This window comes from Saccopteryx bilineata, chromosome 1, assembly GCF_036850765.1.
Source record: "Saccopteryx bilineata isolate mSacBil1 chromosome 1, mSacBil1_pri_phased_curated, whole genome shotgun sequence".
In the NCBI taxonomy this organism is placed as follows: domain Eukaryota; kingdom Metazoa; phylum Chordata; class Mammalia; order Chiroptera; family Emballonuridae; genus Saccopteryx; species Saccopteryx bilineata.
Window position 1 is genome coordinate 330,325,742 of NC_089490.1, and position 144,179 is coordinate 330,469,920.

General features: G+C 38.4%; 2 protein-coding genes and 1 non-coding gene across 4 annotated transcripts; all 3 read right to left on the reverse strand.

The window, feature by feature from the left end:
• Nucleotides 1–11,469: 11,469 nt before the first annotated feature.
• NAALAD2 (N-acetylated alpha-linked acidic dipeptidase 2) lies at nucleotides 11,470–86,383 on the reverse strand. Of its 2 annotated transcripts, XM_066253689.1 has the most exons (19): nucleotides 86,252–86,383; nucleotides 85,481–85,592; nucleotides 68,829–69,015; nucleotides 66,447–66,548; nucleotides 64,333–64,458; nucleotides 61,718–61,904; nucleotides 57,247–57,340; nucleotides 56,146–56,244; nucleotides 49,411–49,496; nucleotides 49,028–49,147; nucleotides 48,842–48,924; nucleotides 45,935–45,998; nucleotides 44,752–44,819; nucleotides 41,661–41,752; nucleotides 40,359–40,449; nucleotides 38,542–38,803; nucleotides 36,258–36,339; nucleotides 35,740–35,832; nucleotides 11,470–11,903 (listed from the first exon to the last, which is right to left on the reverse strand). In XM_066253689.1, the coding sequence occupies exons 1-19, from the start codon at nucleotides 86,331–86,333 to the stop codon at nucleotides 11,711–11,713; spliced, it is 2,223 nt and encodes a 740-aa protein (XP_066109786.1). In that variant the 5' UTR covers nucleotides 86,334–86,383; the 3' UTR covers nucleotides 11,470–11,710. The 2 variants fall into 2 exon arrangements, with proteins under 2 accessions (XP_066109786.1, XP_066109787.1); XM_066253690.1 differs by lacking the exon at nucleotides 64,333–64,458.
• A 23,290-nt stretch (nucleotides 86,384–109,673) lies between these two features.
• Nucleotides 109,674–109,753, reverse strand: LOC136321167 (small nucleolar RNA SNORD74). The gene has a single exon (XR_010728456.1). It is a non-coding gene; the product is annotated as a small nucleolar RNA SNORD74 (small nucleolar RNA).
• Nucleotides 109,754–121,870: 12,117 nt separating this feature from the next.
• UBTFL1 (upstream binding transcription factor like 1) lies at nucleotides 121,871–123,103 on the reverse strand. The gene has a single exon (XM_066252769.1). It carries the CDS (start codon nucleotides 123,101–123,103, stop codon nucleotides 121,871–121,873), a length of 1,233 nt encoding a protein of 410 aa, XP_066108866.1.
• Between the last annotated feature and the right edge of the window lie 21,076 nt (nucleotides 123,104–144,179).

Below are 144,179 nucleotides of genomic sequence, written 5' to 3' on the forward strand. Positions count from 1 at the left end.
CAGGAGAGGAAACTGACTAATGACACAGGTTAAGTTACTTGGCTTAAATAAAACAAGTGAATTGTGGAGTAGCAAACTCAAATATGGGCATCCTGGCTTTGTTTTCTCTGCTTTTCACTAGTCTGTGCTGCTTATGGCTGTTAATTGATTAATCAGTTTTATAAAACATTGGCACATGGCCTGAAAAACTGGTAACACTGTGTTTGGCCACCAGGAACAAATTTTTTAATTTCATATGTTAGAAAATAAATTTATGAAATATGAAGTCCTTTGGCCTGGATGGTTTTGGTTATAATAATAACTGGATTAAAAACTCATCGTGTGTTGAGGGAGGGGGGATTAAGCAAAAAAAAGGTGGGAGGGAGAAAGAAGAGAGTGAGAAAAATCTATTTGTGATTTGACAACTCTTAGGGATCTGGTTTATCTAAACAGTCTCCAAAGAAGTTTAAGAATCATCAATTCAAAAAGGTTCCCATTTCCAATTTGATAGGTGTATTTACTTTATATAAAGTAAATAAATGAGAATTTATTTACTCATAGATGAGACTCATAGATGAGAATTCCAATCTACATGTTAGATAAAATGTGTAATGAAATAGCATTAAACTGCCTGACCAGGCGGTGGTGCAGTGGATAGAGCGTCCTACTGGGATGTGGAAGACGCAGGTTCAAGACCCCGAGGTTACCAGCTTGAGCACAGGCTTATCTGGTTTGAGCAAAAGCTCACCAGCTTGGACCCAAGGTCGCTGGCTTGAGCAAGGGTTACTCGGTCTGCTAAGGCCCACGGTCAAGGCACATATGAGAAAGCAATCAGTGAACAACTAAGGTGTCACAACAAAAAACTAGTGATTGATGCTTCTCATCTCTCTCCGTTCCTGTCTGTCCCTATCTATTTCTCTGACTCTGTCTCTGTAAAAAAAAAAAAAAAAAAAAAAAGCTTATCTTTGTTTCTGCCATTAATATGAATTAATTTTGAGTATGACATAAGAAAGAAGATTGTAAACGTATGGACAGATAGCAAGGATCATTTGAATTTTTGCTTTTATCTTCTAGGCTAGGTCAGTGGTTATTAAAATACCATTTCTAGGCAAGTGGTATCATCTCAGAATTTGTTAGAAATGCTAATTGTTTTTCCCCAACACCAGATCTACTGAATCAGAACTTAGGAGGGTGCCCAAAAATTTGCAGAATATTTTGCATTTTGTTGTGTCATACAATAAAGTTTGAAAAACATTACCAGCATGAACATCTTTTTAGGCCAGCATATTTTTTTTTACTTTTATCAACTTAATTTATTTTAAATTAACTTGATATTTTAGGATAGTTTGGGTTTAAAGAAAAATTATGAAGATAGTGCAGACAGTTTCCATATACTTCACATCCATTGTTAACATCTTAACATTAGTATGATACATTTATTAGAGTTTATTAACCGGTATTTGTACATTTTAAAAAATATTTGTGCATGATTACCTGAAGTCCATACTTCATTCACATTTTCTGAGTTTTTACCTAATGTTTTTTTCTGTTCTAGATCCCATCTAGGGTACCACTTTGCATTTAGTCATCTTGGGCTCTTGGTTTTGACAGTTTCTCACACTTTCTTCAAAACCCTAAATGTTTTGAGGAGTGTCAGGTATTTTGTAGAATGACTCTGAAACAAGATTTGCCTGTTGTTTTCTTATGATTAAATTTATGTTTTAAGAAAGAAAACTAAAGTAGTAGTATTGGTGGTATCAAGGGTACATACTGTCAACATGACTTATTTTGATTACCTGGCTAACATAGTATTTATCAGTTTAACTGTAAAGTTAGTCTTTTTTTTTTTCCTCTCTCTCCTTGAGAAGGATGTCACTGTGTGCTGCCCACAGTTAAAATGGAGTGTTAGGTTCTGCCTCTCCAGGGTGGAATATCTACATAAATGATTTAAAATTTTTGTGCTTGGGAGAGTTCTCTTTTCTCCCCATTGAATCATTTCTATCAATTTGGACTGTATTTTATATTTAAGTTATACTCCAGTATTATTTTATTTTGTTTCTCAAACTGTTGCAGGTTTGGTTATTGTGACCTTTTGTCTCCTGTGCTCCTTTGCCATACCCCTGTTCTGTCATGATGAGTTTTGTTTTTTTCATTTTTGTTGTTGTTGAATTCTATTACTTTCTGGCACTTCAAGATGCTTTAGTCGGCTATTTCTCCAAGGATCCCTGGCCCTTTTTATTGGAGAATATTAGAAACCAGTTTCTTTATGTTAGGTGTACTCGTTGCCACTTAGGTATCTGTGCTTCTAGGTGCACTCAGCTGACCAAACACAGGCCACTGCTTCTAAGAAAGGTTCCAACAAAGAAAACGGGTCATTAAAAACTATGCTAAAGACAAATCTGTAGATAGGTAAAACTGTAGACAGTTACTATGGGAGCATATTTGGTAGATTTCATGGATGGATTTCTAGAAGGACTTGAATAAAATGTATGGCTTGTATGGAATTAACCAGACAAACGGGAAGGATCCATGGAGAAAGACTAGAATGTGAAAAGGACTGAAGTTGAGAGATGGCAATAACCTACTAGGAAAGTTCTGTTAGTTTGCTCAGCCGCCAAGCATTCTATCTTTCTCTAGCCCCTGAGCAGACGTCTCAGCCTTGGTTTCAGGCTCCTCTGGACCCACCACATCCTGATAGTTCGTACAGTCATCAGAAGCCATGATGATTTTCCCCCGTAGAGTGCTTTGGTCCACGCCAAATTAATCTTTAGCCCATGCCTAGAATTGGCAAATGCCCTCAGGAAAGTAAATATATAATTAGTGCTCTCAGATTTTCAGGAAGGACTTTGAGAGTTAGTATATCTAGTCATTATTGCTTATACAACTTTTTGATATCTCTTAAAAATATTTTACACTTAACTCATTTTTTCTCTTCTTGCAACTTCAGTGATTGCCTGCAAGTAACTATTGTATCATTCCTGGGGTTGGAAGTCCCTATTTAAGGTTTTTTTTTTAAGAAAGCATGGTATGATAACACTTAGCAAAGTCATTCTGGCTGAAGGTAGAGCTGTGGTACAACAGGGAAAAGGAAGTGGGGTGATGTGAAAAGATCTTCATTTAAATGACATATTGACCTGAATATGGAATAATCACATTGGGGTTTGGAAGAAGTGGATGAACGAAGGAGTTCATTGAAAAGACAGGAAAAGAAGAACTTCAAGATGGTGGAGCAGGTATTTAATCACCTGCCCGTCTCTTCCTGCAGGCACATCAGAAAAATTACAACTAAACTACAGAACAACCATCATTGAGAACAGCCTGAAGACTAGCTGAACAGAGAATAAGGATAAAAAGAAGAAACCACATCAAGACTGGTGGAGAGGAAGGCAACCTAGCTGGTCCTGCACCCACATGTGTTAGTTAAAAATTGGGAGGTATATCTTGGCTGGTGACGTTGCCCATAAGGAACAAGGGGTTCTGGCCCCAAATTGAGCTCCTGAATCCAGGATTCCAGTGCTGGTCAGAGAAGTCCCCATAACTTCTAACTGGAAACCAGATGGGATTGTAGCTGAGGGGAACAGCTGCTGGAGTTTCAGGTGTTCCTTTTAAGGCGTCTGACGCTCATGGACAATTGCTCTGAGCTCCAGCATCACAAAAGATGCCAGGGGCATATGGAAAGGAATTGTCTGGCTTCAGGCAAGAGCTGGAGGGACAGCTTTCTCTCAGAAGTGCTGGCAGAGGCCAGTGTTCCTTTGTTGAGCTCTCCCCTTGCAGGTACAGTTGGTGTCATATCGCAGTCTCCATCAACCTGGCTAAAACTGTTTGCCCTACCCTATTTTTGAGCCCACCCAAGCCATTTTAGTGGCTTTAAACAGTACAAACCAATTGTCTGGCTCTTGCTGTGAACTTTCTAAACTCAAAGGTTCACTGACTCTTGAGTAAGCAGTATCTGGCATCTGCATGCCTCTTTACCTTGTGCTAAGCAACCCCAACCCTGACACTGTGCAGTTGGCCTCAGTTGGCAGCTTAATCTCTCCCAGTCACCTCCAATCCCAGAATAAGTGACAATGGCCTGCAGATCATTTTGCAGTTCATACCATGTGGTCCCAGGCAAGGAACAAGCAGCAGTTGACTTTGACCTGCACTGGAGCTCCAGAACCAGCACAGCCAGTGGCCAGCTTCAGACCACAGCAGAGTACCACCCACCTACCTCCACAATCAACGCACCCAAAGGGCAGATTTGGCAGATATCAGAGTCCATTGAAGTGAATCTTGCTCTGTGGGGTCAGTCCCTGGACAGTTATTACGCTATAGTCCTTGCCTTTCTTCATAATTAGCCCAAAGGGTCAGAGTCCCTCCAACAGCAGTGCACACAAGACACCTAGAGCACCCAGCTCCTGTGAACAGGGGGATTGCACCATTGGGCTCTTTGAGACACCTACATACAAAACAAGGAGACAAACATCTCAAGTGACAAGAGAACTCAGTGTCCACCTGAGAAGCTGGCCAGCCTGAGTTGGGCATTGATGAAAAGCGAAGTCTGGACTCTAATAGCTGCATCTCCTTTAGTGCAAGTGTGGAAGAGGTGTCAGGAAGTTTGTGGGTTCATTCCTTCAGACTGAGGAAGGTATGTGTTCAGGGAGTCCTCTGTTGAGATCCAGTTGTGACCTTTGAACTGCAGCAGCTTGGTGAGATCAGCTATCAACTCAGAGCACATGGCTCAGAAGGGCCTTGATGTGATAGTGGGATAGTTGGTGTGTTTTAAGTGAGGGGAGAGGAGATAAGCAGACTTCCGCATGCGCCCTGGCTGGAATCCAGTTGCCAATCCCCATCTGGATTTGATGCTATGCCCACCTGGGGCCATGCTTGCAACCAAGTTATTTTTAGTACCTGAGGGAGATGCCCCGAGCCATCTTCAGTGCCTAGGACCAATGTGCTCAAATCAATTGAGTCATGGCTACAAGAGGGGAAAAGAGAGAAAAGGGTAAGGGTGGAGAAGCAGATGGTCACTTCTGTGTGCCCTGACCAGGAATTGAACTCAGGACATCCACACGCCAGGCAGACGCTTTATCCACTGTGCCACCATAGGTCGGGCTTTTATTTGCTCTTCATTTGACCCATGGCAACCTTGGATGGCATGAACCAAAAGACCTGTTGTCCACTGCCGGAGGAGGCATAGCCATTCCATGTCCAGGTGGTGCCAGGGAGAAGTGTAGAGGTTGTTTAGAACTCAGTTCTGATCTTGCCCACTTGCTAGAAAACTTAGGAACAGTCACCACCACTTGCTCCTCTATTCAGTCTCACATGGTACATCCCCATGGTGGCAAATGGGACTTTAGCAAGGAGGAAAAATATGAGGCAGACAGTCCTAGTCCCTTCAACAGTCACTTTAAATATAAATGGGTTTAATGCTTCAATCAAAAGATACAGGGTGGCTAAATGGGTAAAAAACAAGACCTGTATGTATGCTGCCTACAAGAGACTTGATATGAAAGACAGACTGAGGATACAAGAATGGAAAAAGATATGTCATAAAAATGGAAACAAGCCTGACCTGTGGTAGTGCAGTGGATCAAGCATCAATCTGGAATGCTGAGGTCGCCAGTTCAAAACCCTGGGCTTACCCGGTCAAGGCACATATGGGAGTTGATGCTTCCTGCTCCTCCTCTCTCTCTCTCTTCTGAATGAATAAATAAATAAAAATAATTTTTAAAAAATGGAAGCAAAACAAGCTGGGGTAGCAATACTTAACACCAGACAAAATATACTTTAAAACAGGGGTCCCCAAACATTTTACACAGGGGGCCAGTTCACTGTCCCTCAGACCATTGGAGGGCCGGACTATAAAAAAAACTATGAACAAATCCCTATGCACACTGCACATATCTTATTTTAAAGTAAAAAAACAAAACGGGAACAAATACAATATTTAAAATAAAGAACAAGTAGATTTAAATCAACAAACTGACCAGTATTTCAATGGGAACTATGCTCCTCTCACTGACCACCAATGAAAGAGGTGCCCCTTCCAGAAGTGCAGCGGGGGCCGAATAAATGGCCTCAGGGGGCCGCATGCAGCCCGCGGGCCATAGTTTGGGGACCCCTGCTTTAAAACAAGGCTAGGCCCTGGCCAGCTAGCTCACTTAAGAGCATCATCCCAAAACACAAGATTGTGGGTTCAATTCCCAGTCAAGGCACACCAGGAATGGCCAACAAAAGCATGACTGAGTGGAATTACAAATGAATGCTTCTGTTCCCCCTCTCTGTCTCTGAAAATAAAAAAGAAATTAAGCCCTGGCCTCATAGCTCAGTCGGTTGGAGTGTCCTCCCAGAGTGAGAGGTCTCTGGTTGGATTCCCCAGTCAAGGAACATACAGGAGCAGCTCCATGATCCTGTCTCTCTCCCTACCTTAAAAACAAACCAAACAACAAAAAAGGCTATAACAAGATGAAGTATACAACTATTTCTCTTATGAGTAGTTATCCAAAGAAATGCAACACACTAATTCAGTAAGACATACGCACCTGTATGTTCATTGCATTATTTATAAAAGCCAAGATATGGAAGTAACCTAGGTGCCTGCCAATAGATTAAAAGATAAAAAAATCTAGAATATATATACCAATGGAATATGACTTGGTGATAAAAACGAATGAAATCTTGCCATCTGCAACACATGAATTAATAGACCAGGAGGATCTTGTGCTGAGTAAAATAACAAAGACAAATATGTGATTTCACTTTTATGTGGAATCTATTGTAGAAAGCAAAGGAACAAACTGCAATTTGATGGTTACCAGATTAGAGATGGTTTGGAGCATGGGTGAAAAGGGTCAAGGGGTTAAGAAGTACAAATTGGTAGTTTCAAAATAGTCATGATCATATAAAGTATGGCATAGGGAAAACAATATTGTAATAACTATGGTGTCAGATGGGTAGTAGATCTATTGGGTCAATTATCAGTTATATAAATGTCTAATGTACTCTTGATACTAACATATGTCAATAATAAAAATTTAAATATTATTTACAGAGGCCCTGGCTGGGTAACTCAGTGGATAAAGTGACCCCTTCCTATTTATTTTTATTTTCTCCTGTTAAACTCTTTTGGGGGGGATATTTATTTATTTTATTAATTTTAATGGGGTGACATTAATCAATCAGGGTACATAGGTTCAGAGAAAACATCTCCAGGTTATTTTGACATTTGATTATGTTGCATACTCATCACCCAAAGTCATATAGTCTTCCATCACTTTCTATCTGGTTTTCTTTGTGCCCCACCTCTCCCCCCATTCCCTCCCTCCCCCTCCCCAACCCTGGTAACCACCACACTCTTGTTCATGTCCCGGAGTATCGTTTTTATGTTCTTAGTTTTTTTTTTAATTTACTTATTTCATTCAGTATAATGTTATCAAGGTCCATCCATTTTGCTGTAAATGATTCAATGTCATCATTTCTTATGGCTGAGTAGTATTCCATAGTATATATGTGCCACATCTTCTTTATCCAGTCTTCTATTGAAGGGCTCTTTGGTTGTTTCCATGTCTTTCCTCTTTCAATTAATGGAAATTTTTTTTTTTAATTTATAGAAACAGTGACATGACAAAGGCTAAAATCTGTCTATTACAGTATTATTGTTACTTTTAAAGTTACTGTTTTACCCCAAACTATTTGCATACATAAAAAGTCAGAGTTGAAGTATAATTGATTTTTTTATTGACTTTTAGAGAGGGAAAGAGAGCAAGAGAAAGAGAAACATGAATTTGTTGTTCCTCTTATTTATACTATTCATTGGTTGATTCTTGTATGTGTCTTAACTGGGGATTGAACCCACGACCTTGCCATGTCATGGTGATTATGTAACGAGCTGAGCTATCTGCCTATGACCAATTGTTTATTTTCTTGTATCTCATTTTTAAGTATAAACTTCAAAGTTGAGTGAGGTTCAATTGATATTTTTAAAATTCTAAGCTAAATATTAAAATAGCCTATATATGCTTATATAAATGAGTCTTATAATAAACTGCAAAGATACAAAAATAGGTTTTTGTGAACATTATGTCCTATAACGTTATGTACTTTTTTCTATTGAAAAATGAAAAGGGCCATATTGTAGATCTTATATAAAAAGAATATATTCTGATTTAAGAAATGCAAGCAGTACAGAAAAATACAGAGTAAAAGTCATCTAAAAGTCCATAACTCCATTATATGCACTGTTGGCATTTTGTGTGCTGTCAGCACATTGTTTTGTCATCATACTTTTCCAACTCAATAACTCAAGGCAGTAACAATGAAGCATGTAAAAAAAAAAAAAAAAAAAAAAAAAGAATGAAGCATGTTTTATCAATTTTATGATTATTTCTTGTTATACTGTAAATTAATCAGTTCCCCATTGGTGAATATTTAGTTGGTTACTTTTTACTATGATAAAGCATGCAGCAGTAAACACCTTTGTTAAATATATTGCAATGCAATATTAAATAAGAGTATTGGGAATAGGCATCTTTGTCCTGTTCCTGATCTTAGAGAAAAAGCTTTCAATTTCTTCATTGAGTATTATGTTAGTTTTGGGTTTATTATTTTTGGCCTTTATTATTATTTTTCTATACATATTCTCCTACAGATTTTAATCATGAAAGGATGTTATATTTTTCCCAGTGCTTTTTTTTTTACATGTATTGATACATGATTTTTATCTTTCATTTTAGTAATGGGATGTATTACATTTATTGATTTGCATATGTTGAACCACTTTTTGCATTAAAGGGATAAATCCCACTTGGTTATGATGTTTAATCCTTTTTATTCGTGAATTTAGGTTGCTAATATTTTGTTAAGAATTTTTGTATCTCTATGCCTGACCTGTGGTGGTGCAGTGGATAAAGCGTCGACCTGGAAATGCTGAGGTCGCCGGTTTGAAACCCTGGGCTTGCCTGGTCAAGGCACATATCAGAGTTGATGCTTCCAGCTCCTCTCCCCCCTCTCTCTCTCTCTCTCTCTCCTCTCTAAAATGAATAAATTTTTTTAAAAAAGAATTTTTGTATCTCTCTTCAGGGTTACTGATCTATAAATTTTCTTGTGGTATCCTTATCTAGCTTTGGTATCAGGGCAGTGCTGACCTCAAAGAATAAGTTTGGAAATTTTTTGGAAGAGTTTGAAAGGATTCATGTTAATCTTTTTTAAGTAGTTGGTAGACTTCACTAGTGAAGCCATCTCTCCTGGAATTTTCTGTGTTGGGAGGCTTTTGATTGTTGATTTTTTTTTTTTTTTTTAGCAAGAGAGACAGGAAGGGAGATGAGAAGCATCAACTTGTAGTTGCGTCAGTGCAGTTTGTTGATTAGTACTTCTCATACATGCCTTAACCTGGGGTGCTTCAGCCAAGTTAGTGACCATTGCTCAAGCCAGCATGGGCTCAAATGACCTGGGCTCAAGCCAGCACCCATGGAAGGCCGTCTGAGATCCCACACTCAAGCCTATGACCCCGCACTCAGGCTTGTGAGCCTGTGCTCTAGCCAGTGACTTCAGAATTTCAAACTTGAGACAGCAGCATCCCAGGTCGATGCTGTATCCACTGCGCCACCACCAGTCAGGCTGATTCTGTTTCTTTGCCAATTAGTAGTCTGTTCAGATTTTCTATTTCTTTCAGATTCTTATTGCTAGGTTGTGTTTCTAAAAATTTATCCATCTCTTCTAGGTTATCTAATTAATTGCCATATACTTTTTTATAATAGTCTCTTATGGTGCTATGTATTTTTTTATGTTTATTTTATTGAATTTAGAGAGAGGAAAAGAGAGAGACACAGGACATCGAGCTGGCCACCACTGTGCTTCCAGAAGATACTCTACCAATCAAGCTATCCGGCCAGGGTGGTGCTATGTATTTCTGTAGTGTTAATTGTAGTGTCTTTCATTTCTAATTTTGAGTCTTCTTTTTTATTCTTGTTAAAGATTCATCAATTTTTTCTTTTCAAAAAATCAGCTTTCAGTTTTATTGATCCTTTGTAATTTCTGTTCTCAATTGCATTCATTTCCACTGTTATATTTTTTTAAGACTTTATTTATTCATTATAGAGGGGGAGAGAGAGAGAGAGAGAGAGAGAGAGAGAGAGAGAGAGAGAAAGCAGGGGGGAGGAGCAGGTAGCATCAACTCCCATATGTGCCTTGACCAGGCAAGCCCAGGGTTTTGAACCGGCAACCTCAGTGTTTCCAGGTTGACGCTTTATCCACTGCGCCACCACAGGTCAGGCTCCACTGTTATTTTTGTTTCCTTCCTTCTGCTAACTTTGAAGTTAATTTGTTACTTTTTTTTTTAGTTCCTTGAGATATAAAGTTAGATTGAGACCTTTCTCATTTCTTAATATATGCATTTATCACTTTAAACTTTTAAGAACTGCTTTTGCCAAATCCATTATTTGTCATGTTAATGTGTTGTTCCCCACTTATGTTATTGTGGGGAATCAGTGAGATACCTTTGGTAATATGGAGATATATAGGAAATGTTTGTCTCTAAACTAAGCACTCCCACTGTTCTATTCAATTGTTTTGTTGGTTAATGAGAAGGATAGCAGGGGTAGTTTCTTCTTGCAGTCAAACTTTAAGTGGTCACTTACTGTAGTTCGTGTGCCTGCCTATACCAGCTTTTATAATTTTTGATTCTCGACTTTTGGTTAAGTAATTGAACATCCGCGCTTGTTGAAGCTTTTGTCAGTTTACTCATTATTCTGAGTCATTTGGCTCTGCATAAAAGCTTACAGATGCTGATACAGTTTCATATAGTAGAGTATAAAGATTTGTGGCAACTATTTTCTTTACCTATTATTATACTTGTACTTTATTCAGTAGAGGTGAATATATTAAAAGTATGCATATTATTCACTTTTATTTTATGATTTGCACTATACAGTGATTTCACAAGAGAAAGTGTGCTGTATTGGTTTCCTTGCCAGACTTTTTTCTCTTCTTGAGGGTGAGGTGTATTATGTTTTTTGTGGTATAATTTTCACACATTATAAGTTTACAGTTTGATGAGGTTTGACAAATGTAGACACCTGTGTAACCATCACCCATATCAAGACACAGAAAACTCCCACCATCCCAGAAAATTTCCATGTGCCTCTTTGCAGCAAGTTTCCACCCTGCCCCTACTTGCTCCAGGCATTGGTGGGTCTAACTGATTTCTAACGGCATAGATTAGTTCTGCCTTTTCAGCATACAAATAGAATCCTATGCTAGGTATTCTTTTGTGTTTGGCTTCTTTCTCTCCACATCATCTGCCAATATTACACACGTTGGCAGTTGTGTCATTTGTGTTGATTGTATTGAGTCTTTCTGTGATCATGTTTTGCTTCTTTAGTACAGTGGAATTTTGGAGTCATAAAGTAAGAGTATGTTTAACTTTATAAGAAATTGTAAAACTGCTCTCCAAAGTAGTTATACCATTTTACATTTCTACCACCAATGTCTGAGATTTCAAGTTCTTTGCCATATTTTATTTTAGGGAATTTTCAGCTACTTTGTCTCTTCCAGATGACTAGAGTCTTTTGTTTTATTTTACTCGATTAACACTTTGGTAATCATGTTTTAAAGAGCCAAAAGAGTCTTTGCAGATGAACAAGGTGGAAGTCTAGAATCAAACATGACATGAAAAGACAGGTCAAAAAGAAAGATAGATTTTTATCCTCAGACTTCTAGTAATACTTTTAATGGGTAGCCACCTGGCTGAGACCTATGGTAACACTTCTTTCAGTGTCCCTGCTGCTGCTTGAATTGTAAAGGCTGCAACAGAAATGTGTTTCTTTACTTCCCTCCAGGCTGAACACGGGTCGGCTTTATTTTCAATGTCAAACATGGCATCGTAGATCCCAGGAAATGATTCCCCAGCATATTTGTTGTGCCTACTTGGAGCAAAGATGATGTGCCTATTAGGAAAAAAACAAAACTATGTTGAGCTAGAATATACATCTTAATGCCTTTTTAATTTTTTTTTCCTTTTAGATTACATCTTACTATATTAAGTATTCTTTGTCTCCTGGCATTCACTTTCGTTACTCCAAAATGAAGACATATATAACTCATTTGAAACACTTATGTAACAGTATAATTTTTAAGCAAAGAAAGGAGCTAACAATATGCATTTGTTAAGATGAGTCATGAATTCTACCATGTTGCCAACCCATACTGCTGGATTGTGACTAGGTTCTTTTAAGTTGTTTGCATTTAGTTGTCTAACTGCTTGGATCCACAGTGATAAAAGTGTATGCATTATGGATATACTTAAGAGAGAGGAGATAGAAAACAATAATTTATCTTTGTGTTGATGATTTTAGAGATTAAACAAGAATGACAGTTGTTCCCAGTACTCTTCAGACATCAAAAAGCAATATTGAAGAAGTTTGTGTTCCCAAGATATGTATACGATAAGGATAATGAAGCTCATTCCACAAAGGTAAAACAGTCATATATGGGTTGCCCACGCACACACAGTCAAGTTCTGATAGAGAAGAAGGTTTTGCAATAGATTTCCAACTTTGTATCCTAAGTAGTTAGTGCAAGAGATCAAACTACGTAATTTATTAAACAATCATCAGAAATTCTTCCCAACACTAAAATCCTACAGCTTCTTCAAGCTATCTGAGACAAAACTGTATGAAACAACATGGAAGTCTATGAAGTCACTATTAATGATCAAAGAGAAATTTACAATGTTAATCTCTTATATTTCTTTATTTTTTTATTTATTTTTTTATTTTTTTGCATTTTTCCGAAGCTGGAAACGGGGAGGCAGTCAGACTCCCGCAGGCACCCGACCGGGATCCACCCGGCATGCCCACCAGGGGGCGATGCTCTGCCTCTCTGGGGCGTTGCTCTGTTGCATCCAGAGCCATCCTAGCGCCTGAGGCAGAGGCCACACAGAGCCATCCTCAGCGCCCGGGCCGTCTTTGCTCCAATGGAGCCTCGGCTGTGGGAGCGGAAGAGAGAGACAGAGGAAGGAGAGGGGGAGGAGTGGAGAAGCAGATGGTCGCCTCTCCTGTGTGCCCTGGCCAGGAATCGAACCTGGGACTCCTGCACGCCAGGCCGACGCTCTACCACTGAGCCAACCGGCCAGGGCTAATCTCTTATATTTCTTAAAGAACATCAGGATTTATCACTCTTGGCTTTTAAATCTTAATATGGCTGCAACTGGATTTTTCTTACTAAAGTAAGTGTATGTGCTACACTGGAAGCACTGATACTGTGACTTATATACGAGTTGAGCTGTTGAAGATACAGGTCAGACTATACTTGCTCTCTTCTGCAGAATTGTAAAGGGGGAGTGTAGTAAAAAGTCACTGACATAGGAAACCTTGTTTGAATCGTTGACCTGACATCTAATAATGCCTCTGTGGTCTGGCAAATTACCCAACTTTTCTAAACTTGTCCCATATGTATAAAAGAACTGAAATAATTTAGGCTCTGCCTATAGTAACTAAGTAAGTTTTGGAGTCAAAACACCTGTTTTAAAATCAGAACTCATATTACCTTATGACATCCCACTGGTGAGTTAACATCCCTGTGCTTGTTTTTTCATCTTTAAAATGGGAGTTATAATAGTACCGTCCTCAAAGGATTGTTGTGAGAATCAAATAATGGATGGAAACCACTCAGTATAACTTGACATTTAGTAAATGCTCAGTAAATATTAGCTATTATTCTGAGGTTAAATTCTTCCATACGTTTCTTGAAGGTAAGGAATCTTGCAGTTTGTGACAACCCAGGTGGACTTAAGAGGGTTTTAGGCTAACTGAAATAAGAGAAAAACAAATACTGTATGATTTTTACTTATATGTGGAATCTAAAAAGACAAAATAAGAAAAAAAAACAAAAGCAGATTTAAACAGATGAACCTGATGGTTACCAGCAGGGAGCAGGGTAGGAAAGGGTTAGGACAGAGTGCAGGAATGGTGAAGGGGAATCTAGTCAATAATTGTGATTAAGTTTGCACAGTGACAGATGATTACTAGAACTAGTGTGGTGATTACATTGTAAGGTATAAAAATACTGAATTACTGTACTGTATACCTAAAACAAATATATTGTATACCCACTTTAATTAATTTTTTTTAAATCAAGAAGCTAGCTAAAAGATAATCTGACAATAGACAGTGACCAATTCAAATACCATTTCATGAATGATAGACCCCCAAAACTATTCTGGCACTGTAAAAATTGAAACCCTAGTCTAGTTTATCACCCTCTACAATGACCATTTCTAAAATTCAAGAGGTGTCAACTGTAGCAGATGGTAGACTACAATCTACATTTAAACTATAATCCTTTCTCCCTCAAATGTTTTCATATTTTCATAATCAGATGCTCTGCAGCTTTTAAAGACTTCTGCATACCTATTTCACTAGATTACAAGAAAAGTAAGTTTTATTTAATACTCTATATTAGAGTATGTTAGTTTTCTATTGTTCTTATAACAATTTATCACAAACTCAGGGGCTTAAAACAACACAACTTTACTGTCTTATACACTGCTCACAAAAATTAGGGGATCAGGGAACATGCAGATACTCCAGTACTTTCAGCCTTTTGTATAGTACATTTTACCAATGAAATAAAAGTTGGTTTTGCATCTCACTTGCATAATCAAACAACTTTCTTTGACTTGTTTGCTTTTCTGATGTTTTTGTTTAATAAAGATCAAATGCTTCTTTTTTTATTGCTTCATATTAATTTTGAAATGTCCCCTAATTTTGGTGAGTTTTGTAAGTTAGAAATCTGACAGGGCTGTCACTGGACTGAAATCAAGGTATCAGCAGGGCCATATTTGGGAGGTTATAGGGGAGAATCTATTTCCTTATGGTTTTCTAGCTTCTACAGGCTTCCCTGAATTTTCTGTCTGCCAAACCAGAACAGCAGGTCACATGGCACCATGTGGCAACACTAACTAGTTCTTCCCCTTTCTCACCTAATAGTGATTACATAATTGTGCCTACCTTGATAATTCAGGGAAGCTTATCTATCATAAGATCACCTGATTAGCCTGACCAGGCCCGTAGCACAGTGGATAGAGCGTCAGACTGGGATGTGGAGGACCCAGGTTCGAGACCTCAAGGTTGCCAGCTTGAGCGCGGACTCATCTGGTTTGAGCAAGGCTCACCAGCTTGAACCAAGGTTGCTGGCTCGAGCAAGGGGTCATTTGGTCTGTTGGAGCCCCTAGTCAAGGCACATATGAGAAAGCAATCAATGAACAACTAAGGTGCCACAATGAAGAATTGAAGTTACTCATCTCTCTCCCTTCCTGTCTGTCCCTATCTCTTCCTCTCTCTCTGACTCTCTCTGTCACTGTCACAAAAAAAAATAAAAAAAAAATCAACTAATTAGAAACCTGAATTCCTTCTACTACCTTAATTCTTTGGTGTTACCTAACACAGTGGTCCCCAACCTTTTTTGGGTCACGGACCGGTTTAATGTCAGAAAATATTTTCATGGATCGGCCTTTTAGGGTGAGACAGATAAATGCACAAAATAAAATTATGCGACCGGTGTAAAAACTGTGGTATTTTTAAATATAATTGTCAAACTTACGAGACAAGCATCAAGAGTGAGTCTTAGACGGATGTAACAGAGGGAATCTGGTCATTTTTAAAAAATAAAACATCGTTAATATAAATATAAAAACGGAAATAATGTAAGTTATTTATTCTTTCTCTGCAGACCGGTACTGGTCCGTGGCCCGGGGGTTGGGGACCACTGACCTAACACTTTCAGAGCTTCTGAGTATTATGAAATGGACATATTTGGAAGACACCCTTACAGTGAAAGAAATAACACTTACTTGGATAGCTGTGATAGTTTAAATGTGTTATGCATAATTCAGCTACATTTGCAGAAATTAATTTTAAGCATACTTTTTATAACACATTTATACTTCTGAATTTTAAGCTGAATGTTTTACCCTGGCCAGTTGGCTCAGTAGTAGAGTGTCAGCCCAGCATGTGGAAGTCCTGGGTTTGATTCCTGGCCAGGGCACACAGGAGAAGTGCCCATCTGCTTCTCCACCCTTCCCCCTTTCCTTTCCTTTCTGTCTATCTTTTCCACTCCTGCAGCCAGCACTCCACGGGAGTAAAGTTGGCCCAGGCACTGAGGATGGCTCCATGGCCACTGCCTCAGGTACTAGAATGGCTCCAGTTGCAGTGGAGCAACAGCTCAGATGGGCAGAGCATTGCCCCCTGGTGGGCATGCCTGGTGGATCCCAGTTGGGGGCATGCAGGAGTCTGTCTGCTGCCCACCCCCAACCCCACCCCTGCTTCTCACTTTGGGGGGGAAAAAAAAGATGAATGTTTTAAATATTTCATAGTAAAAACATTTGATTTTAAAATGTGTTTTTCCTGATTATTTTATTACTGAACACTGATTTTATGATAAATACATATATACATATAGAATACATATATGTGTACACAATGGGTTACTCATTTTTTAATCCAATATTTGTCAATTCTAAGTGATAGAAAAATTTTAGTGCATTATAAATCTAGTAATCTTTATTTGCTTGAAGTTCATGAAATAACAGAAATTGAAAATGGCATTGATCCAGTACATATACTGAATTTTTTTATCTCATATTTTAAAAAATTGTACAGGCTTGTTTTTAACCTGATCTACATGCCAGATGTGAAAAAATGAAATGAATTTTTATTTAAAGAAATGAAAAATTCTGGGTATCTGGGATTAGTAGTATAGCTGCATTTCTCAAAGAGTTAGTTGGGAAAAGTGGGAGTATGTTACCCATACATATTTAATTAATAAAATAAACCTTACAATCAGGAAGGAAAAAATTATTTCCATACCACTAAAGACTGAAACATAGCAGTATGGATTGCTATTTTTAAATTACTTTTTTATTATTGAGGTATAATTGAAACATAACACTGTTAGTTTTAGGTATACAACATAATGATTCAATAGTTGTATTACCTAATGATCCCCACATTAAGGTTAGTTAACATATGACACCAAACAGTTTAAAAAGAGTTGTTTTCTTGTAATGAGGACTTGGAACATTTACTCTCTTAGCAACTTTCAGATAATGTAATACAGTATTATCAACTACAGTCACCATGCTGTACATAACATCCCCACGATTTATTTTGTAACTGGGAATTTGTAACTTTTTTTTTTTTTCCAAAGCTGGAAACGGGGAGGCAGATAGACTCCCGCATGCGCCCGACGGGGATCCACCCGGTATGCCCACCAGGGGGCGATGCTCTGCCCCTCTGGGGCGTCGCTTCGCTGCATCCAGAGCCATTCTAGTGCCTGAGGCAGAGGCCACAGAGCCATCCTCAGCGCCCAGGCCACCTTTGCTCCAATGGAGCCTCAGCTGCGGGAGGGGAAGAGAGAGACAGAGAGGAAGGAGAGGGGGGTGGAGAAGCAGATGGGCGCTTCTCCTGTGTCCGGGAATCGAACCTGGGACTCCTGCACGTCAGGCCGACGCTCCACTGCTGAACCAACTGGCCAGGGATGGGAGTCTGTAACTTTTGACTGCCTTTACCAATTTGGCACAACTCCAACCCCATGCCTCTGTCAACCAGCAGTCTGTTCTCTGTATCTTTAAGTGTGTGCATGTTTGTTTTGTTTTTGAATTTCACATATAAGTGAGATTATATGGTATTGTCTCTTTCTGATGTATTTCACTTAGCATAAGGCCCTTAGTCTTCATCCATGTTGCAAATAGCAAGATTTCATTTTTTTTATGGCTGGATAATAACTATTTGTCAGTCTATATATCTTTACCTGTATCTATGCATATAGATAATATATCATATTTTCATTATTCATTCACCCACTGATAGACACAGGTTGTTAACACGTTTTGGCTACTGTAAATAATGCTGGTTACATAGGAGTTATATATATATATATATATATATACACACACACACACACACACACACACACACACATAGGAGTATACATCAATGTATACTGATATATATATATGTATACTGATATATATATCTTTCAAATCAGTATTTTTGTTTTCTTCATATAAATATACAGAAGAACTGCTGGGTCATATGGTAGTTCTCTTTAATTTTTTGAGATTCCTTCATACTCTGTTCTATAGTGGCTTTGCTAATTTACAATTCTAACAACAGTGTACAAAGTTTCCCTTTTTTTCCCCATATCCTCTTTAATACTTGGTATTCTCTTTTGGAGGTTAAAGGTAATATCACATTGTGTGTGAGGGTTTTTTTGTTTGTTTGTTTTTTGCATTTTTCTGAAATGAGAAGCGAGGAGGCAGAGAGACAGACTCCGCATCTGCCCAACCGGTTTCCACTTGGCAAGCCTACTAGGGGGTGATGCTCTGCCCATCTGGGATATTGCTCCATTGCAACAGGAGCCATTCTAGCACCTGAGGTGGAAGCAATAGAGCCTATTGCCTATTTTGCTTCAATGGAGCCTTGGTTGTGGGAGGGGAAAAGATAAAGGAGAGGGGAAAGGGTGGAGAAGCAGATGGGCACTGCTCTTGTGTGTCCTGACCAGGAATCAAACCTGGGACATCCACATGCCAGGCCAATGCTCTATCACTGAGCCAGCCAGCCAGGGCCTCATTGTGGTTTTGTTTTAATTTCCCTAATAATTAGTGATGTTTAACATCTTTTCATGTGCCTGTTGGCAATCTGTATGTCTTAGAAAATTTTTCTATTTAGATCCTTTGAACATTTCTTAGTTTGCTTTTTTTGTTGTTTTTACTGAATTTTATGAGTTCTTTATATGTTTGGGATATTGAATCCTTATTGATGTATCATTAGGAAATATCTTCTCCTATTGGGTTTTTTGTTGTTTTGTTTCATTGATGATTTTCTTTGCTGTGCAGAAGCTTTTTAGTTTGATATAGAACCATTTGTTTAGTTTGGTTTTTGTTTCCTTTGTCATTGGAATCAAACCTACAAAAATATTGCTGAGACTTATGTTCAGAAGCTAACACCTATAATTTTTCAATGTACAGTGTTACCTTGAGATACGAACAGACCAACATACAAAATTTTAAGATAAGAGCTGCAATTTGGTCCGTATTTTTGTTCGATATCCAAGCAAGATTCTGAGATACGAGTCGTGATTCGGAAAGCTGCCATTAGTTGGAGGAACTCTCAACTGCGGAGTTGAAGGAGCTATGGATGATGCAACATACAGAGCTTCTGTAAGAGATTAATAGTGAGGAGGAGGTAGAGTCGGAGGAAGTGATTTCTACAAGTGAAATTAAAGACATGCTGGCAATGTGGGAGAAGCTTTCAAGTTTCACTGAAAAGAAACACCCAGAAAGTTTCAACTGATCGTGCTTCAGCACTTTTTAATGACAATTGTTTGTCACATTTCCATAACATTTTAAAAGGCAAGCAAAAGCAAACCTCTTTGGATAAACTTTTATTCGAAAGTCCTGCAAGTGAAAGTGCTGAAAGTGCAGCCAAAAAGGCAAAGACAGGTGATGATTAAATGAAAAATACGTAATGTTAAGCTTAGGTTAAGTTTAAAGTTAAGAAAATGCATTTTTTTTTACAGTTAAGTTTTTGTGGTTTCATTTTAAGAAAGTACAGTTTTAGTTTTGTTTAAAGTAAAGAAAATGCAGTTTTAGTTTACATTTAGTGTTAAGAAAGTGCAGTTTTAGTTTACATGTTTACAGTGCCTGCATCCCTTCCTCCCTCCCTCCCTTCCTCCCTCCCTCCTCTTGCCACATTCATCTGACTCCAAGGTAAGAATACAGTACTAAATAACACCTTTTTCTTTTATTTCACATATTTTGTTATGCATTGGTAAAGTATACATGTGTGTAATTCTTTAATTTTCTTTTTTTAAGTATTTTTTAAAATTTTAATTAATTGTATTTACAAAGATTCTAGGGTAACCCCGAATGCATCCCCCCGCCCCCTTATTTCCCTCAACATCTCCCTTGTCCCCCTCCCTACAGTGCCCTCCCCCTTTCCCTTCAGGTTTATCCCATCCTATCATCCTCTTTTCCTCTGGTCCCTTTGATCCCTCCTCTGTCTCAATTCCATTCCTCAGTTCTCATTATTCTTTGGATTCCTCAAATGAGTGAGGTCATATGATATTTTGCTTTCTCTTCCTGGCTAATTTCACTCAACATAATAGTTTCCAGGTCCCTCCATGTTGTTGCAAAAGATAATATTTCCTTCTTTTTCATAGCCCCATAGAATTCCATTGTGTATATGTGCCACTGCTTTTTAATCCACTCGTCCACTAACAGACACTTGGGCTGTTTCCAGATCCTCGTATTGTGAACAATGGTGCCATAAACATGGGGGTGCATTTCTCCCTTTGAATCACTGATGTGGTGTTCTTGGGATATATTCCTATAGGTGGGATGGCTGGGTCAAAGCGCAGTTCCATTTCTAATTTTTTGAGGAATCTCCATACTGTTTTCCACAGTGTCTGCACCATTCTGCATTCCAACCAATGCAGTGCAGAAGAGTCCCCTTTCTCCACATCCTCGCCAGCACTTATTCTGTGTTGTTTTGTCAATGAGCGCCATTCTGACTGGTATGAGGTGATATCTCATTGTGGTTTTAATTTGCATTTCTCTAATGATTAGTGATGTTGAACATTTGTCTGTTGGCCATCTGTATGTCCTCTTTGGAGAAGTCTTCATTTCTTTTGCCCATTTTTGATTCGCTTGTTTGTCTTCCTGGTATTAAGTTTTACAAGTTCTTTATAAATTTTGGTTATTAATCCCTTATTAGATGTATTGTCAAATATGTTCTCCCATTGTGTGGTTTGTCTTTTTTATTCTGTTCATATTGTCTTTAGCTGTGCAAAACCATTTTAGTTTGATATACTCCCATTTGTGTATTCTGTCTTTTATTTCATTTGCCTGTGGAGATAATTCAGCAAAGATATTGCTGCGATAGAAGTTGGTGAGCTTACTGCCTAAGTTTTCTTCTAGGATACTTATGGTTCCACAATTTACATTTAAGTCCTTTATCCATTTTGAGTTTATTTTTGTGCACGGTGTAAGTTGGTGGTCTAGTTTCATTTGTTGCAGGTAGCTGTCCAGTTTTCCCAACACCATTTGTTAAAGAGACTTTACTCCATTGCTCTTACCTCCTTTGTCAAATGTCAATTGTCCATAAAGATGTAGGTTTATTTCTGGGTTCTCTGTTCTGTTCCATTGATCTATATGTCTGTTCTTATGCCAGTACCAAGATGTTTTGAGTACAATGGCCTTGTAGTATAACTTGATATCAGGAAGTGTGATACCTCCCACTTTATTCTTCTTTTTCAAAATTTCTGAGGCTATTTGTGTTCTTTTTTTGTTCCATATAAATTTTTGGAATATGTGTTCTATATCTTTGAAGTATGTCATTAGTATTTTAATTGGTATTGCATTGAATTTATAAATTGCTTTGGGTAATATAGACATTTTGTTATTCTTCCTAACCATGTGCACAGTATATGCTTCCACTTGTTTGTGTCTTCCTTGATTTCTTTTATCAATGTTTTATAATTTTCTGAGTACAAGTCTTTAACCTCCTTGGTTAAAGTTACTCCTAGGTACTTGGTTTTTTTTGTTGAAATATTTGAAGGGGATTGTTTCCTTAATTTCTCTTTCTGACAGTTCATTGTGTATAAAAATATCTCTGATTTTTGTGTATTAATTTTATATCCTGTCACCTTGCTAAATTCGTTTATTAGGTCTAGTAGTTTTATGACTGAGACTTTAGGGTTTTCTATGTACAGTATCATATCATCTGCAAATAATGATAGTTTTACTACTTCTTTTCCACTTTGGATGCCTTTTATTTCTTCTTCTTGTCTGGTTGCTGTGGCTAGGACTTCCAGAACTATGTTGAATAAGAGTGGTGAAAGGGGGCACCCCTGCCTTGTTCCTGATTTTAGGGGAATTGCTTTTAATTTTTGTCCATTAATTATAATGTTGGCTGTGGGTTTGTCATAGATGGCCTTTATCGTGTTCCCTGTATTCCCACTTTGCTAAGAGTTTTGATCATAAATGGGTGCTAGATTTTATTAAATGCTTTTTCTGCATCTATTGAAATTATCATTTGGTTTTTCTCCTTCCTTTTGTTTATGTGGTGAATCACATTAATTGATTTACGAATGTTGTACCATCCTTGCCTCCCCAGAATAAATCCCACTTGATCATGATGTATGATTTTTTTCATGTATTGTTGGATCTGATTTGCTAATATTTTGTTGAGGATTTTAGCATCTAAATTCATCAGGGATATTGGCCTATAATTTTCTTTCTTTGTGTTGTCTTTGCCTGGTTTTGGAATCAGAATTATGCTCACCTCATAAAAGGAACTCGGAGCCTGACCAGGCGGTGGCGCAGTAGATAGAGCATGAATTGGGATGCGGAGGACCCAGGTTCGAGACCCCCAAGTCATCAGCTTGAGCGCAGGCTCATCTGGTTTGAGGAAAAGCTCACCAGCTTGCACCCAAGGTTGCTGGATCGAGCAAGGGGTTACTCAGTCTGCTGTAGCTGCATAGTCAAGGCACATATGAGAAAGCAATTAATGAACAACTAAGGTGTTGCAATGAAAAAATGATTGATGCTTCTCATCTCTCTCCATTCCTGTCTGTCCCTATGTATATCCCTCTCTCTAACTCTCTCTCTGTCTCTGTAAAAAAAAAAAAAAAAGAACTTGGAGGTGTTCCTTCCTCCTTAATTTTTTGAAATAGCTTGAGAAGGATAGGAGTTAATTCTTCTTTGAATGTTTGGTAGAATTCACCAGTGAAGCCATTGGGCTCAGGAGTTTTGTTTTGGGGAGCTTTTTGATAACTGTTTCAATCTCTTTTGTTTTAATCGGTCTGTTTAGGTTTTTTCTGATTGTTCCAGACTGATATTTGGAAGATATGTTTCAAGGAATTTGTCCATTTCACCTAGGTTGTTTAATTTTTTTGGCATACAGTTCTTCATAGTATTTTCTTAAAATATTTTGCATTTCTGTTGTGTTGGTTGTTATTTCTCAACTCTCATTTCTAATTTTATTTATTTGAATCCTCTCTCTTCTTTATTGGGTGAGTCTTGTTAATGGTTCATCGATCTTGTTTACCCTTTCAAAGAACCAGGTCTTGGTTTCATTGATCCTCCATATTGTTTCTTTAGCTTCTATGTCATTTATTTCCACTCTGATCTTTATAATTTACTTCTATCAATACTACCTCTGAGTCTTACTTACTGCTCTTTTTCTAGTTCTTTCAGAAGAAGGGTTAGGTTGTTTATTTGAGCTTTTTCAAGCTTCTTAAGGAATGCCTATAGTGCTATGAATTTCCCTCTCAGGACTGCTTTTGCTGTGTCCCATAAATTTTGAGTTGTTGTTTGCTCATTATCATTTGTTTCTAGGAATTTTTTTATTTCTTCTTTGATTTCATTCTTAATCCATTATTTAATAACATGCTATTTTGTTTCCATGTGTTTGAGTATTTTTCAGATTTTCTGTTGTGGTTGATTTCTAGTTTCATGCCATTGTGATCAGAGAAAATGCTCGATATGATTTCAATCTTCTTAAATTTGTTGAGACTGCTTTTGTGTCCTAACATGTGGTCTATCTTAGAGAATGTACCATGAGCACTTGAAAAGAATGTATATTCTGCTGCCTTAGGGTGAAAAGTTCTAAAGATATCTATTAAATCAAGTTTATCTAATATATCCTTTAAGTCTGCTGTTTCTTTGTTAATTTTCTTTCTTGAGGATTATCTAGTGATATTAGTGGGGTATTGAAATCTCCTACTATATATTATAGTATTGCTGTTGATCTTGCCCTTTATATCTATCAAAGTCTGCTTTATATATTTAGGTGCTCCTATATTAGGTGCGTAGATATTTTTTATGGTTATATTTTCCTGTTGGATTGCTCCCTTTATCATTATGTAGTGACCTTCTTTATCTCTTACTATAGTCTTTGTTTTAAAGTCCATTTTGTCTGATATAAGTATTGCTACCCTAGCTTTTTTTTCATTTCCATTTGCATGAAATATTTTTTTCCATCCTTTTACCTTCAGTCTATGTGCTTCTTTTGTTTTAAGGTGTGTCTGTTGTAGACAGCATATGTATGGGTCCTGTTTTCTTATCCAAGTAGTTCCCCTGTTTTTTGATTGGATAATTTAATCCATTTACATTTAAGGTTATTATTGATATGTAGTTGTTTATTGCCATTTTATTCTTTAAAGCTGTATTCCACTTTTGCTATATTCTTTTCCCACTTTGATCTGTTTACAACAGGCCCTTTAACATTTCCTGCATTGGTTTGGTTGTAATGAATTCTTTGAGGTTTTTTTTTTGTCTGGGAAGCTTTTTATTTCTCCTTCAATTTTAAATGATAGCCTTGCAGGATAAAGTAGTCTTGGTTGTAGGCTCTTGTTCTGCATTACTTTGAATATTTCTTGCCATTCCCTTCTGGCCTCAAGTGTTTCTGTTGAGAAGTTAGATGTCATCCTTATGGGGGGCTCCTTTGTAGGTGATAGCCTTCTTTTCTCTAGCACCTTTTAATATTTTCTCTTTATCATTTAGTTTTGGTATTTTAATTATGATATGTCTTGGTGTAAGTCTTTTGGGGTTTCTCTTTAATGGAGTTCTCTGTGCTTCTTGAACTTGTGAGACCCTTCTTTGCATCAATTTAGGGAAGTTTTCAGCTATGATTTGATTGAATAAAGTTTCTATTCTTTGTTCTTTCTCTTCTTCTTCACAAACCCCTATGATTCGGATGTTATTTCTCTTTATGTTGTCACAGACCTCTCTCAGAGTTTCCTCAGACTTTTTGAGTCTCTTTTCTTTTTTCTGCTCTGCTTTCGTGCCTTTGTTCATCTTGTCCTCCAACTTGCTGATTCGATCCTCGGCTTCATCCATCCTGCTTTTTAATTCCTTCCATTGTGTTCTTTTTTCTGATATTGTATTTGTCACCTCTGACTGATTCTTTTTTAATATTTCAATGTCTTTTTTTATACTTGCTATCTCTTTATTTAGGTGTTCGTAATGAACACCTATCCATTGTTGTTCTAAGATCCCTAAGCATCCTAACAATCATTATTCTAAACTCTGCATCTGGCAGTTTGGTTATTTCTGTATCACTCAGTTCCTTTTCTGGAGATTTCTAATGGGGTTTTATTTGGATTGCTCTTCTGTGTCTTCTCATTATGTCTCTGTGTTTGGGTGTGTTGTTTGTAGGGCTGGTTGAGTCTAGGTTTGGTGTTGTCTGCTTCCAATTTTCAGTTGTGTTATTTCTAGGTCTTCTTGGGTTGGTATCAGCTGTTGTTTGTAATCCACTTTTGGATTTGGGCTGCATTGAAGTCTTGATTTGTTTGTTTTCTTCTCAGTTGTAGTCTTGTTTACTGATCTCAGCAGGGGGCTTATTTGAAACTGTATCCAGGAATGCAGTGGGTGTAACCTGAGACTCTGAAGGCCTGATCTGCCAGTTACTCTCTCTGGAGGCAGGGTGCTTTTTCCGCTTCAGTAGGGGGTGGTTTATCTCAGATCTTCATGGAAACCTGAGTTACTGCCCCCTCCTCCCCACTTCTGGTTTTCAGCTGTGTCTTGTTGCGCTGATTGGAGTTGGAGAGATGTCTGGAAATGTATGATCCAGAAGCACTTTAGTCTTGTGTTATGTGGAAGGATCAACCCTTCCCCCAGCTATGGCCGCTTCCAGCACTGGATGAGTCAGCTTCTCAGGTCCTCCCATGCATTCCTCTGCCAGTCACTGTCTGTCTCTCTCAACCCATTTTCCTTTTGGAAGATAAGCCAGTCCTTTCAGCACACCTCATTCCCATGTCCCCAGGCAAGTGGCTGTGAACGATATTTACTACTCTTTTCCTTGGAATGAGAGCCCTTTTGGGCTCTCAGCCTTACACCCCCTTTGTTCCTGTAAGCAGGGGAAACTCACCATCATCGGTGCTCCCTACCAGGCTCAGTGTGGCTTCTTCTTTGCTCCTTGGTTTTTGAGAGCTGGTCTTGTAGTCCGGAGTTGTTTTTTCACGCTGATTGTTCCTAAATTAATTTGTAATCCAGTTTGGTGGTGTGAGCTGGGAGTCTGTGCATTTGCCTACTCTGCTGCCATCTTCCTGAAGCTCGCCTCTACTGTAGTGTGGTCTACATGTGTGTTTCTTAATTAAAATTATGTCTTTTATAATTGAGGATGGTTTGGGGATGTTTCACAAGGCTGGAGTGGATTAAATCTATTTCAGTTATTTTAAATGCAAGAAATTTGTTTGATATACGAGTTGACTGACTTACGAGCTCAGTTACAGAACAAATTAAAGTCGTATCTCAAGGTACCACTGTATTTTATACTTTCAGGACTTTAGAGTTAATTTTCTGTACAGTGTAAAATAGTGTTCTGTTTTTTTTTCTTTCACATGTGGCTGTCCAGTTTTCCCAGCACCAATTATTGAAGAGACATCCCTTTCTCCACTGTATATTCTTGGTGCCTTTGTCATAAATTAGTTGTCAGTATATACGTGGGTTTGTTTCTGGCTCTCTATTCTGTTCCATTGATTTTTGTCTGTTTTTCTGCCAGTGTCATACTGTTTTGCTTTATCTTTGTCATATAGTTTGATATCAGGAAGAATGAAAAATATTTCTTTATTCTTTTTACTCAGGATTTCTTTGGCTATTAAGGGTCTTTTGTGGTCCCATACAAGTTGAGAATTTTTGTTTTAATTCTGTGAAAAATGCCATTGGGATTTCGATAATGACTGCATTGATTTTTATACATTCCTTTAAGTAATATGAACATTTTAATGTTAATTTTTCCAATCTATGAGCATGGACTGTCTTTCCATTTCTTTGTGTTATCTTCAATTTCTTTCAACAGTGTTTTAGTTTTTGGTGTAGGTCTTTACCTCCTTTGTTAAATATTTTCCTGGTGTTTTGTTCTATTTATTATTATTATAAATGAGATTTTCTATAGTTCTCTTTTTGATAATTCATTGTTAGTATATGGAAACACAAGTTTTTTATATTGATTTTTTTACCCTGCAATGTTATATTTATTTATTCTAATAGGTTTGGTAGGGTTTTTAGGGTTTTTAGTATGTTGAATAAAAGTGGCAAGACTGTCCCTCCTTGTCTTATTCTTGAAAAGAATATCGAAAGCTTTTCACCATTCAATATTATGGTAGTGAGCTTGTTATATATGGTCTTTATGAGATTATAATATGTTCCCTCTCTACCCACTTTTTTGAGTTTTTATCATAAATGAATGTTGAATATTATCAAATGCTTTTCCTGCATCTGTTGATATATGATTTTTATCCTTCATTTTATTAACTGTGGTATGTGATTTGCATATGGTGAACTATTCTTGCATCCCTGGAATAAGTCCCACTTGAACATGGTGTATAATCCTTTGAATGTACTGTTGAATTTGATCTGCTAATATTATGATTAGGATTTTTATACCTATGTTCATTAGGATATTGGCCTGTAATTTTGTTTTCTTCTAATGTCCTTATCTGATTTTGTTTTAGAATAATGGTGGACACATAAAGTGAGTTTGAAAGAGTTTCATCTTCATTTTGGAAGAGTTTGAAAAAATTAATATTAATTCTTTAAATGTTTACTAGAACTTACCAATGAAGCTGTCTGGTCCTGAACTAATCTGTCTATTCAGATTTTCTACTTTTTTACAATTCAGTGCTGGCAGAGGCTATGTTTCAAGGAATTTATCCAAACTGTCCAGTTTATTGGCATATGATTTTTCTTAGTAGTCTCTTATGATCCTTTGTGTTTCTGTGGTATCAGCTGTAAAGTCTCCTTTTTCATTTCTTATTTTATTTGAGCCCTCTTTTTCTCAGTGAGTCTAGCTAAAGGTTTATTTTTTATTTAAATGAGGGAGATCTTAGTGTTTTTTGGGTCTCCATTTCAGCTCTGATCTTGGTTATTTCCTTCTACTCTGAGATTTTTGTGTTACTCTTTTTCTATTGCCTTATGGTATAATGTTAGGTTACTTGAGATTATTCTTGAGATAAGCATTTATCGTGTGAACTTCCCTTAGAACTAATTTTGCTGCATCACATAAATTTTAGCATGTTATATTTCCATTTGCTCTATATATTTTGATTAGTCTTTTGATTTCTACATTGACCTATTAGTTATTCAGTAGTGTGGTTTTTTGTTTGTTTTTTGACAGAGACAGAGAGGGACAGATAGGAACAGTCAGGAAGGGAGAGAGATGAGAAGCAGCAATTCTTTGTTGTGGCACCTTAGTTGTTCATTGACTGCTTTTTCATATGTGCCTTGTGTGTGGGGGGGGGCTACAGCAGACCAAGTGACTCCTTGCTCAAGCCAGTGACCTTGGGCTTCAAGCCAGTAACCTCTGGGCTCATGTCTATCCCACACTCAAGCTGGCAACCTCACGGTTTCAAACCTGGATCCTCTGCATCCTAGTTCAATGTTCTATCCACTGCGTAACTGCCTGGTCAGGCCAGTAGCTTCTTTTTTAAACTTCACATATTTATGAATTTTCCAGTTTTATAAATGAGTTTTGTTTTTATACCACTGTAGTTGGGAAATTTGCTTGATATGATTTCAATCTTCTTAAATGTGTTAAACTTGTTTTGTGGCTTACTATATGATCTGTCCTTGAGTATGCATTATGTACACTTGAACAAGTGTGTTTTCTGTTGCTTTTGGGTGGAATGTTTTATGTATATCTTTTAAGTCTCTCTGGCATAGTGTGTTGCTTAAGGCTGATGTATTCCTACTGATTTTGTCTGGATGATCTGTGGTTTATCTATTTATGTAAGTATCATCTTTCGTTCCCTACTATTATTACTTGATTCATATATTTAGGGGCTCCTATATTGAGGGCACATATATTTACAATTGTTACATTTCCTTGATGTTTTGACTCTTATTATATAATGCCCTTCTTTTTCTCATTTTTTGCTTGAATTCTGTCTTGTCTGATATAAGTACAGGTACTCCGTTTTCTTTTGATGTCTACTTGTATGGTAATCTTTTAACTTTCCCTTTCAGTCTGTGTGTGTTCTTACTTCATAACTAAGTGTCTTGTAGGCAGCATATACATGGGTCTTGTTTTATTATCCCTTCATCACAATGTTTTTTAATTGGAGAATTTAGTACATTTACATTTAAAGTAAATATTGCTTTGTACTCACTGAAATTTTGCTGTTTTTGATTCAGTTCCTCTGTTCTCCTTGTGTTCTCTTTTGTGGTTTGATGACTAGTTAATGGTATGCTTAGAGTTCTTTCTCATTATCATTTGTATCTACTACAGGTTTTTGTTTTGTGGTTGCCATGAGGCTAATATGTTACAACTTACATTTATAAGAGTATGTTTAAGCTGAAAATAACAAATTTGAATACATGTACTCTCCTACACACCACAGGTTTATGTTTTTGATGTCATACTGTTACCACTTTTTATGTTGTATAAAACCAGGGGTCATCAGGCACATGTAAGAGGTTCTATTAAAGAGACCAGACACTCTGGACCACAGCAAGGAAAAGCACAGAGATGGCATCAGCCACCCGATATATCTGGTAAGGGTTACTGATAGCCCTCAGATGGGTGTTTAATTGGAAATCTACCCCTCAGGCTATAACTGAGAAGCTTAGACTTTTTTCACTGAAAGACTGAGCTTCTGGGTCTGTTGCCTCTTGTGCAGTAAGGATGGAAGTCCTTTAAGAATTCTTTCTCTGTTGGTTACAGTCCTGTGGGACCTGCCAGCATATGCCTCTCTAGCCACCAGAGCCAGGCAAGGTTTTCCTCTGGCAGTAGCTACAAAAATCAGGGTGCCAGACAAGGTTATTCCTTTCTGGGAGAAATCATCAAGCTGAAGTGAGGCAAAAGGAGAGCACGAATATTGCTTCCACTGGCCTCCATTACCTGAGATCAACTCTGTAGGCTTCTATAGGTATGTCAGACCAGAAACTTGTATCTCAGGTCCTGGACAAGCAAATAGGCTTTTGTAGAGAGACCACAGTGTAGTACCCTGGTGGTGGTGGAAGTCCAAGAACTATCTGATTGAACTGTGGTATTGAATACCAAGCCCCTAGGCAGCAGCTATAAAAACCACGGTACCAAATGCAGATACTATAAAACTTCCCTTGCAGGAGATACTAGTACTCTGGAGCTGGACAGAGGGAGAGCATAAAAATGGTGCCAGCTGATGAAAGGGGAAAAAATATGGCAGCCACCAGCTTTAGCAAAGGGAGAGGCAGAATGGCACCTGTTAGCCTCCATCATGGAGAGGATCCCAGCAGGTGTCTCCTTCTTTGGCCAGTGTTTAAAGTTAGCAAATTATTCTTTCACATAAAATTGGGGTACTTTTCAAAGGGCTGCTTCTTCCCTAGCCCCAGTGGTGAGTCCACACAGTCACTTAAGAGCCATTTCTCCATTTGTTATAGTCCTTTGGGTCTCACACTGTGGGCCCCATTGATTGTTAAAACCAGATGTTTTGAGGGCTCATCTCTCAAGTTTAACAGTTGGGTTGCCTGATTTGGGGCAGGAAATCTTCTCATGAAAAAACTCTGGTTTGTGAGTTCCCTCCTGGTTATGGGTCATTACACTGGGACTAGGGTTTACGACAAGAGTAACTTTCTGCCTCTCCTATCTGCATCATTGTGGCCTTTCACTGGCCTGAGGTGGAGTTGGTTGGGTAGTTTTCAGGTCTTTTTCATAGTGCGTTGTTCCATATGCAGCTACATAGAGTCAGTGTGTCCATAGAAGTTGAGTTCAAAGCTTCCTTTGTCACAGTCTTGTACTGCCTCTCCCCTAGCTTCAGAAGATAGTCTTAATATTCAGTTAGTAGTTCCAAATATATTTTAAAAACAGAATGCAGTCTATTTAGGGGGTAGTTTAGTACCTGTTTAAACTTAAAATGTGTTTACCCTTTGACTCTGAAATCCTAGGTACCAATTATAGAGCTATTAAAACATCCAAATAACATAGAGGGACATCCAGTGGCAGTACTTTTCATAATAGTAAATAATTGAGGAAAAACAACTCAGAAAGGAGTAAAAAATAACTTACACATGTGAGCTATACAGCCGCCACTGTGCAGTAGATGAGAAAGAACTAAAGTACATAACAACTGACCCTTGACAAGGTGGGGGTTCAGGACACCACTCTCCATACTGTTGAAAATCCATGTATAACTTTGAGTCCTCAAAAACTTAACTATCCTTAGTATACAGGCAGGTTTGGTTCCAGAAACTCCTGCTCTGGTGGATACCAAAAATCCATATGCTCAAGTTCCCTATATAAAAAGGTGTGGATCAATGCATACCGTCAGTCCTTTGTATCAGCGAACTCTCAGCCAGGGTCAAAAATAGTAAAGACATTTATTTTTAAAAATCTGTTTATCCATATCAACAAAACAAAGAACAAAAACCACATGATCTTATCAATAGATGCAGAAAAGGCTTTTGATAAAATACAACACAATTTTATGTTTAAGACTCTCAACAAAATGGGTATAGAAGGAAAATATCTCAACACGATAAAGGCCATATATGATAAACCATCAGCCAACATCATATTAAACGACATAAAACTGAGGACTTTCTACCTTAAATCAGGAACAAGACAGGGTTGTCCACTCTCTCCACTCTTATTCAACGTGGTGCTAGAAGTTCTGGCCAGAGCAATCAGACAAGACAAAGAAATAAAAGGCATCCATATCGGAAAAGAAGAAGTAAAGGTATCACTTTTTGCTGATGATATGATCCTATACATCGAAAACCCGAAGGACTCCACAAAAAGATTATTAGAAACAATAAACCAATACAGTAAGGTCGCAGGATACAAAATTAACATACAAAAGTCCATAGCCTTTCTATATGCCAACAATGAAATATTAGAAAACGAACTCAAAAAAATAATCCCCTTCATGATTGCAACAAAAAAAATAAAATACCTAGGAATAAACATAACAAAGAACGTAAAGGACCTATATAATGAAAATTACAAAGCATTGTTAAGGGAAATCGAAAAAGATACAATGAGATGGAAAAATATTCCTTGTTCTTGGATAGGAAGAATAAATATAATCAAAATGGCCATATTACCCAAAGCAATATACAAATTTAATGCAATTCCCATCAAAATCCCTATGAGATTTTTTAAAGAAATGGAACAAAAAATCATCAGATTTATATGGAACTATAAAAAACCCCAAATAGCCAAAACAATCCTAAGGAAAAAGAATGAAGCTGGGGGCATTACAATACCTGACTTTAAACTATATTATAGGGCCACGATAATCAAAACAGCATGGTATTGGCAGAAAAATAGACACTCAGACCAATGGAACAGAATAGAAAGCCCAGAAATAAAACCACATATATATGGTCAAATAATCTTTGATAAAGGGGCCAACAACACACAATGAAGAAAAGAAAGCCTCTTCAACAAATGGTGTTAGGAAAACTGGAAAGCCACATGCAAAAGAATGAAACTCGACTACAGCCTGTCCCCGTGTACTAAAATTAATTCAAAATGGATCAAAGACCTAAATATAAGACCTGAAACAATAAAGTACATAGAAGAAGACATAGGTACTAAAATCATGGACCTGGGTTTTAAAGAACATTTTATGAACTTGACTCCAATGGCAAGAGAAGTGAAGGCAAAGATAAATGAATGGGACTACATCAGAATAAAAAGTTTTTGCTCAGCAAGAGAAACTGATATCAAAATAAACAGACAGCCAACTAAATGGGAAATGATATTTTCAAACAACAGCTCAGATAAGGGCCTAATATCCAAAATTTACAGAGAACTCATAAAACTCAACAACAAACAAACAAACAATCCAATAAAAAAATGGGAAGAGGACATGAACAGACACTTCTCCCAGGAAGAGATACAAATGGCCAACAGATATATGAAAAGATGCTCAGCTTCATTAGTTATTAGAGAAATGCAAATCAAAACTACAATGAGATACCACCTCACCCCTGTTAGATTAGCTATTATCAACAAGACGGGTAATAGCAAATGTTGGAGAGGCTGTGGAGAAAAAGGAACCCTCATTCACTGTTGGTGGGACTGTAAAGTAGTACAACCATTATGGAGGAAAGTATGGTGGTTCCTCAAAAAACTGCAAATAGAACTACCTTATGACCCAGCAATCCCTCTACTGGGTATATACCCCAAAACCTCAGAAACATTGATACGTGAAGACACATGTAGCCCCATGTTCATTGCAGCACTGTTCACAGTGGCCAAGACATGGAAACAACCAAAAAGCCCTTCAATAGAAGACTGGATAAAGAAGATGTGGCACATATACACTATGGAATACTACTCAGCCATAAGAAATGATGACATCAGATCATTTACAGCAAAATGGTGGGATCTTGATAACATTATAAGGAGTGAAATAAGTAAATCAGAAAAAAACAAGAACTACATGATTCCATACATTGGTGGAACATAAAAATGAGACTAAGAGACATGGACAAGAGTGTGGTGGTTACCAGGGGTGGGGGGAGGGAGGACATGGGAGGGAGGGAGAGAGAGAGTTAGGGGGAGGGGGAGGGGCACAGATAACTAGATAGAGGGTGGCGGTGTACAATCTGACTTTGGGCGAGGGGTACGCAACATAATTTAATGACAAAATAACCTAGACATGTTTTCTTTTAATATATGTACCCTGATTTATTAATGTCATCCCATTACCATTAATAAAAATTTATTTTAAAAAAAATCTGTGTATAAGTGAACCCATGTTAAATCTTTGTTGTCCAAGTTTCAACTGTATAATAGAGAAACATCACTATTTTCATTTTTTAAAATCAAGTTGTACAATATACATGTAGTATATATATATACATGTGAACATAAATGCATTAAAAATTTCACACTAAATTATTAACCCTGATTTTTTCTGAAGAAAATAACAAATGTCTGGGTATGGATTATAGGGAATCCTGAGGGGACACTGTGCCTTTTTATTCTATTTGCTTCTATAGAGCCTGAATTTGTTTTGACAGGAGATATTTGCTTAGAAATATATAAAAAATATCTACAGATAGGCTAATAGGGAAGTAAGGATTAAAATGACATATGTAAATACTTGGCTGTTTCATTTGTATCAACATATACTTATGTCCATCCTTATTATTTATGATTTTTTAAAAATAGCAGCCATTTACTGAGTGTTTCTCTTTCTGAGCTAAATTTCCTGCCTATCTTAAATCTACAAGCCTGTGAGGTGAAAGCAGCTATAATCTCCATTTACAGCTGGGGAAACTAAGGTTTAAAGGAATAATTTACCAAGTTATACTTAGTATGTGGTAGAGCTATGCTGGAAAATCCTGTGTCTATAATTATTTAAATGGTAATATTAATCCCTAATATTTATAAGAAAAGCAACATATAGAACTATTTTTCATGTATTTTATTTGGTGATAAACACCTATAAACAGCCTTATAAAATAGCAGTTTTCACCAGCTTACTTCATGTGAAAATACCCTAGAAGTGACTTGTTCTAAATTACACATGTGTAAGTAAACTAGAACACATTCTGATTCTAAATGATAGGACCTTGCTAATTGCCACCAAAGAAACACAGTTTGAGACACCTGGGAAAATGAGACTATCCGAAAGAATACGGCCAAGATATTGAAAGAAAACATGACATAGAGGTCCAGGTAGAAAAAGAGGCAGTTCCTTTAGGCGAAAGAGGAGAGCCATCTTTAAAAGCTGAAATGTTGAGTGAAAATTGATGTATATTTATGCTAATTACTTTTGGAGACTAGAACAGTATCAAAGGGGTTAAAGTTACAGGGAAATAGATCTTTATGAAGAAATCTATGACATAACCTTTCCTAAAAGGAACAGACTTCCTCAAGAGGTAGTAAGTAAGCATCCTGTCATCAGAAAATTCAAACAGAGGCTGAATAACTACATTCAAGCATACCTTGGAGATACTACAGGTTCAATTCCAGATCACCACAGTAAAGCAAGCTTTGCCATAAAGTGAGCTTTGCAATCTTTTAGCTGGTGGAAAGTTTTGACTTTGTTTAAAAAAAAAAAAAGGCAACATGTGAAGCTCAGTAAAATGAGGTTTGCCTATATCTGAGAGCCTATAGAAAAGATCTATGTAGAAAGTGAGCCACATGAGCTATAAGATCCCCTTTAAGATTTTTGTTGCAGAGTTCTTTAATATCATTTATAATTGACATCTGCAGCAAAGCAATAAACAATATGAAAAATTTTCTGACAATACAAATTATACTGTTATGCACAATCTTATTCATGTTTCTCTCAGTATACATATGCACCTTGCACTCATCTGATGCCAAGAGTGTAAAGCAGGCCCTGGCTGGTTGGCTCAGCAGTAGAGTGTTGGCCCAGACTGTGGAAGTCCTGGGTTCAATTCCTGGTCAGGGCACACAGGAGAAGCACCCATCTGCTTCTCCACCCTTCCTTCCCCTTCTCCTTCCTCTCTATCTCTCTCTTCCCTCCTGCAGCCAAGGCTCCATTGGAGCAAAGTTGGCCCAGGCACTGCGGAGGTCAGGGGCTCCATGACCTCCACCTCAGGTGCTGGAATAGCTCTAACCACAAAGAAACAACGCCCCCTGGTGGGCTTGCCAGGTAGATCCCCGGTAGGGCCCATGCAGGAGTCTGCCTGCCTCTCCGCTTCTAACTTTGGAAAAATACACACACACAGAGTGTAAAAACAGACTTTGGGTATGCTAGTTTTGGTCATGGTGAGGTTTGTGGTGTCCTCTAGTGGGACACTGGTTGTTTCCTTACCTATAGAACTTCCTCCCTGGTAAACCAAGTGGATCGATGAATGCTCTTTCCAGAAGCATCAGTTGGTCATTCATGATTCTCACTGCAATAGGACTTTGAGAACAAGAAACAGATAATCATAACTCTTAACTATGGAGCCATATTTTAAAATAATATTATATAGTGGTACTTTGAAATACGAATTTAATTCATTCTGTAACCGAGCTCGTAAGTCAGTCAACTCGTATATCAAACTGCTGATACTGGACCCGTGCTCCAATGAACCAACTAGCGGCAGCTTCCCGAATCATGACTTGTATCTCGGAATTTTGCTTGGATCTTGAACAAAAATACGAACCGAGTCACAGCTCCTATCTTAAATTCGTATGTTTGTATCTCAAGGGACCACTGTATAAAGGAAAGGCCGATGATCCCAGTTTCCAGACCAGAACTTGAGTAGCACTGATTTAGAGTTGAATGCTTATGAGTATAGCCAGAATGCTTTTGTATAGTAGGGAAGCTTTCCATTTAGAACTTACTTATTAAGATCAACTTCTGTAAGTCTTCTGTGGAAATCTGAAGCAGCCTCTGAGAAGTTTTTCACAGCAGAAAATAAGGAATCTTTCAAAAATAGAAAAGCAGAGGGAAATGAGTAAGCACAGTGCTCCATATTTCAGAGGCTCACTTTCCTGCCCTCCCGTTCCTGGTTAATACAACTGAATAATACTGAAACCAGTTTTCTATTGAGCCTTCTTGTAGAACCATGGAAATTGTTTAAAAATGTTGAATAAAAATAATGTATAAAATAGAAAATGGCTAAATTGGGTCTTAAGAAAATAGGGTTTAGGACATACATGCTTCACACTGCTAGTAAGTACAGTAATCTTCATTTAATGTTGTTGATGGGTTTTCTAACTTTAAGCGAAGCAATATATAACAAAACCAGTTTTACCATAGGCTAATTGATAAAAACAAGACTTAAGTTCCATAGGCATCTTACCTATGTTATAATGAAATGACATTGAGTGAAACAACATTATTAGAGAAACTACTGTATTACACTCAGTGTAAGTACATACAGTATAAAAAACAAGGTCCTTTTATCCCTAGATATTCCATAAACTTTCATTTTTGTTGCTGTTGTTTTAAACCACATACAAACAAATAATCTAATAGATACTATGGGCACTAAGGACAAAGTGTATCGAAGTAAGGAATTTAAATTTCAAATGAAGCGTACAAATTAAGGTAAGAACTGAAATGTGTCCCTGAGATTTAGTACACAGGTGAATGAAAGTTTGGCAATAATAGTGATTTCAGTAGAATCGTGGGAATACCAGCCAGTGCACTTGTGTGCTGAGCGGGAGGGGAAGACCTGGAGACAGGGAGTGTAGACCATCCATCCATCCTCATCCTTTCCTTCCTTCATTAAAACATTCAAGGAACTATTTTTTCCTGGCACTAAATGAAAATTTTTGATTGTGAAGGAAGTCAGGCACACCGGGAGAGGAAATTTTAAGACAGAATTCTAAGACATAAAAATGTTTAATGTTGATAGAGTCACCAGTAAAGATAGAGAGTTAGGGAATATAGAGAGAAAAGCATTATTGTATAAGACTGGGTCCTTAAGAAGGTAAATAGGTGAATCAACCTTCCACTACAACTGTGGTTTCTCTCTTAACTGGACCCTGACTTATACAGAGTGATAAAAGGTAATTCACCAAAAAGAAATCTGGGCATTTCAGAAGAGACTGAATTCTGGATAGCCATGCAGCTGTGAATATCCATCTTTCTACTGGCCCTGCTCTGCCTCCAATTTTTCCCCCATTTCCCCCATCATTGCAGAGATTCTCTCCCATACTAATCTAAACACAATTTTCTTTGCTCCATTTTATTTCTAGGTCTTGGTATCTGCTGCTCATCATAACTTTCTGAAGATTACTAATTCTTATGTAATAATATTTAAAAAATCATTGCTACCTCTTTGTGCTCCTTTATAGTACTGTGTATCTTTATAATAAATTGTTCCTTGCATTTTGTCTTCTCCTTCCCCACAAGACTTTAAGCTCTCTGAAGACAATGACCATAAATTCAGTACATACTTGATAATTACAGTATATTCTAAGAATATATACTTTCAGAATAAAATGGTTATGATAAAATAGTAATAATAAGTAACATTTTATTGTTTCTATGTGTCAACCAACTGAATCTTCACAGCCATCCTGGAAACATTCTTTTAACCATTTCACTCATAAGAAAACGAACACACAGAGGAGTTAAGTAACTTGACACACTGAACAAACATCAGAGCCAGGATTTGAGCCAGATTCAATATTCTGTGCTACTACACTACACTATATTCATCTATGTTTTGTAGAACAGCAACCACAAGTGGCCAGAAGTACAGGGAAAAAATGCTTAACACCATGTAAAGAAATCCTGCATGTAGACTAACATTAAAAGACATGCAGATATAATCATTATAATGTATATAGTAGAATTGGTGGTTTTCTCCACTTTCCAATATTTGTCCAATAGTGGATTGCATTTTTATAGTATTCTTATAACAGTGAAAATATTTTAAAGGCAGAAATATAGGGAAAACCCAACATTTGGAGCCCTAACTTGGCAAAATGGTTTCATCCTACAGATAACCAAATTAAATCACAGTCTTTAATAGATGTTAAAGTTTTTTTTCCAGAAGCCAGAATTAAGTGAGGCAGTAATAAATTGTAGGATGAAATAGTATGCATTGATGGTAGGAGCTATCTTAAACCTCTAACTTAAAGATTATGAAATACCTGCTCAGTCATTTCTTACCAAATGATACTCCATGACCTTTCAATTGGTCATGCTTCTTGGATATATTGTAGATACTTGTTGCATAGTTCTTCAAAGCTTTCGCATAGTCTTGAATATTGAAAGGAATGATTTGAGAGTCTGCAAGCTCATAAACCAGTGCCCCTCGTAATTGAGCCACAGAAAGCTGTTTTTTAAATGTGGGGTCATAAAAATTTTCAACCAATTCAAACGTCTCATAAACTGTATGGTATACCGGGTAGCTGCTGTACTTATCCGTTTTCTAAAGAAAAGGTGGGGGTTGGGGGGGTAGACCAAGTACAGACAAACATTACATACTCAAATCATAACATTTTACATATAAAATGATGGCAGAAAAAAATACAACTATATGGTACCCTGAGTTTTATCACAATGAAGCAAAAATAAAGTAAAATCTAACTAAAATACTACCAGGTGTTCAGTAATTTCAAATTCTACCATTCATTTTATAATAAGTAATCTTCATTCAAATACTGCTACTTGAAAATACTCATATTTCTAATAATTAAGATTTAGGAAGTTCATACTCCCAATTGCAGAGTGGCACCATTTAAAATTCAATTGATTAGGAATGAAAGGTTCTGGGCAGCTAAGCGTCTATATAGCTGAAGGATTATGTATTTAAGCACTTGCCCTGTCTCCTCAGACAGTCCATAACCAAATGCTACAGTATTTAACCTGTAGCACACAATTAAATACTACCATTATAGAAATTTATCCCATAGTGGCATTCTATTTTTTCACATCTTAGGTCTCTCTGTGCTTTAGTTTTTACCTATCTTTACATTGCTATAAAGGCTATCATTCTTGCTGCTTTTATTACCACTAAAAGGAATCCCTGTTTCAGTCTCTTCCCTTTTGTCTAGTACTGTTTTTCATCTGCATTGTCTTAGAATTAGATAACTTTGTTCAGAATGATGATGGAGTATAAATATGAACAGGCATTGGAAGAGGTGAAGCACATATATGTATTAAGTATAATAAGTATTAGTATACAAATATATGTGTTTGTTTCAGGTTATTCTGGAGCTGTTATTGCTTACTTTGTTCTTAGTTGTGTTCTGGCTAGTCAAATTTGCAAGGGCTGTGTATCCTATATAAGAAAGATGTTGGTATACTGCAATTATGATTTGAAAATTATTAAAATCTATGACAAATCTGAGTTCAGTTTGGTTTGTGACATCATTAATAACATAGGCAAGCAAACATAGCATATGTTGGCATATCTACATGCTTGCACATCATCAATGTGAGTGGAATTGTGCAAACCAGTCAGTGTCAAAGGGAAAACAGGATAAAGTTAAAAATGAAGGGAAACTTGTTTTATTCCCTATTCTAGAGCTCTGACACATGACATGCAGTAGTGGGAATGTGAAGAGGGTCTAGTAACAAGAAAGAATCTTGGCTTAGCATTCCCCATGACCAACATCTGTTCTCCACCTGCACACTTCTCCAGGAAAACTACATCAAGGCCCACAAGACTAGGAGAATGACATTGTCCAACAAAACCCATGTCAGGAAAATGATATGAAATACTTGATACTGATAAGCATCTATATCCCTGACATGACTGTCAACTACCACTTCATTGAATAGCCCTGACCATTAAATTCACAAAATAACCCAAATTACTATCTAGTCCATCTACAAAGGGACATGCAATCTGACTCTATCCCTGAAATTCTTCACAGGAGACATATCTACCTGGTGGCTTTACCAAACAACTAAATGACAGACTTCTTAACAAAAAGAATGTGGATGAGGTACAATGTATCCAAAATAATAAAATGGCTTACCCTATTCTTAGTATAACGGGCTCTGCCGGAAGCAATTCCAAGTCTTTGAAAATAAGCTTCAAAATCACTTCCAGACCCCAGCTTGTTGATTCTAAATATAGAATGTATGTATAAGTACATACATATATACACACAGAGAGAGGGAGAGAAATACATAAACATCATATGAAGGTAAGTAGATGGGACAATGAATCCTGTCCCAAGAGCAGCAAGGAATTACATGGCACTTTTATAAGAATAAGTCTACTCTCCCCAAGACACTTCCATGTCACCTGCTGGCTATTGTTCTGATAAACCTATAAATCTGCATTGACTACAACCAGAGTTCGGCAGTGCCACCAAATATGGCAGCCTACTGACTATGCTGTCTTTTATATTTTCTGTATTTATGGTATTTGTTTAGAGGGGAAAATAAGATACAGTTCTTACCTTCAGAATATTTTAGTCTAATAGGAAAATCATGAGAAAGTCTGTATTTAAGATTGTAAAGATTGTAAATATACTTTATTTTTAAAAATCTATTTCTTTGCCTATAATTAAGAAACCACCACATACATATACAAATATATATATAAATGTAAATAACATGGAAATTTTCTCATAAGGGTAAGTCAGTAAAGCAAAATATAAAATTACATACATATGAAAGACATAACTATATACTTCTCCTAAACTATTAGATGTGTTTTTGAGATTGAGACCTTGGATATTTTTTAAAATCTATGCTTTTGAATAGACATGTAGAAACATAATGGAAACATTTAAACTTTTACAGACTATTTGGAATATGGAACAAAGCCATAAACTGCTATCATCATCTACTTTTCGAAACAGCATGCAATGGAAAACAAATATAAAATGAATTCAGAAAAGCTATTACATGAATCAGGTGAACTAAAAATAAATTAATACTTAAAATAATTAACAAGTAAAGACACAATTTGGTGTTTACTGCTAATGCCCATTAATAAATTTAGAAGCAAATAATCCATCATGTATTTTTTACTCCACCATTATCATTTGAAGATATTTATTAATGCATTTATACAGAACTGAATGAAATTTTATGCAAGAATGCAAAATATGGCAAAATAATTTTGACTGAACTTTTGTAAAATCAGCTGTCTGCTCTATTGTGGGTCCTGGCTGATCGCAGCAGCAGCTGCGTGGTGGGATGCTCTGGGGTCATCTCCACTCAGTCTCTGGATGAGGCACCTGAGAACCGCATGTCTGGAGAAACAAGGGACATGCAGGAATACATAACTTACCCTGTGATAGAAAATACATGAACAAGTAATTTACCTAGGAAGGTTTTCATTTTCAGATGAAGGGTCCTTTTCCAACCAGCTTTCATAAAGAGATTTACTCTCAAAACCATTATCGGGGCTGGAGATCTGGAAAGATAAGTCAAATATTGGCAATGAGAGGCAGAAACAAGTATATTTTTGCCAACATAAAACCACATTAATTAACATCAACTTCTGCTTCTAACTGTATGTATGTTGGTGTGGCAAAACAGGCTTTTGCAAATAGGAAGAAAATATGCAGCCCCAAATTCTTATTTGTTTATAATGCCTACCTATTGGTAATTTTGCCAGATACCTAGGATAAAATTTCGGGCTTATTTTAGTAAATTTTTACATAGAATTTTATATTTTTAATAAATATCACTTTAATGTTTGACAGCTTAGATTTATTTAGTGGAAACTATTTGGAGGGGAAATAGATACAATGTTCACTTCAGAGTAAATGGTTTTTGTCCAGGAAGACCTGCAAAGAGTCCTCAGGGCAGCAGATCTAGGTTATGAAGCTGAGCTTGAAATTGAAATTGTCAACATAAATCCTTGTTTAGTAGGGTGGACAGGTGGGTGGGGAGAAACGTTATTTTTAAAATTCTGATAATATTAAAGTTGGAACGTAGTAGGTTTAAAGAATTCTATTATACTTAGGTTTGGCCAGGTAGCTCATTTGGTTAGAGTATCATCCCCATAGGCCATGGTGGCAGGCTCAATCTGTGGTCAGGGTCAATGAATACATAAATAAGTAGAACAACAAATCATTCTCTCTCAAATCAATTTAAAGAGAACACTGAATAACTTTACATAACCTCAGATATCTATTTGGGAATAGACTCTGTGTATACATAAACATTTTTATTACTCCCATTACAAGTATACTTACAAACATACTTTGCTTTTCTTTCTCCGCTCTAAGGAAAGCAGGGCCATGTGGTGAAAACGGTGTGGACTGTGGAGTCCACCCATGTCTATTTTAGATTCACATCAGCACACATATTGGCTGAAGTCTGTTCATTTACAGCTCTGCTTTAAAAAGAGACCTAACACAGATCCTATTTATGCAACTCAGAAAGCATTTTGTAACCTTTGGTGCATTGCTTTAAACCCTAGTTTTCTCACCTGTGGAAAGGGGAGCTCAGTATCCATCTCAACCTACACATCAGCTCTGACATCTTCTCTGACCTATTCCCTCGTCATCACACAGGCAGCCTTGGCGCTCCCGAGGCATCCCATTCCCTGCTAGCACATTGCAGCTGCACAGAGGTTCTATGCTCATGTCCAGCTGACTGGATTCGACTCTCTACTAAGCTCCTGTCAACCTGCAACAGCTGAGATCCTGCTCCAATTCCTACAGTCTGCTTGGATCCAATTCCCTGAAAAATTCTCTTCATTTTCTGGAATCACACCATGTTGGTCTAGCACTAACCAGAACTCTGTGGCCTGGACACCCCAAAGCAGACTTTTCTTAGCTATATGCGCTGTCATAATTGCTGTCCCTCCTCCATTGTATCAACAACTTGTTCCATTTCTTGCTTCCGGCAGACAGCTGCCCTTTTTTGCAAGCTCAGCCCTCCCCACCACCTCACCCTACTCTCCCATCACCAGCATAATCTGACTGTGCCAACACACATTAGGTTTGAGAAAATTGTGATTGTCAGTTTGCAGGAGACTAGTAAGTCCTTTTTCTACTGAATTTTGGTATGGCCATAAGTAAGCATCTGGCTTTGCACAGAAGGGTGTAGACCTACACTTTTCCGCTATTGGCCCTAAATGTTTTATCCTCCCTGACCTCACAAGCAGGAGCAGGCTCTGTAGGACACAAAGCATAAATGCATGTCCTGAGAAGGGTCTCCCAGGATGGATTTTCTCTGCAGCTTGCTATTTAGAGAGGATGATTTCATGGGATATTCCAGTGAAAGGATTAAAGACATAACCTAACCAATACAGTGAGAGAGCTGTGATGGGAATAATGGAGACTTTCACTGGGGAGAACTAGTTTTTAAAGACACAGTAAAAGGGAAAGGGCACATACAGAAAAGTGATATCTACTTGACAGAAACATTTCTATAATTAAACTTAAAACAGGGAAGTATTTAGAATAGATTATAAGGGGATATATAATTTTTAGAGAGTACATTAGTTTTCAAAGTACTCTTTGTATCAATAACTAATACTTACAATATTTCTGTGCCATAAGTAAGCATGTGGAATTATTTCATTTTGCCTTTAGAGCTGCTACTGCTTAATGTATTCACTACCCTGATACAAAGCAATCTTTCTAATGAACAAACATCAATATAATAATGTACAACCTTGTAAAAGATTTATCAATTTCTCCAACAGATTTCTGAACTCCTCAGCCTATTTGTCATGCCCCATTTTGTAACCATCTTTCCAAGACACTCTGTGCTTTGGTCATACTCAGCTCCCTCTGGGTCGGGAAGTACGTTCTTTGTTCTTTCATACCTCATCTTCTTGGGAACTGTGTCCTCTGCTTAGAATGCTTTCCTTACTTCCACAGCCTTCCATTCTACAGCCCAAGCATTAATCACTCTGTAAACATCTGATGCTTCCCCACTTCCCCAGGTACCCCAGGGTTTTAGGTTCCCTGCTCCATAATTGTTCTCCATTGTATATAGTATCCAAATATTCCAGTGAACTTTATCCTCTCTAGATTACAAAGTATTTGGATTCAATGACATTGTCATTTTATTATTGCTGCTCCTAGAATTACTAGGGCCTGATAATTGGTAACCACTCAATAAATATCTGAAGGATGAATGAGGAGCCATGGCAGTCTTTGAACCAAGGCTTTTTCATTCCAGCTCAGTGTTCTTTCTGTTATATCAAAATGCCTCTGCCAGATGAACTAATATACCCTATACACAACTGTGTACAGAATAAGAATTGTTAGAACAGAGAAACTAGCAATGCTATCTTAATTGTAATGTCATATAGTGTTTTAGAAATTTTTGTTCTGACTTTTTATACAAATCAGCTATGTCTGTCACCAGTTTAAAAATACTGCTAATTAAGAAAGATGAGTATTACTTATCTCTTCATCAGAAAACATTAAGACAGATCTACTTTTATACCTCTTTTGTCAGTTTATACACCAACTGGTAAAGAAGGGGTGTACAGTCAACTCTGAGAGTATAATTGCCTGAAAAATAAAACATAGTATATATTTAAAACTTTCAAATGAAAGTGTAATCTATGTTTAATTCTAACTTTATTTTCTAATTATAAACAATATCTAATAGACATCAAATCATAGGCATCAGTCCCTGGGAATTAAAAATAGGGTGGAGATAGTTCTTCAGGAACAAGAGAGGTTGCAGCGCACACTCTACAGAAGAAGGTATAAGGGGACTTCGGCTACCAAGGCAGCAGCTCCCATAGCAATCTAGTCATTGTAAGGGTAATGTTTCTCCCCCCTCCTCCCCCCCGCAAGAGAAGGGGGTGGGGACAGAACAGACAGACAAGAAGGAAGAAAGATGAGAAGCATTAATTCTTCGCTGTGGCACCTTAGTTGTCCACTGATTGCTTTCTCATATGTGCCTTGATGGGGGGGAGGGGCTCCAGCTGAGCCAGTGACTCCTTGCTCAACCCAGCGACCTTGGTTCAAGCCAGCAACCTGGGGCTTCAAGCCAGCAACCTTGGGGCTCAAGCCAGAGACCATGGGGTCATGTCTATGGTCCCATGCTCAAGCCAGTGACCCCAAGCTCAAGCTGGTGAGCCTATGCTCAAGCCAGATGAGCCTGCACTCAGGCCAGAAACCTCGGGATTTCAAAACTGGGTCCTCTGTATCCCAGGCCAATGCTTTATCCACTACGTCACCACCTGGTCAGGCTGTAAGGGTCATTCTTAATGTACTGTCTCTTAGGGGGAGTTTGGCACAGAAAACAGTAAGGCTACAGCATTCATTCCCCATTCATTCATTCAATCAGATAGCAGATAGCAAGGCATTAGACTAGAGCATGTCAGTATCTAGTAAGCACTGACATTTATCTAGAGACAACTGTAATGCAGGGAAAGTTTAGGACACATAAATGTCACGTCAGATTCAAAAGAAAGTCTGTAGTTTGTGCTCACCTCAAATTTGTTTCAATACAGAAAGTATTTCTCTGTGAAATAATTCTCCTAAAATACTTTAGCCAAATTCTTTTAATACCTCTATTAGAAGAATGTAGAGTTTTGAACAGGAATCCAAGATAGACAAACGGTAAATATTCTTAAGAAATTAGGATCAGTAACTTAGCTATGAATCAAATTTACCTTCTATTGATGAATCTGAGTTGATGTAAGCAATGCTTCTCTCCTGGAGTGTTTTTGCATTCTCCTATAGTTGAAGACAAGTTGTCAATTCACAGTATTTACAATTGTGGGAATGTAAAAAAAAATAAGCCAATTAATTTAGTATAAAAGTGGTCTGCAAATACTTTATGAATCATGTACCTATGCCTTTGACTATAATTTCTGAAGAGTGCTGATAACTGGTTGGTTGACAACAACATTAATGGAATTAAAATAAGAACAAGAAACAGGATGCTGTAGTTATTGCTCATAACATTAGCAGGGAGCCCCAGAAAAAAAGTCTTTTCAAAGTGTGGTACCTTGACTCCCTGAACCAGAATATGAAGGGGTGAGGCTCCCAGATTCTGGGCCCCGCCCCAGATCTACTGAGTAAGAATTGCTGAGAGTGAAGCCAGGAAATCTGGATTTTCTAAAAGATGTCCTTGGCAATCCCTGCATGTACTGAAGTTAGAGATCCAGTGATACTGGAAATTTAAATATATCATTTTAACAGGAAAAAAAAACAGAAAACAAAAGTGAAAAATAGAAAATTTCATTTTTTTAATGAGAAGATATGATGAAAAAACAAAAATGAGAAGAGGACAAATAAACGAGAGGGAGTGAAGGAAGGCCATTACGACAAACAAGACTGACTCCCTCTAGCTCACCCACACTGCTCAAGAAAGATACAGACTAATGCCACACACAGATGGGAGTATGCTGAGAGCACCCATTACTTCTCTCTCTTTCTAGCTGACTACCTTACAAGACCATGTTATAACAAACATTCAAGCTGAGAGGTTGAGGCGCAAGTGAGGACTGGCAACTCTGTACTTGCGCACACAGGCCAGATGATAGTTGTCTCTGCTGTAGATAAAATATAGAGTCAGAGTTTCCATTATTCTCCATTTAATTAGAAATTAATTTTTTTTTTTTTTTTTTTTTTTTTTTTTTTTTTTTACAGAGAGAGGGATAGACTGGGACAGAACAGGAATGGAGAGATGAGAAGCATCAATCATTAGTTTTTCATTGCAGGTTGTAGCACCTTAGTTGTTCATTGATTGCTTTCTCATATGTGCCTTGACGGTGGGCCTTAAGCAGATCGAGTAACCCCTTGCTCAAGCAGTAACCTTGGGTCCTAGCTGGTGAGCTTTGCTCAAACCAGATGAGCCTGTGCTCAAGCTGGCGACCTCGGGGGTCTCAAACCTGGGTCTTCCGCATCCCAATCGGACGCTTTATCCACTGCGCCACGGCCTGGTCAGGCTAGAAATTAATTTCTTTAATCACTTAAAGTATTCTGTTGAACATGATGAAAAATCTGATAGAAAACTAGAAACTGTTGAAATTCTCTTTTAATCCACATTTATTTAAATTAATACAAAGTATATTATTTTATATCTTTGATTTCTTTGATCTTTATTTCATGCTGCTTAAAATTATAGAAACAAGAGACATGTATTTATATTAATATATACATGTATTCACATGAAATTATTTATTTCTAAAAGTAAATGACTTTAATGAAATTTGATTTATCTAGTCAACTTCCAAAATGCATGTTTGTAATACCAATGTAATAGTAAACCTTTGCAATATAAACGGAATTGAGAGGATAACTGTGTGGAATTGAAAGGATAATTGAAAGGGGATTCTCGGGTTACAACATATGAGTCTCGACATATGAGGTTTCAAGTTTATAACTCTCACTCCCATAAAAACTTAAAAAAGTTGAGATGTGAGTGTTTCGGCTTATGCTGTTAACGTGGTACCTATGGTCTATGTGGGCAAACTAATTTGGTTGCACGTGATGGAAGAATATGCAGTAATGTGGGATGTGAGTGAGGGAGTTGGTGTCCCCCAGTATGCTTACCTACGCCATATTGGACTGTTAAAAGCACAAATGTTCCGTTCATGTTAGGGTAGGGTGTGGTTTGACTTATACCAAAATTCAGGTTAGGTCACTGTCGTAGGAATGGAACTGTGTTGTAACCCAAGGATCCCCTGTATGTGATTTTACCCCCATACCAATTTGATTCGCATTATTTTAAAGGAAGAGAAAATGAGTCAGGAGGAAAGCATCTGGAGAACTAGAACCAATATGAAGAAGTATATGACATGTTCAAAACAACTCTGTCAAGTCTAGACCTATAAAAAAAATCTGGACCTACAAAAGATACACAGAGGATGACAGATGGAGAATAAGGGCTTATATAGTACACCTGCTTTTATAAGAATTATGAGCTTACCTTGTAAACTTAAGAACTTAGAGTTACTCTGCAGAGAAGCTAAGGGAAAAAGACGAAAGAAGGAGGCCTAGGAAAGACACTTAGAGATAAAGCATTAAAAGCCAGTCACACAAATGAAAATCATATATGAAAAAAAATAAATCTTGGAAATTCTAAAGCAAGGCAATTTACTAACATAATTCTACAAGACCCTCCCATACTCAACAATCAAACACTTGTGGGAATGCGAAAATATCCATATGGCTGCAATTTTATATGGAAACGATAAACATGAAATTATAATCAAAGTCAAGTCGTCTTAATAGAATATCTTACGTTTTATTACATAGAAGAATTCCAAGGAAACTTCAAAAATTGGAAAATTAACTCCAGGGATTTGTTTGAGTTTTTAGATAAGCCATTCACTTGCCAGAAACAGCTTACTAGTCTTGACTATTTGCTGACCCCATAGATTTTATGTGATTCTGTTTTGCCCAACTGATGTGAAAGTAAAAACCAAACTCGAGTTCTTAAACTCTCTGAAGTCTTTCTCCAAATTAAAACCATATTAGGCAATGGAATCAATCTGCTTGTGAACATCCTGAGATACATACCTTTGCTCCCTGTTGACTAAGAATATAAGCACTTCCCTTGTCTTTCTTACCTCAGCCCATTCTGTGGAGCCCAGAAGTCCAAATTCTTCTGCATCCCAGCTGGCAAAAATGATAGTTCTTCTAGGTCTCCAGCCTATAATCATTGTTAATACACACAGTTAGGAACACCTCCCTAAAAATAAAAGACAATTAGTGAGTTGCTTTTTGTCATCATCTACCAGAGAAACATTATTTACCTCTACTCATCAGTTTTCCAAAACTCTGAACAATTTCTTGTAAAACAGCAGTGCCAGTGGTTGGGTCAATACCTCCAAACACCCAGGAATCCCGATGACCTCCCAGAATAACATACCTGTCTGGAAAAGAATGTGTTTGAAAGAAGTATAACTTTGAATGCATTTTAAATAGTTTTAAGTTATAATTTTTAAATTAAACTGTCTCTTAGCTTGAGTTTCCATCACAGAAAGAAATCAACACTAACTATAAGAAGGTAGAGTCTTCTTTTATAAAGTACAATTTTTAAAAAATCAAATTTAGTTGTTTATACCAGCCAGAAAAAAAAAATCAGCTATTGAGTAAAATTTATCTTCTACTACTCTTTAATAGTTCTTTGACTCACCAGGTTCCACAGATCCTCTGATAGTTCCAATTACATTGTAAATCCTTGTAATTTTATTGATGTTATGAACATGCATTTTAACCTTCCTAGAATTTCAAAGGGAATAAATTATTTTATACAGAGCATATGTCTAACAGGTTTCTTCTATTAGAAATAGAAGATTCAGAATCTTCTATTATAGAAGATTCTATAATAGATCAATGAATTTTCATATATCCACTACTTAAATTTAAAAAATTGTTACTGAACCATTTGCAAGTAACTTGCAGATATCACGACATTTTACTCCTAAGTACTTAAACATGCATCTTAAAGTAAAATTATTATTTTTTTGACTGAGATAGAGAGTCAGAGAGAGGGACAGATAGGGACAGAAAGACAGGAGGGCAGAGAGATGAGAAGCATCAATTCCTCTTTGCACCACCTTAGTTGTTCATTGATTGCTTTCTCATATGTGCCTTGACGGGGGGGCTACAGCAGAGCAAGTGACCCCTTGCTCAAGCCAGCAATCTTAGGCTCAAGCCAGCAACCTTGGGCTTCAAGCTAGCAACCTTTGGGCTCAAGCCAGTGACCATGGGGTCATGTCTATGATCCCATACTCAAGCCAGCAACCCCGCGCTCAAGCTGGTGAGCCTGTGCTCAAGCTGGACAAGCCCACACTCAAGCCAGCAACCCTGCGCTCAAGCCGGTGAGCCTGTACTCAGGCCAGACAAGCCCACACTCAAGCCGGCAACCTTGGGGTTCTGAACCTGGGTTCTCCACATCCTAGTCTGAAGCTCTATTCACTGTGCCACTGCCTGGTCAGGCCAAAGTAAAATATTTTAAACTGTCAATATTTTATATTCCTCCTCCCTATAACTATATTGATATTAAATTTTAAAATATTCTATTATTCAACATGTCTTGAGTATTCATTCTAAAATGTTAAATATACTCTACTTACGTAATTATAAAAATAAGGTAGACAGCCATTACATATTTATGGGAAAGTAGGTCTTTTCTTTTTTTTTTTTTTTTTTTTAATAAATTTTTATTAATGGTAATGGGATGACATTAATAAATCAGGGTACATATATTCAAAGAAAACATGTCTAGGTTATTTTGTCATCAAATTATGTTGCAAACCCCTCGCCCAAAGTCAGATTGTCCTCCGTCACCCTCTATCTAGTTCTCTGTGCCCCTCCCCCTCCCCCTAACTCTCTCCCTCCCTCCCTCCCATGTCCTCCCTCCCCCCCCACCCTTGGTAACCACCACACTCTTGTCCATGTCTCTTAGTCTCATTTTTATGTTCCACCAATGTATGGAATCATGTAGTTCTTGTTTTTTTCTGATTTGCTTATTTCACTCCTTATAATGTTATCAAGATCCCACCATTTTGCTGTAAATGATCTGATGTCATCATTTCTTATGGCTGAGTAGTATTCCATAGTGTATATGTGCCACATCTTCTTTATCCAGTCTTCTATTGAAGGGCTTTTTGGTTGTTTCCAGGTCTTGGCCACTGTGAACAGTGCTGCAATGAACATGGGGCTACATGTGTCTTCACGTATCAATGTTTCTGAGGTTTTGGGGTATATACCCAGTAGAGGGATTGCTGGGTCATAAGGTAGTTCTATTTGCAGTTTTTTGAGGAACCACCATACTTTCCTCCATAATGGTTGTACTACTTTACAGTCCCACCAACAGTGAATGAGGGTTCCTTTTTCTCCACAGCCTCTCCAACATTTGCTATTACCCGTCTTGTTGATAATAGCTAATCTAACAGGGGTGAGGTGGTATCTCATTGTAGTTTTGATTTGCATTTCTCTAATAACTAATGAAGCTGAGCATCTTTTCATATATCTGTTGGCCATTTGTATCTCTTCAAAGTAGGTCTTTTCTAATGTGTCTTTGTATTTACATTAATTTCTGCTATTTAATAATTTTCTACAGGATTATTGACTTAGTATTATCAGTTAAAGAGCTGGCTGAGTCTGACCATAGAGCATCAGACTAGGACATGGAGGACCCAGGTTCAAAACCCCAAGGTTGCTGGTTTGTGCCTGGGCTCATCCAGCTTGAGTGCTGGCTCACCAGCTTTAGCATAGGAGTTGCTGGCTTGAGTGTGGGACCATAGACATAACACCATGGTTATTGGCTTGAGCCCAAAGGTCGCTGGCTTGAGTCCAAGGTCACTGGCTTGAGCAAGGGGTCACTTGCTTTGCTGTAGCCCCTCAGTTAAGGCACATATAAGAAAGTAATCAATGAACAACCAAGGTGCCACAACAAAGAATTGATGCTTCTCATCTCTCTCTTCCTGTCTTTCCCTATCTGTCCCTCTCTCTGACTCTCTCTCTCTGTCAAATAAATAAATAAATAAAAATCAATGAGCTGGCTCAGTGCAGCTCGTAAGAAGCATAATAAATGGTTACATGGGAGTTTGGCAAATGCCTGTTAATATGTACAAGACAAACCAATAAAGAAACTTCCAGGCCATCACTGTTGATTCTAATTTGGGGAGGCTTTTCAATATTCATTCATGAATTACAATCAACCAAATTGGAAATCAAGGCAAAACACAATCAAGCCCAGACAGGAAAAAAAAAATGCCATTCCCTTTACATGAATCCAAAATGACATGGGAAAATGTCTATTTTTCATAAGGAAACGAAAGTCCTTATCTATGGGGGAGTGGGGAGATAGAGCCCAGCAGTTTCTAATTTTTGGTTCATTTTTGGATGGAAGAACTAACAAGCTGTCAAAATCTATATGTTATGAGTGTAGATTCTGTTTTTTCTCTCCAAAAGGATACTGAACTTCTGAATACATATTTAGTTTATATGCAGTATTCAACCAAAAATGCCTTTGGGGAAAACTAACCAATTCTTTTTTTCATTTTAAAACATTAAGGATTTATTTTTGCTGCTGATAAAAATAGCAAAAATCAAAAACATTATATAGCATGTGTTTATTAGTTAGAAACTCAAATTCATTAATATTATATCATCAAATGAAAAAGAATGTAACAATGAGGAATGCAAAAAAAATCTATTAGATAAAATTAAACATTTTTTGTAATGAAAATGAACAGAGGCCCTCTGTTCAGATTATCAGAGGAGCTCATCCCCAACTTTAATCTTCTGTCCTGGTTTTTAGCACCACTGACTCCACAAATGCCTTTATATCCACTAGTTCCTATTATCACTTCAAGCTCACCATGTTCCAAATAAACTGAACTCTAGAATCTCGGCTCCACAGGGCAGGAATTTTTGCCTCTTTTGTTTCTGCTGAATTACCAGGACCCAGAATGGTGCCTGGGGTATAGTAAATGCTCAGTAAATATTTGTGAAATGAATAAATATACTCCTGTAAGGAAAAACTAAGAAAGACCCTAGCTCCTCCATCAGCATTACCTCTGCCTATCATTGCCTTTTAACTAGACAATATCATAGCTCTGTAGAGACAGAAATTAACTTACAGAGATATGATAGTAGAGCAGAAAATTTACGTTCCTTGAAATGCACAATCTGTCTAGTAACCATTCAATGGATTGCCTGTCCCAATGTGAAAAAAATCAGTTTTTCTGCTACTAAGTACCTTCATTTGAGCAATCCTGATGAGCTGATGTTTTGTATTAACTTTGAATTTTCCTTTGAGCCAGTTTTTGTTTGTTTGTTTGTTTGTTTGTTTTTAGCAATAAAGAGACAGACAAATGGGGACAGACAGAAAGGGAGAGATGAGAAGCATCAGTTCTTTGTTGTTGCACCTCAGTTGTTCATTGATTGCTTCTCATATGTGCTTTGACTGGGGGACTCCAGCTGAGCCAGTGACTTCTTGCTCAAGCCAGAGACCTTGAACTTCAAGGCAGCAACCTTTGGCTCAAGCCAGAGAACATGGGGTCATGTCTATGATCTCACACTCAAGCCAGCAGCCCCACTCTCAAGCTGGCGACCTTGGGGTTTCAAACCCAGGTCCTCAGCATCCCAGGCTGACACTCTATCCACTGTGCCACTGCCTGGTCAGGTCCTTTGAACCAGTTTTAACTCCTTTCAGGTACCTTTATTAGTTAAATACAATTTTGGACACATGTTCATTTTATATTTGTATGAGAATTATGGTTTTACTTTTTTTAAATCAATTTTTTTTTTTATAATTTTTAGATCCCAATGAGATGTACATGGATTCATCTCATAGACCAGGTATGGGCAGCTTAAACCCAGACATATCTTCTTTTAACTCTTAGAAGTGAATACCAAGTATCAGTAGAATTCTAACTTTGCTGACTGACTGTATCAATAAATTTTTTCTACTTAGTGTTTTGTGTATGTTTCTGGTTTGCTTATGGCAGATAAGTTATTCTCCAATTGTGGAAGCAATGGCTAGAAATTTAGTTTGATGTCCTGTCATTTGGTCACCTCTATAAACAGATTATTAGATTATCAAGATTTCCTTTGGGTGAGATACGACAGAAAATATGTCTTTTAGTAATTTTATTTACCTGTGTATTTGTCCATTTTGTGCTCAAATCAATTAAGGGTTCTCTGTCCATGGAGAAGGATATCAACCTTTTGATGTCTTGACCAGAGAATTTTTGTTTGAGTTTTCTCTTGAACTGTGACTAAAATTGTAGAACTATAACTATATATTTTTCTCTTTTTCTGTGTCTATTTCTGTTTTTAAATAAAAAGACCTTTATCTTTTTATATATGTTTTCCTACTTCTAGAGGGTATTAATAAATTAGATAATAAAATATATCAAAAGGACTCTGTTCTGATTGAATTATAGAGATAAAATAAGCACTTATGTAAAAATTCTAAAATTTCTATAAAATAAGAAAATTGAAATTATAATACTTTAAAATATCTGAAATTTAAAAAAATTACAGAAACCAAAATATACTCTTAAGAATCCCAAGTTCACACTGTTAAGGTAAACTGTCAGCAAACAAGACTGATTTAATAATTTTGGTTTAATAAAAATCTCTTTATCTTCTCTGATTTACCAGTATTACACTGCCCTTTCTCTTTCAGAGAAATCAAAATAAAGTTCTGGTCAAGCCTTGCTGTTTTATAACTCTGTTCAAGCTGATCTCTTTAGATGGCATTTCCTGCCTGCCTCAATCCAGTAGAGAATTTACTCTTTTTGTAAAATTAAACTCAAAGACAATGGCTGAAAGTGCAGGGGCAGTGGATAGAGCACTGGTTCAATCCGGCTTGGCTCCATCACAGGCGTCTCTGGCTTAATCCCATGGGTGCCAGGTCAACCCCCAAGGATGACAGTTCAACACCTGTCCAGGGTACATGTGAGAAGCAATCAACGGCACAACTAAAGTGGAACACGTGTTAATGCTTCTCATCACTCTCTTTCTCAAAAAAAAAAAAATTTGAGAGAAAAACAATTAAGCTTAGTGTATACATACCTTTTATTACTCCTCCTCAACAGTGCTATGAGTTAATAATAAGTGTGTTGAGTCCTACAATAGTTACATGCTTGTTCAGTTGACTCAACCCACCCATGTAGTGAATGATCAATAAGAGTTTCCTCCTTTCCCTTAAATCAGCCTCCTGTTTCATGTTAGATTCAGGGAAATGTGCTGTGGCTGCCAGAGTGTAACTATTGAAGGAGCAGGAACAGGGAGTGCTGACAGGAACAGGAAGTGCTGGCTGGAACAGGGAGTGCTGATAGGGCCCCTGTGAGGCTGAGAACAAAGAAGTTTATGTTTGAAATTCGCCACTAAGCTAAACCCAGCCTCTGTTGCTATGCTCCAGCCCCTGTTGCTATGCGACCTCCCTAGCAAATAGCTAACTGCCACATCTGCTTCTGTATAATGCTTGCTCACTTAGGATATATAAGGACCTAGCTGTAAGCACCAGGTGCGACTCCCGTTTGCAGCTTCTTGTGAGTACGGTGTCTCCAGACATCTTGGGAGTTCGCCCCTGCGCAGGTTAAACTTCGCCAATAAAGTACCATCTAAACTCCTGAAAGTCTCTGATGTTTGTTCTCGTACCCGGTGGATGCAACATTTCACAAGTTAGCTTAGTGTTTCACATGCATAATGTTTTGAAAGTAATAAACTTTTAAAACTTTAAGTGAAAAGGGAAATTAAAATATTGAACCTTCCCTGGCTGGATAGCTTGATTGGTTGCATGTTGTCCCATAGGCTAGAGGTTGCTGGTTCAATCCCTGGTCAGGACATATATAGGAGCAGCTCGATGTTCCTGTTTCTCTCTCTCTCTCTCTCTCTCTCTCTCTCTCTCTCTCTCTCTCTCCCCTTGCCTCTCTCCAAAATAAATAAATAAATAAACAAAGAAAATATTGAATCTAAATCTCAAAAGTCATAATTTTTGAGATTTTATGAAATAAATGTGATATCACTACTGGAAGAAATGAGATACATTATTCTATAGTTACTTTTAAATATTTTTATTGATTGATTTTAGAGAGAGAAAGAGAGAAAGGAAAGGAGAGAAAGATGGATTTGTTTTTCCACTTATTTATTCATTAGTTGATTCCTATATGTGCCCTGACCAGGGATTGAACCCACAACTTTGGCATATTGGGACAATGCTCTAACAAACTGAGCTACCCAGGCAGGACTACAAGTACTTCTTAAGTTATATAAAATGATTAATTATTCATTCTAAAAAAATGAGAAAAAGAAGATAAGCAAAATATAACTGATAGAACAGTTATCTTGACATTTTTCCATTGAACATATCAAACTTTTCCAGGCTATTAAATTAACATGAAATTACCTGAAGGAATTATTCCCTGTGAAGCCAGGCCCAACATTGTAATCTACATTCAGACTTCCTTTCCAGCTGTCATCTGGTGAAGCTGTTCCTCCCATATGGCTGTCAAGAGAAAATTAAAATGATAAATAAAGTCTAAGCAACACAATTTCTTAGCAAAAATCATGAATTGTGATGATGAGCTTTCGTACATTTAACAAACACTTATTGGGCATTTACTATGTACCAGGTACGGTCAGAACTCCCCGTGTGGGGCTTACATCGTAAAGAGAGAGACTTGACTGAAACACAGAAGCAAAATGTTTAATGTGTTAGTGAGAAGAGTTAAGAAGGTTAAAAAAAAACAAAATAGGGAAAAAGAAAATCTTCAGCTTTTTCACTTTTGACTTTAACTATTTATGTAAGGATGTATTAGGTCCAAAAAATAAAGATATGAAGCACATGGCTGTGCTAAGGAAAAGAAATTAATTTCTAGAGAACCTGCTCATTCCATAGTAGGCATTCATAAAGCAATCATTAAATTGTGTTGGCATAGACATTTTTATTAAACATAAGTTAGGAGATCTGAAAAGAAACATCAATTATAGAATACATATAATAGCAAACATTAATTGAATGTTTACCATATTCTAGATACTTTACATGCATGATCTTGTCTACTTCTTATAATAATCCTATCTGAGAGAAACTATTTCTGTTCACATTTTACATATAAAGAAACTGAATCAGGGAAAGATTGAGTAAATGGTCCAAGCTCACACATCAGGTAAATTGTGGGCATTATCATATTTTAAAAATCCAAGCTAAGTACAAATATTAGAGGAATATCTTAAAAAATCCAACTACCTGAAAAAATCTCAAATCTGTATTTTTAGCTTTGGACATAGTTTTGCTTTTGAGACTCTCATTTGGAGCAAAAAGATTGTTTTCTCAGGCACTAAACTGACTGCATTTATGGGGGAAAGGGTATGCTCTGTTATTCCTACTTCAGGAGCTATTTAGATTCAAGACTTTTCACCTAATTAGGTTACATTAGTTTTAGAAGAAAAAATGAACACATTAGAACAAAATATTTTAATCTCTTATCCAACAAGAGAACTTTACCGTAATAATATTTCTGCATCATTATAGCCAATGGGGTGTACAGGGATTTGGGGCATTCCCACTCCTTCTTCAACATCGAGTCTAAAGGTGTACTCTGCAAGAAATCAATTGCATAAAAAGAAAACAATCAAAGAATCTGAGCCACGGGTGTAAAACACTTTTTTTATCACTATTGAAGATTTGCTATACATTTGACATTATATTCAAAATTAAAAATTCCCCCCAAACCAATGATTGTTTTACCTAATATGGTCTACTTACTTCAACAGTAAGAAATTTAATAATTTTCATTCTAATTTAAAATTAATTATACCCTGGCTGGTTGGTTCAGTGGTAGAGCATCGGCCTGGCATGCAGGAGTCTCGGGTTCGATTCCCGGCCAGGGCACACAGGAGAAGCACCCATCTGCTTCTCCACCCCTCCCCCTCTCCTTTCTCTCTGTCTCTCTCTTCTCCTCCCGCAGCCAAGGCTCCATTGGAGCAAAGTTGGCCCGGACGCTGAGGATGGCTTTGTGGCCTCTGCCTCAGGCACTAGAATGGCTCTGGTTGCAACAGAGTGCTGCCCCAGATGGGCAGAGCATCACCCCCTAGTGGGTGTGCCGGGTGGATCCCTGTCAGGCGCATGCAGGAGTCTGTCTGACTGCCTTCCCGTTTACAACTTCAGAAAAATACAAAAATAAATAAATAAACAAACAAATAAACAAATAAATAAATAAAGTTATAGGTATTGTAGATTCCCAAACTTGTTTTGACATTTGATATAATTCTCTTGAATGTTACAAGAATATTTTATTTTTTCAAGGATATCTTGAATCCTTAGAGAAGTTTCAGTTAACCAAATGTCTGAAAAATTTGTCCCATATTATGAAACTACAAATAACTGTAAAAAAATTAAAAGGAATTCAAGAGAATTTGGGATTAAGTGATAAAGATCTCATTCAAACATAATATTCTCATTTAAAAAAGGCTGAAAAATACTGTCAGGCTTAAAAACTCCCTTGGGACTTTGACTTTCAATCAAAATAAAACTGTATAGCACCAAAACACCTATTTTAGAAAAAAGAAAGTTTTCAAACAAATGACATCAAATTCTACCTTACAAAATTAGAAAACAAAGATAAACAAGGAAAAATCAGAGAGAGGACATAATAAAGATCTAGGCACAAAAATAAGAGATAGGAAACAGAAAAAAGGCAGCGATTATTGATAAACTCAAAGATGGTCCCTCTGAGAAGATTGATAAAATTGATAAATCTCTAGGAAGTCAGGTCAGGGAGAAAAAACATAAATTGCTTATATCAAGAATAAAGAGAATATGTCTCTAGTACCTGCAAACAAACAAACAAACAAAAAGAAAGAATATTATTAACAATTCTGTGCCCATAAATAACTTAGGTAAAATGGAAAAATCTTGAAAGACAAAAACTATCAAAGCTCACTCAAGAATAAATAGATAACCTAAACAGCCATATAGATATTAATGAAATTGAATTAGTAGTTAAAAGCATTCCTACAGTCTGACCAGGCACAGTGGATAGAGTGTTGGACTGAGATGTAGAGAACTCAGGTGGGAAAGCAATCAATGAACAACTAAGGTGCCGCAACGAAGAATTGATGCTTCTCATCTCTCTCCCTTCCTGTCCATCTGTCCCTCTCTCTGTCTTATTTGTTTTTTGCAATAAGGCAAAAAAAAAAAAAAAAAAAAAAAAAGCATTCCTATAAACAAAACTTAAGTTCTGGATGGATCTGCTGGGGAATTCTATTAAACATTCATAGATAAAAATCAAACTCATCCTTATCAACTCAAATAAAAAGTGAAGGAGATAGTCACCAACTCGTTCTATGAGGCCAACATGACTGATGCCAAATGAGATAGATATTACAAAAAAATAAATCTATAAGTTGATATTCCTTATAACTAAAGACTAACTTTTTTTTTTACAGAGACAGAGAGAGATAGACAGGAACGGAGAGAGATGAGAAGCATCAATCATAAATTTTTTGCTGTGACACCTTAGTTGTTCATTGATTGCTTTCTCATATGTACCTTGACCGTGGGGCTACAGCAGACTGAGTAACCCCTTGCTCAAGCCAGCAACCTTGAGTCCAAGCTGGTGATCTTTGCTCAAACCAGATGAGCCCATGCTCAAGCTGGCGACCTCGGGGTCTCGAACCTGGGTCCTCCGCATCCCAGTCTTATGTTCTATCCACTGCGCCACTACCTGGTCAGGCTAAAGACTAACATTTTAACAAAACTTTAGTACAAGTCTAGCAATATACCAACAATATATAAAAGGATAATGCATTGTGACCAAGTGGACTTTATCCCACAATGGAAAGGTTGGTTTAACATACAAAAATCAATCTGTATAACTTAACAAAAGCAAATAATAACTTATAATCATTTCAATGAATTCAGTAAAAAGCATTTGATAAAAATCAATATACATTTCTAGATACATGTGTTAAAAACTCTTATCACATTACCAAAGAAATGAACTTTCTCAATCTGACAAAAAGAATCTATAAAAAACATACAGATAATATCATACTTAACAAAGAAAGACTTGTCCTTGGGGCAGCAACAAGGCAAGGATATCTGCTCTACCAACTTTTTCAACAAATTACTGAAAGTACTAGCCAGTGTAATAAGGCAATAAAAAAATAATAATAGGAGGCATCCAGATTAAAACCTAATGTTTTTATTTGCAGGTGATATAATCATCTGTGTACACTGATGGACTGTACAAAAACCTACCAGTACTAAGTAGTGAGTTCAACAAGTTTGCCCAATACAATATCAATACATTTCTTCTACAAATAAAATAGTATCTATTTCTATTTACTAGCAGTTGGAAGCTATTTAAAAATTTAAGATAGCATAAAACTATGAAATGCTTATGGATAAATATGAAAATAGATAGGCATGGTCTATACAGTGAAACTTTCAACATACTAAGAGCCCTGGCCGGGTGGCTCAGTATATAAATCATTGTCCCTACACAATGAGGTCACGGGTTCAATCCCTGGTCAGGGCACATATGAGAAGCAATCAATGAGCACACAACCAAATGGGAACAACAACTAAGCGAAACAGTGCATTGATGCTTCTCTCTTTCTCTCTCTCTCCCTCTCCCTTCCCTTTGTTTTCTCCCCACCACCAAATCAATGAAAAAAATTAACATAAACATGCTGAGAGAAATTAAAGAGTAATTCAATAAATGGAGAATTGTATTATATTCAGGGATCTGAAGATTCAAAAATGTTTTAAGATAGCCGTTCTCCCCAAACTGATTCAATCTCTTAACCTGTCAGGAAGTGTGTGTGTGTGTGTGTGTGTGTGTGTAAATAGGTAAGCTCTTTCAAAGTTCAAATGAAATTGACCTAAAGTAGTCACATAAACTTTAAAAAAGAATTTCACTTGGAGGACTCACATTTCTATTAAAATATAATATTAAAAGGATTTAACATACTAAGTGTTGGTAAGGACATAGCAATTAGAACACTCATACTCTGCTGCTGGATTGCGAAATGGTACAACCAGTTTGGAGAACAATTTTAAAATTTCTTAAAAAGTTAAACATTCCTCTACCATAAAACCTAGACATTTCATTTTTATGTATTTACTAAGAGAAATGAAAGCATACATAAAAATAAACTTGTATACAACTCTTTAGAGCAGTTTTATGTGTAATAGCCACCAAACTGAAAACAATCCAAATTTCCATCAACAAGTAATCAAACTTGTATATCTACTCAATGGTATACCATTAAGCAAAAAATATAATTAATTATTAACACATATCAATATGGATGGACCTCAAAATACTTACATTGACAGGAAGCAGCTCAGTGGCTGTCTAGGGATTAGCAGGGAGGGGGCAGGAAGGGTTGAGAGGAAGCCATTATGAAGATGGGAGGACACTTTTGGGTCATGGATACCTTCATTATCTTGATTGTGGAGATGGGTACACAGATGTCAAAACTTTTCCCACTTTACACAGTAGATAACACCAAAATAGAAATGTATGATCTAAAGACATCCTCCCTTCCCCATCAAGGCATGTACAAGAAAGCAATCAATGAACAAGTAACGAGCTGCAATGATGAATTGATGCTTCTCATCTCTCTCCCTTTCTATCTATCTGTCCCTATTTGTCCCTCTTTCTGTCTCTGTAACAAAAAAAAAAAGAGCACATTACTTCAGATTTGAGGATCTGTGTTTCTGAACCTCCATTCTGCTAAAAGGTAGAGAACTGAATCGATATTCCTTTTTCCATGTCCACACCTCAGGAAAATTTAAAACTAAAATAACACAAGGGAAATGTCTTTGAATTCCTAGCAATAGCAATTCAAAATATTATCATTGTACACAATTTAAATGTTGTTCTGGATACTTGCTTTCATGCCTTTTATAAGGTCAAGTACTACTTTTGCAAAAATGGGTAGACCGTGACAGGCTCATGTATTACCTTTAGCTGGATAGCCTGGAGTGAGCGGATCACCAGCACCGTTCAGATTTAGCACATTCCCTCTCTGGGCTGCAGATCCAGGAAGGTTCCATCCTTTGGGATATGGCTGTACCTCAGGGGCAGAGTAGTCAGCTGGATCTGAGTACAAGATGATTCCTATGGCTCCTGCTGACATGGCATTTTTAACCTGCAGGGGCAATGTGCAATCCATGATGTAGCAATGGCAAATGATTGACTTATCTAAGAGAAAAACAATTTAATAATGTAAGGAATTTTCGATACTTTTTTATCATGCTGTTGTTACTCATTTACATAGTTCTCTTTGCCTGGAATATAATTTCTCTGTTGCTAGACCTAACAACCCTCATTCATTCTACACAACTCCAAATAAGCTATCACTTCTATGAAGCATTCTATTGTTCCTCAAACTGCAAAATTAATGTCCCCCTTCTTTGTACTTCTATATTGTGTACATATTTTTATTTGAGATGAATAAAAGTATTTTAAAATATATTTTAAATATCCTTTCCCCCTAGGGTTAGGATTCTAAGAGATTAGTGTTATAACTAGTACTCCCATTTTGTAGATAAGGAAAAGCTGGCACAGAGGGTGTTTATGAGAACCTAGACCAGGGGTAGTCAACCTTTTTATATCTACCGCCTACTTTTGTATCTCTGTTAGTAGTAAAATTTTCTAACCACCCAGTGGTTCCACAGTAATGGTGATTTATAAAGTAGGGAAGTAACATTACTTTATAAATTTATAAAGCAGAGTTACAGCAAGTTAAAGCATATAATAATAATTACTTACCAAGTACTTTATGTCGGATTTTTGCTAAGTTTGGCAGAATAAATCTTTATAAAACAACTTACTATAGTTAAATCTATCTTTTTATTTATACTTTGGTTGCTCCGCTACCACCCACCATAAAAGCTGGAACGCCCACTAGTGGGCCGTAGGGACTAGGTTAACTACCACTGACCTAGACCATATTTTAATCACTTTTAACTGTCCACCTTCAAAACCTGGCACATCAGCCTGACCAGGCAGTGGCCTAGTGGATAGAACATTGGATTGGGTGTGGAGGACCCAGGTTTGAGACCCGAGGTTGCCAGCTTGAGTGCAGGCTCATCTGGTTTGAGTAAAGCTCACCAGCTAGGACCCAAGGTCACTGCTTGAGCAAGGGGTTACTCGGTCTGCTAAAGGCCCACGGTCAAGGCACATATGAGAAAGCAATCAATGAACAACTAAAGTGTCACAATGAAAAACTGATGATTGATGCTTCTCATTTCTCTCCGTTCCTGTCTGTCTGTCCCTGTCTATCCCTCTCTCTGACTCTCTCTCTGTCTCTGTAAAAAAAAACAACAACAATAAAACCTGGCACATCACACAGTAACTACTCTACATTATGCGTGGAACTAAACTAATTTAAATTTCTATACACGACAGTCATAGTACGTGAAAAGTTACCCTCAGTGGTTTTGAAAACATTTTTTTATAATGCAAACTGACCATGAAAAAGAACATTTACCCTATAAGATACTGAAAAGAGGAATAACCATCAGTTTTAATCAACTAAAATACTCCAATATTCAGAAAGCAACTGTATATATTAGTGTAATCTTTCACAACTTTTTGAAGGGTAATCAGATGATGCCTATCAAAATTTTGAAATAATACATAATATTATTCAGACATTCATCTTCAAGGACTTTATACTTAAAAAAAATCTTCACACAAAGGTTTAAATACATATTGACAAAGATTGACAAGATGATAATTTACAATAGACTTATTTGTAATAGTAACACATTTAAGACACACCAAGCATCTGTCAATAGAGAAGTGGTTAAATAAATTGGTTATTAATTCTGTGAAATATTATTATATCTAAAATAATGAGGTTATTTACTTAATAAACAGTTACAAAAAATACTAAATATGAGTGCTTTTAAACATAAAGTTATTTAATCCTAATGAGGAGCCTAAGAGATTGGTGTTATTATTAGCACTTCCATTTTATATATGAGGAAGCACTGGGATGGAGAGGGTAAGCAGCTTTCTAACAGTTAAAGATACAGAGAACGGGAAACCCAGTCTAGACCAGAAGCCAGGTTGTATGGATCTAGAGTCCTATACTGTTAACCATGAGTTATTGCTGAACACTCATGAGTTATTACTGAGTGAAAAAAATAAAATTATACAATATATAGGGTGTCATGCCCTGTTTGTTAAAAAAAAAAAAATAACATGTAAAATGAATATAGAGACATATATTTATATTTCGCAGAATTAGGTCTGGAAAGAGCACTTAAGATAGATTATTATGTCTAGGCAATAAAGTTGGGTAATACAGGTAAGCTTTTCATTTTTTTTTGTTTATATAAATTTCCTTTAATTAATAAAAAAGCAAATATTGCTTTGGTAATAAAATTGTAGAAAATAACTCCCCTTTCTAGAAGGTGTGGTAACATAAAAACGGGATTTTCTGTGCAACCATGGAAATAACAAAAATACATATATAGTCAAAGCAATTTTGGAAACTGTGATGTAAGATGTTCATTTACATTTATAGAAAATGTTTCCTTCCCTCTAGAAAAACAAAGATACCATACTTTATTTCCTCTAAAGATTTTCCCATATCTGGCGATCACAATCTTTCCCGTGCAGTTTATGCCCATCTCTCTTTCCAGTTTGAAAAAATCTTCAACACGGGCATAGTTTACATATACAAGATCCCCCTATAGGGAAAATGAAAAAGAAAAACAATACATAATACTGCTGTAATTAGAGAGAAACCTAAAGAATATGTTTACCCCACCTGGGAGCATTATGCTAATAAGCAAGTCAGAGAAAGACAAGGACCATATGATTTCACTCATATATGGAACCTAATGATCAAAATGAACTAACAAGCAAAAGAGAGACAGACTCATAGAGAGCAGACTGACAGCTGTCAGGCGAGAGGGGTGGGTGCTGGGTGAAGGGATTGGAGGGATTGAGCAAGAAAGGATACAAAAAAAGAAAACTCTTAAACACATACAACAGTGTGATGATTACAGGGAATGGAGGTAGAGGAGAATATGGGGGAATAAATGGTGATGAATGAAGACTTGACTTGGGGGGGTAAACAGAATACAGTGTACAGAGATGTGTTGTAGAATTGGGCATCTGCCTGGCCAGTTGGCTCAGCGGTAGAGCATCGGCCTGGCGTGTGGGGGACCCGGGTTCGATTCACGGCCAGGGCACATAGGAGAAGCACCCATCTGCTTCTCCACCCCCACCCCCTCCTTCCTCTCTCTCTCTTCCCCTCCCGCAGCCAAGGCTTCATTGGAGCAAAGATGGCCCGGGCGCTGGGGATGGCTCCTTGGCCTCTGCCCCAGGCTCTAGAGTGGCTCTGGTCGCGGCAGAGCAACGCCCCGGAGGGGCAGCGCGTCGCCCCTGGTGGGCGTGCCGGGTGGATCCCGGTCCGGCGCATGCGGGAGTCAGTCTGACTGTCTCTCCCCGTTTCCAGCTTCAGAAATATATATATATATAAAGAATTGGGCATCTGAAACCTGTATAATTATGTTAACCAGTTACCCTGATAAATTCTATTAAATAGATAGATAGATGATAGATAGATGATAGATAGACATATAAGAAAACTATAAAAAAGTTATCTTTTCTGGCTTGGGTTTAACAAATAGATCCACGTTAATTCTGTATAGTCAGAAAATATTTCAATATGCTCAAAAATTTTAAAAACGACAGCATGTAAAACATTTTAAACCATATGTTCTATTTTGAAGAAGTTATCAGTGTATACTGAGTCACATGAAATAGGATAAATAAAAGTCCTTTTAAAATCCCAACTATGTTTAATTTCCTACAAGATTTCATTGACTCTTACAATTTTGCTCAGACCTAATATGTTTATGATATTCCTTTTTCCACACTTGTATATTTAAGGGCTTGACAGACATTTAAGGGCATTTCAGCTTAAATGTTCATCTTAAAACTTCAGTGTGATCTATCAAATCACATCTATAAGTCTGTAATAATGTCAGGCTATGATCAAAGAAAAGAAGCTTGTAAAAACATTTACTGTCCTTACAGAATTAAAGGCACATTCAGCAGTTTCTTTGTTATTTCAAAGCAATGGCATGTGCCCTATCATGGAATAATTTTATGTATTTATTTTTGTTCTTTTTCTGGTATTTTTTCTTTTTTTTCTTTTTTTTTTTTTTTTTTTTTGTATTTTTCCAAAGTTGGAAACGGGGAGCCAGTCAGACAGATTCTCGCATGTACCCGACCGGGATCCACCCGGCATGCCCACCAGGGAGCGTCGCTCTGCTACAATCAGAGCCATTCTAGCGCCTGAGGCAGAGGCCACAGAGCCATCCTCAGCGCCTGGGCAAACTTTGCTCCAATGGAGCCTTGGCTGCGAGACGGGAAGAGAGAGACAGAGGAAGGAGAGGAGGAGGGGTGGAGAAGCAGATGGGTGCTTCTCCTGTGTGCCCTGGTCGGGAATCGAATCCGGGACTCCTGCACGCCAGGCTGATGCTCTACCACTGAGCTAACCGGCCAGGGCCTCTTTTTTTTTTTTCTTTTAAGGTAGTGAGTACATAGCACTGAACCTCAAAGATCAGCATGTGTGATCCTCTTAATCTCAATTTAGTTCTCCACATAGATTTTATATAACAAAGAAAGTTTTAAAGAGATAAATGAGAAACTGTCTTTTATTTACCTCTGGCGTGCCTTGGGCTGAGAAAGCATTATATGGTGGTACAATATTTGTAACATTCTCATATCCATCTGGTGGTGGCTCAAGGTATGATGTTTTAAAAACCTAGCAAGCATGAAGTTAGAAGAAGTTTTGTAGATTGCTATTAAAGACTAATGCATTTTGCCCCAAGCATACACTTAAGATTAAGCATCCTGAAACTAGGTTCTATAATTAAATGGATAAATCCCAGTAACAATAATGAAAGAGGATTTTATCATTGTTATTGTCTTCAAAATGGTAGAATCTTCTATAAATACACGCAATTTTAGGTAACTAAAAGCTCCCATCTGAGGTAGAAAAATGGATCTGAATGTGGCACTCCTGTGATTTTCCTATTCCTTTCAGCTTTTTGTGGGGGCCCCTTTTCTTTCAACTACATTTATGATGTTTCCCTGTGTTTTATCCCCAGTTCAGTGCCAGCCTCATTTTATACTCCCCTCCTAAGCAATTTCATTGACTCTTACAATTTTCCCCATACCTAATATATTTGTGATATCCTGTTTTCCAGATTTGTATATTTAAGGGCTTGACAGACATTTCAGCTTGATGTTCAAACTCGACACGTTAAGCCTTGAACTTTTATCTTCTCTCACCCAGGGCCTGCTTCTGCATTGCCGTCTGCTATTTTCGCATCATTAGCTAGCCTCCCACACTAGACACCCAGGGATCCAACTGAACTCTATCATCACCTCCTTCTTCCAATCGTAACCAAGTCCTGCCAACACTAATTCCCATTTCTCAAATCTATTCCTTCTCCTCATTCTTGCTGACATCTTAATTCAGGGCATTATCATCTTTTACTTGAACTATCTTAGACTTTAACTTTAACTCTTTACTTAATCTAGGTCTAATCTGCCAACTGCCCAAACTATCTAAAATGCCTTTTTAGCCACACTCTTTCATTGTCTAGGACTTGTTGGTGGTTTCCATTGACTGAGGTTAAATTCCTAGCTCTTCAGGACAGTGTATAAGCCATTCTGTGACCTCTCCCCAAAACATAAACAGTTGACCTTGAACAACATAGGTTTGAACTGTATAGGTCTCCTTATATGAGGATTTTTTTCAATAAATAAGAACAATACTGGAAACATATTTTCTCTTATGACTTGTTTAACATTTTCTTTTCTCTAGCTTTCTTTACTGTAAGAATGTAGTATATAATACATATAACATAGAAAATATATGTTAACTGACTATGTGATCAGTAAGTCTTCTGGTCAACAGTAGGCTAATAGTAAAGTTTTGGGGAGTCAAAAATTATACATAGATTGTAGGTTGGCCCTCCTCACCCCATGTTCTTCAGGAGTCAACTGCATCCTGATTTATCCTTTATCATGCCTCTTTTGTTTTACATTTTTGAAATACAAAAAAATCTTTAAATTTCCCCCAATACTACTAAACCAGTATATGTCTCCAAGCTTTGCCAATATTTTCTCTTCTGCCTAGAATTGCCTTATCTGGCTGTTTCATGTGATTAGTTAACCCTTTAGAATCTTTCATGACTCACATATCAACTTTCAGAAAGCCTCTGACTTCCAGGGTGGTGTGAACCAAAAAGGGGCTCATGGAGAGTAACCTCACAGGGCAATCTGGTCATCAACTCCTAACTGGACAGGTCATGCTAGGTGGTCACACCCTAAACACACACCTTTTTCTTTATCTTTAAAAAAAGGTTTATTATTCCTTTTAAATACAATGTTCATTTACATATGTCTTTGTAAAAATAGGCATATAACTTTTTAGTAAAAGGTTTATCTTTAGCTTAAGCAAGTCCTGTCCGTTGTTCTGTGCATATTGGTTAACACACCTTTGAAATAACCACCCTCAAAAGAGCACATAACCTGTTAATTATCCTGTAACTCAGTCCCCACTTCGTTTTCTCCCACCTCCATTAAATCTTCCTGATGTTCCCTCCTTAATTTCAAACGTGTGAAAAGCTACAACCTGGAGTATGTTATCAGTTTGCCTAAATAAATTTACTCTTATAAAAATTCTCTACAGGTTTGGGTATTCTTACATCGACATTGAGCCAAGTGACACTGTTCACTCTAGATAAAGTACCCTAATCATACTCTTCACAGCACTTAATACGATGATTGAAATGATATGTTCTCATGTCTGCCTCACCTTATTTAATTAAGCAAAGGAACCAAATCCTAGCATCATTCTGGGCTCAGAACCTAGCACTGTGCCTGATACATAATAAACATGAATAATTAGTTTTTAACTATTTAACGTATCTAGAAAATGAGTTCCATTGTACTATTAACAAATTTATTTTTACTTGACCCTAAATTCCAAATCACATGAAAATGACAAGAAGTACCAACAATTCTACATCACCTCAATTCCCTGTTCATCCATGACTGATATATAGTTGGTATTTGACTCATTAGGGTAAGATAGGAGAACATCATAATGAACCAACTTGGCTGAGTCCAGTCCAAACTTCTTCCACTGGGATTGGATTTCTTTGGCAAGCAGTAAATTTTGTTCTGTTCCTGCCAGATGAGGGAGCTTTGTAAAAGAGCTAAAATGAAAATAAAATACAAAGGGGAGTTAAAGACTACTATATTTGGAGGATGTGCCTAAGAACTGTTCCAGATGCATTATCTTGTAGGCATTAATGTTATTTCTGTATCAGAGATATCAAACCCAGGCAGCATTACCAATTTTTAGACATGCCAATGAGGACGACCAGAGTTTGTCACCCCAAAATGTGCCTTTTGGGATATTAATGTTTTGGGTTTTTTTTGTATTTTTCTGAAGCTGGAAACGGGGAGAGACAGCCAGACAGACTCCCGCATGCGCCGGACCGGGATCCACCCGGCACGCCCACCAGGGGCGATGCTCTGCCCACCAGGGGGCATGCTCCGCCCCTCCGGGGGTCGCTCTGCCGCGACCAGAGCCAGTCTAGCGCCTGGGCAGAGGCCAAGGAGCCATCCCAGCTCCCGGGCCATCTTTGCTCCAATGGAGCCTTGGCTGCGGGAGGGGAAGAGAGAGACAGAGAGGAAGGGGGGGGTGGGGTGGAGAAGCAAATGGGTGCTTCTCCTATGTGCCCTGGCCGGGAATCAAACCCGGGTCCCCCGCACACCAGGCCAATGCTCTACCGCTGAGCCAACCGGCTAGGGCCATATATTAATTATTTTGAACTGGTTATTTTCAAGAAATAAAAATCTCAGAAAAAAAAAAACCTTAGGCCTACCTCCTTACTGCCTAAAAGAATTTAGCTGGAGGACCTGCTTCAGGAAGGGAGAGATCACAGGTAAGTCTAGTTCAATATGAACTAAGTGTGACAGACAAGTGGAAACCTAGCAAGGCCCATTGGATCCAAGCCCACTCTGTGTCCACTGCTAACGACGGCCAGAAGACATGTACCAAATACTTGCTTTTCTATTTCCGTGTGACTTGCCTTCCTGCCCTTTGAAGTCCCAACCACAAATGCCCCTTTCTCCTCAGCTCCAGACGGAATACAGGCCTCACCTGCCAGGTCTGTCCTCAGGCCTCTAGTCTCAAGGAACCCCCTGTATTCATATGTATTAAATCTGTTTATTTTCTCCTGTTAATCCCTCTCATGTTAAATTGATTTTGAGTCCAGCCAGAAGACCTTAGAAAGGTAGGAGGAAAATTTATTTTTCTGCCCCACCCCAGTTTTTAAATGCTGGTGTGTAACTGCAATTTTTACACGAGGCTCCCCTAGAAAGGAACACGTTCCATGGTAAAAACATACAGTCAGCAGGGGCCCAGGTAGAGCAAACACCCTGGACCGATGGCACGCCTCAGCCCCAGTGGTGCGCCTTTGTGCTGCCCACCTGTGAGTGCGGACATTTTGAAAAAAAAAAAAAATGTTTGCTGGAGACCAGTCAGGGAGTCTATGTAACATATATACCTACTGTTGTTTTATCATATTGTATGCAGTTGTTTATTTATCTCATTAAAGATAAAGTTCATGAACGTCTGTGTTTATAACCCCTCCTGCTTAGTTCCTGCCTGTGATCTAAGAATTATACAATAGAGGTTCATTGAATTGAATTTGAGCAACATTCTCTTGGTAACATTATTCTTAATGTGATTGACTTTGCTTGAGGTTGGTAATATTTTTAAACAGTTTCCCAAATCCCTCCCCCCATCCGTAGAGCAATAATACTTTTGTACATTGTCAACCATAGGACAACCAAAAAGAAAAAAATTAACCTTCACTGAAAACTTACCATGCCAGGAATTTGACCAAGTACTTTCACATGGACTATCTCATTTAATCTTCACAACCTTCTTCCATTTGAAACAGGTAGAATAAAATGTTCCCCAAAATTCCTCCATTCAGTCAAGCCCTTCCCAAACTATGGCAGTTATCAATAGGTAGGTAGCTTTAAAACAATGGTTCAGGAACTAATCTGACTCTTTTTAACTTTTTTTTCAAAGATATAAAGCCAAGCCATAAATCACAGAGACAACTTTAATATCTTGTTGGGAAAGTCCCTTCCAGCATCCCATAATAAGTGCTGCATAATCCCAGAAAGCTTCATTCACTTCTCTGACATACCTGGACATCAGTATTCACAAACCTGAATATCTGTGTTCCAAAAACAAAAAAGGGAGAGAGAAATTTGCTAATCTACTCCCTAATTGGTTAATCTGTGTCCTCAAGCCATAGGGGTGTAAAACCTGGGACCCTATCTCAGTATTCTCACCCTCTGCAGAGCCTCAATAAATCTGCCTTTGTTTTTATCCATGTCCCAGGTCTAAATACTTTTATGTCAGGAGACAAGAACCTAAACTCATCAGTAACACATTGTTCCCATTTTGAAAATGAGGAAAAAAAGAATACTTAAATAACTCATTCCTAGCTGACCATATGGTGGCACAGTGAATAGAACGTCAGACTGGGACACAGAGGACCCAGGTTTGAAACCCCAAGGTCGCTGGCTTGAGCGCAGGCTCACCATCTTGAGCACAGTTGCTGGCTTGAGACCCAAAGTCACTGGCTTGAGCCCAAGGTCATTGGCTTGAGCAAGGTGTCACTGGCTCAGCTGAAGCCCCTTGGTCAAGGAACATACGAAAAAGCAATCAGTGAACAACTAAGGAGCTGCAACAAAGAATTGATGCTTCTCATCTGTCTCCTTTCCTGCCTGTGTGTCCCTATCTGTCCCTCTCTTTCTCTCTCTCTGTCTCTGTCACAATAAATAAATAAATAACTTGTTCCCAATTTCATAACTATTGAACGCCAAAACTAGAATCTGCAGATTATATTTGTTTTAACTTAATAAAAAGTGATTATTTTAAAAACATCTATCCTGCCTGGCCAGCTGGTGTCGCAGTGAATAGAGCATCGGACTGGGATGCGGAAGGACCCAGGTTCGAGACCCCGAGGTCGCCAGCTTGAGGGCGAGCTCATCTGGCTTGAGCAAAGAGCTCACCAGCTTGGACCCAAGGTCGCTGGCTCCAGCAGGGGGTTACTCAGTCTGCTGAAGGCCCACGGTCAAGGCACATGTGAGAAAGCAATCAATGAACAACTAAGAAGTCGCAACGCGCAAAGAGAAACTGATGATTGATGATTCTCATCTCTCTCCGTTCCTGTCTGTCTGTCCCTGACTATCTCTGCCTCTGTAAAAACAAAAAACAAACAAAAAAAACACATCCATCCTATCATATTTTTCAATGGCTTAAAATCCTTCTCTAGCTCCCTCTACCTGCATTATAAGTTTATACTCCAACATGGCACGTGGGGCTCTTCTTCATATCATCCACCTTCCTGGTTCATGTTCCACCATTCTCCTTATAAACTTTTCCACTCTAGTCCTGACCAGGTAGCTCATTTGGGTAAAGAATTAACCCAATATACCAAGGCTGCAGGTTCAATCCCTGGTCAGAGTACGCACAAGAATCAACCAATGGCCTGACCAGGCGGTGGTGCAGTGGATACAGCGTTGGATTGGGATGCGGAAGACCCAGGTTTGAGACCCCGAGGTCACCAGCTTGAGTACAAGCTCATCTGGTTTGAGCAAAACTCACCAGCTTGGACCCAAGGTCACTGGGTCGAGCAAAGGGTTACTTGGTCTGCTGAAAGCCCACGGTCAAGGCACATATGAGAAAGCAATCAATGAACAACTAAGGTGACACAATGAAAAACTGATGATTGATGCTTCTCATCTCTCTCCATTTCTGTCTGTCCCTATCTATCCCTCTCTCTTTCTCTCTCTCTGTCTCCATAAAAAACAAACAAACAAACAAACAAAAGAATCAACCAATGAATGCATGAATAAGTGGAACAACAAATCAATGTTTCTCTCCCTTCCCCTCTCTCTCTAATATCAATTAAAAAAAGTTTTTACACATACATTTAATATTTCCTCTACTCTATCTCATCTGGTCTATTCATTTCTCTCCTGAAGTGACCACCTTGTAAGCCTTTGTTCAACAAGGTCTTCTCTCAAACATAAAAGTCCTATTTACCTGATTCTCCCTCTGTCACCACTTCTAGTCATCACCCTTCCCTCCTGCAGGCTATTAGTTATTAGGACTCCTTAAGCATCAAGCTACTTGGTCAGGACTTTCTTCTCTCTAGCATTAAATCAAAACTGCATATTACAGATATTATACCTTTACTTGTAAAAAAAAAAAAAAAAAACCCCAAAAAAACAACAACAAAAATACTTATTATAGACCAAAATTTTTTTATGACAGAAAAAATTCCAACAGTGACTCTAGAGCTATATAATTTCTACTTTATATCATTTTAAATTGTTGCATTTTCCACAGTGAGCAGTTATAATTAGAAAAAAGTAAATATATATTCTTACATTGAAATGGAGGATTAACCATGAACTTTTGCCTCCCATCTTTTAGAGAACCCACTGAAATGAAATAAAAAAGTGCAAAGAAAAAACCCACACAAACAAAAACAAAAAAGAGCAGCAGGGCATAACACTCTTTTTTTTTTTTTTTTTTTTCCTGAAGCTGGAAACAGGGAGTGACAGTCAGACAGACTCCTGCATGCACCCGACCGGGATCCACCCGGCACGCCCACCATGGGGCGATGCTCTGCCCACCAGGGGGCGATGCTCTGCCCATCCTGGGCGTCGCCATATTGCGACCAGAGCCACTCTAGCGCCTGAGGCATAGGCCACAGAGCCATCCCCAGCGCCCGGGCCATCTTTGCTCCAATGGAGCCTTGGCTGCGGGAGGGGAAGAGAGAGACAGAGAGGAAAGCGCGGCGGAGGGGTGGAGAAGCAAATGGGTGCTTCTCCTGTGTGCCCTGGCCGGGAATCGAACCCGGGTCCTCCGCACGCTAGGCCGACGCTCTACCGCTGAGCCAACCGGCCAGGGCAGGGCATAACACTCTTTACATCTGAATCTCCCGTGGTCCCCAGGCGGGCATTACAGCTCCAGGAGTACAGACAAGAGCTAAGTCCTCTCTTGTTTCTTTTACAGAGAAAAGCTTTCTGTGGAAGATCTCAGTGAATTCTCGCATTTCATTAGGCATAATAGGGTCATATACCCCTTCTCAAACTAGGCTTCGCCAGAGGGAAGGGAGTTATGATTGGATTATGGATCAATCAAGAGATTCCTGGGCTAGAAAAAAAGTAACCCTCACTAAGCCCAGGCCCTCCTGACGGAGTGCAAACACACAACAGCAAGGGTCTGCCAACCAGAAAGTAGCTGGAGAAAAATTGTTCCCACTATATTAATCCCCTTAACACAATTTTGAACCCCTCCTTTCCCTCCGAGACACTCTCAACTCTCTCCTTTTCTTCCTAAATCCTTTGGATCTGTGACAATTCTCTATCCTCAGCCCCTTCCCTGAATGTTTGCTTGAACTCCTTTCTTTAACTGGTTTCTTCAGAGGACCCTGTTCCCCTACAAGCTGTTTTATTTTCCATGACCCCATGCACCTCAGGGCTAGGATAGTAGGTAGGGGGCCTTCTTATCCTCCACTGGCTCTTTCAGATATGTTTTTTCTTTTACTTCTTTTAAAAATAACAACTCTTTGCCTGCTCTGTGGTGAAGCAGTTGATAAACCATCAACCTGGAATGCTGAGGTCACTGACTTGAACCCCTGGGCTTGCCCAGTCAAGGCACATACAGGAAGCAACTACTATGGGTTGATGCTTCCCACTCCTCCCCTTCTCCCTCACCCTGAAAATCAATAAATAAAATATATTTTAAAAATAACTCTTTTGAAGCTAATACCAAAATTTATCGCCTTCCACACTTTCTAGGTGCTATAAAAACTGCAGGTAACTTCTTCATTCATTCAAATTTGGGGCTCTTAATTCATTCTACCTTTATTCTTGCCATCATTCTTGGTGCACAACTGGATATATTCAGTTGGATGTAAAGGAAAGAAAAGCCAATACCATACAGACAATCACTATGCAAATTCTTCATACATAACTCACCACTTTATGCTGCATTACACATTAACACAATGTAGAGCTATAATAAACAGACATAAATTTTAATGTTTGACAGAGTATTACCAAGTTTTGGTTCTGATACCTCATATAACTTTCTAGGTAATTTCCTTTTGACACTCATGATATGTTGCAGACAGAATTCAATAATGTTAACATTTTACCTGGTCTTTCAACTTACAAAAATTTAAATGCAAGCATTCTGTCTCACCTGGTAAGGCACTCTGCCATTTTACTGTTACATGAGATATACAGTCTTTTTTCAAGTGACATAAATTCTATTGCCTACTGATTCTTTTCCTTTATCTCCAAACAAGCTCATCAAAACATTTTGAATTATTTTCCAGATATCTGATGTGCCTCAGTCATAAATCAACTCTAATTTCATAAGAGCCATATAGCTGTTTCAATCCCCATTACCAGAGCTCACTCTAGTTTCTCTTTGGAAACTAAGATGGAATTTTCTGGTCTCATCAAATCATAGGACAGACAGGAAGGAAATACACTATACTACTGTATATACATCACTTTGCTTATTTGATTCTGGGGTGTAAAAGAAGTCTCAGAAGGGGAGAAAAGAAAGAATGCTGCAGAGAAATTTTAAGAAATAATAAACAAAACCATCCTAATTTAGAGAAAGGCATAATTTACAAAGTCAAGAAGCACAGAGAGCCATAAACAGAATAAATTTTAAAAAACCTATACCTAGGCTCGTAGTAAAACTGTCGAAAATTAAAGACAAAAATGACATGTTATATAATTTAAATGACTTTAACCATTTCTTCAGATGCCAAAAGACAATGAAAAAACATTCAAAGTGCTGAAAGGAGACAAAAGTACAGTCATCTTAAAATTCTACGTAAAGAAAAACTATGATTCCAGAATTAAGGTGAAATAACGATATTATACATAAAGAAAAACTAAGAGAATTTGTCACCACCAGACTTCACATTACAGAAAATGCTTAAGAAACTAATTCAGGCTAAATAGAAAGATCATAGAAGAATCTAAATTTTCAGAAAATCATTGGAAATGCACACCTGAGAATTTTTTATCTCTTAATTGGTTTGCTGTATACATAATTGTCCAAAAAAAAATTACATTATTTTGTGAAGTTTATATTGTATGTGTATATGACACTGTTGACAGCTATAATATATAAAAGATGGTAGAGGAAAGGGTAATAGACATGTAGAAATGTGAGTTTTCTGCATTTTATATTAAGTAGTACAATAGTAACTTTAAGAATACACTGAAGAGTTATAAATGTATAATGTAATCCTAGGAGCATCTTCCAAAAATAAAGAAGAAAGAGTTATAGCCAAAAAGATAAGCTGATATAAAATAAAAAATTTAAATACTTCCCACTACTCAAAAGAGGGCAGAAATGAGAAGTAAAGGAACAAAGGAAGCAAACAGGAAACAATAAAATAATAGACCTATGTTTGACCACATCAATAGTTGTACGTTAATGGTCTAAACCAGTGGTAGTCAACCTGGTCCCTACCGCCCACTAGAAAGTGTTCCAGCTTTCATGGTGGGCAGTAGCGGAGCAACCAAAGTATAAATAAAAAGATAGATTTAACTATAGTAAGTTGTTTTATAAAGATTTATTCTGCCAAACTTAGCAAAAATTTGACATAAAGTACTTGGTAAGTAATTATTATTATATGCTTTAACTTGCTGTAACTCTGCTTTATAAATTTTATAAAGTAAAGTTACTTCCCTACTTTATAAATCATCATTACTATGAAACCGGTGGGCAGTTAGAAAATTTTACTACTAATAGAAATACAAAAGTGGGCGGTAGGTATAAAAAGGTTGACTACCCCTGGTCTAAATACTCAAATGAAAAGGCATAGATTACCAGAATGAATAAAAACACAAGTTGCTAATATCTGCTGCTTACAGAGGACACACTTTAATTAACATTACAAAAATAGATAAAATAGCAAATGGTAATTATATGCTCTCTATAGAAGGTGCACTTTTTATTTTTTAAATTATTTTTATTGAATTTATTGGGGTGACATTGGTTAACAAAACCATATAGGTTTTAAGTGTACAACTCTACCACATCATCTGCATACCACATCGTGTGCTCACCCCCAAAGTCACGTCTCTTTCCGCCATCATTTACCCCCACTTTAACCTCTTCCACTCCCCCACCCCTTTTTTTCTCTAGCAATCATTATACTATGACTGTTATATTTTTTCTATTTTTAATTTTTTTTGCTTAATCCTATCACCTTTTTCACCCACCTCCCCAAACCCTTCCCCTTTGACAGCTGTCAGTCTGTTCTCTGCACTTACAAGTCTATTCTGTTGTTAGTTTATTTTGTTCATTATATTCCACATATAAGTGAAATCATAAGATATTTCTCTTTGATTGACTTATTTCACTTAATGTAATACTCTCCAGGACCATCCATGCTGCCGTAAAAGGTAAGATTTTCTTCTCCTTTATGGCTGAGTAGTATTCCATTGTGTAAATGTACTACAGCTTTTTTATTCACTCATCTACTAGACTATCTCCTTACACCATACATGCGAATAAATTAAAAATGGATTAAAGACTTAAGTATAAGTCGCAAAAATATAAAAACCTTAGAAGAAAACTTAAGCAGTGAATTCTCAGATATTCCTCTTAGAAATATTTTTCCAATACATCTTATTGTACAAAAAAAAAACAAAATAAAAAATAAACAAATAGGCCTGACTAGGCAGTGGCACAGTGGATAGAGAGTCGGCCTGGGATGCAGAGGACCCAGGTTCGAAACCCTGAGGTTGCCAGTTTGAGTGTGGGCTCATCTGGTTTGAGCAAGGCTCACCAGCTTGGACCCAAGGTTGCTGGCTTGAGCAAGGGGTCACTCAGTTTGCTGTAGCCTCCCCATCAAAGCACATATGAGAAAGCAATCAATGAACAACTAAGGTGCTGCAACAAAGAATTGATGCTTCTCATCTCTTTCCTTTCCTGTCTGTCTGTCCCTACTTGTCCTTCTCTCTGTCTCTCTCTGTCTCTGTCACAAAAACAAACAAATAAATAAATAAATAAAAATAAACAAATGGGACTACATCAAACTAAAAAGCTTTGCACAGCAAAGGAAATAATTAATAAAATGAAAAAGACAACCCACTCAGTGGGAGAACATATTCACCAATGATATATCTGAAAAGGGATTAATACCCAAAATTTATGAAGAACTTACACAACTCAACACCAAGAAAAAAAACAATCTAATTTAAAAATGGGCAAAGGACCTGAATAGATACTTCTCCAAAGAAGATATACAAATAGCCAGCAGACATATGTAAAGTTGCTCAATTGTCACTAATCATCAGACAAATGAAAATTAAAACCACAATGAGATATCATGTCACACCTGTCAGAATGGCCATCATCAATAAATCAACAAATAACAAGTATTGGCAAGAATGTGAAGAAAAGGGAACCCTCCTACACTGTTGGTGGGAATACAGATTAATTCAGCCACCGTGGAAGGCAGGAGGGAGTTTCCTACAAAGTACACTTAATTGTAAAGAAAATGATAGGTTAAAAGTAAGTGGATAAAAGACATATCATGCAAATGTAGTATAAGAAGGCTGATGTGGCTATATTTATACCAAATAAAGAAAGACATTTCATAAGGATAAAAAGAATATTCTACCTTGAAGACATAACAACATTCATGTGTATATGCCTAATATATATACTCATAATATATAAAGCAAAAATTTACAGAATAGAAAAAATAGAAAATTTCACATTCCAGGGGAGATTGCAAAGTACTTCTTGGTAGAATTTGATCCCTCCCAAAATAATTAGTAAAGACATAAAAGACTTTCTAATCAGTTAAAGAAAAGAATGTTACATAAATATATAAATTAATAAGATAAACCATTTGACAATATTTAATACCTATTTATGATTTAAAAAAAAAAACCTATGAGCAATCTTAGGATAGAGGGGAGTTTCCTTAACTCAATAAAGAACATCTACAAAAAATCTACAGATTGTTGTTTGGTTCCTATTCCTCACATGGGGCACCACTTGTCTCAGAGACAATGACTACTCAAAGACCACATGGCGTGCATTGAGGGGCCTAGGGGAGAACACCTCACAAGCCCTTATACAGGTTACATGAGATGGCCCTGACCCTCAGTGATACACATAAAATAGAAGCAGAGAAGAGAATGAGTAAGTCAGGAAGGGGAACTTCTTTAGAGCAGATGAAAGGGCAAGGGAGTAGCTCAAATGTCCCCACCTATTGATTAATCAGAATTGCTAATTGTATCTCTATTGTGCTGCATTCTGCACAGTACTGTGTTCAGTACTTTTGTCAGTAAGGCCACTGTGGCTTTTACCTCAGGGCACTGAACTCTGTTCCAGCTCTATATTCCTATTCAGAGCCTCTACAACAGATAACATTACAAAACTCTGAATTTAATAGTAAATATCTGAATGTTTTTCCCCAACATTAGAAACAGGGTAAGGATGTTGGCTCTCATCACTTTAATTCAACATAGTACTGGAATTTCAGTCATGCACCCCTGCACACACAAAAAGAAGAAGGAAGAGAAGGAAAAGAAAGGAGAAAAAAAGCACACAAGTTTGGAAAGAAAGAAATAAAATATCTCTATTTAAGGATGGCATGATTGTCTACATAGAAAATCATAACTCATTTACAAAAAACTCATAGAACTAACATGTGAGTGTAGACAAGCCACAGGACACAAGAACAACACATAAAAATCAACAGTATTTCTGGATACTAACAAAAAAAATTGGAAACTGAAATTAAACATATGATTCACATTTGCTCCAGAGAAATAAAACAATTAGATATTGTATGGCCAAGAGCCAGGGCCACCATCACAGCTGCCTGGCCCATGCAGGTTCGCATTAGATTCAGACAGACGGTAATGAAACAACGGAGCCAAACACTGGTGAGCCATCAGCTCTAATCCTAGCTTGCACCCGGAGGGAAAGTAAAAATACACACTGGGCTCCAAAATCCATTCATTCAGTGCTCACAAAGCTACTGACTTCTCCGAGTTTCCTAGACTCAAAGGTTTCTAACTTGGCCCTGGCCGGTTGGCTCAATGGTAGAGTGTCAGCCTGGCGTGCGGGAGTCCCGGGTTCGATTCCCGGCCAGGGCACACAGGAGAAGCGCCCATCTGCTTCTCCACCCCTCCTCCTCTCCTTCCTCACTGTCTCTCTCTTCTCACTTGTCTTCCTCACTTGTCTCCTGCAGCCAAGGCTCCATTGGAGCAAAGATGGCCCAGGCGCTGAGGATGGCTCTGTGGCCTCTGCCTCGGGCGCTAGGATGGCTCTGGTTGCAACAGAGCGACGCCACAGAGGGGCAGAGCATCGCCCTCTGGTGGGCATGCCGGGTGGATCCTGGTCAGACGCATGCGGGAGTCTGCCTGACTGCCTCCCCGTTTCCAGCTTCAGAAAAATTAAAAAAAAAAAAAAAAAAAAAGGTTTCTAACCTCACCAGTCTCATTCATCTCTGTTCCCCATTTCCTTTCCTTCTCTGCACAAACTCTACACAAACTGGCTTCTCTTTCAGCACTTCGCCATCTTGGCTACTTCTCCTCTCCTCCATGTGGCCTTACTCTGCTCTCCTCTCTAATCTCAGGAACTGAGAGAGAGCAAGCTCCTGGTCTGCCCCACTTTATAGTGCAGAAATCAAAACCTTTAATCCAATATACAAAATAGGAAAGTCTCTAATACAAAGTCCACCCCACATCATAAAGGGTGCAAAAGGCTTAGTCCTAAAACCAAGTCCCAGGCTACAAGGATCTTGCCTGCCCATAGCCCACCCCCAATACACATTAATATAATTACACCCATTCCAAGCATAAGGGCAACTAATATTATCACCTGGGAGATGGACTTCCACGTGGGCAGCACCATCTTTAACAAAGTGAGCATAATATATTTTATCTGACCAACAGACATAAATCTAATAATACACATACAGAATCTGCATCCTGAAAATTAGAAAATGTTGATAAAAGAAAAGAAGGAAGACCTTAGTAACTGGAGAGACTTACTATGTTCATGGATTTAAGGACTGGACACAGTAAAATTGTCAAGTACCACATATTGCACTATAAGATTAATGCAATTTCTATCAAAATCCCAGCAAGGACTTTCTAAATGTAAATGTTTATTTTACATTTTATATAAAAAGGCAAAGGATATATAATAGTGTTGGTCAAATAAGTTTATAAATAATGATATATATGTTTGCTCACTGAGAGTCTGCATTGGATGTAGGGGGAAAGGCTGTAAGCAGGCAGGATCATTATAGCCTAAGGCAGGGGTCCCCCAACTACGGCCCGCAGGCCACATGCGGCCCCCTGAGGCTACTTCTCCTCTCCTCCATGGGGGCATTTATCCAGCCCCCGCCGCACTTCTGGAAGGGGTATCTCTTTCATTGGTGGTCAGTGAGAGGAGCATAGTTCCCATTGGAATACTGGTCAGTTTGTTGATTTAAATTTACTTGTTCTTTATTTTAAATATTGTATTTGTTCCCGTTTTGTTTTTTTTACTTTAAAATAAGATATGTGCAGTGTGCATAGGGATTTGTTCATAGTTTTTTTTTATAGTCCGGCCCTCCAACGGTCTTAGGGACAGTGAACTGGCCCCCTGTGTAAAAAGTTTGGGGACCCCTGGCCTAAGGCTTAGCTTTAAGACTAAGCCTTTCCCACCCTTTTTGATGTGGGGTGGTGCACTCTCATGAGGAATCCCATTATGCCTCAAATAAGTGACTTTGTATCAGAGACTTCCTTGTTTGTATATTGGATTAAAGGTTTTGGTTTCTACACTATAAAGTGGGGCAGACCCGGAGCTTGCTCTCTCTCAGTTCCTGAGATTAGCATTAGAGGAGAGAGCAGAGAAAGGAGAACAGATAAAGGCCATGTGGAGGAGGCCAGGAGAAGTAGCCAAGATGGTGGAGTGCTAAAGAAGAAGCTAGTTTGTGCAGAGTTTGTGCAGAGAAAAGGAGATGGGGAACAGAGGTGAATAAGGCTGATGAGGTAGAAACTTTGATTCTAGGAAACTCGGATAAGTCAGTGACTTTGGGAGCCCTGAATGGAAAGGGAAGTGTTTTCTCATTGTGTGTGTGTATTTCTTGCCCACCGGATGCAAGCTAGGATTAAAGGTAATGGCCCACCTGTTCTTGGCTCCACTGTTTCATTACCGTCTGTCCAAATCAAATGTGAACTGCTGTGATGGTGGCTGTGGCAACTGACTTAACAAATAGCTAAAACAGTTGTTCAAAAGAATAAAGAGGGAGAAATAATTCTGTCCACTGTTAAAGTTTATGATACAGCTGGTCAAATAAGCTTTTAAATATGATATATGTTTGCTCACTTATAGTTTGCATTGGGTGTGGGGGACAGGCTGTAAGCAGGCAGGGTGGTTATAGCCTAAGGCTTAGTTTTAAGACTAAGCTTTTCCCCACACCCTTGACTAATTGCATGATCTGGGGTGGAGCATTCTCATGAGGAATCCCATTATGCCTCAGATAAGTGACTTTGTATCACAGACTTCCTTGTTTGTATATTGGATTAAAAGTTTTAATTTCTACACTATAAAGTGGGGCAGACCGGGAGCTTGCTCTCTTGGTTCCTGAGATTAGCATTATAGGAGAGAGCAGAGAGAAGGAGATGGGAAACAGAGGTGAATAAAGCTAGTGAGCTAAAAACATTTGATTCTAGGAAACTTGGGTAAGTCAGTAGCTTTGTGAGCACTGAATAAGTGGGTTTTGGAGCCCAGTATGTGTTTTTACTTGCCCTCTGGGTGCAAGCTAGGATTAAAGGTAATGGCCCACCAGTTCTTGGGTCTGTTGTTTCATTACCTTCCGTCCGAATCTAATGCAAACCTGCACTGGCCCGGCTGCTGTCATGGTGGCCATAGCTACTGGCTTTACAAGCTTCAACTATCAAGACAGTATGGACAGAGTGATATCAGCAGCGTGGATAAGTCTTGAGAGTATTATGCTAAGTAAAATAAGTTAGATGGAAAAGGACAATAACTATATGTTTGTCAAATAAGTTTGTAAATATGATATATATGTTTGCTTGTTTGGGGTGTGGGAGACAGGCTGTAAGCTGGCAAAGTCATTATAGACTAAGGCTTAGTTTTAAGACTAAACCTTTCTCTCTCTTCTAATACTAAGGTCTTCTCAAAACTAAGCTTTTCTCTATACCCTTGACTGTTGCATGATGTAGGGTGGTGCACTCTTTTTTTTTTTTTTTTTTTTTCATTTTTCTGAAGCTGGAAACAGGGAGAGACAGACAGACTCCCGCATGCGCCCGACCAGGATCCACCCGGCACGCCCACCAGGGGGTGACGCTCTGCCCACCAGGGGGCGATGCTCTGCCCATCCTGGGCGTCGCCATGTTGGGACCAGAGCCACTCTAGCGCCTGGGGCAGAGGCCACAGAGCCATCCCCAGCGCCCGGGCCATCTTTGCTCCAATGGAGCCTTGGCTGCGGGAGGGGAAGAGAGAGACAGAGAGGAAAGCGCGGCGGAGGGGTGGAGAAGCAAATGGGCGCTTCTCCTGTGTGCCCTGGCCGGGAATTGAACCCGGGTCCTCCGCACGCTAGGCCGGGGTGGTGCACTCTTATGAGGAATCCCATTTATGCCTCAGGTAAGTGGCATTGTATCAGAGACTTCCTTCTTTGTATATTGGATTAGAGCATTTCCTGCTTTTTCACGCTTGATTTTTCGCTCATTGTTGAAGAGAATGATTCATCATCAGACACAGATGAGAACAAGCTAATGTATGGGAGTTTTGACAGTGATAAGGAGTTGTATGAATTTTATGATGAATAAAACTTGAGTTAAATAACTTTATATAATTTTTTTTTCATATTTTGGCCCCCAAAATTAAGGTACATCTTATACATGGGAGCGTCTTTTACTTGGGGAAATATGGTAAGTGTTGGCCAGGATAGGGAGCACTACTACATTCAAACGACTGGTAGAAATGGAAAATGGTAAGATCCCTTTTGAAGTCTGTTTGGTGTTTTCTTTAAAAGTTAAACATATGGTTATCATTCAAAAACAGACATCCCAGAGAAACAAAAACATATGTGCACACAAAATCTTGTGAACATACGCTCATAGCAACTTTATTCACAATAATAAGAAACAACCCAAATGTCCATCATCTACATATTGTAATACATTTATTCAATGATTTACTACTCAGTAGTAAAAAGCAATAAACTACATATTAATACATGCAACAATCTAGATGAATTCCAAAATCATTATGCTGAGTAAATGCAGACACAAAGGAGCATTTACTGTATGTTTCCATTCATATAAAATTCTAGAAAATTCAAAGGAATCCATAGTGATATAAAGTAATCAGTGATTATCTAGGGCCATTGGTAAAGGGAAGAATAAACTGCAAAGGGCATGATGTCAATTTCCTGTATGAGGTTTAAGAGGTGGTTTGTTGAGTGTATTAGACACATGTCAATACTCCAAATTATGGGATATATATGAAAGCAGTTTATTTTATGTAAACTGCACTTCAGTAAAGCTGGGTTATTTCTTATGATAATCTTTTAAAAGAGTCTGAATACAGAAATAAATGTCATGGTTAGTGCCTTCAGGGAGTTCATGATCACTCCCCCAATTATCACTCTTTTTCATGTCTAAAGACTGGTAGATTTCTACTGATCCTTTTGCTTTACTTTTGTCTTATTTTTGTTACTTATATTTGCAACATGGGAAAGAGGTTTAATTTGTGGCAGACAGAATCTGAAACTTTAGCCTCCTTTCTTCTCAATCAATCAGTTAGTTCTTCCTGACAGAATATCATGTTTAAACAACATTGCTGATCAAACCCAGACAGCGAGGAACAAATAATAACATTCAGTTGCAGCCCAAAATTACATGAAGTTGAAACATCTCTTAAAGCAATCAAGTGCTTTTCCTGTAGATGAAGTTAGGGAAGAAAGACTCCTTCAACATTGAAATAGATTTCACCTTAAGTGTATTTAGGGACATTTTACATATTATTTTACATTAAATTTTTTTTTTTTTTTTCTGAACTGAGAAGCGGGGAGGCAGAGAGACAGATTCCCACATACGCCTGGCCGGCATGCCCACTAGAGGGGGATGCTCTGCCCACCTGGAGCCTTGCTCCGTGGCAACTGGAGTCATTCTAGTGCCTGATGTGGAGGCCATGGAGCCAGCCTCAGTGCCCGGGGCCAACAGTGCTCCAGTGGAGCCTTGGCTGTGGGAGGGGAAGAAAGAAGTAAAGAGAAAGGAAAAAGGAGAGGGGGGAAGGGTGAAGAAGCATATGGGTGCTTCTGTGTGCCCTGGCTGGGAATTGAACTCCGGACTGCCACACACCAGATTGACGCTCTACTGCTGAGCCAACAGGCCAGGGCCCAGGGACATTTTAAACTTACCACAAATGAATGTGATACCATATAATTTCACACAAAGAAGATTACCTGTATGACTAGAACCAGTTTTAATACACTTCTCACACTGCAATATTTTAAACACTTTATTTTTAAGATCAAATATGCAACACAAACTTACCGAAGAAATGATTTAATGTTCTCAGCTTTCATCTCGGATACGAGGTTCCACCGCACACTTTGATGATAGCGCAGTGTAGTGGCCGATTTGCCCAGAGGCTTAATGAACCAGCCTGGGGGAGAGCACACATTGCACATATACAGACCACATACACACAGAGCTGCTTTACATTGTTATCAAAACTAGAAGCCAGAAACAGTCCTTCCCTAAGTAAGAAACAGATCATGGTGAGCTTTACAGAAATATTCATAAAAAAACCCTGGGAACCTTCCAATTCTGTGTCATGTGATATTGAATTGGTTAAAACGAGTTTTACACGAGGGAAGTTCTTTTCATTTCCCCATGTTAGGCATCAAGGCAAGGACCTTTGACCATTCCACAAATATTTATTTATTAAATGATGAGGGAAGGGGTGCCTTTGCAGTGCTGCACATATTAGTTCCAAGCTTTGACTCATTAATACTGCTTGGAACTGAAACCACCATTTTCATCCCTGAGGATAGTGACAACTCTAAATTGTCTTTCCATCAGCCCTTACCAGTACGCTGAACTCAGTGAGCACTTAACGAATCTAGATTTCAGCCACACTGTATTAGGAAGGCCCAAAAGCATTCCACCCAGTTTCCAGTTTGGCTGAAACTCCGGGCATTCGAGTTCAGCATCCGGACTGAGACTGAGCTCAGTGGCCGGGCGAGCCCAGCACAACGCAGCCTCGTTCTCTCCACGGAGGAGCGGCCGCCCTGGGCTGGGAGAAGGGCTCCATACACTTACCCACCATAAATCCTGTCAGGAAAGAGGCCAGCGCTGCCGCCAAGCACATCCAGAGGTATAGACGGCCCCGGGAGTTCGCCATGGCTTCCTGGCGACTGAGCTTGGAGCGCAGGCTGACGCGAGGTGCTTGGAGGGTGCAGATGAACCGAGGGAGGGCGAGCGGGGACGCGGTGAGCCTCCAGGTCCCCGCGGGGCGTGGCCACTGCTGACAGCCAGCAAAGCCCCGCCTCCACCCTCGGGGACCCTCTGGAGGCGAGTGCAAACCTGCCGGAGACAACAACTCCTGGTTCCTTAGGTTCCCCTGCGGGCGCAAGGGGAGAGAGAAAGCCCTGCAAGGAAGGAAACACATTCTTCCAGGGGGCAGGCGACTTCTAGTCTGTTGATCTTACAGTAACCGGGACAAAATCTGCGGTGGGGCTCTAGAAATGTCCCTACTTGTTTCCTAAAAAATTCTGCTTACCTGCGTCTTTGCCACCCCCGTTCTAGGAATTGCAGAGTTTCAGCTGGAACTGCATTACATCCTGCTTTTCCTTCCCTGTAGACTACCTGCTGCCGCCGGCTTCTCTGTCCTAATTTCTAACTGGTCACTCGTGGGAAGCATTTGGGGTCCTGGCTGCTTCACCTTAACACAGGGAGTTCCTTCACCAGGTAACATCAGAACTGATTATTCAGACAGAGAGAGAGAGAACTGCGAGGATTGATTTCTCCTCCCACCCCCAACTGAACAAGTCTCCAAATTTCTGTAATTCTCAGTTTTTTCTTCTGTAACAGGTTTCTCCCAACCTCGCCAGAGTGTTGTAGGTTCAAATTAGATTCACCACTGAAAGTGCGTTGCTGGGTAACTGACAGTTTGTTTTCAACAAATGCCATCCTGCCTGCCTCCTGAAACAGGTAGAATAAAATGTTTCCACAAATTTCTCCATCAAGTCAAGCCCTGCCAGGAACTCACCTCATTCCTTTTAAGTTTGTTTTTCATATCTAAAGCCAAGCCACAAATCACAGAGACAAACTCAATACCTGGTTAATAAAGTCCTTTCCTACATCCCATAATAAGTGCTGCATAAATAATCCCAGAAGACTTTGCTTTGCTTACCCACACCAGAACATCAGGGTTCAGTGTTTATACCAGATATCTGTGTTCCAGAAAAGGAGACACCTGCTAACCAACTGCATAATTACAATAGTTGACCCCAGCATCTTCCCTGTCCTCAAGCCATAATAACCCCAAAGCCCCACATTCAGGGCACAGACCTGGGATCCTAACTCAGTGTTCTTGCCCTATGCTGAACCTCAGTAATCTGCCTTTGCTTTTATCAGTGCCCCTGGTCTCAATTATTTTATATCGGGAGACAAGAACCCAAATTCATCAGTAACTCCCCTTCCTACCACATTTATATTTGATTCTCTTTAAAAATGTTTTGTCTGTATAGTAAATAAAAGTTTTTTGAACAACACAGAAAAAGCATTTAGAAAGTTTGAAAAATAGTAGTCCTTGTAAATATGACTCCTACATCTATCCATTTTATTCTAGAGGAAATCTTTAACAATTCCTGACTAGAGTCCTCATATCCAACCAAAAACAGTTGTACAGCCAAAGCAAAAATGTCTACTGAGTGGATTATGAGACAGTACATCTATGGTTACACCCTACTCTTCACCATGTTTTCCAAGGCCCTGATGATCTCAGCTGTGAAAAATACATTAACAGAGCCACTTCACAATGGAGTTGGAGTCACCATCCTAGAGGAACTAACTGCCTTACCCATCTCACTCCTCAAACTTTGAAATGTTTTATTTTATTAAAAATTTTTATAAATTATTTAAGTGATTTTAGAGAAAGAGAAAGGAGAGAGAGAGGAAAGGGGAGGGTAGAGTGGAGGAGAGAAACTTTGATCTATTCCACTAATTTATGCATTCATTGGTTGATTCTTGAATGTGCCTTGACTGGGAATTGAACCCTCCAAATTTGGTTTATGGGGATGATGCTCTAACCAACTGAGCTAACTTGCCAAGGCTTTTAAAATTTTTATTTATTGATTTTTAGAGACAGAAAGGCAAGAGAAAAAGAGAAAGAGAGAGAAAGAAACATTGATTTGTTGTTCCACTTATTTATACATATATTGGTTGCTTCTTGTATGTGCCCTGATTGGGGGTTGAACCTGCAACCTTGGTAAATGGGGACAATGTTCTAACCAACTGAGCTACCCTACCAGGACCTTTAATATTTCAGTTGGGCAAAATAACTGGGAAAAAGTAACATGATATTCCAAACTGTTGCAAGGCAGACATTCTGATGACAGGACTGAAAGTTAAAGACTTCCTTTAGAATTAGCAGCACCATGTATAGCTAAAGAATAACTTAGTTTATCTGCACCTATAGAAGTTCCTTCCTTGACTTATTAGCACTAACAGAAATCCCTACCTTCTATCAATGTGATTATTCTCCTTCCCTTTCTCAAGAAAAAACCCTTGCCTTCATAGAACACTATCTGGGGTTCTGCCTGAAGCAGTGCTTCCTGAATAACTCTTCTTTTGAATATCAGTTAAATGCTTGTTGCCTCTCACTTTGGCCTCTTAGTTTAGAGTAACATAGTTAAGGCACTTTACTTTGCTTCTAAGGAGCTTCCAGAAGAGTCTGATTTCTTTTTCTTGTACTATGATTGTTATTTTGTGAGGGGTGGGGAGATGAAAAGCATCAAGTCATAGTTGCGTCACTTTAGTTGTTCATTGATTGCTTCTCATATATGCCTTGATCAGGGAGCAGGGTGAGGGGCCCAGCCATACCAGTGATTCCTTGCTCAAGCCAAGCTAGTGACCCCTTGCTCAAGCCAGCAACCTTGGGCTTCAAGCCAGCAACCATGGGGTCATGTTGATGACCCCACGCTCAAGCCAGGGACCCTGTGCTCAAGCTAGTAAGCTTGCACTCAAGCTGGTGACCTCAGGGTTTCTAACCTGGGATCTCAGCATCCCAGGTTGACACTCTATCCACTGTGCCACCACAGGTCAGGCTCTTGCACTGTTATTGTTGATGAATGTATCTGATGGTTTTTCTCTTGATATTTTTGTGGAATCCTTGAACCAAATGTCATTAGTAAGTTAATTAATTTCAAAATATTTCTATGTTATTAAAGCTTAGTTTCTACTTTAACAGTTGGGTAACAAAGGTCTCCTCAATGGCAAAAAATATCAAATGTTATTTGTGTCAGTATACACTAAAATGTGTTACACATATAACTTTTGAGGATTACATAATTTATTAATTTCTAGGCCCTTGGCCTTTTCTATCTGTTACTGATGGGATAATTGATTGGTTACATTTTTCTCAAAAGCCAAAATAAAATCTTCTCTAGAAAAAGGCTTGTTGCAGCCTGGCCTGTGGTGGCACAGTGGATAAAGTGTTAGCTTGGAATGCTTTGGTCACTGGTTCAAAACCCTGGGCTTGCCCGGTCACGGCACATATGGGAGTTGATGCTTTCTGCTCCTCTCCCCTTCTCTGTCCTCTCTCTCCCTCTCTCCCCCTCTCTCCTTTCTAAAATGAATAAATAAAATCTTTAAAAAAAATTAAAAAAGAAAAAAAGAAAAGGCTTGTTGCAGAAAGGAGTTAGAAAGTAGTTATTAAAATGACTGCCATTTGTGAAATTTTATTTTTTCTAGTGTTATCTCAATTTTATAGCTAAAGTTGGAGTAATAGAAAAAAATCAGTGTATGAATTATCATAATTTCCCATGTTGATTAATTTTCCCAAATTAAAATTAGGTTATTCTTAAATCAGTATTTATTAAGAGGCTACAGCATACCAGACATTTGTTTGTTGAAGAATATGTCCCTTTCCTTTAGGAAGCCTACAGTACAATGAGAAGGCAAATACTGAATACGTAACTAAACGTAAAGTGTTCTGAAGTAGAGCAGTACAGTATTACCTTAAATATGAAGGTCGTCGCTGCCTCAGCTGGTGGCATCTACAATCTTTATCTTGCCAATCCATTGTAAAAAGTCCAGTTAGCTGGTTCAGTAGTCTTTGGCCTTTTGTTAATGCATACACAGATACAGTATTTTATCTTAATTAACCTTATAACAGAAAGATGCAATCATAGATTCTAATTATTTGTATCTTGGAAAGTGTTGCTTCCGGTAAGCATACCTAACAAGGCAACACTGTTGATTTATGCTAACCCCGTTCAGTTTTTCTTTCAGAGCTAAAAAGTGTATTAAAAACATCTAGTATTGAAAAATGCACCTCTCAATAAAACTATCTAACATATTTGACCTGCTCTTTATTCAGTGAGCCTCTAACACGACAGAACTATTTTCTACATTCACAAATTTAAGTAGCTCTTACATAATTGTTCCCCTTTTTTCTCATCCTAAAAAAGGCAATCTTGTAACTACAAAGTTCAAATCCTATCAAATGGGTCACAGTGAGGTTTGAAAGCAAAGTGTGACATGTGTCTTAATAAAGCAGTATAAATAAATTCCTTAATGAATATAGCAATAGTTAAGATTTAATTGAGAAGGAATAACCTTTAACTGTGTCAATTTTGTATTTTGCTTGAAGATGTTGCTTTATCTTTCACAAGAGGGATCACCTAGATGCTCAGTGCACAGCTATAGACATGATATAGACATTAATGATGTCATAGGGTGACATGATCTGGTCATCCAGACAACACATGTACACTTTCTGAAAAAGTGAAAGAGTGATGTTCTCTTATGGTGGCTGAGATTCATGCGAGGAAACTTATTCCAGCTGAATATTTCTGAACGGTAGGTCCAAAAACTGCCAAAAATCCACTCCCAACCTAAGATGTTAGAATGTTAGTACATTGTACAATATACCACAACCTACAGAGCAGGTGAGAAGTGAGACACAAATATAGATAGTGATAAAAGGGTAAACAACTAATACAAGAAAGAAGAAATGTTCAAAGAAAAACACAAAACCATGATTGGATGTTTTCCTTCTGATGTCACAATTACTCCACTCAACAGTAAATGTATAAAGCAGAAAAGGCCCACCAGTTAAAGTATTAAACAGAGAGAAGACCCCACCCATGCCCTCATCTCAACAAGGGATATGAGTACGATGATGCCAACATTCCAGGTGGAAAGTCAGCCCTGGTAAGTTCTACTAGTTGACCTTTACACCAAATTTTCTTTCTCAGCGTTTCTCATACCTTATCAACAAAGGCCTTTAGTTTATTTTCCGTGATAGCTTTTACCTAATAGTGCCAGGATCATGGGATCCTTCCTACACTTTCCTCCAGCACTCTCATCCTCTAGCCTCATTTAAATCCTCAGTTCCTGTACACCTGCAGTATCAGATTTTGAACAAATCTGTACAGATCTTGCTTCTAATAGCCCTTTTCCTATTCCATCTTACCTGACATCAATTTTCACTTGGTGAGACCAGTTTCCCTCAAACCAGATAAATTTCCACTTCCTGGGGAAGTGGAAGTAAGTCCTGCAATGACTTGTGGGGTCAGAGAGAAAGGATGGACCTTTTTTCTGCCAATAGTATTTTGTGATATGTTCTCTTTTGAAGTTCCTACCCTTTGGTTATATCATTTGCTTCCTATTTTCATCTTTGTCCTCAGCTGAGCACAAGGAAGTTCTCTTACCTTCTGCAGTTGCTGTAATGTCTGCTTTGTAGATGTGGGTTCACCTCTGGCCCTTCACTCTGTTTTCTTTTGCCATTGCCAGTAAGTTCTATTGGCTCTGCAGTCAAAATATATCTTGAATCCAGCCGTTTCACCAGTATTGCTCTAATCTTAGGCACAGTCATCTCTAACCTAGAGTTCTGCAACAGCCCTCCTCAGTGGTCCCTGCTTGGATACAGACCATCTTTGACTTAACCGAGTTGTCTTCCTGAAGTAACAATAAGATAAGGCTATTATTAAAATCCTTCAAAGCTTTTGTATTAAACTTAAAAACAGAATTCAGACTTCTTGAGATGGCAGCCAAACCCACGTGATCTAGCTTTTAAATCCTACCTCCCTTTGAGGGCAGGACACACATGAAAACCAAATGCATCAAGACCCGGAAACTAACACATCAGCAGTGATCACCTGCATCACAAAGAACCAGACAATCCCAAAGGGAGGCTCGAGCTTCTGTGCCCTGCTAGTGACAGTGTAGTATGTCCATGTGTCCACAGATGAAGGAGACATCAGTAAGTGGCAAATGACCAAAAAAGTGACTGGCTTTCTTCCACAGTATTGTTCCACGGTCCCTAACAAAGCAAAATGGTAAGAGAAAGATATTCAGATTTTATAATTAGAGGCAGTTACTAGAAAAACTAAAAGTATTTCATGTTTTTACTCTAGTGAGCTGAGATACTCTAATTAACTGGTAACTCTTCTTGGCCAGCTAGAATGACCCAGGACAATATAATTTGTAACAATAGCCATGTAATTCCTATTCTGCAACCTCGTCCACAATAAAGGTCAGTCCCATGGTTCCCTAAACTACATTGCCAGTATTTGGAATTCAGAGTTTATTCTCCTCTCTCTAGATCTCAGACCATCCTGAGAAAGGCTGCCAGACACGCGCCAAGCTTCCACCACTACCAGCTTTCACGCAGAATGTCTTTTTTCCCATAACCCAGACCAGCAAAGCCATTAGTGAGAAAGTTAAAGAAGTGTTCAGATCATCGAAAACCTTCACCGCTCTTGCTTAGAGTGGTGACGTTATTGCAGACTCTGGTTTGTACATGAAAAGAGGACAAAAAGATCAAAGGAAGGAGAGACAGAGTAAGAGAACCATGCTGCTCCAAAGAATGTGAAATAATTGTTCAATGAATGCTATCTGGCTTTCACAAAGACTGCTAATTTAACAACCTTCTATTCTTATTCCTAAAACAGAGGCCATCCTTCCACAACAAAACTAAATTTCTAACCAACAAACTTTTTTTACTCCTCCTCAAGTCTCTTTCCATAAATAAGAATGTTATTAAGCTATTTTATAAAAATTTCTTTAAGCCAGAACCAAAATCTGAATTAACTTGCATATTGATATATATATTAAAAAAAAGGAAAAATCAGCCTGACCTGTGGTGGCACAGTGGATAAAGCTTCGACCTGGAATGCTGAGGTCGCCGGTTCAAAACCCTGCACTTATCTGGTCAAGGCACATATGGGAGTTGATGCTTCCTGCTCCTCCCTTCTTCTCTCTCTCTCCTCTCTAAAATGAATAAAAAGAAAAAAATGTAAAAAAAAAGATTTTAAAAAAAGAGAAAAATCAAAGAATGACTATAGTCATCTGCTGACACTGTCACAAGCTTTTTTTAAAAAAGATTTAAAAAGCACTTAACTCTAATCAACTTGGAAAAGATAAATAGACCAAGGACCATAATCCTGGCCATTATTGTCATCTTTGTAAAGAAAAAAGTCCTAGTGAGCAGAAACAGTATAAAGCTGTCATCTTAATACCTAAACATTGTATTTTCTGTATTGCTAAAAAAGGAAAGTTTCTGTCCTTGCAATTTATTGGCCTGAAAAGACCCCTACCTAGCCCAGCAAAACGCAGCCTAGGAGAGTGACTCTATACTCATAGACAATCAGCTTTCCTGGATTTTATACCATTTCTTATTTGATTTGTTTTGGTAAAACCAAATTTAAAATTAATCTATAAATAGAGAATTTAGAGTGAGGTAATTTCTGTTTATCTTCCATTTTAAAAATTGCTTTGGATTCTTGCTCTGCTGGCATTAGGAAATGGTATCTCACCCATGTGAAAGAAGTTTTTGCCTGTACTTAAAACAAATCCTTAAAAAAAAAAGAATTTCTATATAATCCCTCAATTCTACTTCTGGGTATTTATTGAAAGAGAAAGCAGACATTAACTCGAAAAGATATCTGCATCCCTGTGTCCATTTTAGCATTATTTATAATAGCCTAGATATGAAAACAACCTAACTGTCCATTGATGGATTAGAATATAAAGAAGTTGTGGCATGTATATACAATGAAATATCATTCAGCCATACAAAGAATAAAACCTGACTCTTTGTGACAATATAAAGAAACTTTGAGGGCATTTTGCTAAGTAAAATAAATTAGACACAAAAAGATAAATACCATATTATCTCCCTTATGTAGAATCTAACAAAAGCAAACAAAACAAAAGAACATATACATATTCTCTAGCTTGGTCTGCTTAGGACCTGGCCCCAGAACCTCTGAACGTAGTGAACATGCTGATCTCCCAGACCTTGGTCTCGAAATATCATTCACTGCTAAGTGGACCAAGGACCTTTGGAGAAATGGTTTATTCCAGGGGTGTGGCAAAGATAATTCTGGGACATCTTGTGCAGAAAAATCAAAGAAATGCTCAAAGATTATGGAGACACATCAAAAGGCCAGGCAGAAAAACCTGAAGGGGACCTGACCAGGCTTTGGTGCAGTGGATAGAGTGTTGGACTGGGACGCGGAGCACCCGGGTTTGAAATTCCAAGGTTACTAGTTTGAGCACGGACTCATCCAACTTGAGCAAGGGGTCGCTAGCTTGAGCATGAGATCATAGACATGACTCCATGGTCACTGGCCTGAGCCCAAAGGTTGCTGGCTTAAAGCCCAAGGTTGTGGCTTGAACAAGGGGTCACTCATTCTGCTGTAGTCCTCTGGTCAAGGCACATATGAGAAAGCAATCACTGAACAACAAAGGAGCTGCAACGAAGAATTGATGCTTCTCATCTCTCTCCCTTCCTGTCTTTCCCCCTCTCTGACTCTCTCTCTGTCTCTGTCAAAAACAACAACAACAAAAAACCCTGAAGGGGCTCCTAAATAGAATGAGACAATTTGACATCAAAATATATAATGCTTGTAACTAATTATAACTCACTGAATAAAATTCAAAATCACAAGTCTAAAAAGTTACAAATGAATAAATATATTGAAATGATCTAAATAAATAAGCATGACGTATAATTAGAAATAAAATATTTGTATAATTTCAAAGTACCTAACTAGCCACCAAAAATAAGTAAAGGGGAAGAAGTAACTTTAAAGTGGGGAAACCTGGCAGATACCACCTTACCTAAGTGCCCTAAATGAACTCTACCAATGAGGACCCATTGGAATCACACACCACTAGATAGAGTGCAATAAAAGCACAGTATCGCTTTTGTGATTTTCTTGTCAAAGATGCATAATTTATTTTTATTCATGAGGAAACAGGCAAGGTCACTTTAAGAGGTATTCTACAAAATATCTGACCTTTCACCTTCAAAAGTATCAAGGTCAGGGAAGTTAAGACTGAGGAATTGTTACAGAATAAAGGAACTAAAGGGACATGACAAAGAAATGCAACTCAAGATTCTGAATTGAATCCATTTGTTATAAAGGAGTATTTGGGATAACTAGCCAATCTTGAATGGCGATGAAATGGCAGTAATGTGTCAGTGTGAATTTCCTGGGTTTTTTTTTTTTTTTCAGAGACAGAGAGAGAGTCAGAGTGAGAGAAAGACAGGGACAGACAGACAGGAACGAAGAGATAAGAAGCATCAATCATTAGTTTTTCGTTGTGCATTGCGACAACTTAGTTGTTCATTGATTGCTTTCTCATATGTGCCTTGACCATGGGCCTTCAGCAGACCAAGTAACCCCTTGCTTGAGCCAGCGACCTTGAGTCCAAGCTGGTGAATTTTTGTTCAAACCAGATGAGCCCATGCTCAAGCTGGTGACCTCGGGGTCTCGAACCTAGGTCTTCCGCATCCCAGTCCGATGCTTTACCCACTGCGCCACCACCTGGTCAGGCAATTTCCTGGTTTTGATGGTTGTATTGTGGCTGATTAGGACAATGTCCTTATTTGCAGGAAATACACACCGAAGTAGTCAAGGTAATGAACCTAAGTCAACAACCTACTCTTCAATGATTCTGGAGAAAGAAATGATCTTTGAAACTTTTTGGTAAGTTTGTGAGCCTTTCAAAATTCAATAACATATTTTAAAGTGAAACTTGCATTACAATCACCTCTGACACAGCGTTATCACCAGTTTAGGATTTGTGTGTCATAGGATGCAGAAGCAGGTCAGTATATGAAGATAAGAGAGCGCAGAAAGGCAGAGGGCCTATACCAGACTCCCAACAGACACTACTCAGGATACTCTGAGCCTATGGCTTTCCTGCTAATGCCCAAACGAATAGGGATTTAGAGTTACTGGTATTTTTCTGTCCACGTAAGAAACTTCCAAACCTGTAAGGAATTTTTATAAGACTTTGAGCCAAACTGATAACATATGCCAGGGAGCAAGACCTCAAATGCTCCAGACAGTAACAGTTTGCAGCTTCTTGTATGGGTTTCAAATTAAGGAAGGAACATAAGGAAGATGATATGGAGGTGGGAGAAAGCAAGGCAGGATCAGATCGCAGGACACTTCACAGCATTATGGACTCTCTCAAGCATGATTATGGCTAAATTTCAAAGGGGCGTTAACCTTGATGCACACAATGGACAAGGCTTACTTCAGGCAAAGATAAATCTTTAACTAAAAAGTTATATGCCTGGGGTGTGACTACATACCATGACCTGCCCAATTAAGAATTTACAATCATAGGCCCTGGCTGGTTAGCTCAGAGTATTGCCTGGAAATGCCAAGGTTGTGGGTTTGAACCCTGGTCAGGGCACATACAAGAAAGGACCCATGAAAGCATAAATAAATGGAACAACAAATGAATGTTTCCTCTCTCTGTCTCTCTCCCTCCCTCCCTTTCTCTGTCCCTCCAAAATCCAACAATAAAAAAAAACTATGATGAGATTGTTAGATTCAGGGAGTACTGGAGTTGCCAAAGAGTGTAACTATTGCAGGAACAGTAAATGCTGATATGGCTCCTGTGAGGCTGGGAACAAAGAAGGTCAGAGACCCTTATCAGAAGTTTAGGTTTGAAATTCGCCACTAAGCTAAAACCGGCCCCTGTTGCTATGCCGGCCCCTGTTGCTATGCTGCGTGTGACCTCCCTAGCCAATAGCTAAACTGCCACATCTGCTTCTGTCTATGCTTGCTCACTTAGGATATATAAGGGCTTGGCTGTAAGCTCCAGGGGCGGCTCCCATTTGCAGCTCCTTGTGGGCACGGTGTCTCCGGACATCTTGGGAGTTCGCCCCTGCGCAGGTTAAACTGGCCAATAAAGTAACATCTTAACTCCTGAAAGTCTCCGACATTTGTTCTCGTACCCGGTGGATGCTACAAGATCATTCTGTAAGGCTACTTTTTTTTTTTTACTTTTTTATTGAATTTATTGGAGGTGACATTGGTTAATAAAATTATAAAGGTTTCAGGTGTACAGTTCTATAATACATCATCTGTATATTGTATTTTGTGTTCACCATGCCAAGTCAAGTCTCGTAAGGTTACGTTTCGTAGAACACTTTTGTCCATGTCCTTTAAGAACATAGTTATCTATAGACTGTTCAAAATTTATTTTATATATTTTATAGTGAGCATTCATTTTCCTCAACTTATTCCTTTTATTGAATATTTGAAGTCCTATATTTAGAAAATGTCAGATTGTGGGGATTCAGTGTTCACTGCTCTTCTGGTGAGCAAAAGATAGCATGCCTTCCCGGAATGATCTCTAAGTGGGAAAAATTGTCAGGGGCTCAAGCCATTGAATTTGACGGGCTCTCAGTCTGTCTTAACTTACCAAGCCTGCGTGGTAAACTCTAGATAGGAGTTTTAGTTGGAACAGTTGGCACTCCTCAATCTTAAATCAATAGAAAAAAAAGAGTAGAGTTGAGAGACTCTTGAATTATCTAGAATCTGTCCAATTTAAATAAAAAATATATAAATTGACAATTTAAAAAATTTCCTCATTTTTAATTTTAATTTGTAAATATTTGTAAACTTAAGTAATAATTTTGCACAGGCAGGAAATTTAAGATGGCTTAGAACTATATATAGTATCCTATATTTAATATTTCTCAATTATTTTTCTTTCAAAGTTGATTTGCCTTCAATTTTTTTTAATTTTTAAATTCCTTCCCTATAAAAATGGAATTCTCTTGTGTTTCTTTTAAAGAGATAAATATAGATAAAAATTTTCAGAAATATAACTAAAAGTGTAGCTATATAAAGTCATTGACACTCATACCCACAATTTAATATATTGAACTTTTTATAACAAAAGATAAAAAAATACATGAAGTCCAATATAATTTAATCTTCAATGTAGAATATAATGAAATACTGTATTTTTTTAAACCCTTTATTGTTAACCATATCACCAGTCAGGCATCCCCAAACTACGGCCTGCGGGCCGCATGCAGCTGCCTGAGGCCATTTATCCAGCCCCCTGCAGCACTTCCGGAAGGAGCACCTCTTTCATTGGTGGTCAGTGAGAGGAGCACTATATGTGGTGGCCCTCCAACGGTCTGAGGGACCGTGAACTGGACCCCTGTGTAAAAAGTTTGGGGACCCCTGTTAGCTCATAGACTTCTGGCAAGATTAGAAAATTTTTAAAATGTTTTTTAAGTGGGCAGAAATCAAGATAGCCAGGTTCCCATAACTATGGCAAAAATCGTCCTATCACAAGAACAATTTGGGGAAGACAGTGAGGCTGCAGCGGCAGGACGCTGGGCGACACTAACCCTGCGGCTGGGCACCACTTGCTCGCGAGACTGTCCCAGACCACCACCAAAAGAACACTTTGGCATGTAAGTGTGCCCTGGCTTCCAGGAGCAGGAAAAAAAATGTCTAGTGGGAAAGAGCTCTGAAACCAGGAAGACTCACAGAGTGGAACCCAGTCATCCCTCGCCATATCACGGTTCGCTTTTCATGGTCTCGCTGTATCGCGAATTTTTAAATTGTATGATATATATCTAATTTTGTATCGCGGATCTTTTGCTATATCACAGAATTTTGCAGTATATAGATATTTTTTTATATATTTATTATTTTATTTATTTTTGCAATAAAATAAGCAAAATAAGTGTGGGAAAGGCTAATAACAGTGTGAGAAAGTTTTATAAGCATATGTGGAGGGTTTATAAAGCCTTAAAATCTATATAAATAACAAAATAAATCCAAGGTTGCTACATCATGGATTTTCGCCTATTGTGGAGGGTTCTGGAACCTAACCCTTGCTATAGAGGAGGGACCACTGTATTCCATAAACACAGAGAGAGAGGTTTCAAATGCTAGACAACCAAAAGTATGACAGCAAATGATCACATAGTCCATCATTTGCCTGCCCAACATCCACATATATTATTCTTTCTGTAGTTATATTTCCAAAACACATATTCCCATATAGTTTTCTAATTTGTGTGCTCAACATAGCTATTCTCACCTCTTCTTAAAACAGACACAAAAACGTGTTACAGTATTGTCTAGGGAAGTGTTTCTCAGGTGAGGTGCCCAGACTATAGCATCAACATCACTGGGCACCTTGTTAGAAGTGCAAGTCCTCAGACCAGTCCTGGACCCACTGAAGCAGAAGCTAAGCAATCTGTGTGTAACACATGCTCCAGACACATTGTGATGATGCTAAAGATTGAGAATCACTGGTCTAGAGTGACTGATCTTGACAGCCACAGAAAAAGAATTGTTTGCACACAATGGGAGGAATCAACTTGAAGGCACAGAGCTCCTGCAACCAGCTTCAAGCTTAGCATTTCTAAGGTGAACACCAATCTCATAGCCTGTTTACATTTTATATTGAGAGGAAGTAAAGTTTGCACTCCAAAATATGCCTTTTGTGATAGTAATTATTTTAAGCAAGTTTTTTTTGTTGTTGCTTGTTTTTAAGAAAAGACTCAGAAAAAAACCTGACCTTTCCTCTAACTGCCTAATCATTACAGATAATTAGAGTTTGACATGAACCAGTGAGTGAAGGACAGAAAGAACCTAGCAAGGCTCATTTGATCCAAGTTCTCTCTGTGTCCCATTGTTAAAGATGACCCAGAAAACATTTACCAAGCATTGCTTTTCTATTTCCATGTGACTTGCCTTCAAACCACAACCTCCTTCTTCGTAGCTCCAGACGGAATACAAGCCTCAACTGCCCAGCGTGTCCCTGGGCCTCCAAATTCTCATGGAATCCCTGTGTGTGCATACGTATTACATTTAGTTATTTTCTCCTGTCAATGTTTCATGGTAATTTGACTATTCATTCACCCAGAAGAATTTGCAAGTGTAAAAAAAAATTAATTCTTCTGGTTCCACAATATGCAATAAGGAGAAAGAAAAGAAATAGAAAAATAAAGTATAAAATAAACATATACGATAGAGTAAAATATGAGTCATAGGATTAGAGTCCTTCTTTCAGCAATTGATCATTTTTATATTCAAATCTCATTAAAAGGTAGTTGACTGTTGAAACAAAGATAATATCAGTGTAGTGTGGAATGTATAACATATGTAAAAGTAAGACATACAAAACAATAATGAAAAGTCTAGCTTATATGAATTTATAAAAAGAAATGCACTTTAAATATAAAGAAAAATTGGCTAAAAGGGTAAAAAAAAAAGCCATGTTATTTCTTGGCTTAGTGTTATCAAACTACAAGATTGGCTTTTGCTGTATTAGAGAAAGTGTATTTAATAGCAATGAACAGCAGGGATAGGTAGGTAGTATTTAATTTTTAGTATAGATATCTTTTGGGTTATGGTAAAAACATTATTAAAATTTGTTCTTTTTATTTTATTATGTTTCCTCCCTATTAGTAAAAATTATTTTTTTCCAATTTTTTTTATTGTGGTAAACAGGTCATTTTAGAAGGATAAAATAGTCATCCATCAAAAGAACATAATGATTGTAAATATTTATGCACCTATTAAGAGGTCTTTAAAATAGATGAGGTAAACAATAATAGAACTGCAAAAAGAAATAACAAATTTACAATCAATTAGAATATTTTTATATTTCCCTATTAATAATGGACAGACCAAATCTACAGGAAATCAATAAAAATATAGAAGATGCAGCAAAACGATCAACCAACTTGAGCTAATTAAGACAGAACATACCACCCAACAACAGCTATTTATGCATTCTTTTCAATTAAGCTCAGACATTTAGCAAAATAGTCCATATTCTAGGCCAGAAAACTAATCAAAATAACTTTGAAATGATGAAAATCTACACAAAATACAGTGTGTCCGTAAAGTCATGGTGCACTTTTGACTGGTCACAGGAAAGCAACAAAAGACGATAGAAATGTGAAATCTGCACCAAATAAAAGGAAAACCCTCCCAGTTTCTGTAGGATGATGTGGCAGCATGTGCGCATGTGCAGATGATGACATAACACCGTGTATACAGTGGAGCAGCCCACGGCCATGACAGTCAAGATGTGGATGGTACAGAGGAAAGTTCAGTGTGTTCTGTGGCTCACTAAATTCGAATCCGTGACCAAAGTGCAACGTGAATATCGGCGTGTTTATAACAAAGCTCCACCACATAGGAATAAAACATTACTTGGTGGGATAAGCAGTTGAAGGAAACCGGCAGTTTGGTGGAGAAACCCCGTTATGGTAGGCCATCAGTCAGTGATGAGTCTGTAGAGGCTATATGGGATAGCTACCTAAGGAGCCCTAAAAAATCTGTGCGTGCGTGTGCTCGACAATTATACCTAAGCAAGACTATAGTTCATAAGGTGTTAAAGAAACGTCTTCGTTTTACGGGGTATAAATTGTGGCTGTTGCATGCTATCAAACTGGCGGATAGACCCACACGATGCGTGTTTGCTACAGATATGCTTCATGAGATAGACAATGATGCAAGATTTTTGCAGAAGATTGTGTTTAGCGATGAGGCGACCTTTCATATCTGTGGACATGTTCATCACCGTAACGTCTGAATATGGGCTGCTGAACATCCTCATGCCTATGTTGAGTATGAACATAACACCCCTAAAGTGAACGTGTGGTGTGGCCTGATGCATGATAAGGTGATAGGCCCATTTTTTTTCGTGGAGCAGTCTGTGACGGCAAAGTCCTATCTTGACATGTTGGAATTGTATGCAGTGCCACAATTTCCAGAAAGTGTCATCTTTCAACAGGACGACGCTCCTCCACACTACGCCACCATTGTTCCTGAGTTTCTGGATAGAACATTCCCCCGGCGGTGGATAGGCAGGGGTTCTGTCAAGTCATGGCCACCACGATCCCTGGATCTGATGCCCTTAGACTTTTACTTTTGGGGTTATGTGAAGCAACATATGTACATTGAACATATCAACGACATTAATCACTTAAAACAGAGAATCACAGACGTTATTCACTTTGTTACACCAGTCGTCCTTACCTGTGTGTGGCAAGAACTTCACTATCGTTTGGATGTGTATAGGGCAACAAATGGAGCCCACATCGAACTGCACTGAATAGGTATGAAACTGGGACAGTTTTCCTTTCATTTGGTACAGATTTCATATTTCTATCATCTTTTGTTGCTTTCCTGTGACTGGTCAAAAGTGCACCATGACTTTACAGACACACAGTATATTTTCTGAACATAATAAAATTAAATTAGCATTAACAAAGAAATTCCCAATTATTTGAAAACTAAATAATGTACTTTTAAATAACCTATGATTCAATGAAAAAATATAAAGGGGAATTACAAAGTGTTTTAAACTCAATTGAAATGAAAATACAACATATCAAAATCTGTGGGCTGATAGTAAAGCAGCACTTAAGGGGGAAATTTACAGCACTAAAAGTCTCTATACTAGAAAAGAAGAAAGGTCCCAAGTTAATGACTTCAGATTTCACCCTCAGAATCTAGAAAAACTCTTTCTCCCCTATTAATCCTAATCTGGAGGGAAACGAAACATTGAAGACACGGACAAAGTCCGCCGATTACACATCAAAGCTTTATTGTCTAGCTTGGCCAAGCAGCGGCAACTCCGACAGTGGTCTGAGGGAGCTCTTTGTTCTACTTAGTTTTTATAGTTTTGTAAGTGGGAAGTACAGAAGCAAAAATTGCAATTAGGAGCCCCTTACCACTATTGGTTCTAGTCATATGTCCTTTAACATGATAGGACCATGTTCAATTTGCAAGCCATACATCATTTTGGAGAAAACAAAATTTACAAGTCAACACAATGGTAGAAAGATGTCTCTTTACATATTAAGAGACATTCCTATATTTTCTAATGTTTATAAGCCATCTCTTTGTCCAGAGTCACACACATTAACTACATGCATTCATATGGGAGAGGTAGTTTCTGTGGGGACAAATGCCCGCAAATGGCTCATAATTATAAGAAAAGGTTTATTTTGGCTTTTCTCTCCCTGTACTTGGCTAGCCATTCACCCCTTTGCATTTACAATACAATGCTAAGGGCCATCCTGGTCATGCCAATCACACAGTACAGAGACTATTTCTCACAATTTCTCTGCACACCTTAACCCAAATTAATAAAATGTTCTTCAAGCCTCCCAAAATATTAATATTAATTCTGTAGCTTTTGGCACTTTACAACACCTGTGGGTGAGGTGGCTGGCTCAGTGGCTCCTCACCCCCACCCCCCATCTCTCCCTTTCTCTCTCTCTGTATCTCAATCAATGAAAAAAATTAAAAAAAAAAAATAAACCCAAAGTAAGTCAAAGTATAGAAATAACAATCTGAGCAGGAAGCAATGATACAGAAAATAACAACTATGAACAAAACCAAAAACTTTGAGAAGATCAATAAATTTGATAAACCTCTAGCCAAGCTGATCAGGAAAAAAGGGGGGAGAAGATACAAATTACCAATATAGGAATAAAAAAGGTGACATCACTATAGAGTCTACAGATATTAAATAAAGAGTAAGAATATATGTTGGGCAGATAAAATGTATTATGCTCACTTTGTTAAAGAGGCCGTTGCCCAGGTGATATTAATGTGTGTTGAGAATCGTTGTAGCCTGAGGATTGGTTTTGGGATTAAGCCTTTCCCACCTTTTTTTTTTTTTTTTTTTTTTTTTTATAATTTTATTTTTTTAATGGGGTGACATCAATAAATCAGGATACATATATTCAAAGATAACAAGTCCAGGTTATCTTGTCGTTCAATTATGTTGCATACCCACCACCCAAAGTCAGATTGTCCTCTGTCACCTTCTATCTTGTTTCCTTTGTGCCCCTCCCACCCCCTATCCCTCTCCCATTCCCCCCTCCCCCCCGTAACCACCACACCCTTATCAATGTCTCTTAGTTTCACTATTATGTCCCACCTACGTATGGAATAATACAGTTCCTGTTTTTTTCTGATTTACTTATTTCGCTTCGTATCATGTTATCAAGATCCCACCATTTTGCTGTAAATGTTCCGATGTCATCATTTCTTATGGCTGAGTAGTATTCCATAGTGTATATGTGCCACATCTTCTTTATCCAGTCATCTATTGATGGGCTTTTTGGTTGTTTCCATGTCCTGGCCACTGTGAACAATGCTGCAATAAACATGGGGCTGCATGTGTCTTTACGTATCAATGTTTCTGAGTTTTGGGGATATATACCCAGTAGAGGGATTGCTGGGTCATAAGGTAGTTCTATTTTCAGTTTTTTGAGGAACCACCATACTTTCTTCCATAATGGTTGTACTACTTTACATTCCCACCAACAGTGTATGAGGGTTCCTTTTTCTCCACAGCCTCTCCAACATTTGCTATTACCTGACTTGCTAATAACAGCTAATCGAACAGGTGTGAGGTGGTATCTCATTGCCGTTTTGATTTGCATTTCTCTAATAGCTAAAGAAGATGAGCATCTTTTCATATATCTGTTGGCCATTTGTATTTCTTCCTGGGAGAAGTGTCTATTCATATCCTCTTCCCATTTTTTTATTGGATTGTTTGTTTGTTTGTTGTTGAGTTTTATGAGTTCTTTGTATATTTTGGATATTAGGCCCTTATCTGAGCTGTTGTCTTTCCCACCCTTTTTGATGTGGGGTGGTTCAATCCAATCATGCCTCGGAGAAGTGACTTTGTATTAGAGACTTCCCTATTATGTATATTGGATTAGAGGTTGTGAAGCTACAATATAAAATGGGGGCAGGACGGGAGTTTGCCCTCTTGGTTCCTGAGGTTAGCATGAGAGAGCAGAGAGAATAGAGCCAGCAGCGGGAGAAGGCCACGTGGAGGAGGCCAGGAGAAGCAGCCAAGATGGCCGAGTGCTGAGTGAGATGCCAGTTTGTGCAGAGTTTATATCTGGGATAAGGAAGGAGATGGGGAACTGAGGAGAATAAGGCTGGTGAGCTAGAAACCTTTGATTCTAGGAAACTCGGATAAATCAGTAGCTTTGTGAGCACTGAATGTGATTGGGTTTTGGAGCCCAGCGTGTATTTTTTACTTGCCCGCCGGGTGCAAGCTAGAATTAAAGACTATGGCCCACCAGTTTTTGGCTCCATGGTTTCTTTACCGACTGTCCGAATCCAATGCGAACCTGCATGAACCGGGCTGCTCTGATAGTGGCCCTGGCCCTGGCTTCTGGCTTTACAATATATTACAGACAACTTTTTTTTAAAACCAATAAATCAAGCAATTTAGATGAAGTAAAAAATAAAAAATCCAGAAAGGCACTTTAGCCTCAGACCACTGAGAACAGATTTATAATTAAACAAGTTGAGTTTATGACATCCTTCAATCAGGGAAAACCTATACCAAAGTGTCTCAGAAATAGTATATGAGGAAAACATACTACAGGGTGCAAGCTTTGGTTGAGGGATTTGAGTAAGGGTCTAAGGAAATGGGGATTTGTTCAAACTGGTTTCTGTCAAAGAGTATTGCTCAGAGAAATCAAATCTTATGTCTATACCAAGACTTATACTCAGTGTGCACAGCAGTTTTATTTGTTATATTGCCAAACTGAAAACAACCAAGATATCCATTAACAAGTAAATGCTTAACCAAACTATGCTACATCCATTTAAATTATTATTTCTGCAATAAAACTCCTGCACATAGTTTTTATTACATAATCTTATTACTCATAGTCTGGTCCAAGGTGTTGGGCAAATGAATTTGTAAAATTTGTGTTTTTTGAGTTTGCTCACTTTTATTGTTAAAAACAGCGCTGGGCAGCGCCAGGTATGTGTCTGTGAAATTGCTAATTACCTTCCTGCTTGGGAAGGGCCATTGTTATGCTAATGTTGCTGGAGGAAAGGTTTTCACACCAAAAAAAGTTTTAAAAAGGAAGAAGAAGCAGGAGAAAGAGAGAGAAGCCAAGATGACAGGGTGCTGAAGGAGAAGCCAGTTTGTGCTGAGAGGAGAAGCGAGAAGGTGTGCAGACGGAGAACCAGAGGTGACTGAGATGGGTGGGGGCCTTTGATTCTAGGAAAAACTGGAGAAGATTCTCCTGGTTGTGAAATCAGAGAATGTGTAAGTAGCTTTGGGAGCCTTGTGTGTGTTTGCTCATAGGCCGGTGCAAGACTTGAATAAAGGAATGGCCCAGCATTGTTTGGCTCCACTGTTTCTTTACCGTCTGCCTGAATCTAATGGGAACCTGCACGTGCCTGGCAGCGATGGCGGGGCCCTGGCCTTGCACAAGGTCAGCAGCAGCAGCATTACCCGGGAGCACTTTCAGGCTTCTCTTTCAATCTGCAGTTTGACAAGATACCCAAGTGACCTAATGTACTTTAATTGAGAGAAACACTGGTCTAAAAAACATCAAAACTCCAATGGGACTCAGATTCTTAAAATACATTGATATTTGAGTTCAAGACTTACAAAACGTGTTCTTCAAGATTAATTGGAATATTTTTAATACTTTGAATTTTTATATAACCTTTTTTTTCTGGGATCAAATCATTTTATTGAGGGCGAGGAGGAGCAGAGTTTGCAATCCCCAAATAGGCCTCTTTGGGATATTGATTATTTTAAGCTGGTTATTTTAAAGAAAACAACTCAAGAAAACCTTTTGACCTTTCCCTTTACTCCCTAAAAGAATTTAGATAGAGGACCTGCTCCAAAAGGGGAGATATTCTCACAGAAAAAAAACTACAGTTTGAAATGAACTAGTAAGTGATAAACAAGGAAAAACTTAGCAAGGCCTATTTAGTTAAATCCCTCTCTGTGCCCTAGTGTTAAAGATGGCTCAGCAAATGTTTATTTACCAAACATTTGCCTTTCTATCTTCGTGTGACTTGCCTTCCTGCCCTTTGAAGTTCCAAACCACAAATCCCCCTTTCTCCTTAGCTCCAGATGGCATAAAAGACCTCAACTGCCCAACTGTCCCCAGGTCAGCTTTTTGTTTTTTGTTTGTTTTGGTGTCCTGACTGGGGATCAAACCCTCAACCGTTGGTGTATTGAGACAATGCTCTCACCAGCTGAGCTACCCAGCCAGGACTAAGTTCTCATATTTTATGGCACTTTCCAATATACATATTTATTAAATTTGGTCATTTTCTCCTGTTTATATTTTAATTTGATTAGTAGCTGAGGCAGAAGAAGTTAGAAGGTGGGAGGAAATCTTTTCTTTTTTTGTCCCCACAAAGAGCTTAGGGGAAGGTTGAAGGTCTAGGAGGGCACTGAGACCCCAAGTCCTCCGGGAGGCTGGGATCTCCTCAGCTTCATAGTTCCCAGAAGCTTTTTTGTAACTTTTAAGATCTACTTGAGTTTGCCACAGGAAAAAGAACAACACCCTGCTTGGTTTGTAGTTTTACTTTTAATCAAAATTATCTGACACAAATTATTTAACAAATTAAACTTCAAATATATTACCACAAATATACTTAAGTATATGGTAATTACCACAAGTACCATAGTTCTCTAATTCAAATATATGAAAGTGTTTTTAAGAAAGGAAAAAGTTGCATCGTAGTTGAGGAACTGAGAAAGCAGAAAATGAATGGCTTTCGTGGGGATTACACACCCTCCTTGCTTTACATAATAGGCTGTAATGGAAAATATTTCCACAAGGTGGCAGTGTCAGCCTCCAAAAAAAAAAAAAAAAAAACTTTTGCTTACTCATAGTTAAAATAGACTTTTCTGAATTCATTCTAATGTATAGAATTAATAAATTTTTATTATTTATATAGTCTTTGGTGATTTTAGTAGTTTGAATTATTTTTCATTTTAATATCTTTAAAGGAAATAGTACATGCATAGTCACCAATTTGACATGAGAAAATCATTTATTATAATTTTAGAACTATTCCCTCTAAAAAAAAGTTAACATTCCACAACTGGTGAATATTATGTAACTTTTAATTTTGTTTAAAAATTAAGGATTCACACAAATACACCTGATTTTTAAACAGATGCATAGCAATTCAAAGGAGGAAGGAGAAGCAGCTGGAACAATGAGATGCCCATAAGCACAAAAATGAGCATTGACAAATTCAAAGCTAAAACAAAAATTAACTTGGATCAGAGATTGTGAAACTATAAACTTATAAAAAATAGGAGAAATATCATTGGATCTGGGGCTAAGTAGTAATTTTTATGCTCGACGACAAAAGCACAATTCACAAAAATAAAAACATTTACTAAATTAGAATTCATCTAAATAAACAACTTTTCCCTGTGAAAGATCCATAAAGAATGAGAAGGCAACTTGCAGACTGGAGAAAATAATTTGCATACCACGTAGTTGACAAAAAACTTGTATATAGAAAACATAAAGGATTAACAGTGAATAACCAAGCTGTCTAGTTAGAAGATAGGCCAAAGACATGGATAGATATTTGACTAAAAATGATACACATAAAGTAAATAAGCACAGGAAAATATATTCAATATCATTACCATAGGAAAATGCAACCAGAAGCCATGATGAGATATCACTATACATCTACCAGAAAGTCTATAATTAAAAAAAGAAATTAGTGACAATACCAAATATTGGCAAGGACGGGAATATGATAGTTTTTTGTTTTGTTTTTTTTACAAAACTAAATATTTGCTAAACATCTGACTGTGCAATTGAACTCTTGGACGTTTATCCTAGAGATATAAAATGGGTTGACGTTCACACAAAAACATACATAAGAATCTGTATAGATTGTAATCATAATAACCTTAACCTCCAAACATGTCCAATTTCCTTCCATGGGTGACTGGTCAAACAAAGCATGGCATACCCATACCATGTATCACTGCTCAGCAACAGAAAGGAACAAACTATTAACACATGCAACACTTGGATGGATCCCAAGGGAATTATGATAAGTTTAAAAACCAGTCGCAAAAGGTTTCATACTGTCTGATTTTATTTATTAAAAACTCTTGAAATGCCAAAATCATAGAGATAGGTATTAGGTTAGTAGTTGCCAGAGGTTAGGGACAGAAAGAATGAGAGAGTTGGCCATACTAATAAAGGATAGGACAAGAAATCCTTGTAATGGAATATTCTGTATCCTGATTATGTCAGTGGCTCCATGAATTCACACACATTATAAAGCATGGACTCACGCATGCACACACACACACACACACACACACACACACGAGTACATGCAAAACTTGTGAAATCTGAGAAAGTTCTGTGATTTTTCTTTTTGCGCTGCCATGAGAGCTGTTGGCATTCATCAACAGTCTCAGATGTCCCTACCAACATTAGCTTCATCAGAGACAGAAAGTTCTGTGAATTGTATCAATGTCAATTTCCAGGTGTAATAATGTACCATTAAGTTATGCAAGATTCTATTATTGGAAGAAATTGGGTGAAGGCCATTAGCACCCTCACTGTAAATAGCTTACAACCTACATATAATGCTATAATTATCTCAAAATTAATAAATAAAGAACAGTAATGCCTGTTTCTAGCATACAAAATATTTAAAGATCACAAAATTGTGTAAAGTTATATTATTGAACTATTTACTCACTCTAGATATTTCTTAGTGCCTCTACCCACACTTGAAGGTATCTCCATATATAGTCTTTGTTTTGTTTTGTATGTTTTTAATGCTATTAATGGGTTCTTGGAAACTGCAACCTTAAGTGAATCGACATTTAACAAAACCAATTTTTCTATAGACTAACAGATAAACAAGAGTTAAGTTTCTAAGGTATATTTCTGGTCACAAAAACATCACCAGACATCAAAATAAAGACCCAAACTCTTCTAATATTAAAAGCTAAAATAAATGCGAGCTGTACATACATTAAAAAACATTAATAAAAGGAAGGTAATGTTTTTATAACCTGCTAACTCCAGTTCGGGACTGCAGGTAGCTAAAGCCTCTTCTTGCAGCTCAGGGTGCAAAGTAAGACCCAAGCCCAGACAGGATGCCCGTCCAACTCAGAGCCACTCATACGGACACCACACCACACTCACTCACAGTGAGCACACCCATTCACGTCATGTGAACATCTGTGGGATGTGGTAGAAAAGCAAAGTACCCAGGGAAACCCATGCAGATGTGGGGAGAATAGTCCAACTCCACACAGAAAGTGGCCCTGGCTGGGAATCAATTTTTTTCACCCTCTCATCAACATTATATTATAACCAAACAAAGTTGAATGAATGATATTGTTTAAATAGTATAAATCACTTTTTAAAAATTTAGTATAGCTACTCCCATGTAAGTTTTTAGCAATTTCCTCCTTTAACAAAATTACTTATTGATTTTTAGAGAGGAACGGAGAGACAGCAAGAGAGAGACAGAAACATCAATCTGTTCCTGTATGTGCCCTGACGGGGATCAAACCCACAACCTCTGAGCATCGGGATGACATTCTACCCAACCAAGCTATCCAGCCAGGGCTTAATTTCCTCATACTTAACAACTGCATAGTTACATCATAATTATAGTTTATGATTGTGTTTTGGTCATGCTGTTCTCATATCTTCTCTATTAAAAATGTCTTTCACAAAGACAGCAATACAAGGAGGCTGTCTTCTGTTTCTGTTAAATAACTTAGAATGAAAACGACAGGTTTAAATCACATGCACATTAAACACGTTAATAGGGATCCTGTGCAAGTAGCAGCATACATAGTTTTAATATCTCTGAATCTGCCACAAAACCCGACAGAGCACATAGGATAACAAGGCAGCATCTACAGCAAGACAGAGTGAGGCGGTATCCCCATGATCCCCACGCCCCCACAGACTCCACAACGACCCTTCGAGGATGCAAGGAAAGGACACAGGGTTCCCAAAGGCTCAAAACCCAGTAAAACTTAGAAATCCAATAGCTAACAGACACACCACCCCCAGTTCAGGGATTCCTGCTTGGCACGTAAAGCTTGGTGCTCTGTGGGTCAACGTGAGTGTCAGCTGAGGCCAGGAGGGCCTCCTCCGGTCCCAGGTCCTACGGGAGACAGAGGATGAAAGGACAGCAAAAGCAGAGGAAGGGTGGGCTGCACCTCCACGAACTCACCACATGAAAACCCCTTCCGGGGCAGAGCCCTGTCCTGAGGAGTCGCTTCAGACAGTCAATTATAAGTCAAGTTGGACAGGAACACCAAGGACCGAGAAAAGAGAAGTCCAGATTAAACATGCAGGAAGGGGAGGAGAAGGCAGATCTCAGCAAGTTTAAACACAGGTAATTTCTTTACCTTCAAGTTCCAGAAATACCAGACACTGTGAATGTGAAATAACAGGAAGTCTTGTCAATAGTGATATAATCTCCTGACCCTTGCTACCAATCTAATCATTCTCCATTCTCAGATTGTCTCATGACGGACATTGCTCATCAAAAAGTTTCTAATGTTTTCTTGGGAATATAGGTACTGAAAGAGCTCTCTGACACTCCTACCTCTGGGGCGACACATCGATTTAAAATACCACCAGTGCCTGATTCCACTTAGCTTTTTATCTGGGGCGGCACACCCCTCCTCTTATAAACAGCTATTACCTCCTCCTGTTGATATTCCACCCTCATCCTGCTATTGGAGAGTGCTGGACGTGTCACTGCTCCCAGTCCAGAATAAACACATTCCTTCTCATTCTTCCTCATTTGCTCTCTCTTGCCCCTCTATTCCATGGGCATATACATTTTTCTTTTTTTTGTTTTCTCCTATATTCAAAAACAAAACAAAACAAACAAACAAACAAAAAAACCTGGCTTCCTTCCTTCAGTGTGGAGGTAGGTGGTGAGCATGGAATATATTTAACTTCAAATCAAAGAAGAAAAAACCCAATGCAGAATCTAGTGTTGGAGAGGAATGTAGTTGTTAGGTGTTCTGATACTGTAGAAATGATAGAATAAAGACAAATGGGAGTCAAGAGGAAGAGAAGGCATCTTTAAAAGACACTCACTGACTGCCTCATCTCTAATGCCTGGGAGGGAAAGGGCTTGTGGAAGTGTGGGCATGCTCCCTACTGCCAAGGGGGACACTCAATGTTAGTATTATATCAATCAAATCGGAGGATGAAGGAGAATGTGAGAGGGGAGGAAAGAGAACACAAGTCATGTTTTAGTCTGAAGACAGTAACTACTGTCTAAGGAAAATGATGACGTCAGGGAGCTATGTCAGGTAGCCAACAGAACAAAAATAAAACTTTCCTAAATATTTTAACACTGAAACAAAAGTAACAAAGACAAACAAGATAGCAAAATACAAATATATGCAGATAACACATAGTATGAAATACTATACCCCAAAATAAAGCAAACAAAATTCATATTAATCAAAGTCAATGTGGTTAACTCTCTTATGAAAAGGAAAAAAAAGATATTGTCCAATTAAAACACAAAACTCAATTCTATACTGAATGTAAAATACAGAATACTTGAGAAAGGGGAAAAATAAAACTGCTGGCAATAAGTACACTAAGAGGTATCTTTTCTTCATGTTTATGGAGTAAGAGAGCAGTGGTAACACATGACATTTTCTCATGTGAGTTTATATGAACATGTGATGAAGACATTTTTATATAATTAGAAATAACAATGAGTGAAAGAGAAAATATTAGCACCTGCATTGAGGACTGAAAGGAAAGAGCCAACATTAAGTGCTTACTTAGTGATGACATTACTGAAGTAAGTTATTTCCAATGAAAATGTCTTTGCCCTGCTACTGAGGTCATGTGTGACCCTGGGCAAGGCCTGCTTGCTTCTCACGGATCTGCTCTCAGCTGAGTAATTGCTGTTGACACAGTAGGAAGATCAGATTTTGGGTTAGCTCTTGTATCCTTGATGGTCATATTTTGCTCTTCAGGAAGGCTGTGATACTACAATTACATTTAGATCCTTTGTCTGATTCCCGAATGTGAATGGGCCTTACACCTGGATCCATATGGAATGACCCTTTGGCAGAGATCCAGGGACTGGGTTTCTTTGCGACTACTGTGGCTTCCTGAACAGGTTGAGAGACAGATTATCTTTCTATTTTTCTTGGTTGTGAGCTGGATTAGGTTTAATGTGAGAAAGCCTAAAATTATTATTGTTTTTATATATTTAATTTGTTCCATGGCTTTTCAATCAAAGCAACTTTAATACTGCACAACTGTATTAAAGAAATTTACAATAATGTTTTCCTCTTTTCTCTAATGAGAGCAGACCCATAGCTACATAAGAGTCTTGCTTTATCTTGTTACGTTTTCAGGCCCACGATTCTCCTTGCAGTGTCTGGGGATACCTCTCCAAATTGTTAATGGGGGTGAGCAAATGTGTCGTGGAATCAGGCTTATGGAGTCCAGGTGAGAACGTTACGTTACTCTGGAAACACACCTGCTGTATAGCGAAGGGAACTGTACTCAGTATCAATATGTTAAGTGCTGTAAGACTGATTACACACCAAGACAATAATTATGCAATTTTTATAAAATTGGGTACAAAAATATTTGAAATGTGTGTGCATTTAAAAAAAATGTTTTTGTTCTACTATAGTTTCTTTCTTAAGTATGAAATAGAAACAGCAGAATATAATGAAATATTTATAATGTATATAGAACCACATAATAAACACCTGAGTCTCCAGCCCCTTAGTTGAAGAACTCAGTCTTCATGATTGACTTTGAAGCCACCTGTGTGACCTGTGCTGATTGGCTACCAAATGAACTGTCTGCATCATGTACTCCTGCTCTTTGAAATCTATTGTCATCATTGCGTATGATTCCATCTGCATGTGAATCATGGTAGCACCCCTTTAAAAATTTTGTTTGATACTTATTTTCACAATGTGCATGAACATCAGTTTATCACTGTCAAAATGCTGTGAACGAGCATTTGTGTTTTATGCTGTAAGAGGAGAGGATTGTTAGGAAACTGGTCAAAGGATATGAGGGCTTTGGACTGCAACCAATCTCCTGGGAGACAGGCTTCACTCTGGCTGTAGCGGCAGAATTCCTACTGATTGAAGGACCGCTCCACACTGTGAAAACTCACTGAAAAAGATATACAATATAACATAATACAAATTCGGCAATATAGTACAGGAAAGGAAGGAGGAGAGGGTGATTGTTCCTATACTACTACCTGCTATGTGAATGAGAATTGGCCAGTCAAGTGTTAATCAATGTTATAACAACAAACTTGCAATGGAAATATCTGTGAGTCAACATTTATTGAAACACTTCTACCTCCATGTGCTAAATAAATATGCTAAGAAAATATTTGAGTATAGTGAATGCATTTGGGAAAACTCTAGGAATGGAGTTAGGGGAAAATATCTCTTAGAGTGTTTCCCAGGTCAAAATTTCTTTGCCAGAATTGTTTAATGAAACATTCAGATTAGCTAGGAGAAAGAACCTACTACTTTTAGACACCATGGAAATGCAGTCCAAAGGGCATGAAGGCACTGGCCCCAGTTTGAGCACATGGGCTTAGGTAGACCTCTCCAAAACTCTTTCAGGGGAGAGGGCTGTATCTAAGTGCTTGAATTGCATGGCTGCAATTTTAAAATCCCAAGCGCTTACTTCACACGCCCTGGTCTGAAGCAGGACTGCCAAGGAGGTTCCTGATAAGGAGGCCTTGTTGGAGGAGCTTTGAGGGAAGTCTCCTGCCCACTTCTTTCCTCTCCTGCAGGTTCAGCCTGGTCCCGTTCTGGTGATTGTGGTGCTGCTGTTGGTGGTGTCGCTGCTGGCACTGCTGGTGATGGTGATGCAAGTGGTACTGGTGGTGCTGCTGGTGCTGGTGGTTCTGGTGGTGCTGGTGCTGGTGGTGCTGTTGGTGTGTGGGGGAGGGCTGCCTTGCACCAGGACACATGCACACACACACTAGGAGCCAGGCTCTGTCCTGCAAGGGCTCCCAGAGTTGGTTGAGGTGGTTGGTTTTGGTGGGGCACATGCGCTGGCATGAAGGGAAGGGCCCCAGTAGTCATCCAGGCTGTCACGGGGCCCTTCAGAGTGGGTTATGAAGGGCTACACAGACTCATCATCCCTCGGGTGCCACCTCTCTTCACTGTTGTTCACGTTGGCCTATTTGTGCTCTGGGTCTGTGTTCACTGTTCATGCCACCCCACTCATCACAAACACATACACACACACACACACACACACACACACACACACACAGCTTACTTCCGGTAGTGTTTACACCAAGGAATTGGCACCACTGCCAGCTGGCTGCCTGGGGGCTCAGTGATAGCCAGGCCTATAATGGGATCTAGCAATGCATGTGGGCTATTGAACTCAGAGGGTCATTCTGTGTCTACTGCATTCCGAATAATACACAAGTTGGAGGGTAGTTTCATTCTTCCAAATTTGAAAATTGTTCTTCCCTTGAGCAAGAAATAGCTCAGGTCATTGAAAATGAGTGGGAATGAGTGAAGCTTTCATGTACATCCTGGTAGCTTTACTGTTGTCTTCCATAAGATCATATAGGTTTCAAGTGTATACTTCTGTGATACATGATCTGTATATTGCAGTGTCCCCACCACCCACAGTCAAATAATCTTCTGTCACCATATATTTGGCCCCCTTTACCCTTTAATATCCGCCTCCCATTCCTCTGGTAGTCACCATATTGTTGTTTCTGTCTATGAGTTTCGGTTTCTTATCCCACATATGAGGGAGATCATATGGTTCTTAGCTTTTTTTGACTGACTTATTTCACTTAACATGATATTCTCAAGGTCCATCTATGTTGTCACAAATGGCAGAATTTCACCTTTACATATGGCTGAGTAGTATTCCATAGTATATATTTACCACATCTTTTTTACCCAATCCTCTATCGAAGGATACTTTGGTTGTCTGTATGTCTTGGCCACCATGAATAATGCTGCAATAAACTGTTGTCTTCCTTCTTAATGTGAATATCTCAACCACAATTACATTCCAAGTGCACTATTGTCAATGAGATGAGAGACTTTGTTGACTCTAATAGTAATAAAGTCTGTTGTCATTCGTGGAATTCCAAGCATAGATGGGGTTTGTATGTAGTTAATTCGTTGGTGGGAATATGATGTGTGAATTTAAATATGTGGGTTGGTTTTGTGGATATTTGTAATGAAGTGGAAGTCATGTTTGTGTTTTTGTGGAAGTGCATAGGAGTTCAGTTGGAGTGTGTTGAGATGCAATGTGTGCATACAAAGAGTTAGTGGTTAGGTTTATAATTTGGTGTTTTGTGGTGGGGCACATTTACCTGTTCTTTTCCCCTATGTACTTGGGGGATTCTGTAACGGCTGATTTGGAAGGATTATCTGCATACGAAAAGTGCTTGTGTTCATTACCTTGGGTGTATGACCTTTTTGCTTTGTATTTGGGGAATGTAGAAGGATCATTGTGTATTCAGTGCATGTTGTGTGATTATGTATATTTCTTTTTGTGATTTTCAGGAGCTATCTACTGTAACACAAGAGGTCCAGACCCAGAAAATGAATCTGATATTGTTGCAGACCCCAAATAAAACAGAAGGAAGATCAGATGAAGCGGACATAGCCTTGATTCCTTACACACAGGGGCAGCAACAATGGCAGCCTGTCCATGGAAGCTTGTGCCTCACAGGGTGGAGTCATGGTTTAGAGCAGTGGTCCCCAACATTTTTTGGGCCATGAACCAGTTTAATGTCAGAAAATATTTTCACGGACCGGCCTTTAGGGTGGGATGGATAAATGTATTACAAATGTCAAGAGTGAGTCTTAGATGGATATAACAGAGGGAATCTGGTCATTTTAAAAAAATAAAACATCATTCAGACTTAAATATAAATAAAATGGAAATAATGTAAGTTATTTATTCTTTCTCTGTGGACCAGTATCAAATGGCCCACGGACTGGTACCGGTCCGTGGCCCGGGGGGCTGGGGACCACTGGTTTAGAGGACTTAAATAGCTAAGGCCTGGGCGGTTACTTAAGTGAAACTTTTTGTCTACATGTGAGCAAGGAGGTGGGCAGGGAGAAGAAAAAAGAGTATGTGCAGTTCTGTATTGTCCCTCCTTGATATATACCTGGTGATCGGTTCTATTGTTCTTAGTAAAACCTTAGTTTCAGTTTGACTACCCTTTTTCTCATGGCCCACGGGATAAATCTGTGACCAAGGCTGGTGGGGAGGGGGAGGGGCTCTGTCCAGCACTGACCCTACATCTATGCATGTTTCAGTGTGTGGGGCAGGTATGTGACTATTTTACAAAACTTGTGGGTATTGTATATGCTGGTGTCACATTGAGTTTGTATAATTTGATGTTGCATTTGTGTGACTGTGTATTCTGTGAAATGGAAGAGTTAATTTAGTGTGAGAATTTGGGAGTATGAGGTAACATATATGCAGGTAGTGTGGCATTACATGTGAATTTTGGACATAGGGTATAGGATGATATATAATATTTGCATATTTGTAGTGTACTGGGTAATTGTGGGTATATTTGGGGCTTATGAAAAGTTGTGTATGTACTGAGTTTGTGTGTATAATTAAGGGCAACAGCCATTTAGAGGAATTTTCCTGGAGCTATATGTTTATATTTTTCAGCAAGGGCTATTAGACTTATATATTTGGGGAAGTATGCATGTACTGATGGAGTGAATGGTTTCTGTGTTTATAGAGGGGAGTGAGAGAATTTTATGTATATGCATTAGAGGTATGTGATATGGATATTTGTTAGTATTTGTGGACTGACTCTGTATCTCAGAGTTATAAACCTTACTATTACTACCATTTAATGGTAAAAATGACTTCTGTGATCTGCTGATTTAAAGTAACAAGAATCATGTCTTATGCCTAATTTTGCAAATTTAATGTCAAAGAGAAAAACAAGTGACACAATCAGCTAAAGAATTTTCCAAATACATATAACATGTCAGCTATCTAGAAGTCATAGGAAATTAATAAATCTCCAGGAACTTTAAGAGAATAAATGCATGTATTTACACTTAACACACTACTGAAATTGCAAAGATAGGACTCCATAGTCAATAACAGTATTAGTCATTTTTTGAATACTAAATGTCCCATGTGTTACTTCTCTGTCTTTTTTTTTCTTCAATGATATCTCAAAATAGGCTTTAATAAATATTTGTTTGGGCCCTGGCTGGTTTCTCAGTGGATAGAGCATCAGCCAGCATATGAACATCCTGGGTTCAATTCTGGTCAGGGTGGTCAGGACACACAAGATAAGCAACCATCTGCTTATCTTCCCCTCTCTCTCCCCTTCTCTCCTTGTTCCCTCCCCTCAGCCAGTGGCTTGGTTTGAGCATTGGTCCCAGGTCCTGAGGATAGCTCGGTTGGTCCCAGTGTGTCAGCCTCAGGCACTAAAAATAGCTCGGTTGATTTGAGCATCAGCCTAAAAAGGGATTGCTAGGTGGATCTTGGTGGGGGCTCATGTGGGAGTCTGTCTCACTATCTCCCCTCCTCTCACTTAAAAAAAAAAGATAAAAAGGTAAATAAATATTTATTTTAATAAAAGAAGACAAATGCTTTTAAGGATCTGCACTATATATATAGCTAAGATACAACATTTGAAGCCTTTATATGTTAAAAATATTTTCCTACAGGGTGGTGAACACATAATACACTGTACAGATGATGTGTTGTGGAATTGTGCACCTGAAATCATTTTGTTTACCAGTGTGACCCCAATAAATTTAAGAAAAACAAAAATAATATGAAGGGATCAACTTGGTATGTTGGAATAAAAATCTAAATAACATTGAAAAAAATTAAAATACTTTCCTACACTATTAGTGAAAACTGGACTTTGGGTGATAAGACATCAGTGTGGGTTTATCATTTGTAACACACATGCCATGCTGGTGGGGGATATTGACAATGCAGGTGTGGGGGCAGGGAGTACATAGGAAATCTCTGTGCCTTCCATTTCGTTTTGCTGTGAACCTAACCTGCTCCAAAAAATAAGGTCAATTGAAAACATTTTCCTTCTTTCTTTTAATTGTCAATATATTTATAATCAACTATAGAATTATACTTTTTCTTCACTCTTCTATCTGTATAACTCACTCTGTGTTTAGTAATTAGCAAAGCCTGAAGAAAATTTAACTAGCCAAAACAATTTAGAAAAATCCTATGAGAGCTTGGCAGGCCCCGTGAAACCCCTCCTGGGACTCACATTTCCTTTTATGTCTGTGTGTTGAGAGTAGTCACCTTCACTGTGCTGGTGGAGACGAGCAGGGTCCATCTCTCACTGAACAATGAAAATTATTTGGGCAATTGGTGACTGGTGGGATCAATGCCAATAGTATGCTCAAGGAAGGAGCAGTTTTTTGATTTGGGGCCAATTATGGGTTTATCACTTTGAGAATGCTGTTCCAGGGGGAAATCGTACTGGCCATGTCGATGAGATCATTACCTTGTGATACGAATTTTTGTGAATACATATAAACTTAGCTATCAGTCTGAGACTCCTTGATATAAGAATAGTAGATAAAAACATGGGGCACAATGAGATCGTGCCAGAAAATATGTAGAAAAATGTATATTTCCCCCAGGACAGGGAAAGCGGCAGAGGAGCCTGAGAGGCCGAGCAGGAAACCAGGAGTTTACGGGACTCGAAGACAAGGAATGCCTGATGAATGAGAGCCAGTCAGTGAGTGTGGTAAACGTGTGAACCAAATCACTCTGCAATCTCATTTTCCCTCTTGAACTTGCTGGCTCCTTGGGACTCAGTTCAAGTACCACTGGCATGAGGGATACCTCCCTTCCTCAGTTCTTCCCGACACCAAGCACATGGAGGCATGCGGGTGATTCGTGTTATTTGCCATTCAATTTGTCCACTTTATGCAAAGTGGAAGAGACTAAGTGCTCATCTATCTAGATGTCTGGAACAGTTCTGAGATTTTTCCTGCCTGGTTCTTCTATCCTGAAGGAATTTTAATTGTGCACTGACATAAACTCAGAGCAGGAGTTATTGGAGGGCGTGAGAAGCTGAAGGAGTCTGAAAAATAACAAGACACACAGAAATCTTGGAGGCACGCCACAAGATACAGATGGCTTGTTTGTGATTAGGACTACCTGAAGCGTTTGTCCTGTCCTTCACCTAGTGTTCTGGGAGAAATGGAGAAGTGCATGATTTAAAGATTACAGTTACTGTTTAGAAAAGAAAAATAACATGGTCAGACTGGTGCACCCCCACTGTATGTTAACCAATAAATACGCAGAGTAAACGATGTTCGAGGCTGATTCCGCCTTACGAGTTTCAGTCCTCTGCTTTTTTTCATCTGTCTCTGACTTTTTCTTTGCGTCCGCGTTAATAAGAAACAACACTATCCTAAATATATGTTTTTTTAGTTTTCTAGGGAAAGGGGAGGGGATCCTTCAGCTTTATTGTAATAATTAGTGTGTCCGTTTCCCTTGCCTTGCTGCCCCCACTCAGGGTTTGTTTTTATTAAAATCAATTCAAATCTAGACTATGAAAAAGAGTTATCAAATATAATAAATATTCTTCAGAAGCTTTGTGTAAACATTATATTTCCAGCATAAGAAAGGCTGGAAAATTTGCTTAAACTCTAGCCATCTTTTCAATATGGAATAAAAAAAAACGAGTTTTGTTCTATAGTATGATGACTTTTAATATTAGGTAACACAATAACCCAATTCTGATACTAATATACCTAGGGAAAATTTCACTGGTAGATGATAGAAATGATCTGGTAAATAATAATATACATTATATAAGTAAAACAACAATATAAGTAAATAGGCATTTTTGAATAGGGTATAAATTATTTTAAATGTATATTAATCAGCATAATTTCAATAGTTGCAAATTCTTTAAACGTAAGTCAGAAGCAAGACAAGTATTGATACATAGCATTACTATTAGTCAACACTGTTCTGGATATTTCAACCAATATATTTAGAAAGAGAAAAAATTAATTATAAAAATGTCAATGTTGCTATTATTTTCTAAAACTGATTATTTAGCTAGAAGTATAATAATAATTCACTTAGTTATCTAGTTATCTAAACACTCAAACCTTACTGATTTTCATATAAAAATGCTACAATTACTACTGTGAGGCTTATATTAATAAAAACACAATATGGAAATAGCCAGAATATATGGGGGGGATCTAATGAAAGGGCAATAGCCTGAAACAGGTTTCAAGCATATCAGTAAAACAAATAATGAAATAAAAATATAGTGTATTTATCTATGTAGCTTTCTAAGTATCTATTTATCTATGTATCTATCCATGTACCTTTGTATGTCTGTCTGTCTGTCTACCTAGCCATCCAACAATCTCGAATGCTAAATATTAGATTCACTTGTACCTGGAGCAACAAGAAGGAATTTAGGCTTCTGCCAAGAATAAATGCAGACACCACTTGGAGAAGCAGTGCCCCAGATTGCAGTGTAGATGCCATGGATGGGAAGTTCTCTGTCCCACCATTTAAGGGATGAACAAAGCTCAGTTGAAGTCTGAGTCAGAAGCGTCCCCTGATGAAGATGAACTGGACTCGCTGTTCTTAGACTCACATTCTTCATCCTCATCTCCACTGCTCCAGTCTGAGGAAGTACTTCCTTCGGCCTTTCTCCCATCTTCCTTATTTTCTTCTGATTCCAGTGAAGAATGAAAATGGCCCCCAATAGGCTCCGATGATTCTGTCTCTGGAGCCTGCAGCCCCTGCACCTGTGCAAGCCCCTTTTGCAGAGGCCTTGCTGATGGAGACAGCACATCTGTCCTGATGATCTTGGGATCTGGGCCTCCATTCATGTTCATGTTCTTACGCTTAGTGTAGGTTCTCTCTCTGTAAGCCGCGTAGTCTGCAGGAGACAGACCCTTGAGCCAGTGATCCAGGTCCACCTTGTACTGTTTCTGCAGCTCCTCGGCTTGCTTCCTATAGCACTCCTTCTGGCTCCGCGGGACGTGCTGCCAGCGTCTGCCAATCTCCACCATGCGCTCCCTCGGGGGCAGGCCTTGCAGCTCCCTACTCTGCCACAAATCCTGGTGGAACTTGTGGTACTCGTTCATTGGGGGCTTCTGGGGCTCTCCAGGGAATTCTATCTTCTCAGAAAAATAGTTTCCTGGAGGAGACTTCACATCCACATTTTCCTGAAACTTCTTTTGGGTTTTGGCTGGGCTCCTTTTGGGAACAACAGAGTTCCTGGAGTTCTGGACTAGGTCAGGGTGGTCCTTCCTAAACTGAACCAATTTCTCCTCAAATACCTGTTTTTCCTTCTGGAAATCTCTAATATACTTCAGCTTCATCTGCTCCGGGAGAGCCCTGTATTTCTCCGACAGGACCTTGGTCAGCTCCTGGTTACTGAGTTTGGGGTGCATTTGCGAGTACAGGAGCCGATTCTCGTTGAAAAAGCGGAGGTAAGCGGTCAGGGGCTTCTTAGGAAAGTCCGGATGTTTCTTGCGATTTTTGCTTTTGTAGGGATTTCTAACACGTTCTTTAGCTTCCCGGACTAATTCTGTCAAAGTGCGAACCTTTCTTATCTTTTTAGAGATCTCTAACCATTTGAGTTTGCACATTTCTCCAGAATAATCTTTAAACGCTACTTTTTCCCAGTCCATATATGACTGGGTTGTTTTGAAGGTGTGGCTATCATTGGATGGAAGGTTGTTCTCCATGAGGTTCAGTAATATCACAATATCTTCTTCGGGCCATTGGGCTTGGCCATTAGTCAAAGCCATTTCACTTACAAGGTCCCAGTTATGCAGACACCACAACAGAAACTGCCATGTCTTTACTCTTAAGACTTAGAGGGTGAACTGTTTTGGAAGTTTTGCAGTGTGGTTGATTCTGTATTTCTGAGGAGAAATGAACGAGAAAATCACAACCTACTTGGGATATGTCCCACATGGAATTAAATTGCCTTAATAAGATAAATTAAAAATTGCCTACCTCTGAAGTGAAATTCATGTTTACCTTTCATATGCTACATTTTCACTCTTCAAAATCATCATATCACCTTTCATTTTATCCTGCCTTTTGCCAAATCTCACCAGGGCCTGACTTAAATAGAGCAACGACTACTCAAGGCTTGATGTAAGAAAAAAGCCCCAGGAGAAGAGCAGAAAAAAAGGAATAAAAATGCTGAAAATATTGAATATGCTCTCCAGTGCCTTGAGCATGGGCACCTTTTAAATACAACTCACGTGCCCATGACAAAAGGTACAATCTAGAAATAAAATGAAACAAGCTAAGAAGACATGCATTACACTGGGGTCTTTTTTAATAAGTGAATCTTGAACCTGGAGTAAATGACTAATTTATAGATTATCTGGAATGCAGGGGAATAAATTACTTCTAATGAATCACGTTGTTCCCTTCAAATGTCAAAGATCAAATGAGAATTATGGAATATTTATACTTTGTATTTTGTAAACTTTTCTTCATAAGGCTCTGTTACTTTTACTGTTCTACAACAGGGTTTTCCAATTAAGTTTTGCGTTTCATGCCAAATATAAAACTACACAAAATCTAGACCTTTCCCTCTAGATATCACAATTTGTATACACAAGGAACCTAAAATAAAATAATTATATTAATTTGTAAATGTCAAACAATAGCATTAAAATTTCATAGCAGTTCAAAGGCAAACTACAAGTAATCGCATAATTTTTATTAATTAGCCAAATTACATTTTCTTAGGAAAATCTTCAGCCTGCTGACAGGAAAATTAAATTTTTCTTTTTTTTTTTTGAAGAAAAGAAATAAAAACTTATTTACCTAAATGTTGTGCTCACCTGATGATTGTGTAATTGGTCTCATCGGTGATTGTAGGAACACCTTCCCAATCAGGTCAGGGGTTCTATGGTCTCTGGGCTCTCAGTAGCAAAAGGCAACTGTACCCTGAGTTTTCTGCAGTCCAGCCAACTCAAAGGCCTCCAAGCAGAATGAAGTCTGTCTTTAGAGAGGCCCCTTATATAAGGATCCCTGAAGCTCCACCCTGGTGAGGTTTCAGCAAGGGGGAGGACCAATGGAAGGGTGTCCGTCCTTCACATCCTTGACTAGATTAATTCCCTTTGGAATCTCCAGAAATAACTTATTTAACCCCACCCCCTTTTGCTGGCTCATCTTGGCATTGATATTTATTTATTTATTTAGGCATTGCATTTTAAACAACATCCACATGGCAAATTTTGTCTGAGTTTCTGTGTCCCACATTCTACTCCCATGTCTGTTCCATTTGACCTTATTTTAACATAATATTTGAATTTAGGCCCTTCCCTTGAGTGCTAATTTCAATCTTTCCTTGCTTAGAATCTGAAATTCTCTCATCTTCAGAATAGCTATTTGAATCGTTTTCGTCCTGCTCAATTTCTCCTCAGTGTTTAGAGGTTAAGATGGCATTTGCGATCAAATGTAAATAACTATATTTAGTTCTGTGTTTAGAGAGCAAGGAAATGTAAAAAATATGCAGGTGATTTGGTGACAGCAATATGATGAAACTCAAACTGGCTATCAGGATATCATGACTGAAATGATAACTTTGTTTTTTACAATGTCATCAGGTCACATACATTTTTTTAAAATCCATTTTCCACCTCTATTTTAAAATTTTATTACTAAGTAAGTTTCCAACAAGTAACTTATTATCTGAATATATCCAATAATGTTATATTATCAAGACAATCTAAATTAATAATACGCTTCAATGGTTAGATTATAGTGTAGTATGTAGACACAAGTTAATTTTGGATTGTTCAACTGATTCATATACATAGACACAGCTAAAATTTGTACAGGGAAATTTCTGGAGGTCTAAACTTCTTATGTTTATCTATGGTAATAACTTTTTGGTGTGAGTTTTTAAAATTATCTCTTTTTAATTTAACTAATATATTGTTCTTTCTAATTTTTTTACATTGATTAATATTTTTGGTAATGAGAAAGAACAGCTTCAAAAAAGCTATTTTTATAAAAATATACTGCTGGATACATACCTTTAAAATAACTCAGATAGTTTTGTGGATATTTATGGTTATAAATATTCTTTGGATGTGATTTAATTACCTTAAAAATACTTAACTAAATAAATATTGTATACTTATGCTTATAATTCTTAAATATAAATATTTTAACATATTTTTTATTAAAATTATGACCTTCCATTTACAATAAAAAAAAGGCACATATGCAAACTATCCTCTAAAACAGTGGTTCCAAACCCCCGGGCAGGTACTGGTCCGTGGGCCATTTGGTACCGGTCTGCAGAGAAAAAATAAATAACTTACATTATTTCTGTTTTATTTATATTTAAGTCTGAACGATGTTTTACTTTTAAAAAATGACCAGATTCCCTCTTTTACATTCATTAAGACTCACTCTTGATGCTTGTCTTGGTCATGTGATACATTTATCCGTCCCGCCCTACAGGCCGGTCCATGAAAATATTTTCTTACATTAAACCAGTCCATGGCCCAAAAAAGGTTGGGGACCACTGCTCTAAAACACATAAACTATCATTACTAGACTGTGAAACTGGCCAATATTAAAAAACAATATTATCTAATATTGTTGAAAGTATAAAATGGGTACTATCATATATCATTGATATGTTTGTTTGAGGTTAGCGGAGGATAGTTTGCAAATACACATTACCATATCTAAAAATATGCCTGCCTCTGACCCAGTAATTCTAGTTGTAGAAAAGACTTCTAAAGAACTTACTGGATGACACCTAGCATACAGGAAACCTTACTTTAATGATTTCTCCCCCAGCTACACATAATCTACACACAGTAGTCTCCACCTCCTCAATTGCTTTGTTTTTCTCAGTTTCAGTTACTTGAAGTCAACCATGGTTGAAAAATATTAAATGGAAAATTTCATTAATAAATGTAGGTTCAATGCTGGACGTGGCCCTTCTCCTTCCCCAGTCCTAGTGTCCTGGTCACAGATTCTGACTGTGGGACAAGAGATAGAGGGTCGTAGAACTGTAACTAAGGATTTATTAAGAAGAATGGAACTTAGTCACCAGTAAGTTAAGCAAAAGTAGTTTAAACTTTAGTCACCAGATATTATCAAGGAGAAACAGCACAGAATGGTGCATACGCTTACCCCCTAACTCTTTCTGGTCTGCTAGCCTGCTTGCTTGCCATAGACAAAGAGTATTGCTTGAGCCATTGCCCAGGGTTTAGGTATAAAAACCACAGCCCTCCTCAACTGGGTGTGAGATTTCACTGACCGGCCCCCATCGCTGCTGCCCGTATGTAAGTATTAAAGGCTACATTCGCTTCATCTGGTCCTCCTTGTGGTTTCTTTGGAATTTGCAACACTATCACACTGATTTTCCAGGTCTGGACCTCCTGCATTACAATAAACAATTCCTAAGTCTTAAATGAGGTGTCATTCTGATAAAATCTAACACTGTTATTCTCTGTCCTTCCTGGGACATTAATCCTCTCATGGTCCAGAGCATCCATGGTGTATATACTATCTGCTTGCTAGTCACTTAATAGCCGTCATGGTTACCAGGTTCGTTGTCATGGTACTCAAGTGTTTATGTTCAAGTAACACTCATTTTACTTAATAATGGCCCCAAAGTGCAAAAGTAGTTTAAACTTTATCACAGGTTTCTTTGTATAGGAGGAAAAAAACAACAATATAGTATTTATAGGGTTTGGTACTATCTGAAATTTCAGACATCCCCTGGAGGGCTTGGAATATATTTCCCATAGGAAAGAGGAGAATACTGTACATAACATAGAGGGGGAAACTTTTTCTTTTCAGGAAAAACTATCCTTGGAATATTAGGACAGTCTTTTTTTTTTTTTTTTTCATTTTATTGGAGGGTGTAGTGAATTAAGTTGTCGCCCCCCCCCCCCAACCAAAAGTTACCACCAAGTCCTAACATTCCCTACCTGTGATGAATGTGAATTTCCCTACTTGGAAATTAGGTCTTTGTAGTTTAAAGTAAGTTGAACACCTGAAGTTCAGATCAACCTGGATTTAGGGTTGGCCCTAAATCCAGTGACTTTTGACCTTAGGAAGAGAATGGCAATAAGAGAGTTGAGACAGTGAGACACAAGGAAGAAGGCCTTGTAGAGACAGAAGTCTAGATTGGAGCCATAGGCAAGGAATGCCAGGAGCCACCAAGTGGAAGAGGCAAGGGAGGATCCTCCCCTAGAGCCTTTGGAGGGAGTATAACTCTGCCATACTTTGATATCAGACTTTTAGCCTGCAGAACTATGCGAGAATAAATTTCTATCCCTTAAAGCTACGTAGTGTGTGGCAATTTGTTACCACAGCCCTCGGAAACCAATAAAGATAGTGACCTAGATTGGGAGTAGCCAACTCTTAATTTTCTGAACCACCTTATTTCCTATGCCTACACTTGCTACACTCGGCACGCAGTCATAGGCAGCAACGTTGAGAGACGCCTGCCTCTAAAAATAATAAGAAAATAGCCACTGATATTAAGAAATGACTAAATGCATTACTATCTGTAGTCTGAGACCTATAGGTGAGTAGAAAGGACAGAAATATAAATGAATGTACTTGTAATAAGATCTTTGGCTCTAATAAAAGGATCTATATCTTACTCCTTTAGCAAACATTAGGGAACACATCACTGATATTTGGCTTTTTTCTTCTCACCATTCACCAGAAATTATCACCTGTGAAACCACAACTCAAAAATAAGTTTAGGATTATGGGGTACTACTTATCTACCTATTTTTTTTTCTGTTGTGATTCTCTATTCGGATGCTATGGAAAAATACTTTCAGTCAATCCTCTTCTGAAACAGAATAATAGGATTAGACTTAAACTTATGTTTTTATAATTCCATTAACAGAGTTCAATCACATCTTTTATAAATGGATTATATAAAACAGTTTAATCTGGTCTGTCATAGTTAACTATCCTACTGTGAATGTAAATTGTAAAGATTATTTATTTTTCGAGGCATATGACAAAATATTAGTCTAATATTCACAATGTGTAGCAGTTTGACCTCTTATATTTCTTTTAGGTAGACTTTGGTTTTTAGAACAATTTGAGGTGTGTAACATATTAAGCCCAAGTTACAGAGAGTTTCTATATATTTCCTTTGCTCATATCAACATTCTCCCCACTATTAACTGGAGACTGGTGGATTCATTACACTCAATGAACCTACATTGACACATCGTTACAACCAGAGTCCATCAAGTTCGCTCTTGACATTAGACATTTTAAGGGTTTGGACAAATATTTTAGGACATGTACCCATCATTCAGAATATTTTCACTGTCCTAAGAACTCTCTGTGCTATACCTTATTTCTCCCTCCCTCCTAAATTCACACAGTCACTGACATTTTTAATGTCTCTGTAGTTTTGACATTTTCAGAATGTCATGAAGTGTCTATCATACAGTATGTCATCTTTACAGAATGGCTTTTTTCTTAAGCTTAATAATATGCCTTTAGGATTTCTACTTGTCTTTTCATGGCCTGATTGGTCTTTTTTTTTTTTTTAAACCACTGAATTGTCTAATTAGGGCATCCCCAAACTACGGCCCACGGCCACATGCGGCCCCCTGAGGCCATTTATCCGGCACCCTGCTGCACTTCCTGAAGGGGCACCTCTTTCATTGGTGGTCAGTGAGAGGAGCACTGTATGTGGCGGCCCTCCAACAGTCTGAGGGACAGTGAACTGGCCCCCTGTGTAAAAAGTTGGGGACCCCTGAATGAACCACAGTTGAATTATCCATTTACTGACTGAAAAACATTTTGGTCGCTTCCAAGTTTTGGCAGTTGTGAATAAAGCTGCTATATACATCTGTGTGCAGGTTTATGTGTATACATAGTTGTTGGGTTTTTGTGTTTTTTTTTTTACTTTTTTTTTTTTTAGAAATACTAATGAGCTCGATAGCTGGATCACATGGTAAAATTCATGATTGAATTATGTTTAGTTTTGTAAGAAACAGCCAAAATGTCTTACAAACTGGCCGTACCATTTCAGATTCCCACCAGTAATGCCTGAGTTTCTTTTCCTTTACATTCTCACCAACATTTGTTGTTAGTTTAAAATTTTTGCCATTCTAAAAGGTAAGTAATGATATCTCATTATTAAATTTGTAATTCTCTAATGCAGCGGTTCTCAACCTGTGGGTTGCGACCCCAGCGGGGTCGCCTAAAGCCATCGGAAAATACATAATGCATATCAGGTATTTATATTCCGAATCATAACTGTAGCAAAATTACAGTTATGAAGTAGCCACCAAAATTATTTTTTGGTTTGGGGTCACTGCAACATGAGGAACTGTATTGCGGGGTCACGGCATTAGAAAGGTTGAGAACCACTGCTCTAATGACATATGATAAACAGCTTTCATATGCTTATTTGGCAACTATATATAGAGTGGGGCAAAAGTAGGTTTACAGTTATGAGTATGCAAAACACAGTTTATTAGTGCATTTTTTAAAATTAATTTTAATTCAGTGACATTGATAAATCAGGGTACATATGTTCTGAGAAAACATCTCCAGATTATTTTGACATTTGATTATGTTGCATACCCCTCACCCAAAGTCAAATTGTCTTCCATCACCTTCTAACTGGTTTTCTTTGTGCCCCTCCCCTGCCCCCACCTTCTCTCTCTCCTCCCCCCACCCTGTTACCCCCACACTCTTGTCCATGTCTCTGAGTCTCATTTTTATGTCCCACCTATGTATGGAATCATATAGTTCTTAGGTTTTTCTGATTTACTTATTTCGCTCAGTATAATGTTATCAAGGTCCATCCATGTTGTTGTAAATGATCTGATGTCATCATTTCTTATGGCTGAGTAGTATTCCATAGTATATATGTACCACTACTTTTTAATCCACTCGTCCTCTGATGGACACTTGAGCTGTTTCCAGATCTTTGCTATTGTGAACAATGCTGCCATAAACATGGGGGTGTATTTCTCCTTTAGGAACAGTTCTATGGTGTTCTTGGGGTATATTCCTAAAAGTGGGATAGCTGGGTCAAAAGGCAGTTCAATTTTTAATTTTTTGAGGAATGTCCATACTGTTCTTCACAGTGGCTGCACCAGTCTGCATTCCCACCAGCAGTGCAGGAGGGTTCCCTTTTCTCCACATCCTTGCCAGCACTTATTCTGTGTTGTTTTGTTGATGAGCGCCATTCTGACTGGTGTGAGGTGATATCTCATTGTGGTTTTAACTTGCATTTCTCTAATGATTAGTGATGTTGAGCATTTTTTCATATGCCTGTTGGCCATCTATATGTCCTCTTTGAAGAAGTGTCTATAATTTCTTTCGCCCATTTTTTGATTGGATTGTTTGTCTTCCTGGCGTTGAGATTTACAAGTTCTTTATAAATTTTGGTTATTAACCCCTTATCAGACGTACTGTCAAATATGTTCTCCTATCGTGTAGTTTGTCTTTTTATTCTGTTTTTATTGTCTTTGGCTGCACAAAAGCTTTTTAGTTTGATATAGTCCCATTTGTTTATCCTGTCTTTTATTTCACTTGCCTGTTGTGATAAATCGACAAATATATTGCTGCGAGAGATGTCAGAGAGCTTGCTGCCTATGTTTTCTTCTAAGATGCTTATGGTTTTATGGCTTACATTTAAGTCTTTTATTCATTTTGAGTTTATTTTTGTGAATGGTGTAAGTTGGTGATCTAGTTTCATTTTTTTGCAGGTAGCTGTCCAATCTTCCCAACACCATTTGTTGAAGAGGCTGTCTTTACTCCAATGTATGCTCTTACCTCCTTTGTCAAATATCAGTTGTCCATACAAGTATGGGTTTATTTCTGGGTTCTCATTTCTGATCCATTGATCTATGTGCCTGTTCTTATGCCAGTACCAGGCTGTTTTGAGTACAATGGCCTTGTAGTATAACTTGATATCTGGAAGTGTGATACCTCCCACTTTATTCTTTTTTTTCAAGATTGCTGAGGCTATTCGTGTTCTCTTTTGGTTCTGTATAAATTTTTGGAATATGTGTTTTATATCTTTGAAATAAATCATTGGTATTTTAATCAGTATTGCATTGAATTTATAAATTGCTTTGGGTATGTAGACATTTTAATGATGTTTATTCTTCCTAACCATGAGCACGTATATGCTTCCACTTGTTTGTATCTTCCCTGATTTCTTTTATCAACGTTTTATAATTTTCCAAGTACAAGTATTAGTGTATTTTTATTTATTAATTATTGTATTATTTTCCATGCAAAACAGCTGTTGTCGGAAGCCGATCAACAACTGCTGGCTGACAAAGTCACAGCAGAGAAGACCAATGGCTGCTGGTTGACAAAGTCACCACAGAGAAAAGGCACAATGATACTTCCCCCTTTGACCTTTTGAATTAATTTGGCCTTATATCCCCCCTTTTCTGGGTGTGTGCTATCAATTATTTCACAGGGATAATAGTACCGTGCTTTCCCTGTAGATTCGTAGTAATTTCTTTGGAAATGAGACAGAGGATGTGAGTTCCACAGAAAAGCCTATAAGCCTCTTTGCCTGGGCTCATAGACATAAGAGGCTGGCTATGATATCCCTCGAAAAGGGTTAAGTTTGTAGGAGAATTCCTTCTTATTAGTCATGTTATAAAAAATAGATTGTGACTTATGAATAGGTAGGAAACAGTAACTATACACAGAAGCACCTTTCAGCCTTCACTTTATTCATTACTTTACCTCCCTAGCCTTTTCATGTGGTAAAGAAACTTTCCTTTCTTCTTGCATACCTGACCTGCAGGTGGTGGAACATTCTGAGAAAAATAAAGTTAAAACTTAACTAGTGTATGAATATAGTAGATAAATAAAATTTGACTAGACAATAGGATCTTAGGTAAGGTAGAGTTATTAATCAGTACTGACCTTTTAGAAGTTCGTACCAATATTGTTATTGCTGTTCAAGTTATTGTATAACTGTACTTTGAATGACTTACCACCTGATTTATAGCTTATAGAAATGAATTAACTGTTACCTAGAAATATGTAACCATAGTGAAACAAAAACAATGATTAATCAATGTATTCTGAATACTATGTAATCATAACTCAGTATGTGTGTATAAAAATAAAGCTAGACCAGCCATTGGGGGATATGCCTGGCAGTAAATGCTAAAGAGAGAAAAAAGAATTCGGCTCTCTCACTCGATTCGTGCCGACGCCATCTCTTCCTGTGGGACCCCTGGATTCCCCCCGGGGCTGGACCCCGGCAAGCTGTAAACCTACTTTTGCCCAACCTTGTATATATAGTATATATATTTTTATTAGATTTATTAAAGTGACATTGGTCAATAGGGTAATATAGGTTTCAAGTGTCCATTTCTATGATACATAATCTGTACGTTGCAGGTGTGCCCACCACCCAAAGCCAAATCATCTTCCGTCATCGTATATTTGACTCCTTTTACTCTTTAATAACACCCTTCACAGTTCTTTGGTAGCCACCATAATGCCTTCTGTGTCTGTGAGTTTCAGTTTTATATCACACATATGAGTGAAATCATATAGTTCTTAGCTTTATCTGCTGACCTTTTTCAATTAGCATAATATATATATATTTTTTCAGATATTTTGCTCATTTTTCTAAACTAGGGTTGTTTGCTTTATTATTGTTGAGTTTTAAGGGTTCTTTGTCTATTTTACATAACATCCTTTATTAGATATGTCTTTTGCAAATATTTTCTCTGAGTCTGTGGCTTGTCTTCTCATTCTCTTGAGAGTGTCTTTCTCAGATTAGATTTATTTGTGCATGTTATTTTTGTTATTTAAAATTTTGTAAAAAATATTTGTAATTTTTCAATTTTTTTTAAATTTTATTTTTAAAAGGTAAATTGTTCTAGAAGTCCCCTCCTTATTCTCACACATATCACGAGTTAATGGGTGCCTGTCTGATCATTGCATCAAATTTATATCCATGGCTAACTTTTAGCGGTACTGGTATTGCCCTGAAATTTCTGTTTGCTGTGTGTCTGTCCTGTCTGTGTCCCCATCCTGGCTATGCTATCCTAGGAATTGCCATGGCTAGGATGAACTGATTAGGATGGACATTCCTGTTGCCCCAGCCTGGCTCGGCAGAGTCCTGTCCCTTTGCCTTCTGTCTATGGATTCATTCTGTACCTTCCTCCTTAAATAAGGTGGGACAAATGCAGGCCAGATGCTGCTCTCCTGTGTCTTTCTATCAACCTGGTAGAGCCACTGGACTTCTTTGGGGGAGTCTAGCAGCCAGTCGTGGGGGTGGGCTTCCCAGCACCTCTCCATTGTCACCATGCTCTGGTAAAGGCTCCAAGAAAACTGTGTGTGTGGAATGGGGAATATAATGAAAATCTAGAAGATCTAGAGGCTCCTATTCTATCCTAGCACAGCATCATTTAATTAGGTATTAAAATGGAAAACAAAGAAACAAAAGAACTTCTTTGTTCATAGAGCTTAGAATCATATTGAATAACTTCTTCGATATTAGTCTTTGAATAAAGGAAATGTTCTAAGAAAGGCCATCAGCTGGGAAGGGAGCCTAATGGAGGCTGTAGAGGGGCACCTGTCCCCATTTCACAGGAGGGAGGGAGGCCTCTGCCTGGCCCGCTCCTGCAGGGTCCGCACCACCATGGCCACTCCCTGAGCAACAGCTTCCCGGACATGGGCTCCAGTGTCCTGTTGAGAAGCACAAACTGCAAATGAGAAAACTGAGATTTATAGGTTACAGTGTCCCCATGCTGCTCACCCTTCTCTTCCCTCACCCCCACACACAGTGTCTCGGGGCTTTCCCCAGAGCCTGGTTTCAGCTCTCAAGTTCCCAGACTCATTGGAAAAGACATCAGTTCAGGTCTCACAAGAACATTGTTGTCAGACAGCCGACCTTATGCTCAGCTGGGTGGCAGCAGTAGTTTCCAGCAAAAAGTTCAGAGAAAAGGTGAAACTTAAATCTGTACCTTTCCCTCCTCCCTGAGAGCCCCAGAGCCATGTCTCAGATCCCCCTGCAGGGTTTCCGGGGGACAGGGGTGGGGCGGGGGGTGATGGCCTTATCACGGGACCTGATTTAGCTGGCAGGGCCTTGAACACTGTGAGGGCTAGCCACGCCCCTTTCTTCAAACAAATCAGACACAAACACATTTACATTTTGCCAATGGGCTTCTAATTACACATCCATCACTATCATTCTGTGAAATACAGAAAAACAAAAAGTAAAATCACTTTAATCACATTAGTAGTAGAAATAATTATGAATATTTTAGGAATAATTTATATTTTCTTAATGAATAATATTTTTGTATTTCACTGAGGAAAAGTTGATGCTAGAAAAATTGGATAAGAACTAGCAGAAAAAAAGACTTTCGGCTGTGTTTTGAACAATTGTGGACCCTCCAGAGAGAGTAATTGTGCTTTTGGAATTAAAGATTATTTTTAAAAGTCAAGACTGTAGAAACTTATTAACATCATCCACTTGAGATATATTAGACATGTATCATGAAAGGTCTGGAGACCAGGTAATAATTTCCTTTTCTTACAAAATCTCAGCCTGTCCACAGCTGATGGGATGCATCCAGGTTTAAATCTCAAGTTTTGGCAGCATCCAGATATGAATTATTCACTTAAAACATATCCTTTTTTTTGTTTGTTTGTTAACCACCTTTATTCATTAGGACAACTTAAGTAGGCCAGCTTATAAATAAACAATATACTACAAATGGCTCTTACTATATAATTCTTAGGATAAATATGTTTATACTTTGAACAGTCACATAGATACTATAAAGATGATGATTGTGCCACTCTATTCGGTGTGACTTCTTGCTTTCACTCATGATTTCTTCAGTCTTTTTTTCAGTGGACCAAGGATTGTCTAAAAGGTTTGAATCTTCTATGTACGGGTCATCTCCTGGTAAAAGGTGGATGGATATTCCCATCAGCTGTTCGTAATATGATTGGCATTCATCTTTCCACCTCTTCTAATGCATGATCCAAACAAAATTTGTGCAAGTCAGAGAGAAAGGCAAAGTTTTTGAGCCTTCTTATTTCATAGAACTGTGGAGGCATCAACCTAATTTCTTTTGATGTGAAACTTGCAGTTGCCTCTGACGGAGATAACCACTGGTAGCCCATCACCTCCACAAATTCTGGGAAGATAGGTGGCGGCTCACGCAGGCAGCACAGGAAGAAGGCCTTGTTGAAACGATGGCTGCTGCTGCTCAAGAACAGCGTGACCCAGTCGCTCCAGATGTGCAGTGCCCAAATGTCGGGGGGTGCAGTCGAAGTGTGCACAGAGGCGCAGGAAGTGGTGCGGTTCTCGGTGGATGCTTTCAGCCAGTTGTCCAGGCCCTCTGGCGGTGGGAGAGTGCGGCTGGGCTCAGGTGCAGCGGCCAGCGAGGTTCAGGCAAAATATATTCTTTCTTTGTCATTTTCTCCATTGTTGTGGGTTTCCATTTTGTCCCAGAGAGTTATAAACTAAGTAGTAACGGGAACCACAGTGATTCTCAAAGAAGCTGGCTTGGTAGCAGGCACAGGGCTAGCAGAGGTGGGTGCCAAGGGAAAGCTTCTCCTAACGACGTGTACAGGGAGCACCTGCCTGGTTAGTTTGTTCACCTTTAACAAAATATTAAAAATATTTGTTAGGTCAAGGCCATGGCAGGACAAAGTAGCAAGTTTATAGCCAGAGTCTAATATTTGTGAGGGGTCAGGGCAAGAGTACAAATTGAGGGCCACGTACCACATGCCAAATATTTAAAATATCTAACTATATCTTACAAAAAGTCAGTAAGATTTTTATCTTCCTGTTTTGACAAATATTGTATACCTTCACAGTGACATGAGGGCTGGGTTGACATTTGGAACTGGCAGGCGTTGTTTCTGGTGCTGGCCCGGTTCACTGGGGGAAAGCAAACGGGCGGAGAAGCCGGGCAGCGCTGGTTCAGGCAGGTGTGGGGGCGTCCCTGACGCAGGAGGCTCCCGGAGGCAGGGAACTGCGGGACTTCACCTATGGATTGGGTCGGGTGCTTCTGGAGACCAGAGAGGTACTCTACTGCCTTGGTCCCAGGACACAGGCAACTCTTACCATTCATTGCTTATTTCTGATGTTAAGAGGGGAGAATGTTCTGTCCAGTGACTTTGATAGGGAAACTACAACCTCAGCCCAACATCTACTACTCTCTTCCTCCCTTTCCTCCAGCATCCCCTTAACCCACCCCTTCTCCATTTGACTTGCTCCATGCACTGATGTTGGTGGGTGAAAGAATTTGGGGGATTTGCAGCTTCTAAAAGGTGACAATTCACCCTACCCACACTCTGCCCGTGTGACTAGGCACCTGCACAGCTGGATCTCCTTCCCATAGGCACTCATCCTGCTGAACCCCTGCCTTCCATCCCAAGAACCAAAACCCACCTTCTGCCCTATCTCTGAATGGCTCAGCCCAGAAAAACTCCAGATCTCAGAGAAGTCCGAGAGGAGAGTGGTGACCTCACAGGGCAGTCATCCAACTTGCCATGTACACAAAATGAGGCACTCTGGAAACCGGGGCTCCCTCCTTCCTTCTCCCCTCCTGGCAGTTCTCCCCGCCCCTCAGAGCCTTGCTCATCTCTCACACAACTTAGACTGCTGCGGGACGGAAGGGCCTATGCACAGACAAGGCAGTGCCCTAAGGATCCTCTGCAGAGTTCTGAGCTGTCCTTTCAGAACCTGCAGTTCAGTTTTCCACAACTGCCTAAAGCAGCGGTTCTCAACCTGTGGCCTAAAGGATATTTGGAGCCAATTGTAACTAGGAAGCATGTTTTCTCAAGAAACTCCCACTGCCCTATAAGCAGTGGACTGAGACATAGAAGATATAAACTTAGGAACTGAGTACATCTCCTCCTCTACCTTGATCTGGGGGTCCTGAGCGGGGCATATCATCTTTTCTCTATTATTGTCCCAGAGCTGGACTGAGGAACACCAGGCAGAGAATCTCCTGTCCTGCTGTTGTGTAGGCTTTGGTGGCTTACTCTGGAGTTTGAGGGACAGGAGAAATCTTCATTCAAGAGTAGTGGCCAAGGTGTTCTTACATTAAAGTTTTATTTAAAATATAAAAATATACCAAGAAATAAAATAAACCATTTTCTATGCAACAGGGCATAGTTAATATACTTCCAAAATAAACACAGGTAAAATATTTCCAAGTTTTTGGACATTTGCTAAAATCACTAACTAATGAAATAATGCTTTATCACCTTGTAAGTTAAAAATATAAGTTCTTAATGTCCAGAAATTTAGACATAAAGGCAGCATGTAATGGTTGGTTTGTTGTAAAATTGCTCACTCTTGATTATATTACCTTGGTAGAGGAATGTCTAGGGAGATTAGAAAAGGTTAAATTTTGTGTGTGTGTGTGTGTGTGTCTGTGTGTGTCTGTGTGTGACAGAGACAGAGAGAGACAGAGAGAGGGACAGACAGAAAGGGAGAGAGATGAGAAGCATCAATTTTTCATTGCAGCTCCCTTGTCTCCTTAGTCGTTCATTGCTTTCTCATATGTGCCTTGACACAGCAGAGCGAGTGACCCTTGCTCAAGCCAGTGACCTTTGGGCTCAAGCCAGCAACATGTGGCCTCAAGCCAGCGACCATGGGGTCATGCTTATGATCCCATGCTCAAGCCAGCGACCCTGCGCTCAAGTCAGTGACCTCAGGGTTTCAAACCTGGGTCCTCTGCATCCCAGTCCGATGCTCTACCCATTGTGCCACCACCTGGTGAGGCAGAAAAGGTGTTAAATTGATCTCCAGAGGTTGGCAAACCCTTTAGTCAACAGAGCCAAATATCAACAGTACAACGATTGAAATATCTTTTGAGAGGCAAAGTTTTTAAACTTAAACTATATAGGTAGGTACATTCCTTATTGAAGTAGCACCCACACGTGGTATTTTGTGGAAGAGATACACTCAAGGGGCCAAAGAGCCGCATGTGGCTCGCGAGCTGGGGTTTGCTGACCACTGAATTAATTTATTCTCCTTTCAGGAGAACTAATTATCCATTATTAATACCTCTTGAAAACCTCTGAAATGCAATCACTTGGGGGAAATGGGCGTGGTTTTCAGAAATTCAGTATAAGAAGCCAAAGTCATTCTTCAGATCAGAGTGTGTTTGGACCTTACCTGGCTGGCTGGAGAGACTTCTAAAAGCTCCCACCACTACTCTAGAAAGGCTTGATCCCTGAGTTGACTTCTTTGTAATAATACTTCTAGAGCAAGTATCAGTGAGTTTTAACATATCAACAAACTGAGGTTGTTTCTATGAACTAATGCTATCTGCTTACTTAGTGAAATGATTCCATTTTTGTTTTGGCATCTGTCTTGGTATGTGTGTTAAAATTGAAAAGATGATTAATTTTAGTTCTCTTATTTTATGTATTCCTTAGTTGTTCCTTGGTATTTTATGGACTGAGAAAATAGTTGTCAGATATCCTGTAATTTAAACTTGGTATAGATCCCACTCAAATTTTTAGGAGTACTTGATTCAAATGTGGAATACTCATTAGAGTCAACTCTAAGTGGGGTGTGTGTGTGTATATAAAAGAGAAATGAAATTCTATAATATATAACTTGATAACACATTCAGAGATTTGAGGAAAATATGGTTTTAAAGGGACTAAATGTTGTCTCTTAAGAAACTTGAGTTTTCTGACTTAAATTTAAAAGAAGCTTGGAAATGACTGGGCAGCTGGAAAAGTGACACTGGTAACCATACAGAAACATGAGAAATTTGAGGGACATCTGTATTAATTTGTGTAGACATGAGAAACCAAATATTCCAGCAAAATAAAAATTTAAAAGCTTGCATTGTTTTATGGTGATGATTACAATTATTAAATCCAAGATATGTCATGATACAATGTAAAGTGGTACTTGAGAGTTGCTTATAAGACTTGGAAGATGCAGCCATTCTCTTTAATGTTTGGTTTCTTTGATTAGAATGGTATAGATAATAAGGAAAGTAGGGCAAATCAACAGATCAGTATATTTATGTAAATAGATTCTGGTTAGAATTTGATTAATTTTGATAATATTTTGTTTCTTCTTCATTAGTTGTGAATTCTGATTGAGATGGAAAAGGACATCCAAGAAAAAATGCCTGACAATGACATAATATAATAAAAATTGAAGTTTAGTGAAATATCCTGTGCTAAGTCAATGACTAAGTGTTATATTTTTAAAGCATTCAGGACCAACCACCTAGAGCTATAAACTGGGAAAATATTCTGAAACTCAAGCTATATAACAAAAGTAAGGAAACTGGGCTTTTTATGTAGGAGAAAGGGGGCCAGAAATGAATAGGGTTGATTTGAAAGCCAAGGAAGTTCTCTACAGATCTTGAGATTGCTTCTTTGTCTTGGTTTTCCATTGGTGTGATAGGCAAAATCCAGTCTGTTCTACCCAAGACACAGTGTTAGTGAGTCACAACCTGAGTCAGATTTTACATAGACCTTTGTGTCTCCTGGGCAGAGGAATAAATTATTGAGTTTCCTCCCTCAGACATTTCAAAAGCCTTCCAGGAAGAACTTATCTGTCTCATCTGCTTGAATTACCTGACAGACTCAGCCACCCGGGTTGGTCCTGCCTCTGTGTATCCTGGGAGAAAGCAGAAGAAAGCCCTGCACGTTGCCCTGTATGCAGGAAACCACAACAACAGACGAACTACAAAACCAATATTCTTCTGAAAAATCCGGTGTCCATTGCCAGAGAAGCTAGTCTGTGGCCATGCCTGAGCTCTGAAGACAGTAGGTGTGGGCTGCACAAGGAGACAGCACGTCTTCTGTGAGGATGACGAGAGCTGCTCTGCTAGCACCGCCCTGGCTCTCAGAGCACAGCACTCACAGGCATGGCTCTGTAGGGGAGGCTGCGAGCAGCACTGGTGAGCAATGGCCCCCAGAGCACTGCGAAAGCTGGAGGGTAGAACGGGGAAGAGATGATAGAGTGTGAGGGTCATGATGGTGGTTACATCTTGTCTTTCCTGAAAAAAGAATTTTCTATAAGATAGATACTTGTTAACACTGGACAGAGGAGCAAGATAAATTACAATGGAATTAGCAGAGGACAAACATTACTAGCTCCAAATTCTGATGAAAAAATGCTGCACTGTCTGAGAAGTAGGCATGCTAAGTAAACTTCTGATCAGTTTCCCTAGACAAATGACTACATTACAATGTGCAGTTCTACAGTCTGAAATCTCCTAAAATTAATCGTGAGTGAAGGAAATGTAATGGTCTTTTTAGTTTCTTAAAATACTTTAATCAAATATATACCATTTGGGTCTGAATCCTAAATTTATTTGCATCTATGATGCTAAAATTTGCAATTGTTTTCTAAGAGACGCTGTCTAACCAGATGACATCTTTATGGGAAAAGATCAACGAAGGATAGAGGAATGAGTGTGTGGTTTCTGACTAGTGGGAGGACCTGAATTTAGGATGCATGAGGCTTGTTGGTAGAGAACAGGACACAGTAAACTAGATGCAGGCTAAGTGGACGAGGGGAGGCTGACCTGAGTATGTGATCTAGAAAATCCATCTCCCTGCAGTTTTACGTGTATCGACACGAAGACATCACCAGAGTTGCTTATCAGACACTGTGCCAGGTTCTCCATAAGGAAGAAAATCAACATCTAAAGAGTCTTAAGAGGAAGGTTCAAGGATGTTGAAGCAACTCAAGAACCATCAAACTGAAATGACTGAAGAGATGATAAACCTAAGAACAATGCTTGAGGAGCTCACGGACATTTGCCATAAAACAGATGTGGAGTTACTCCAGGTAGTAACTGAGCACATGCCTAGAAATATTTTGTCACGGGAAACCTATACCTTGACTACCATGATTTACTTGGTACCATAGATCTATTTCTTCCTCTCCTGCATCCATGGTGGGGGCCTTGTCCAATTGGAAATAATATACATAAAGGGAAACACTTGACCTAACCATGAACAATGAAGCTTTATGGTCACTCCCCAGGAAATATTTTCCTTTTCAAAATGTCCTTTTGTGGCTTGCTTTGCTAAACACCAGAATGGAGCAGCTTATCCCTGGATATTCAAATTCGGTCTGCAATTGGGCAATGTGGAGACATTTAAAATCTCTTATATACTTCTTCCATCTGTTGAAATGTCCTTGGTTTCATTTGCCATTAATTTGAGGGATATTACCCTTCGGGGACAAGCCTTAGGGAAGACCCTTTGCAGAGTGCTGAGTGTGGCAGCGATGCACAGTTGCAGGCCTTGTCCTTCTCTCTCGTCACTATCAGGGTTCCGAGTTCATCAAGAATTTAGTTTCTGACAATGTGCTGTACTGGGATCATCTTTAGGGAAAAAGGAATATGAATTTACAAGACAGTTTGCAGGTGGTAGTGATTCATACTTAACTCACCCAAATCCTGGTTGGCAGAATGCCTATTTATAAGATATTTTAAGTGTTTTTTGTTGTTGTTGTTGACAGGAATTGGGAGACAAATTGGCAAGGTGAGTTTGTTCTTCAGTGCTTACTGAATGAAACCATGAGGACGAAGAGATCCAGCTACTCTGACACAGTGAAGACAGTTTCTCACATTATATTCTGTTGTTGTGTGTGCAGATGCATGAGCATATTCTGATGAATCTGATTTGCTGTTTCCTTGAAGTAGTTCATAGTTTTCCCTGTGTGGCTGAGGGAGGTACAGGTTGTTGAGCTCAATGCAGATTATTCTAGAAGACTAGTTGTTTATAACTTTAGACCGCAAAATAAATAAGAAATTGAGGTGCAAAGACTAGGTTTTCTCAGACAGCAGGTGAGAAAGGCAAATACTTCTGAGAAATAAGAGTGGAACCAGAGAAAGAAGAAAAGTGAGAGATTCCCTAAGAGTGGCACAGTCCTATCCAATGATTGTGGAGAAAAGGATTTTGATGAAGAATGTTCAGGTGAATGATGATGGATTTATTTTAATGCTGTGAGTTTCTAGGTGTTAGGCACCAGAAAGATAAATTGCATCTTTCTCCTTACAGGAGTGAGCAGGTGCAGCTGCCCATGCCTTGGCCTCTGCAGCCAGAATTCACTGGCTTCTGAGGTGAGTGTTGCCCCAGTAGTGGACCACCTGGCAGGGTCCTTCGATTATTATTTTTTATATGTTATCTTTCCTTCTTTCTTAACCTTCATCTTGCAGAGGAGGACAGCCTGAGAGGGGCATGTGTAGTACTACTCGGTCATATAATTACTATAATATGGAGAAGGTGAAATAAATGCTGGTGTAATAATAGATATCATTCAGGCCCTTTAATTAGTTGTAAATTTGATAAGTTACTTATATTGCAGTATAATGAAAGGATATGCTCCAATGGAGGGTGCCAGGAGCCCTAGAAATATTATCACATAAAATTTCAGCTGTTCACTAAGCCATAGAAAACTGGATAGTTTGATATTCCAATTTCAAACAAAGGCAGTGAGTTAGATTTTAAAAATCTCTTGGCATTAAAATTTCTGAGTAATTGTATAGTGAATTTCAATTGATATAATCAAAAGAAAGCATGTAAATAACTAAAGCTGAAACCGAGAATTTATGGACAACAATAAGGTAAATGGGTGGTCAGTGAGACCATACACGGAGCTCCATGGTAAACCAAACCCTGCCGGGTAATGCAGCAGAGAGGAAGACGGAGCGCTCAGGTGGGACCACGTTTCAAAATCAGGCAATTCTTTGTAGGAAATCACTTCTAACACGGCAACTTGAGGTTTGTTTTCTTAAGTGTCAACCTGTTTACTTAACTGAAACATCACGATATCCTGGTAAAACGATGGCTGTTTCTTTGGTATAGCATGTCACTCCCCTGGGGAGCGGTGGTGGCAGTAAATTATAGTGTTGAGGACTTGGAGGCAGCACAGGTTCCAGTCTCCAGGTAACCAAGAAAAGTAATCAGCCAGAATAAACATGACCTCCCTCTCCTTTATGATCTCTGAATTTTTAGGAAGTTTTTTCCATTGTAATTAGGCGTGTTCCTTCAAGAGATATGTTAAAATCGATTTGAATCCAGTATTTTTCATTCATACTTATTCTAACCTTGAATTTTTTTTTTCTAGAGAGATTCTAGTGAGACACACTACTCTCATAGACAAATTTATTTTTAACATTGATTTTGAATGGAATATTCTCTTCTTTTCATAGTGGAAATTTTCTTCACTAATGAAGTAACCAGTCACAATATCGGGCTGTTTGATGATGTGAGAAATCAGGTTTACAAGTGACAGTCTGTGTAATTGTGGATCATGGAACACCAAACTATTTCACTGCATGGGGAGCCCAGTGCTTCACCTGGCAAACATTACTGGGAGCTGCACGTGGACAAGCCTTGGAAGTAGGCTCTGGGGGTCAATAGGTAGTCCTGGCTGAGAAAGAGTGGCACACTGATTGACTCTCAGGACACATTTCTTCTTTTAGGTGTGAGGGAGGATAGTCGTCCCACTCTCTGGACCACTATCCCTATAACCCATCAGTTCACAGAGAAAGCTCTGGGCAGGGTTGGTTGGTGTGTTCCTTGACATTGATAGTGCATGTTTCAGTTTTGTGGATGTTGCGAAGGGTTCTTTCCTGTGGAGGTACCAGATGGCGTCGTCAGTTTCCCTGCCAGGTGTCTCATTTCCACTGGTCACAGGTAAGGACGACTCTGTTAGTCTGTTAGGAACATGGCTGTTATCTGAGGGAGCGCTTCTCAGTTGAAGCTAATCAAGGATACTTCATTTTCTTTGAAGCTTTTTCTACTTTAATGTAACCTGTTTTATTGTTATTAACCATGTAGATATGGTGAAATAAAGATGTTGTTTCTGCTTTATATTCAAAT

What these genes read in the sequence shown, in the direction of transcription:
- UBTFL1 (XM_066252769.1), bottom strand. Translation starts at nt 123,103, where the DNA reads ATGGCTTTGACTAATGGCCAAGCCCAATGGCCCGAAGAAGATATTGTG.
- NAALAD2 (XM_066253689.1), bottom strand. Translation starts at nt 86,333, where the DNA reads ATGGCGAACTCCCGGGGCCGTCTATACCTCTGGATGTGCTTGGCGGCA. An exon ending in AACATTAAATCATTTCTTCG is followed by an intron (nt 69,016 to 85,480) that starts GTAAGTTTGTGT and finishes TTTTCATTTTAG; the next exon opens with CTCTTTTACAAAGCTCCCTC. An exon ending in TGTATAAACTGACAAAAGAG is followed by an intron (nt 41,753 to 44,751) that starts GTATAAAAGTAG and finishes TTATCTTTCCAG; the next exon opens with ATCTCCAGCCCCGATAATGG.